General features: G+C 42.7%; 3 protein-coding genes across 11 annotated transcripts; 2 read left to right on the top strand and 1 right to left on the bottom strand.

Annotated features, from left to right (window-relative positions):
* Positions 1-11319: 11319 nt before the first annotated feature.
* Positions 11320-17274, top strand: PSMD6 (proteasome 26S subunit, non-ATPase 6). Its single transcript, XM_048957638.1, has 8 exons — positions 11320-11566; positions 12112-12317; positions 13273-13418; positions 14252-14471; positions 14581-14689; positions 15489-15657; positions 16738-16815; positions 16967-17274. Exons 1-8 carry the CDS (start codon positions 11422-11424, stop codon positions 17061-17063), a joined length of 1170 nt encoding a protein of 389 aa, XP_048813595.1. The 5' UTR covers positions 11320-11421; the 3' UTR covers positions 17064-17274.
* Positions 17275-19962: 2688 nt separating this feature from the next.
* Positions 19963-100711, bottom strand: ATXN7 (ataxin 7). 9 transcript variants are annotated; one of them, XM_048957039.1, is made up of 13 exons: positions 100632-100711; positions 84904-84996; positions 77034-77294; positions 76653-76721; positions 55523-55627; positions 31007-31268; positions 30203-30465; positions 29400-29482; positions 28180-28445; positions 27900-27932; positions 27575-27773; positions 26936-27057; positions 19963-26280 (listed from the first exon to the last, which is right to left on the bottom strand). In XM_048957039.1, the coding sequence occupies exons 3-13, from the start codon at positions 77281-77283 to the stop codon at positions 25302-25304; spliced, it is 2631 nt and encodes an 876-aa protein (XP_048812996.1). In that variant the 5' UTR covers positions 77284-77294; positions 84904-84996; positions 100632-100711; the 3' UTR covers positions 19963-25301. The 9 variants fall into 9 exon arrangements, with proteins under 9 accessions (XP_048812996.1, XP_048813000.1, XP_048812997.1 ...); XM_048957043.1 differs by lacking the exons at positions 84904-84996; positions 100632-100711 and adding an exon at positions 77450-78048 and having other exon boundaries at positions 19963-24044; positions 25326-26280; XM_048957040.1 differs by lacking the exon at positions 100632-100711 and having other exon boundaries at positions 84904-85674.
* Positions 100712-100739: 28 nt separating this feature from the next.
* On the top strand, positions 100740-108791 carry THOC7 (THO complex 7). Its single transcript, XM_048957048.1, has 8 exons — positions 100740-100879; positions 101134-101251; positions 102153-102280; positions 102595-102681; positions 104083-104140; positions 107285-107351; positions 107475-107544; positions 108418-108791. The coding sequence occupies exons 1-8, from the start codon at positions 100861-100863 to the stop codon at positions 108483-108485; spliced, it is 615 nt and encodes a 204-aa protein (XP_048813005.1). The 5' UTR covers positions 100740-100860; the 3' UTR covers positions 108486-108791.
* Positions 108792-115819: the final 7028 nt, after the last annotated feature.

Below are 115819 nucleotides of genomic sequence, written 5' to 3'. Positions count from 1 at the left end.
TGCACATGTTCATCTGGCACCCAGCCCTTAGCAATCCCTGACCCCCCCCTCCCTGCACCCTCACCCTTGGGTGGGATGGGGGTGGAACAGAACTTCTCCATGCCAAGTTTCTGAGGACATCTGGGGTCAGATTGATGGATTTGGTGGAGATGGGGATGCAGATAGGGATGAGGATGGGATGAGGATGGGATGAGAATGGGAAGGGAGGGGAAGAGAGGGGAGGGGAGGGGAGGGGAGGGGAGGGGAGGGGAGGGGAGGGAAGGGAAGGGAAGGGAAGGGAAGGGAAGGGAAGGGAAGGGAAGGGAAGGGAAGGGAAGGGAAGGGAAGGGAAGGGAAGGGAAGGGAAGGGAAGGGAAGGGAAGGGAAGGGAAGGGAAGGGAAGGGAAGGGAAGGGAAGGGAAGGGAAGGGAAGGGAAGGGAAGGGAAGGGAAGGGAAGGGAAGGGAAGGGAAGGGAAGGGAAGGGAAGGGAAGGGAAGGGAAGGGAAGGGAAGGGAAGGGAAGGGAAGGAGCCCATTTGGGGCTGGAGACCTGTGCTCATCAGCGTGCATTATTGAGCAGCCTCCTTTCCTACAAAATCCATTTCCAACAGCTTGTATTCTAGATTTTTTGTGGTGGGAGTCAGCAGTGCCTGCTTCACCACCTGGCCCAGCCATGATGGCTGAGGGCTCTGCTCAGGGGAACAATGCTTTGCATATATGTATGAACACAGTCGCGCATGGTGAAAGATATAGAGAGGAAGTTGATTTGGGATGCACAGAGAACTGGAGAAAACAAGCACTGCTCCCCATGGAGGCTTTATGGCAGCCCCAGAGATCTGAAGATTTAATGATGCTTGCTTGTTAACAGCCATGAGAGAGCCGGAGAGCCCGGCTGGGGAAAGAAAGGTGGAATGCTCCCAGAATCACCTCCGTAATTTGGATTTTCAAACCAATGTTTATGAGGACATCATTACTGCTGAGCATCCACTGGGCTCAGGGTGTAAAATTCCTTTTATTCATCTCAAGAGTCAGCATTTGCAAGTGCAAGAGATTTCCAGGTGCTTGTCTAGTTCCCAGTTTGTATGCAAATGATGCTGTAACATTTCGTAGGCGGAAAAGCTGATTTTAGTTAGCGTCAGTCAAAGTGTATCAGCCTTGTCAGAACAGAGATAGTTTGATTCTTTCAGGTCATAACAACCCAAAACTCTTGACAGAATATTCAGGCACTCTGAAGACATGATGAGCAAAATGAAAATGGTTTAAAGCATTATTCTTTTCAATGAAGTTATTACTTCGGGATGCACAGCCACTGCCCAGAATCTCCCCAGCATCTCTAGCAAGCTCCTCCTGCTTGCATTAAAGCAAACTGAATTTGCTGGGGCAAGTGAGCTTGTGTCAGGGATCAGCCTGGGGATGGTGTGCCCCAGCAGGTGCTGGGACTGGGCTGCCAACAGAGTACCCCAGCACCGGGCTGGTTTGTCCTCTGCTCTGTCCCTTCTGCACAGGAGCAGCCAGAAGCAGCACTGCAGGATGAAAGAACTCTCCAAGGGACCCTGAGTTGTTAAACTGGGCAGGTTTGGGATCCAGGGGAGCTTCCAGGAGAAAGCTGAAAGCTTGTTCATTAACCTCTATTGCCAGAGCAGCTGCTTACCTGTCCTGAACCAGTTACTGCGAGTTTCACATTTCTGCTGCATGCAACTTTTACACCTTCATAGACCACTGCTCACTGCAAAAGACAAAAGAAGCAGACATTGCTCTGCAGTGAGCGCTGAAAGCAGACAGATTTTCACTGACAGAGGCGAGCACAACGTGCTCTCACACACACAGAGTTCTGCATCACAGCCCCTATCATCTCCATGAAGCACCGTGAGGAAATAACAATTTTAATAACAGCATGCATGCACCCCTTGAGCTCTGGCTGATAAGGCAGCAATCAAGTTTCACCGCCACAGAGCGAGATGCCTTGTTATCTCTGTCCCAGAGATAAGCCAGCCCCAGAACAGCAGGGTACCCCTTCCCATCGGCACGTGTGCTCCTCCAGAGCAGGGATTTCTCCAGTACCCACTCCACCACCCTGCCGTCAGAATATCCAAATCCATGCTGGTTCCCAATGTGCTTTCATCCAACGGTCCCGATAACAGCGTTGGCTTCATTCTCATCCTGCATTATTTATTCATTGCAAATTTAGCAAATGCGGCCCATGCCATTCCAGCAGGGCAAGCAGTGAGGATGAATTTACTGCTGCAATAATGCTATAATATCCCGGTATGGCATAACTCTGTCCTTCTAAATTAAGCACACGGAGTGGGTAGGTGGTAGAAAGCACTGTTGGACGTGTGGTGGTGGTGACTGCAAACTCCGGTTTGAAAATGTGGGGAAAAAAGCCCAACTGTTTGCTCCGTTTTCAAGGTCAGCCATTCTGTCCTGTGCACAGAGAAGGAAATGCTAACACTCCTCCAGCTGTTCCCAGACAACTGAAATCTGCTGCTTAATTCCAAAGGCCATTTGGTCCCCATCTCCAACCTTCAGCTAAAAATGTACTGATTTCTGATGGGCTGAGGCAAGAAGAAAGAACATTTCATGTTCCTGCACAAATACAAAGAGACACAAAAATCTGCTGCATCCCATAACTTCAATCCCATAATTAGGTCTCCTCTCATTTCTTTAGATGCTCTGCCCTATTTATCCATGGCTTTCTGACCCTGTTTCTATATCTGGTAATAAAAACAGTATTCTTGACCTCAGGTAACTGAAATCTACAGGAGCTGCACCAACTTTGTATTTAGAAGGGGATGATTGCTGCCATGGAGCAGGACTTGGCAGGGTGGGCAATGGGAGATGGTGATGCTGTGCAATGCCAGCAGCCCATCCGATGGCTGTCCCTAGACCTGGCACTGATATGAGAGGCATTTTCTCATTGCTGGTGGTGCTGCCAGCAGAATTCTGATCTTTTTGGCAAACCCAGAGCTGCAAAACACAGGCAGTGGCTGAGCCCTCAGGAAAGCTTGTGCAGGGCATGCAGAGAGAACGCAATCATCCTGCCTCCAAATGAGAGTCAAGATTAATTAACAGTGATAGCCTTCCTGCCTGTGAAACAGTACCTGCTTCCAGCCAGATAGAATTGGTGAAACTGTGTTCCCAAATGCCAAATCTAAGAATAGATGAGCTGTGTGTCAGCCACGTCACCTTTCTGTCTGGTAGATGTATATTTCGTAAAGGCAGAATATCTGTTGCATGAAAACCAGCCACCTGCCACCAAACGGCAACCTTTGCTGTGCCACAGCATGTTCTCAGCTAACTGATCACAGAATCATACAATCATTAAGGTTGGAAAAGACCTCTAAGATCATCCTGTCTATCCATCCACCTACCACCAATATCGTCCACTAAACCATGTCCCTAAATACTACATCTTCCCTTTCCTTAAATACTTCCAGGTACGGTGACTCCACCACCTAATGCTAACACTTACCACATGCTGAAGATTGTGTTTCCCAGCAGCAAGTGCCCCAAAAGCAGCCTCTGAGAGGAGCACAACAACCCTTGGCCAGGTCAGCGAGGCCAACAAAGAGCATCCAGCACGAACATCTGGCTGTGACAACTGGCACAGAGAATTCCTCCCCTACTCTTTTTGCAGACGTAGGTCTCAGGCCCAATCCCTCCAGCACTCCGATCCCTCTGAGCCTACCCAGACCCTGATACATGTCCTGGTGCCCCCACCACCTCTCTGGGTAGCAGCGTCCTGAGCTTCTGTCTCCTCCCACCCAAGCCATGTGAAGCCTGTGTCCCTGGGAAGGATGTAAGGGGCTCTGCAGTGGGTATAGCCATGGTCGATGTGTCTCACAGCCAGCCCTGGCATCTCCATGGCAACCTCAGGGATGCTCACAGTCTCTGCACGTAACCACAGCTTTCTGAGTGTGCACACAACTAGCAGATGTCATCATGTTCTGCCTTGGTCATCTCTAAAGGGGCAGCGGGGGTAATGCTCTGGGAATTAATGAGAGGCAGCAAACTGCTTTAAATACTGTAATTACTGCCACGATTCTGCTGGATTAAAATCAGCCTCTTCCTTAAGATGCACAAAATCTCTCCCATCCCTCGGGGATTGCTCTGCCAATGCTGCTCACTGCAGCCCTGCATATGTTGCTGCAGCAGGTGATGTCCATGTCACTGCTGGCATCCATCCCCCAGCCCTTCCCTTCAGGGAAAGTTCAGTCTTTTGCTGCTGCTCAGGTCGCCTGTCTGTCTCACAGCTCACCCCATGCATCCCCAGCTTCTCCCTCTCTCCCCACCCAGTGCTGTGCTCCAGGATACAGGGAAGAGCCAATTACATCGGTTTTAGGGTTAACGTGTTTGCATTCATATTCCAAGCCTTGCTTTCACATCTATAACTCATTTTCCAACATCTTCAAGCAAATTTCACACTGTTGGAAAAATGTCAAGGGTTTAATCTGATATGTGTGATATTTACTGATGCCACCAGGGAGGGAGATGATCATATCTTCCACATCCCGCCGTATTTCTTACAGAGGCGAAAAAACATCAGGAGAATTCTCTGTCTTAAGCCCATGCATTGTATATGCAAATGAACATAAATCAAACCGAGGAGCGCAGACAAACAACTTTGAGTACAAGAGACTCAAGGAAGTTTTTTGCAGTTCATGGTTTTAGGGTTCATAGCTCTGCCAGTGCGCTTTGCCACAGCTGTACTGTGCATCACAGAGCGGGACCTGGTGCCTCGGTGCTCTCCTGTAAGCCCAGGGCACAAAGGCTCTGGTGCCATGGCAGGGAGGATGCTCCTTGCTGTCATCGCTCACAGAGGAGCCTCTCTGGGCTCATGCATTACACACAGCTATAATTAATGCATGGCATTCTGCTGATAGCCAGATATCAATCAATAGTATCGACTTCAGTGAATTTCGAGCTGAGCTTATAAATGTAATTTAATTTTGCCCAGATCGAAGAAAAAAAAAAAAAAAGAAGAAAAGAAAAAGCATGCTGCATGAAAGCAATATTCCTGAAGATTCATTTTGGTCAGACATCCGGATCTCAGAAATGGGGCTTGAAGTGTTTGTGGCAAGGAATATGCTTAATTAGATTCATGCCTGAGAAGTCCCCAGCTGTTCTGCAGACAAACAGAAATATCTGAGATTTCTTCCAGCTCTGCAGAGTCACAGAGATTGGCTCCTCTTCCCACTGCCCCAGTCTGAGAGATTTGCAGATGTAATTACTATCTGGTGCTCTGTTTCAGACAATACAAGATGCCACACAACCTCTGAGCACAGAGCAAATATCCCAGCATTTTGTTCCATGATTACTTCCACCCTGTTCACTCCAGCAGCTGAAAAAGCCTTTGCTATTTTTTTCAGGCGAAAGGCTTTCTGGAAGTTGGACATAACACACAGTCATTAGGAAATGAAAATACCTCATGTGCTCAGGACAGAAAAAAGAAGAAAGCTTTGTGAGCTTATTAAAAACAACAGCGCTCACCATGCGGATCTTTGAGCCAAAGGAAAAATTCCCTCTTCTCTTCTCAGGGTTGTCAGTGCCTTTGTGTACCCAGCGCCCAGTGCGTTCTCGTGGTTCATCCAACTTGGAGGTAGATGCCAACTGCCCTGTATTGATGGTGGGGGACTGCAGAGCAGCCACACCTCGACTCCATCATCCCCTGAAGGCTGAACTCACCGATGATAAAATGCTCTGAGCTCCTGGACCCCAGGGCAAACCCATGTGCTGCAGGGGATTCTCATGCCCAGACGGCACAGCTGGGGTGAAGCCAAAACAAGAAGCAAGTGCCAAACCACAGCCAGCCATAAACCCCCGTGCTTGGTGGGGAAACAAGCTGTGACCATCCAACTGCTCACTTCCCCAGGTCACCGAGTCCAACCCCAGGCAGAACGATGCTGTCTGGGAACCCCAGCTGTGGTTCTCTGGCTCATCCCACTTCTCGCCTGCTGCTACCCCAACCCTGGTTTTGAGGTCCCAGCTCCAGCCCTTGGCCTGGGTGCCAACTGTGGGGCTGGTTGTCCACAGTCCCCTCTCCTTCTCCTTTCTTTCTTTCCTCATCATTTCTTCCTTTCCTTCTCATTCTCTCCTTTCCTTTTCATTCCTCCCCTTCCTTCTCATTTCTCCATTTCTCCTGCCACCCCTTGGGCTGCTCACTCCACTGTGCAGGCTGGGAGGTCTAAGGATGCTCTATAAGTCATGCAGCATGATTGCAGTGGGCCGTGTGCTGCTCTCCCTGTCCCTCAGAACGCCATTTCCCTTTACCTCAAGGGAAATTAAGAATGCTTAAAAGATGACCGCTTTGGCCTTTGAAGCTTTTCTTTCTGATTCAGTGTGTTTGTGCCTTAATACAGTGTATCAAATATTGTGGCACTCGGCACGATCTCTGTTTCAGTGACGGGCAGGTAATTGTAATTAGTTTTATCACGGTGCAAATTCAGAATCCACTCTGAATGCTTTCCTTTGAATTGAGTTAAAAGGAGCTATTTGAGCTGACAATCATTTTGACTGCAGTGTGTGAGAAAGACTCCAATTCCAAACTTACGGGAAAGGCTCATTTTACTGCCGGGCTCAGAGTCTGCTGTCTCCGAGCTCGTTGGCATCGCTAGGTGAGAGCCAGAGCCAGAGCAAATATTTCTCTGGGCTCCTACATCCATGCAGTGAGTTTTGGATTACACTGAAGTGGATTCACAAGAGGAAGCCGGGGGATGGCAGGGAGGTGAGCGTGGATGGAGGCAGCACAGGGGATAATGGAAGGAAATGGTCAAATGGAGACAAAGCAAAGGCAGGCAGAGAAACAGCAAAGGGCTTCAGGCTGAGAGCAGCTGAGAGAGAAAGTTAAAGTTATTTGTATCGTTCTAAGAAGGTTAACAGAGCACACAACCTGCCCCCTCCATCCCCTGCTCTCACCACTGTTATAGTGATGGGTACGAAACATGCTACACCTGAAATAGGAAAATAAGGGGTTTAATTATGCATGCATGGCTGCAGCCAGCTCTTCAGACGGGCAAGAGCAAGGACAGCTTTGCAAAACAGCAAGCAAGGACGAGGCTGCCTGCAACTCTGAGAATTGTCATGGAAACTACAAGGAAAGTGGCACACAGTGCCAGGGAAGGTAGGCAGGAAAAAGGCACTGGAAATAGCTGCTGCAGGAAAGCCTCCTTGCAGAGTTTCTAGACATTAAAAGTCAATTGAATCAGTTATTGAGTAATTTTGGACGTTCTTTGAAAAAACAGTTTTTAAAGGGAAAAAATCAAAAGAGTAAAAGAAAAAACCATGTATGGCTCAGCAAAATGTCCAGGAGGAAAATGCTCTGAAAGGAAAAAGAACAAATGCAAACAAGCATCCTGCAATGTCTGTTACATAGGTAGATGCACATAGATTGATACAGTCACACTTGTGTGTGTTTGCTTATACACAGCATACTATATATATGCTATCTATATAGTATTTGTATGGCTATTTGTATAACTGTAAGAAGTGTGTGTATATAAATACATAAAGTAGCATGTACATGTATATAGTACGTATAGTCTGTACAGCTTATACAGTACATATAGAGCAGTATTAGATATATACATAGGTGTCATGGTGTGTGTGTCAGGGCAAAGCAGAGGTTGATTCAGAGGGTGAATATCTGCAAAGTGCATGGGCGTTGCACCCTGCTCACATGAGTTACAGGGAGTTGTAAATCACACCACGTAAAACACAGCATCTGATATACTGCAGTATAAACTCAAACTGAAAGGAGGTGACAGCAGGAGAACTGTCTCATTTACCAGGCAAGGTGAATTGCCATCCCCCAAATGCAAAAAGCACACGGGAAAAGGAAAAGTCTGGAGCAGAGGAGATGAGGAATGGAAAGCCAGTGCTGAAAGGAAATGGAAAGGAAAATATCACAGCAGTGCCATGCTGGTGCAGCTCACATGAATGACCCTCACATCCCCACCTTGGGACTTAGTGCACTCAGGACAAGGAGCATCAGCAGCTTCTCTAGCTAATTTGAAACCCAAATCAATGGGCTTCAGGTAGGTGCTCTCCAGGCACATGAGCAATGCTCAGAGCCAAACTCCCATCAGTTTTTGAGCAGTGTCTTGCCCTGTGAATCCAGCAGTATGCTTAGACTGCATCCACTCCAACGTGGCATTTATTTTAAAAGACAGCATAATGTTATACTGCACTCGTGTTTGCATCAAACACTGCTTGCCTTGATTAATACATGTTTGCCTGATTTGCTATGAGATCTAAATAGAAGTTACACGATGCTTCTCAGCCCGGCGCTTTTCTTTGCGTGATGTGAAAATGACCTGTCATTACAAAGAGTGAAAAATAAAACGAGGCTGCGTGTTTGAAAAGAAGCTGTGCAAAAGACCTGCCAAAGCACATCAATATTTGTAATTACAGTGGCAGGTGCTGCTCTGTGTGCACGCACCAGTGAGGGTTGCTTTCCCACAGATCAGCTATTCTTTCTCCCATTTTGCCCCCATCGCCACCAGCGCAGCGCTCCCATCTCTTACAGTGTGCCTCATCAATACCCAACGCGTTTCCCTTCCCTGCCTTCATCCTGGGATGGCCACACAGCCATCCCCACTGCTGATCTCCTTCCCTAAGAGATGTCTGTGCCAGAGGCATTGGCACTGGTGCTGAGATGCAGGCACGGGTTAACCACGACCGCTGCTCCTTCCCAGCTCGGCTCGGCTGTACGTGGCTTGGACCTAAGTTCAAGCAATTGGCCGTCATTGGGGACTCGTGACAGCTGACAAATTTGGTTCGGGTTGACCCAGGGGTTTAAAATGCATTTCAGAACAGACACACAGACTGACAGGCAGGCGGTGTAATTGTGTGAGACTATTTCCTTTGAAAAAGAAGCTTTAAAAACCCACAAAGGACAAAAGTCGCTAATGCACCTCAAAAAAAGGCTGACAGGAGCTAAGAGGGGGAAATGGAGTAGCTCCCAAGGCAGCAGAATCATGGAAAAATCTTAGAATTCTTGCTCTCCGTTTCAAATTATCTCAGTAAAAATGGCCCAACCATAGGATCATTGAATCACATAATCTTTAGAGTTGGAAAAGACCTTTAAAGGTCATCTAGTCCAACTCCCGTGCAATGAACAGGGACATCCACAGCTGGATCACATTGCCCAGGGCCTCATCCAGCCTCACCTTGAAAGTCTGCAGTGATGGGGCACCCAGGAGGGCTTATACAACACCAACCTGAGGATTTGAGTGAGCTTTTTGCTACCGGCACGTGTAAAGCACAATGAACTCCAAGCAGATGGCTTATTTAAAGATCACATGATATGTACTGAAATCAATATCCAGATTACAGTGGAGCTGTTTCAGGGAAATAGATATAATTGTAGACATGTGAAAACCATCCAGTCTGGACAAAGACTGGGGCAAGAGGAATCAAGAGGAAGTCTTAGAAATGCAAAGAAAGAGTTGAAGTGCACGTAATTACCAGTGAGAGGCATTGTAGCTAAGCAGATAAAGTTAATTATACAGTAAAGGAGCATTTCCAGTTGGCGTGGTAGTAATCATAGTCAACAGAGAAGTGCCCATTGGAAGGAATCACATATAATAAAAGCAATCATTTAGTATAAGTGTACAGCACAAATTACCTAAAAAGGCAGAGGCAGATACAGACACACAGCTGGAGATGACAAAGCTTAATGAAGACTTGTGGGGTTCTACAACCAATAGAACATCTTAAAAAGCAGCAGATCCTGTCCCGTGTGCTGTATCCCACCGAACCCATCTGCAGGAGGTATTGGTCTCTGCATTCTGACATGGGGGGATGGAACATATTACCCCCCAAAAAAAGGCAGCCTTTAAGGTTCAAGCATATGCATGTGTGTGTAGTACGTGCCTGTACGACCATCACCTTGGTGATGTAACAGGATAAACAGGGGAGCAGCGTGGGAGCAGCCCAAAGACACTGCACCCAGGGCTGTGGCAGGTGATGGAGCAGAAGATCCCCACAGCCACCCTGCCTGCCCCTTGGTGTCTCACTCCTATTAGATACTAACAGCTTCCCAGTCCTCTAACTAATGATAAAGTTTAGTTTTGTCGCCCTTGGATGCTAACTCCTACTAACTCCCCCTAACCTGGCTTGATTTTTGGAATACCCCAACTAATATACCTTAATGCTGCAAAAGACTTAAATGAAACGTTGCTCTTCACAGCATCCCCGATGTGCTAACAGGGAAGGATTTAGTGATTTGAAAGTATCCAGATAAATAAATAAAGGGCACCAATTAAAGTGAAACAGACACCCATCCTATCAGATGAAAAAGTCTGAGGCTCACAGCATGGCTCCAAGCAAAGTTAATTGGTATTACTGGGGTCAGCCTGCAGCTCGTGGTGTGGGTTCTGTGCAAAGAGCTTCTCATGGCAGCACAGTGCCAGGCCTTGGTGCATCTCCCTTTTGGAGATCTTCACAATCATTATGTCAGGGGGAAGTTCTTTACTTTGTGAGTGGTGAGGTGCTGGAACAAGGCTGCCCAGAGGCTGTGGATGCCCCATCCCTGGAGGTGTTCAAGGCCAGCTGGATGGGGCCCTGGGCAGCCTGATCTGGTATCGAATGTGGAGGTTGGTGGTCCTGCATGTGGCAGGGGGTTGGAGATTCATGATCCTTGAGGTCCCTTCCAACCCTGGCCATCCTGTGATTCCACCGAGTTGGGCAGCAGTCAGCTACAGTCCACAGTGGAGAAAAACCTCCTCCACCGATCCATACGGTATAGATTCTCTATGACACAGAGCCTTGTAAGATGAATTACAGTCACCACAGGCCTTGCTGCTTGCTATACGTATTTAAGGGAGCATCACATGCACGCAGCCAGCTCCTGCACTGCTGGTTATCCCTTAAACGTACATAAGTATGCAAAGTGTGGGCAAATATTTACAGACGAGAAGTGCCGTTTTGTTTAATCAACCAGTGTTTCACTTTGTTACCAAGCACAACACGGAGTATTGGCAATACCTGCACTCGGGAAAATCGACTCTCTTACTCTCCTCTCATTCCCAAGGATTGACTTCATGGCGAACTGAAAGGTGGCAAACCCAGAAATGGGGGAAGGAGAAGCTTTTCCTCACAGCCCGCAACAGAACCGCAGCTCTTCCCGCCGCAGGCGCTGAGCGCCACAGGACGAACACAGCACTGCTGCACGTGCACCCCCTATAGACCACGCACGCCCACTCTGCCCCGTTCTGCGCATGCGCACTGCCACAACCCCCCTCCACGCGCTACTTCCACTCTACGCATGCGCACTCCCTCTCTTTGAGCTCTCGCACACCTCCGGCCCGAAAGGGGACGCTGCAGAGCCGGCGGCGGCGCCGGAAGTGAGGCCGCCGTTTCCGCCCGTCGCGGCTGAGTCACTGGGCCGCGCCGCCGCCCCGGTGCCCGCCGCCGTCCCGAGCCGCTCCGAGCCCCGCCGCCATGCCGCTGGAGAACCTGGAGGAAGAGGGGCTGCCCAAGAACCCCGACCTCCGTATCGCCCAGCTCCGCTTCCTTCTCAGCCTCCGGCCCCGCGCGCCCGACCCCGCCGCTCGGGATGAGTTGATGGCGGCCGTGAGGCTTCACAGTGAGTGCGGGCGGAGCGGGGTTTGTCTGTCCGGGTGTCGGTCTGTCAGCAGGCCGGGTCCGTTTGGGGGCAGCCGACTCTGGCTGCCTCAGGTTAGTCCTGGGGCGGTCGGGCGGTATCGTGTTGGTGTGTGCATACCAGTGTCCGTGTGCACGTTTCTGTGCCTGGCTGTAGGTGCGGGCCGTCAGTCCGCCTTGGGGGCAGCGAGGGCTGGGCGGTGGAACAGGGAGGGCTTCGGGCACAGTGCTGTGCTGCCCCGTTCCTGGCTCCCTGCACGCTTAGCCTGGCTTTTGGAGGTTTTAAAAGGTGCGAGCTGTGGCTGGGCTCACTGTGCGAGAGGCTGGATAAATAAATAGTAAGGAAAGTGCTGAGTTAGAGCAGAGTCAGAAAATTAGCAGGGAAATGTGCCAGGTAGGGCCCACTGAAGCAGTGCCCTGGTAACGTGCTGCTGACTGCATGGATGTCACAGGTACCTGGCTTCAGAAGGACCTGATGGTCAGTTGTGTTGTCTTTCTATAACCAAAGCATTCTGGCTTTTCTTTCAGACATGGCTCCATATTATGAAGCACTGTGCAAGTCTCTGGAGTGGCAGATAGACACGGAGCTGTTGAACAAAATGAAGAAAGCTAATGAGGAGGAATTGAAACGGCTTGACAATGAACTGGAAGATGCTGAAAAGATCTTGGGGGAGAGTGAAATCCGAGATGCGATGATGGCCAAAGCTGAGTACCTGTGTAGGATTGGGGACAAGGTGGGGTCATTGCTGTTGTGCTTAACCTGGCAAGTGGCTGAGCACCACACAGTCATTCACTCGGTCCCTCTTCTTCCCAGTGGGAATGAGAACTGGAGGGGAAAACGGGGGGGAGCAGAACTGGTGGGTTGAGTTAAAACTATTTACTAAGATAGAGAAGAGAAAAGAATGATTGTTACGGTTATAAATATATGTGGATGTATTTGTGCATGAACGTATATGGATATGTGCATACATATGGATATATAATGTACATATCAATTTATATAATGTGATGGACAAGCAGTTGCCTATCGCCCCCCAAACATCAGAAGAGGGTGAGATGAACTCCCACCCCCTTCAAAACTCTCCTTCTGCATGATGTTGTATGTTATGGGGTTGCCCCTTGGCCTCTTTCCCAATTCTGTCCCCTCCCAGCTCTTTGGAACCCCTTTTCCCCAGCCCTTCCCCAATAGGAGCTGAGAAACTGGAATGGCTTTGGCTCTGTACTACACTGCTTAGCAGCAACTGGAAACATCCTTGTGTATCAACATTGTTTTCCTCCTAAAACCAGAGCATGAACCTGAAGGAAAGCAGTTCTGTCCCAGCTGAAACTGGGGCGATAGCACAGTTTTTTCATGAAAGAAAAACAGTGTTGTAACCTCTGTAACTGGGAGTGCTGGGTGGAAACTGGCTGCCTTGCAGTGGGCTTTTTCTATGGCACAGCACATACATGGGTGGGAAACAGGGGGAGGGTGTTGCTGGAATTAAAATTAAGCAGTGAAAAAGAAGTAGACTGTAAAAAGAAAACACTTGCCCTGAAAAGGGAAAAAGCTGTTTTCCATTTGTAGATGTTGTTTTTCTCTTACCCTGTGTCTTTAGTCAATGCAGTGCAATTGATGCGCTGACGGCAGATGCTTTGCAGATATTCTGATTGCTCTGAAGGTTCTTATAATGCAAATGGTGATTTTGTTAGGAGGGAGCTCTGACTGCGTTTCGCAAGACTTATGACAAAACTGTGGCCCTGGGACACCGTCTGGATATTGTGTTCTATCTCCTACGGATCGGCTTGTTTTACATGGACAACGACCTCATCACACGGAACATTGAAAAGGCAAAAAGGTGCTGTTTGGGTTGGCTGAGTGCAGTAAAGCACTTTTCAGACAAACTGTAGCAAAATAAATGGGAAAAACCCCACCTTGCCATCGAGAAATGACAGTGACAGCCTGTGAGACAGAATCACAGAATGATGGGCAAGTGTTAACTTGGACTAGAGAGCTTCCTATTTCTTAGTCTTTTATGAAGGCAGAAACAATAGCAAAGCTAACGTGTTGTTTCAGCTATTTTTCAAGCAACTTGATTGGACTTTGTAGCCCACCCCCCTTTCTCTCTTCTGTAGCTGTTGGAAGACAAGTTTGGATACAATACAGTACAATGAAGTGCAGTGCAGGAGTGCCACCTGAACCCAGCACATCCAGCTGGCTTGATAAAGTGCCAGTTTCTCCTCTAGAAGCAGGAGCCCAGTGCCAGCATGTTATGCCCTCATTTCCACAGCTAGCTTATCTCTGGGATGCCAGCATTTAATATTTCACTGTTATAAACTTTTCTTATGACATAAAGTTGGTGTGACTAATGTGATTATTGAAAGTTTGGCTGTTCCACTGGTAACTTCTTTCTGTGCTGCTAGTTGGACAGCTTTGATTTTAGCAGCAAAAGAAGTGGAGGTCTGTTGTTGCAGCTGAAGCTGATGGTAATATTTATGTGCACGTCTCAAGGAAGTGTCATTGCTACCCCTGGGAGGTACATGAAACCTAGATTGTTTCTACAAGTTGTAGCATATAAGAGATTTTGCTTTCTCTGATTGCACGTTATCACTTGATTTACTGTACTTGTTTGGTGTGACTTATCCCATAATAATTTTACATAAGTAATTTTCTTTTTTGTTCTATTTTAAGTCTAATAGAAGAAGGAGGAGACTGGGATAGGAGAAATCGTCTAAAAGTGTACCAGGGTCTGTACTGTGTAGCTATTCGAGATTTCAAACAGGCAGCAGAGCTCTTCCTTGATACAGTTTCAACGTTTACATCCTATGAACTTATGGACTACAAAACATTTGTAACCTACACTGTCTATGTCAGCATGATTGCATTAGACAGACCTGACCTTAGGGAAAAGGTAAGGAAAGCAAGTGACACCTGGTTCCAACAGACCCAGCCTTGCTTTAACCTGCTTATCTCCGGGCTAAAAGGAATCGTATTTAAGCATGCTTTTCCTTTGTTTCCAGGTAATTAAAGGAGCAGAGATCCTGGAGGTGTTGCACAGTTTGCCAGCCGTACGGCAGTATCTCTTTTCTCTTTACGAATGCCGATACGCAGCCTTTTTCCAGTCTCTAGGTAAAGTTGTCTTGTAAGAGCATTCCAGGTGCTATGGTGGTTTGTTTCACATCATTCACAGTTTCTGTGCTATAGCTGCAGTCTACAACCAGAGCAGAAAATGCCCCACAATTTAGACAGCGGTGTAAAGTTTGATGCTGTATGATTAAAACCAAATGTGCAGTGAGCCTTATGAAACATTGCATCTAATTAGCTGGAAAAGACTTGGAAAATAGCTATGGAGCAGCATTTTACCTGAATAACCAGGCCAAATGGGTAAGCTTTGGAAATCTGATCTTTGAAATAAACTAAAGGCCTTGTGCCTAGGGACACTGAGATCCCAGCTTGTAATTGAAGCTTTCATCGTTATCATTTCCACTTTGATTTCTGTATTGAAAGCTGACCAAAGAAAAGCTTTTCTTCAAACTTTTGTCATTCTTGGCAGTTCTTTTTAGGAAAGCAGAAAATTAGATATTTAGAATAAGCAAAAAGAGCATTTCATTCTAGACTTCATTTGTAGTGCAAATGTTTCCCTGCAGCATGTAGGGAAGAGTGATTCACATCCTAAAAGTATTCCACGATGACAAGTAGGATCACTAGCTTTGCCATAGTATTGCTTGCATTTAATCACTACTTCTGATTCTAGAACTACTATAGCTTTTACAGACTTATTTTTGTCTGGCACAGAATGCCTTTCACATCCTGAGCTATGCAGGAGAGCAGTGTAGTTTTGTTCACGCTGATTGCGTATGAACTGTTTGATTTACCTGGATGATAACTGCACGTTTCTTACTGATTAGATTTCTGTTTCTTGTTTCAGCAATTGTAGAGCAGGAGATGAAGAAGGATTGGTTGTTTGCACCTCATTATCGATATTACGTGAGGGAAATGAGGATCCATGCCTACAGCCAGCTGCTGGAATCTTACCGCTCTCTGACTCTGGGGTACATGGCAGAAGCGTTTGGAGTCAGTGTAGAATTCATAGATCAGTAAGTTGTTAAGCTTTTTGAGTAGAATGTTTGTTTTAAACCTACCAAGGTTATGTGAGTAATTCTGTTCTTTATCCTGCTATTCTTATGGACCTTAATAAGCCATAACCTTTAACATTTTAGAGGACAGCATGGTCCACAAATACACCAAGGTAAATACTCACATTCCCACACATTATCTACCCTGCACGTCTCATCGTGTAGCTTTACTTGCTTTCTGCTAAGTAAATAGAATCTGCTGTTTTTAACTTAAATCAGACATACACTGCAGTCTCAATTCACAGTTCGTTTTCTGGTGTAAGAAACAAAATCAGATTTAGATCATGATGATAACTGATAAGAGGTGAGGAAGTGCCTTTTACCTCGGCCGTGTGTGTGAAACGCTTTGTTTCAAATGCTTTCACAGGAGCCATTCTCTCATAAAGAAATTTCAGATTTTCTAACACAGGACAGTGTTACAGGAATATGAATACTGCTTAAGTGTTCAGAAATGAATCAATAGGTGTTTCAAGAGGCACCAAATACCATTCAATTCAGAGGTAAATGTTGCTAAGTCATACTAGCTTTTGTGCTCCTCGGTAATTTATTAGCAATGTGGCTTTGTCTTACCTCATATCCCAGGGTTTATTATTACTATTTATTTATTATAATATCAGCAGTGTCACGTGGAACACTGGCTGATAAAGCAAAGCAAACGAGACGTTTAGGACTGCTAGGAGACCCTTTAAGTGAATTGGCAGTATTTACATCAGGATGAATTCTGGATGGGTTTGATACCCGAGTGCCACCTCTGGATTTGAACAGCTGAGCTAAATGATGAGACTCACTTAACTGGAGAGTGAGATTTTGGCTTGAGAAGAAAATACTGAGACAGCTTGTATTGGGGTTGCAGGAATGATGGTGCTTGTTTTGTGTCCAAGCTTTAACAAGATGAGAATGTATAAGACGTCTTACGGAAACATATTGCATGTACTTCAGCAATAGATGCCCATGATGTTTTGTAACAGCACATCCTATGCTTGTAGGCCTGTACTTCCTTGGAGAAGTGTTGTTTAACAGTCTTTTTTTTCTCTCTCTTAGGGAGCTTTCGAGATTCATTGCAGCTGGGCGATTGCACTGCAAAATAGACAAAGTAAATGAGATTGTAGAAACTAACAGGTAGGAGGACGTCAATTGCTAGAGGTTACATTTTGCAGCCCGGCTGAGTTCTGAATTTTGATCATGTTTATGTTTATGCAGTAAGTTTCATGAGGTAAAAGATCTCAATTCTAAATGGTTTTTTTTTTTGTTTCCCCTTCACAATTTCTAGGCCGGATAGCAAGAATTGGCAGTACCAAGAAACCATCAAGAAAGGAGATTTGCTGCTAAACAGAGTTCAGAAACTTTCCAGAGTAATTAATATGTAATTTTTCTAATGCAAGGGAATGCAAAATGTAGATGTTTAAACCATTTTGGAAGTAACCTATAAATATATTGTATAACTTGGTATACTGTAGGTAAAAGAAAAATAGTAGCGAGAGAGCTCATGTTTTTACTTTCCACTTCATGATGTACACAATGTTTATGTACACTGGGGGATGGATCCCAGTTCATTTATTAAATGTCTGGTACAATTGATCTCTTGTAATATATTTTATTCCTTCACTTGAATGTGTGTGATGCTCAATGCTTTGTAACAAAGCGAGTGGAAATCTGTACAGAAAGAACACAGTGATCCTTTTTCTAAGACCTTTACATTTGAATCAAAGGTGAAAAGAAATAATTGCCAAGAAACAATAATAGCCAAAAATTTGTCATTTTTTGAGCACGGTCAAGGCAGGATCAATTCTGACATGAGAGAATTGCAGTGTAAGGCAGAAAGAAGAGGCATTTTCTTTTTCTATAACTGATGCAGAGCAGGGCGTGAAGACTTGAGCTCTGGCTGCTTTTTGGTAGCATCTTTTCCACTGTCCATAGATACAAATGCTAAGGATGTTAGATGGCAGTACTACAAAACAGTATGAGCCACAGGGCCCACTGAACTGAGGGATTTCCTTTGTGGTGCAGAGGTGAATTTTCCTTTCAGGATATTTGTATTTCTCGAGATGACAGCAGTGTGTAGAACAACAGGAGTTGCACTGGATGATTCTTAAAGACCCTCTGACTTGCCTCAGTGTGATTTCTGTTCTGAGCATAGCAATTCAATTTCCATTCAATTTCAAGCAGAACTGATAGGATTTCTGCTTCCTTTAAACACAAGGTAACTTTCATTTATCTTTCAGTTTCTGATGATAACAGTATGTTTTCCTTTGGCTTGTTTTAGCTCACGGTTTCAATTTAATTCTGATTGTGTCAGTCTGACCCAATTTGTGGGTTGGTCCTGACACCTATCCATAGATTTATAGCCTGCATGCCAAAGTTGTACATTCTCTCTCGTAATTTAATCCTGTGCAGTTCTTTGAACTACTGCCATTCTCCAATTTCCCCCTGGGAGGCCAACTTAGCTCTGGCACTGAGGTATGCAGACTCAGATGCTGCTTCCAAGCTGCAGCCTTACAACCCTGACACTTCCCCCCTTGCTCTGCACTCTATTAGCCATCACTAAGCTGTGAGAACACTAGTCTGTGGGTAAAGCTTTTCTACAAAGCAGTTGAAATCTAGTTTGTGTGTGACTGTCCTTTGGTTCACCTGTGTCTAAGGCTCCATTTAATCTCTCACTGAAGATTGGGCTCCAGAGCTCGAGCTCTAGCCTTGCAGACAACACTCTCATTTGCTTTAAAAAAAAAATAAAGTGACCTGTTGGGGACAGGAACGGCTGCAGGTAAGTGAATGGAGCTCAGCTGTAAAGAAGAGGATGAGGAAACTTCCAGCACTGCTAGAGAGCAACAAAACCAAGCAGCAGTGCTCTGTCCTTGCTGAGTTGTATGGATTGGGTGGCAGCTGTCAGTGACAACCGTATCTCATGGGCTTGGACGCAGCCTGCTGCCCGCATGTCTCAGGCTGGTTTTCCTTCCTTGCAATGAAGTTTAAATCTGAGTTAATTTGAACAACTTCAGAGAAGGTTTATGAGTCTTCTGAAGTTTGGTGTGCCAGAAGAACAAAAGCAAATCAAGCACATGCTGCTTTTCTGCAACAAAGGTCCCATGCTGCTTGTTAGGAACCGATCCAATAGCTAATGCAGTATTGAGCCAAAGCACTGAGAAAAGCATTCAGACAAATTAAGAGCCTCACAGCAGATCATACAAGCCCACGTGTGTTTGATTATTTGTTGCAGCAGAACGTGATGATAATAAAGGCACCCGAATTTGCATTTAAATAAAGCCAATGGCAAGCTCTTCTATCAGCTGCTGCAGTAGCTGGGCTAAGTGAGGGCAGGCTGTGGTGTGCCGTGGCTCACAGGGCTCTGCTGAGCTCGCTGCACGTGTGGCAAAGGCACGGAGCCAACGCCTCATCCTGGCTACAGGCATCTTCCTGTGAGAGTGGCAGCAGAGGCCCTACTTTCTGTCCACAAACTCCAGGACTGAAGTAATGGCTGGGCTGCGCTCCAGCTGCGATCAAAAGGCGTTTTCCATGGCAAACCACTGCTACTGAGCCAACGGACTTGCTTTGCTGGGAGAAGCAGCAGCAGAGGGCAGAGGGTCTGCTGGCTCCCATGCGGAGTTGCAGTGTGGTGTGCCCAGTGCAGCACAGGGAGACACAGCACATGCAGAGCTCCAGGACACCTCACAGAGTCAGTTACAGGGATACACTCAGCTGGTTTTCTCTACCTTGTCGGTCTTAGGGGATCCAGCATCCTATTTTAAACGCACCTGAAAGCAATTCTGCATCGGGTGCAGATGGCTCTGATGGCAAGCAGAGCTCTGCTGCACGACTGCACGTCTCTGGCACAGCTCAGCACAACCCCAGTGCCAGCAGCTGATAGCAGGGAGCAGGAGTTAGGAAAGAAAGGGGAAGAAACCAGAAGATATTTGCAGGGAGGCAAGATGAAGAACAATCAGCCAACACCACAGTAACACTGCCATTGAAACACCAGTACTGGAAGCAAAGAGCCTGCTTACTGCCTGCCCCATTTCTTCCAGCATTCATTCCAAATACTGTAAAATACTTTGTGCTTAGAGCTAAAATAAGAAAAAAAAGAAAGAAATTAAAACAAAAAGAAGAGCACTGCTGTGGCTGTGGAGTCCAGCCCAGAGCAGGAGTTGGACGGGCTGTGCAGAACTGCACACAGCCTGCCCAGCCCATCCAGAGCTGAGTCGCAGCTCTTTGGTTCCTCTGAACGGTGAGGGATGGTAAAATGAAGCAGAAACATCGGATGCGTTCCATGCAACCAACCTCATTTATTGAAAAGTCCTAATTTTATTGCCTTGTTTAGTAACATGTTTGTTCAACAAACTAATCTTTGTCATGAAGCAAAGCACAACTTTTTCTTATAAATAGTATAAATTATTTTATTTACAGAAACTTGTTACAAAACAAATAGACTATATATTTATTTTTCTTTTAAATATCCAAAGTAATTTTTCTATCCCATGACATTTGTTCATGTACTATACAGCAGCCAACACGGAGTTCAGCTGATCAGATGCTCTTGATTATGTATACAAATTATCAAACTATTCACACATTGTACACAGGAGATTGCTTTTAGAACCAGGCTCAACACCGAGCAAGACGCTTTCAAGGCCTACATTCACACTGACATTACGTAGTGCTCATTTTTCAAATTATCATCTTTAAAACGTAAAATATCTCGCACAAAATGTAAAAATGATTATTTTCTGCTCAACAGCGAAACGTGAAGAATCTTTCCAAGCCCAATTCCCTCCTCCGGGACAGAATGAGTGAGAGATAAGAGAGATTCCTTGGCAAGAGAACTCTTACAGGAAGACAAACTGCCTTAGAAATGTCATTTGGAAATCACATCTTTATTTCTGAGTGGTGTCGAGAGGTACTTACTGGGTTTTTGTTTTCCTTTCCCGGAATATGGACTTTTGGGAACATTTCCTAAGTTGTTTCACTTATGGATGAATAATCCCCCATCCCCTTCCTGCCCCAAACGACACAGCTCAATCCACTGCTGGTTAAAGGAAGCCCACGCTCCGAACTCTTGGCGCTACTCCCGCTCTGCACTACTAATGGGATTGTTCCAGCACAAGGTACTCCAATGGAAACATCGCACAAAAGTCACCAGCACTGTTTGCTTTTCTGCCATCAATCCATCTCAACAACTTCAGAAAATATATATATATATAAACGTGTATGTATATATATGTACACACACATATACACACACACATCTATTATATATAGGTGGAAAAAGCAAGCTCCGAGATTTCAACTGAACATTCAAGTCATTTAAGGAGAAGCTGTCTCAGCAGTCCGAGCTCAGATCGAGTTATATCAGGCACTTTCAGTTTTTCCTTTAGTTTGAAACCACGTGAGACCCACACGGACGCACACACCAACGCGAAGCAAGGAAAGCAGTGTGTCACTAAACGGAGTCCTCTGGAGTCAGGCAACCGAGAAGCAACGCCGGAGCGAGGGACGTGGCAGGGATGTGGCTCCAGGCACGTGGAGGCACCCCTTGAGTTGCAAAGTAGGCATGTTGCTATTGGCTTGGCAGTGAACCACTTCAAATTATATATATATATACACACACACATATATATATATATATATAACAGAAAAGGTATTTGCTTTTTCTTCTTTTTTTTTTTTTTGCCTTTTTTTTTTTAATTAATTAATAAATAAATACTAGATGATCTCAATTGTACCAAAACTGGATATCAGAAAAAAAGACCTGTGCAAAAATACATATTTAAATATGTACAATCAATTAACAAAATACGTCTTCTGAAATAGGGATACTTCAATATTTATAATAGAACAAGAAATTCCAAAATAAAGATACAAAAGTATGTTTTTTCTTTTTCTTGTATAATTCTTTGTTCATCATTGCAGCAATGTTTTTAGGTTAAGAAAACTGCAGGAGTCATAACGAGAAGTCGGAAAGACTATAAAAAGTGTATCTCTTAAATTAATACCAAAATCTGTCTAGAAACAACCCAGCCACTGCAAATTCATTTTTGCTAGGAAAATTGATTTTCAGCTTCCTTTGTTATTTACAGTCAGAACCAGGGGACAGTAGAAGCTCCAGGAACAACGCTCTGCTTGTAGCTGACATCTCACACACGACATGGAGGCAGCTCCATCCATGCCCACAGGCACGCAGACCCGCAGTGCTGCAGCCCGCTCTTCCAGCAGCTTCCAGCCCGTCTCTGCTCTCCCTTCCTGTGCTGCCGGAGGAGCACGAGTTTGCATTTTGCTTTCGGATCAACAGAACCTTATGAACAGGGTGAGCTTGGTCGCAAACTCACAAGATTCCGTTCTTGCCAAATTGTCTCCTTTGTATTTAGAAGAGTCGAATCGCACTTGTGACTGAGACCGTCCCAAAGTGACATTTCTGCCCCAGAGATTTCCTCGCAGCATGGATTTGATTCCACGCGTGCGGGACTGAAGGATGCATTTTGATTTCTCTTTGTGGCGTAATACTTTGGTTCCTTTCACGTTAAACCCATCACAGTTCCAACAATCCTTTCAGTAGGGCGCCTTATTAATCACGAATCCTTCTGTTCCTGAAAAGTTGCGCGGGATTTTGTTTGTTTCTAAATTAAAGTTTGCATAATAAGAGTCCATAACGCGTCGCTTTCTAAGAGTGATCTCTTGTATCCATTCAGAAGCTCAAGTGTCTGCATAGAGGCTGCTTGCTTTGCCGTACGACACCGGTTCTGGAGCAAGTTCAGGTGAAACTGAAAGCATCGTCAGGTAAACAACTCAGCGACTGCTACTGGTAGTGGCTTTGGATTCCCTGATGTACAACTTGCCACCGAAATGGGGAAGGCTGGGCAACGGGAACAACGTGACAGGCTCAGATTGTCTGCTCTCAGCGACAGCTGGTGCCCCTTTAAGGCAGAAAAATGTCTTCTTGGTCAATACTTTGCTTGCCTTGGCTTTACCCCTTCAGAAAAGTTCAGTCCGTTTTGAGACTTTACCTAAAAACTTAACAAAAGAACCCCGACGAACCAAACCCCAATACAACGAGCCCTTGAATTCACTTCTGAGGTGTTCCGAAGCAACACAAAACGTTTCCTGCAGACTGAGAGGGTGCACAGAACCGTGCAGAGCCCCCGACTCACAGTGCCAGGCAGGAGCACAACGGCTGCAATGCGCACAGCTGCACCTGACGTGGAACTCAGCTGTCATCCGCTCCCCACTTTTGGGGAAATAAAATAAAATCTGAGTGGTTGAAAGCATCAACGCTTCAGTTCTACAAAGAAGGCATAAAATAAGTGACTTTTATTATTATTATTATTACTATTTTTTAGAAAATATTTAAATAGTTTAAATACTTCACTTTAAAAGGGCTATTTTTTTTTTTTTTTTACAGGCTGGAAGGCCAAGCCAGCCTAACATAACCAACACGGTTGTTATTTTACAAATAACAAAGGTTGATGGCATACAGTAAAGGTCAAGAAATACGTTCTTTGGGCACATAGTTCTAGAGGTTATTTGCCTTTGCTTCATATTTTTGGACTGCTTAAAAAACAATTAACTTCTTCTGCAATCAGATCTTATCCAAAAGAATAAAAAATAATTTCTGTATCACCCAAGCACAACATTTTTATACTTGCTTTCTGAGCCATGGCCTCAAACAAGTTTTTGCTGTTTACTGTTCCTATTGGTGTTTTAACGTTTGTTTTTAAACTCCTGATACCTTCTTACCCCAAATCACTTGCAAAAGGCTGGGCAAAACGCAGACTGCTTGTTTGAATTGTGCTATTTTTATATTCCATTAAAGGAACATTGCTATAAAAACACTAAAGCCATATTCCCTTCTCGAGGGCTTCTTTCCATTGTGCCTCACGCATTTGTGCCCCTTGTTGTGGGGTCCCCTCTGCTGACAGTGTCCACCTGGCAGCTATCACCTACAAAAGACACCATCAGTATAAAAATAAGTCCACAGTCATGTTTATTTCCCCCCCAGAAAACATTCCTTTGCCCAGCCAATCTATGTCAAATAGTGGCAAGATGATGTACTCCTGTAAGTAAATCTCACAGGTTTGTAGCAAACTAGTCCAGACCACCGTTAACACTGATAAGAGCAATTATGTGGCTGAACTTCATCCAGTGTCCATTTCTAGTATTTTCACTGCTACAGACATGGCTTCAGGGAAATTCCTTGTTTGAATGACAGTCCAGTAGATTTCCACACCTGAGGACCATGGGAAGCTGGGAAAACTCAAGGCATCTTGGAGTCCAGAATTCCAGATGGAGGTTTTGCTTGTAGTGAAAACTGTCCAGTTCTTTTCTCACCATGGTATATTCAGCTATCAGGGACGTGCCTTTGGCTTTTGAGCAAATAAATGGGAGAGAAGTATGAGTGAGCCAGGCTGTTATAGCAGGAGCTCCTAAAATACATTTTCTGGATATTGAGAGCATATTCTGGGGAGAATCAGCAGGCATAATCTGACACACCACTCATATGCAGTTGGCTCATCTGAAACTTCACAATGCTCAAGCTAGTGCTTTCTCAAGTTAGAGTGGTTTTGGACATGACTTCCTTCCTCCAAATTGCATTTTTCCTTTATTTCTTATTGCAGTTGAAGTAACAACTGTTAGCTAAGCCCAAAAATAAGGTTCAGTCAAATAAATGATTGTTTGTTATCTTAAACACAAGTGGTGAAAGTCTTCTTCACAGCTGAAACTCTAAATTCAGCAGCTGATCTGAAAAAGATCTCGCTGACCTCCTACCTCTTGGCACGCTCAGATCTCAGGCTTTTAGTACCACAGGAAACAAAAAGAGCCTTTAGTTTTCATCTGGAAAAATCTAGTTCCAAATGTGCCCTCTAAAATTCCATCTTCTCTACACTTTTAATTGCGTATGAAATTATTTTACCCCTCCAAATGATCCTTCAAGCCAATCTGAAGCATTAAGAAGTTTAAGCTCATTTTAACTTATGAAGAAACTTCTTTCCCAATTCTAGTCCAGTGCAACCTGTTCAAAAGAGTAAAACTCCAAACTAACTTTTTCTTTTTTAAAATTACATACCCATGAGATCTGCTTCTTTTATAGTCAATGTTTGTTAACAGACTACAGAGGTTTTTATCTATCTTGTTTATAAAATTTAATCTCGTTAATACTAAGAAGTTAGTCAGTGACACCTTGGGATAATAAGCTTATTTTATCACAGTTCTGTTATCAGCACCATTATGTTCCACTTCGTAGAGTGTTTATTACTGACACGAGAACAAGAAGTTAGGCTGAGACATTCAGTTCAGTCCCATGGCTGGCTGCAAGATTTTATAATTACTATCATTTGTTTTTAAATGCAAGAATTGAATTTCATCTGAGAGCGATTGACAGGAAGAGCATCTGTGGGAGCCTGGGATGCTGTGTTCAAGGTGGCTTCAAAAACACATAAACAAACTCACACTTCATACTACAGCGTTTGTAAAAATCCTGCACAAATGTCCTACAAAAAAAGACTCAAAGAGAACGAGCAAGTAAGAGGACTGTCTTTTCCTTGAAGCGTCTGAAATTGGTTATCAGTAATTAACAGAGCACATCTAAATATCAGCACACGGAGAGACGCGTTCGCACTGGCTTATTTCAAGACAAAAGTTCCTACCTGATGAAGAAGAGAATTGTTCATCAGTCCTTGTGTCCCTGGGATTGCACCAGTGTGTTTTGCGTGAACGTTATTCACCGATGGCAATTTGGCAACTTTGTTTGACTTGCTGCTGCTGCTGCTGTTTATGCTGCTAGAACCAGGTGGGCACTTTCTTTTCTTCCCTATTAGTTTGTCTAGGGAAGGATGCGAATGTGAAAAACCGCTGTGCGAGTTCACAGTCAGCTCACTGGACTGATGAACAAATGGCCCTAAGGAGAGAGTGGAATCGCTGCTGTTCATCATCACACTCATTCTTTTTATTGATTCTGCAGGGCTTCCAGTAGGAGGACCCCTCCCTGATTGGTCATGTTTGAGGCTAACGGAGTTAGCTTTGCTAGTCATACAATTGAGGCCAACGCTGTGGGACGAAGATGTCACCGACGGATGATAGGAGGTCCCAGAGTTTCCAGAGTTAACCACGCAGTTTTTTCTAAAGGACTCTGTGGAATGAGAAGGTGCTAGCAGTGCGGAACTGTTTTTACGCTTCTTTCCTGAGCCGCCGCCGCTGCTGACGCTGCCGGTGCTGTTACAGGTGCCACTGCCAGCAGAAGATTCCTTAGGTTTAAAAGATTTGCTGGATTTCAACTTCTGAGGTTTGCTGGGCATAGGTGAAGGTACAGAGGAAAGCACTGTAGGTGTTGAAGGAGACGAAGACACTTGTCTTGATTGCATACTGCAGACAGGATCCACTGCACCCAAGGTAGCGGGATTTGCATTTAGTGTAGTTCCATGTGATGGTACCGATTTATTGTTCAGAGACGTACAGGAAGGAGACACCAGAGCTGGAGAGGACATAACAGTGGTGGGGAGGAGGAAACCCGTCGTGCTGACCCCATACTGTGAAGCAGGTATCGCATTTGTCCGGTGCGGTGCACGAACTGCTGCTGTGCTACTAGATGCTGGTGGAATTTTCCTGTGGGTAAACAGGAAAAGAAAGAAACAGGTAGCTCCCATTCTTTGGGATGATATTTAGCATCATCAAGAGATGCAGTCACTCCAGCACTAAAATATCTTGCTGGCACTTAATAGTTGCAAGAGAACGATGATGAAAAGTTAAGAGAACTGGGCGTGTTTAGCGTAGAGAAGGCTCCAGGGAGACCTCACTGCAGCCTTCCAATAGTTGAAGGGAGCTTATAAACAGGAGGAACGGCTGTTTACGAGCGTGGATGGGGATAGGACAAGGGGGAATGGTTTTAAACTGAGACAGGGGAGGTTTAGGTTAGATTTAGGAGGAAGTTCTTCACTCAGAGGGTGGTGAAATACTGGAACAGGTTGCCCAAGGAAGTTGTGGATGCCCCATCCCTGAGGCATTCAAGGCCAGGCTGGATGTGGCTCTGGGCAGCCTGGTGTGGTGGTTGGTGACCCTGCACATAGCAGGGGGGTTGAAACTGGATGATCATTGTGGTCCTTTTCAACCCAGGCCATTCTGTGATTCTACAAAAACAGAAAGCATCCATCTTTGACTTCACTAATCTAAAGGAGGGGTTATTTTTCTCTAACTAGAGTTACAGGTTTTGTGTATTTCTACAAATACCAACAAGAACAAGAACTCTTCCACTTGTACTCACTTCCACATCTGCGAATTAAGATGCTTCTCCACCATGAAGTTAAGTGCACATCGAATATGGTTCCACCGCTTATCAAACACGTAATAACCTCTTCCAATCTGCCGACTACCAAATGTGCAAAACTGAAAAGACAGATTTTTTTACTGGCGTTTTCTACTTTCAGTAACAAAACATTTGTTTATACATACATGCAAAATTATTATCATTTCTAGATGTCTAAAGCAAGGATAGAACAGATGTTACACTGCAGAGATGAAAATGTAACAACTATCTTAAATTTTGTACACGCAACCATCTCTTTTGAGTAGCTGTCAGCTTACCTGCTTTTAGCCTAGCCAGGCAATGAAGTTTGTGATTTAATGTAAACTAAGTGGTTTTAACAGGCAGAAATCAGGAGAGGTGCATCTACTGCTAAGGTTATACCTTAAGGTTTAACTTGCTTCTTCAGTGAAGCAGTCAACATTTTGCCAAAAACAGTAACAATAAATCAGCCTCCACTATCAATCAGTAAGAAAATAAGTACTTTAAAACCTGAAAAAATATATACATAATAGAAATCCACCCTTAAAACCCCCAAGTTGCTTGTTTACAAATTCAGAGCCAGTGAGAGACCAAGGTTAACTTTGACTTAAAACATACAGCGGCTGGTTGAGGATGATGACCTGAATAATGACAATCCAGTTTTTCAACAGGCTCTTCTTTTTCATCACATTCTCCCTCATCACTGGATAACCGAGATGCTGGCTCAGCTGCAGGCAAGGGAGGGTGAGGGGACTCGTGGACTGAAGGAGAATCGCTGGGGGCATTTCCACTGTGCTGGGCTGGACAGCCTGGAGGCCTGGGCAAGGGAAGCAGTAAAGGTTGAGGCAAGGCTTGGCAATAAGCACTTATGGACATTTTAGTACTGACAGAAGGAAATTCACATTAACAGTCATTTGATATGATCCAGAGTCTCATAACATACCTACTTAGGGGAAGGACAGGAGGTGTTGTGCCCCTGAAAAAGCAGCAATTGTTGGAAAAATGTTTAAATTGATGCAAGTCAGCTTCTACTACTTAGAACTCCCAACCCTTCTTGCTATGAGTTACAAGTCAGCGTGCAATCGTTAATTGCAGACAGACCGCCACCAGGGCTAGAGCAAAAATGCTACCCTGTCCCAAAGAACTCCCTCTCTCTTTCAAAATCCACATGACAAAGCAATCGGTATTAATTTCATACTACTGGATATACTGATTTTTCTTACCTTGGAAGACTGGGGGGGTGAGGTTTGGGTTTATTAGGTAATAAAGGCTTTGATTCTGTAAGAGTAACTCCATGAGAATTTTGGTGCAGCTCCTGGGAAGTTTTAGTAGGTGAGGGATGTGGTTCCCTGAGAGGGGGCATCTGCTGATGATGATCCGAATGTCGAAGAAGTTCCTTTTCCCTGGTTTTGCTTTTGTGCTCAGCTAACAACACATCAAATCGTTTTCTTCGACCCTGTACAGCCCTCCGCTGCGTTAAGGAATGTGTCTGCAAATCCATGAATAAATCATTAATCCCAAGCCATTAGATCTGTGGAAATCAAACACTCAAGACACATGTCCAGAGCTCTAGAATACAGACCATCACCACGCTTGTGGCTTAGTTAAAAAAAAAGAAGAAGAATGACTTATGGAACAGACTTATGGACAGTTTGGGTGGTGTGATCATATGCCTGCTTGATACGAAATAAGGAAGAATAGCAACTGAGTTAAAATTTGTTTCAAATTGCTTTTCAAAAGAAGAAATTACCAAAGTTCAGTTCCTGCAGTGTGTTAGTGACAGCTTCGTTTACCTTTGTGCTGAACAGGGCTTTTTTACCTGAGACTTTCCCTACTAACAGTTTAGCTGCTTTTCATAAGAGTGCCTAATCATTACACAATTGTAGGGGATTGGGATTTTCAGTTCTTTGGAACTGACTGATACCCACTTCTCCCTCAAAAACTTTTCAGCCAAAGAACACATTTTATCTGATGGAAAGTTCTTAAGGATTGCTTTATTTCAGTTTGACCCCAAGCTGTACCTCACAGCATCCTCACACACTCCCTTCTGAGTAAGTTGCAGGGGTCCATCCAGTGGCACTAACGTTTGCACAAACACCTGCTAAGTATTTGCTGCAGGTTTTGCTTGGAGAAAGAGAAGGAGACAGCTTGGCTGTGCTGCATACATGTGGAGTTAGAAGCATTCCAGTGCCAGCATCCGTGTTTAAAGGGTTTACCCAATAATGAAGAACTGAAGGTTACTTTAAGAAATATGTTTTTGGATAAATAATTAACTGGATTTTGAAAACAGCTCTTTCTTGGTTGCTGGCAATGTGCTTTGAGAGGAAGCATTTACAGAGGCAATTACTGACTGCCAAAGCTTGTACCTTCCTGTGTTCTGTTACATTCCCCCAGAAATCAAACGTAAACCTTACAAAATCTTACTCTGATTAAGACATCCTACCTTGCAGGTCAAAGACCTAGTACAGGGTTTCTTGGTTTCCACATCAATGACACCACAGTATATATCAGGATCAAATTCTCTCTCTGTCAAAGATGCACAAACATCCCATCATTGTAAAGTCACAATAAAGACATTTTGAAATACTAACATTTTCTTCACAGAATTTAACTATTCTGCCAATGTTTTCAGGTAGGACACATGCAAAGGTACACAAAGATATGAACAATAAAACTGTACAAATGCATTTATTTACTCTCAGCAGATTTACCACGTGCTGACACAGTTCTCAAATCTGCAAACAGAATTGAGAAATTCACAGCTGAAAGAGACCACAAAGCAGGACTATCTCAGCTGCATTAGGATTTACTTGTTTTTTACGTACACAAATGATCTTGCAAAACAAAAAACATATTTAAATGTCATGATAAATATGAACACAGGGTGATTTTTTGCTTTTCTATAATTCTACCAACAACCAAAATTACTGCACTGTAATACCATGTTTTCATATAGGAAAGAAGGAAAATTAAACCTCTTTAAAGACAGTGGAAGAGAGAAACGTTAAAACACAAACTGATAACTGTAACATCAGGTGGTTTCTGAAAGCAACAGCCACGTTTCAAGTTGTTTGCATCCCTTATGAACCTGTCTAATCGTAAATTCAAGTTCTAATACGTAAGTGTACTTCATTACAAGTTAGGTGTTCTAAGAATAAATATTAATATGCTTCTAAAGGTTATTTCCATATGTGTATTTCTACACGTACACAAATAATATAGCAAGTAATATTTAAAAGCAATTACCTGACAATCTTTTATGTAAAAATTTCCTATTATTTGTATTTTCTTCAGGTTTCTTTTCCAAAAATGGAGGCACAGAGAGAAGACCTTTACCATTCAGTATCTGTCCAGGGGAAGGCAAGGGTGGCTTTGGTATTGAGGGACAATTAAGGCCAGTCTTTATTGAGGAACTCACAGTAGTAGAACAAGTTGGACCAACAGCAGCTTTCAGTTGGGCACCATCTATCTTTGGATGAATCTTTTCCACTTTGACAGATGGAGTCATACTATTGTTTATGAAAAATAAACAGAAAAAATTGCAGATGATAGTATAAGCATCACAGATTACAAAAAGTACTTGACATATTGTATTACTCAATACTCAGATCTATCAATAATACAAATTTAGACCTTCATCCTTAATTTTCAGTTTTAGTATTTTTATTCTTCTTCTTACGTATTTTCACATCTTTGATGGTGTCCACCCATTCCTTCTGTGCTTTCTGCTACCTTTTCTTAAGTATTTCAGAGTCATCAGTGACTTCAGAAACTTCTCTATGATGGAGGTATAGAGACTAGATCAAAGAATGAAGACCCCTAGTAGCACAGCCTTTATTTACAGTGACTCAAGATGCACCTTGGCGAGTGCTGTGTTCAACAATTGCATTAGTTTACCTATCAGCTTAGACTAGGCTGCTCAAAGAGATCTGGTGGAGTTTAAAGTGATCTCTCAAAGCGAAAACCCTCTGAAACAACAAGAAATTCTACTGATACAGCAGTTTTTATGCAAGTATTAACGCTCAATTCTTTCTCAACACACATACTCACATTTTATCATGGGGAACTTTGCTATGCTGTACCGGATGCATTAACCTGTTGTTTCCGCTGATCTGCAGCTTGTCTTTGGGTGATTTCAACAACTTGGAACTTGATGATGATGATGATGATGCACTAGTACCTCCACTGGATGAACGATTGCTCCCACTTCCGCCGCTACCTTTGTTTTTTGAAGGGAAAGATGAAATGAGGGAAAATACTGAAGAGGAGGGAGGAGTCAAAGGCGGCTTGCTGGAGGAGCTGTGTCTTCTTTCTGAAGAGGAGAAAAAAGAAACAGAAGGGGGGGGGGTTTAAATTGGCAAGGCCCATACAGAAACAATTCTTAAATACTTCATACTGTCAATTACTACATTAACGTTTTTCCTTTGCTGGCTTGGGAGATCCTCTGCCACACGGAGCAGTGAGGAGTCCCTGTAATCCATGAGGCTCCATTCACTGCTGGTCCCCAGTCAGTTAAAGGAGTCTCTTTTAACTTTGTGAGCTCCATTGCTCAGTCGCTACAGCTCAGCTTTTACGATACACTCCCCATTCTCCATCTTACAGAGCAGAACTCAGAAACACAAAGCAGAGAGACCTCAATCCCCAGGCCAAACAAGGTTCAATACCACATTTCCTCAAGCAGTAACTATTCACTGTTAGTACGTCTCCTATTGATCAAACTGATATTGGAGCAAAAACAAAATTTCACTTTCTGATGATCTTCTCGTGTGTTCTACCAGACCTTCAGTGTCAATGCCCCTGAGAACAAGGGCTGAAGCAGTGAGTTACATGCCTTCAGGTTTTCTTATTGATTCTATCAATCCTTTCAATATATGACCAACGTAAAGAAGAATTCTATTTAGCAGGAAAAGGAGCAATGTATATTCTTCTTTGAGAAAGGATATCCAAGCATTTGAACAGTCAGGTTTTATCAATAGACATGTTGGAAAAGAAATGATTTAATTAACATTAAAGTGTCAGCATTAAATATTAACCATTAACACATTTCTAGAACCACTGCAGTTAAAATAGCGTATAATTCAAAAGTACTTTTTTGGGATAATGAATTCTCAGACACAGAATACTCAACAGCTGCACGGAGTTCCCAGCTCTGCCTACATGGACAGCTAACAGAGCATTTGCTCAGCTGATCTTTGGACACCTGTGATTCCTAAACGATCCCTGCACGTAATCAACACCTGCTTAGAGATGTCCCTCTGGCAATCAAGTATATGCAAACCATGGATCTAAGAGAGAACAGAGTATTAACAGGTCCATCTGTGGCTAACACTTCCAGCTGGCATTGTTAATGGTGCCCACGTCCACCACTGGATCCTTTACACATTCTGACTTAAATTTACTTAAGCTGCCAAGGAAGCAGGCTACTTGTGACGTTACAACAAAGTGAAAGCCAAGTGCAGCACAACCTGTGCACAGGTCTGTGACACTATGGAAAATACAAAGTAATATATCCACGTTCTGCTTATGGGATCTGTTTTTCCCTCCCCTCCTAAGTACAGCAATCACACGATACGGGGACGATGGCTGGTAAGAACTTCACTCACAGCTGGAAGCTGGAACCTGTGATGTTCATTCAGGATGATCTGCTTAGTTTTCTAGAACCGTGTGCCATTGAAGAGTTCTCATGTATGTTAGCATGCTTATATTCTAGTCAATGGCTGTGCTTCTAATATGACATACTGCTTATTGCCAAAAGTCTTTTTATAGCAATGGCAAGAATCCCTGAGCAGCTTTGATAAGTTACTATTTGAGGGCCATTAGTTCAGCAATGCTACACCCTATGAGATTACTCCATGAGATAATGAGAAAAATTGCTCAATACTCTGCCAGCTTCTGTGTATTTAGAAAATCCAAAGTCTGAGTACTTAATAGAGTTACAAACAATCTCTAATAATTTAGTAGCCCGCTAATGTAATATTTGGAGTTTGTTTTGGGTTTTTCCCCCCTTTTGCAAAGGAGAATGTTGCTTCATGTTGCTTCCTTGGAAACAGCTTGGCAGGAGAGAAGAGAATGAACCTAGGATAAGACTGAGCAGCTCCTTGCCTCCCAGCATTAGGAACAAACTGGGCAAAATATTAATCTGTGTTATTGATTCAAATGGTATGCACCCTTCTCTCCTGGCAGCTTCAGTTGGTACCATTCAATTAGCTCCAGACAGAGATGTTACTGACTGCTATCTGCATGAATGTTTAGTAGCACCAATCTCAATACACGTGAGTTAATGAAAGAGGCAAATCTGTCACTGCTGATAATCAAAAACATTGACCTAGGAAAGCGAAGGCTAATGGCTCATCAAAACGCAGGACTGTTGTCTGTCAGAGACAATTTCCATTCTACAAACAGTTGTATGATTTGGAGTGCAAAGAAAAGCCAAATGAGCATTTTCTGGAATTCTGAGACTTCTGAAAATTACATTCCCAGTACTGAACATCTCATTCACAACATACACAGCAGCATTACAAAGACGTTTTCTCTGCCAGAACTGCTGAAGTGTCTTAATTTAGCTAAACACAGGTGGTCACAGCACAAGTAAGCACAGATATCCTTGGGATGTTAGCAGACTTCTCAGTGACAGGGCAGACAGTCTGATTCAATCCATTACCTACTGCTCATTATTAGGGGAACTGTTCTCACTGCAGTGTGAGGCACAGCGTTCCCTGCTACACGAGTCTTCTGGTTGTGTCCCCAGTTATCTGTTACAGACAAATCTGCCACAGCAGAATCAGTGTATTTGAGGGAAACCTGTACCAAAACAAAGCCTTAGATCTTCATGTGGGTGCTTAAATAAGAGGTCTGAGCTTCAAGATCAGGTTATCACTGCTTTTACACATCACAATACATCATAATGTAGGGCATGGAAAAGCCTCTGGATCTACGATTTTTCCATCCCAAGAATGATATAAAATAGCATGCAAGAGAGGTGAGCTGCCAGTCCTGTTAGTGTTCCCTACGAAAACCTCCAGTGCATGTTATGATGCACTAAAGGGAAGAGATAAAATTAAAACTGTGAGGACTTCACTCATTTCCAGTGTATTTGCTGATGGACTGACATATTCTCTTCACAGACAAATTACTACACAGGCTGTCACTGAATAACCAAGACCACTGTGCACATTATGCCAGCATATCAATGATAAATTCTGCTAATCATTTGCCAATCTAATGTAGTTCCCATATGCCATTAATTCTAACTCGACTTGAAAGTACTTCAAAATAAGATCATCTCCAGGTGCTCAGTTTTTGGATTTTAAAAGTTAACACACATGCACCTTCCCTTCATACAACTCTTGAAAGAAAAGCAGCACTTTTTAATGTTATGATTGCTCCTGCAAAACTTCACAGTGATATTTCAAGTACTGCACCTGTCCAAGGCGGCTCCCATCTCTAAAATCTCACGGGAAGGTTTTTGTTTGTTTTTTAAAGCAAAAGGAGCTTTTGCTCTGGATAAACAGTTGGGAAGTTCCCCTTGATCCCATTCAGACTTGCAGGAGACACGCAGAAGATTCGCAAACATTAAAGCAAGTTGAACGACAGCATTTTGTCCCCAATGTAATCAGTGATGAGGTGCAAATCCAACTCACAGCACTGTGTAGAATGTGACTTAATGTTTAGTATTAAGCACAGCTTATATTTATCAGGTTTAGTTAACTAACCTGGAAAAGAAAGGAAAGGAGGAGGAAAGAGAACAGTTTCTCATCACATTTGGTTACTGCTTCTAGGCTGTAAACACTCAGATTTATTTTGGTCTATAACCTTATTTCCACAGTAACATAAGAGAAAATATACTTTTCATAGAGAAAATCATTTTCCTAAGATACTAATTTGCTGTACGCCTAACAAAAATAAGTATATTATCAGAGTAAAAGTTCTCCAATTTTTCTTCCCAGATCTATGCTTAGTCCCCAAACTTCAGGAAGTGTTCTGTGGTGTTCATTCTCCAAGTGCATCAATTAATAGCTTTGGGCAGCAAACACGATGTACAGATCGAGTTTCATAAACCCACTTTTTTAATACTGACTGCTTACGTAAGTACTGGGCAAGGAGTCAAACTGACCTGTGTCAGTGCTGGCAGAGCCATCACTAAAACTCAACAACACCCATTCAAACCCACAGGGCCAGTTTAATCCAATGAAAAATGTTGTGACTCCAGTCACAGTTCAGTTTTAGTGTAGGTTAACATAGGTGTAAGGGTATTATTCAGAGTACAGAACTAAATAAGTTTACTGAAACAAAGCATAAGCTTACACTTCTGTAACTATTATCTACATGTCTAATCTAAACTAAAAGCACGATAAGTGCTACTTGAAACAAGCTTATCTTTTTTTCATCATGCTGATCTACTGTATGACTTATCATTTCAGAGATGAATTAGCACAGTCATATTAAAACAAGCATCATTCACCTGAGGATAAATTTTCTCCAGTGCACATTTCTACTGTCGTTTTGGAGAACTAATTTTCTAATTGCTCCAAAAAATGGGATGCAGTGCATGCCATGAGGACACAGACTGGGACTGGAGGAAGCCCAGCATGAGTCTGATGAAGTGGCTGAGGCCTGTGGCTGCTGCACAGCCACTTGGAGAAGCTTGGAGAAGAGAAGGCTCCAGAGAGACCTCACTGCAGCCTTTCAGTACTTGAAAGGAGGGGGAACGGCTGTTTACAAGGGTGGATGGTGATAGGACAAGGGGGAATGGTTTTAAACTGAGACAGGGGAGGTTTAGGTTAGATATTAGGAGGAAGTTTTTCTCTCAGAGCGTGGTGATACACTGGAACAGGTTGCCCAAGGAGGCTGTGGATGCCCCATCCCTGGAGGCATTCAAGGCCAGGCTGGATGTGGCTCTGGGCAGCCTGGTGTGGTGGTTGGTGACCCTGCACATAGCAGGGGGTTGAAACTGGATGATCATTGTGGTCCTTTTCAACCCAGGCCATTCGATAACTCTATGAATTTAACAGAAGACAATCACAAGTGATGTACACAAAGGCAGAGGAGTCAATCTTACTCCACTTCTTCAACAAATGAAGTCCACAACTTCAGAAGAGCATTTTGAGCAGTAAATCCTGATTTGACCAGGAGTACCCAAAGTCCTGTGCTCTGAAAAAGGTTTTTTTTTAAGACACAACCCTCTTCTGCCAGCTTGAATCCTCAGCCACACTGACCTCACCGTGACAATTACAAACAAACCCAAAAAACAGATCCACAAAGATGCTGCAAGAGGAACCCAGGAGCTCAAATCAAGGCCCATCAATCAAAATGCTCCTCCTTCGATGCCATCCTGGCAGCGTGCAGCTGGTTGGGAGCAATCGCCTGCACAGGGCCTTCATCTGCTGCTCGCTCACTTACTGCTGCTTCATTATCCTGCACTAATCACAGGACCCAGATACCCAAGATTCTGCCTTAATCTTCCACTGACATCCCTTTAATCATCTGATCAGTTCTGTTTGCACTGCAGTCAGGATGAGGTCGCTCTGTGTCCAGCTGGGTGGTGTTATACCGACACGGAGCCGAGCAGGCAGCATCTACACTAAGTCTTATTTTACACTCCAACAAGAAAGTTGCAGAAGAGAATTCTCACAGAGACCAAGCATCAGCAGGACAGACCGCCAAGGGCTGACTGGCAGCAGCACAATCTGTCATGTCTCTAGAGGGACTTCCTGTTTCATAAAAAATGTTCTGCTTGCAACTAGCAGCTGATGTTATTGTTTAATGCTCGATGTTAGTAAAACCAAAAAGAAAGCTTGCCTGATTGTCATGTATGCTGATGTCACTCCATTCATGGAAAAGTAACAACTGAGCAGGAGAGGCAAAAGTATTAAGGAGGCCTAGCAATGATGTTGCAGCATAGGAAATACAAGGCAGGGCAGTGCACACACAGAGTAACACAACGTGCACGTGCTCCCATGCTCATCACAACTGTCTTCCTTGTAAATAAGCAGCAATAGGTATAAACTTCTTATCTAAGAAATAGGTTTATGTAACATCTTTTACATAGACTATGCCAGAATTAGCTATACTGATACAAGCTCATATCTCAACAGTTCCTTGCTCAAAAAATACTCAGGACATCAGACATACAGACTGCGTCTCCCCTGCCTGTGTGCAACCCCATGCCATAACAAGGCAATTAGGCCACAACGATGAAACCCCACTTTAAAAATGGATCTGACTGGTGCTATCAAAAACCCAACGAAGTGCAATATCTAACCAATTTTGAAGAGCATATTTTAAAACCAAGGGGTCACTTCTGCAACTTGATGCATTGAAAGGTTTGCTTTGCCTAGCAGAGATTTAAACTGCTGGTTTGCATGTTTTCACATGACACCTTCACCACGTACACTGCAGCACTCAGTTTTACGTTTTCATTAAGATTGCAGCACCAAAGAAGATAAACTCATTCTCCCAAAGCAAAAAAAACCACAGAATTTCAGGTCAGGTCATGCATTACAGTGCAAAATCTAACCACAGAAATTAACCATTTTTACAATTCCACTTAAAATGTCTGCTCACACTGAAACGCTCCTTGGCAGCTCCAACTCGAATATTTGAGGAAACTTTTACACTCTCTGACGAAGAGGACTCAGAAAAATCACTTTCCTCTTTGAAACCTGAAGCCAACAGACAAATAAATACACCAAGAAGTGACTGTGGATGCCCCAGGGCCATTTCTAAGTTGGTAGGGCACAAAATCATCACTAAGTTCTACCTCTCATATGTTTTCTGTATCTTGTTTACAAGAAGCATTGCTGTGTATTTCCTGCTCTGGTGGTCCAGCAGTCCTAAGCAGAGCCAAGGCCTCATTGCTCCAGATGGGAATTCCTAAAGCATTCCCTCTGTCAATCATCTTGGAAATGCACATCTTGGAATCTCCCTAAAGAGCACACAAAATCTGCCTATGCTTTAATTAGCATCCACCGATTCATTATGGAAATTCAAAATTACAAAGACCAAAGGGGTTTTTAAAGATGTGCTTCGGTTACAAATGCACCGTTCAGAATCCAAAACTCTCATATATATTAATACAGGACTTCAGTGTATCATTCCAGTTCTGAAACCCCTCCATTTAATTCACACTGATTTAAGACACATCAATAATGCACATCTGCAGGTTGATGATGGCCCAGCACACTTAACAGCACCTCCTCATGAAATCCAAACCTCAGTTCAGCCAAAAGCCACTGACTGTTAGGAATGATGTATTTAAGCTTCTAGCCCAGCTCTCATTTTGGCTTGTTTTTAAGAACAAGTTTACCAGAGCATTTTGCACTAGAAATCAGAGCAAAGTCCAGAACCTGAGAACCAGCATGGAGAAGGGCTCTGGCTTTTTCCTTCCCCACTCTCACCGTGAGCACTGGGGTGCTACTCCATCTCTCCCAAGTTTCCCAACATTTAACACTGAACATCTGGAAATTATTTTCTCAAGTCCTGAGAAGTGTGGTGGTTAGTTAGTTGACCACATCCTTCTGAACAAAAAGAATAATACTAATAGCTACCATTAGGATCTTCTTTCATTACGGTAGTTACTGAGCAGCACTGGCTGCTTACAACACTATAAAACCAATTGCTCTCTGATTTCTAAATACATACATTAGAAGTTTTTCTTGAGATTTACTTACAAGATGTGAAATCCACTCAAGTGATCACTCTGCAAATATTTTAGATTAATGGCTATGAAATTATGTGTAAACAGGGTCACATTTCTGTTACTGCTGAAGAAAACGGAGTAGGAGAAAAAGCTCATTTTCCTTACAACACCAATTTCAAACCTTTAAAACCAGCTGTCAAAAAGGAGACAATCCTGCAACCGTAACTTGGATTATTTAAATGATGCATTTTAAACATCACAGCTACAGCACAGCCAGGATGATGCTGTGGTTTTCTAACCAGGCGATCCTAAGTCAGCAGGAATGGCTTCGGCTTTCCCCATAGGAAAACTGCAGCAGAACTGCTCCCCAGAGACCAACGCCGCAGAAAGGAGGGGAGGGAACAGACTGCAAGTAGCATTATTAAGAATGCAGCAAAAAAACCAGCAACACTAAAACATATTTAAATAAACAACCTTCAGGTGCACTGCTTCCTTTCCACAAGGCACTGCACATTACCAACATTAATTTTTCAGTTTTTCCGTATTTGTTACTAATCCCTCCCAAAGCCTTGCACGCAGAGCACACGAGTAGTTCTGCAATCAGATGCCTCAGGGTGTAGGATTACTCTTTCTAACACATGTGCTGCCCCTGAGCGATGGGAAATGGCCCTGCAGCCCCCACCCGTGCAGCACTGCCAGCCCCAAGCCCAGGCACTGTTTTGCCCCATGCTGCAGGGGCAAACTGTAATTAGTGATGCTCCCTTGGGTTCACTTCAGCTGCTGAGACCCTGGTGAGGAGCTCCCAGGAGTAATGTGGGAAAACAGAGACAGGGTCTTCAGGGCATATCAGAGCTGAATGCAGAGCTTGGAACAAGAGGCTGCAGGACAACATCTAACTTGTGGTGTGCTGTCCTGAGTGACTCAAGCAGAGGCAAGGGAAGGATGCATTTCTCACCATGCAACCTTTTGGGTTGGGAGCAGGCCTGTAAATCTGTCAGGCACAGGAACAGAAATATTGCAAAAGTTATTACAGAAGGACAGTCAAGTGTCTTGGATGGTAGCCGGGCCATGCAGAGATTATAACACACACGTTATGAGCACTAATCTCTGGGCAGCCTGACGACACGACACTACCTGCATCAAATGATTAAAGACAGGCACTGAATTAGCCATATTTTTGCTATTAACAAATGTGTTGTTTGAAATTAACTTCAGAGAAGCTACAGTGACAAATGAAAGCACCACTGAATGGAGGTACTGCGCCATGCCCACATCGCTCTGTGCCACATCTCCGTGGTTCTCTGACAGCTCCTGGGATGGTGACTCCTCCACTCCCTGGGCAGTGGGTGCCAACCCAGAGGTCAGGATGGGCCTTTCCCACCACGCTCTTCCCATCCAGCATCACCAAGGCTGCTCACCAGCCCTTATCACGTAATGTAGTAGTCAACACCTGTCCACCTTTCATCCTGCTGATGCTTCTCTTTGCACCACATTTGAGAATTTTAACATTTTCCCTGCAGCTATTTACCTGTAGCAAACTTCAATCCCTGCTGCTACAAAACATGCTGAGTGAGAACTACTTAAAAACCATTTGTCAAACAAAATAGAGAACACCCAGGCACTGCCATCCATAGCACAGATAAAGAAAACCCTGCTGAGGCCTTTTGCTGCAGGATGTGATGAGCAAGGAGATTTTGGACCCCAGAGGAGACAGGCTTGTCACCAAAGTGCAGTAACAGACACCTGACAACACCATGCAGAGGAGCCTGGGTGGCACTGTGGATCTGGGGGACCTGCCTGCCCTGCAGGAGCTTCTCAGCACAGGTTTTGACTGAAGAAGACAACTTTGAGAGGTGGAAAAGGGAAACAAACTGGTGGTAAAGCAAATAGGAAAGCTTTTCAGAAAGATGTTTCTAAATCAAACGCCTTTCTGAAATGTGAAATCTCTTGGAAGTTAATACCAAAACTGCAACCTTGGTGGAAAAGAGAATAAATTGAGTTGTGGGGCTTTTTATTGCTGTTTTTGAAGTCAGATCCTTATGTTATTTTACACCCTTACACCGGCCATTTTTGTAATTATAAAAAAGGATCACTGCAGCTTAACTCATGGTCAATCATTACCGGCACGAACCAACTGTTCCCGTGTTTAAAAGCACTGAACACATTGGCCACACACCAACTAAAATTGTACAACAGCATTAGCACAGCAAAGTCTTCCAGCAGTCACCAATACAGCCGAACGAGGGCACGAACTGAGCACGCTTGCACAACAATGCCTTTCAAACGAAACAGAGCAGCCTTTTCCCATCGCTCTGCGAAGGCTCCCGGCAGTGCAGCACGCTGCCCGTGCAGCCCCAGCGCCCTTTCCATCAGCGTTTGCAGCAAGCCTGCAGCTGCGCTCGCTCCAACGCGCTTCCCGTTTCCTCCCGCAGCACGGAGGGACGGATTTGCCCCCCGGTTTGGGAATTACGTGGATGAACGAGCTCAGGAAAACAAGCTCAAGTGAACAAGTCCTTAATAGTTTCTTTCTTTAATTAACGCTCTGATTAAAAGCCGCCCATTTATCTAGAGGCCTGACAAGATTGCAATCAACCCGCAGTTTTATCGCTGCAATCTGCCCCTCTCTTTTCACCCCGACCGCTCTGGATTTGAAGGGGGTGGGATGCCGAATTTCCGCAGGAAAGCCCCCGCGGTGACCGCAGCGCTGGCACAGCCCCGCTCCCCCATCCGCTTATTGAACTTTGGCCAAATCGCCCCGATGTCATTTCAGGAGGGCTCCCGCGGGCCGCTCGCGTTTAATCCTCATTTTCGGCTTATCCGCTCCGATCCGCCGAGTCCACCGGCGGCACGGCCCCGCTCCACCTCCTCCGGCCCCGCTCCGGCGCCGCGGGCCGTCCCCGCCCGTCCCCCCCCCTCCCCGCCCGGGGCCGCCCCGGGCCGCGGCTTTACCTCCGGCAGCGCTGGAGTCGCGGCGGCGCTGGCGGCGGCCCAGCGGGGCGGGGAGGTGGAGCCGGCGGCGATCGAAGATGGCCATCGCGGCGGGGCCGGAGGTTAAGCCGCTCTCCCATTCGCACAGCGAGCGGGCAGGCCGGCAGCGGCCCCAGCAGGCGCCCGGAGCTCCGGGCTGCGGCCCCCTGCAGGAGGGGCTGCTTTTTTTTTTCTTGCTATTATTGTTTGCTGGGGCGGCTCTTGAGTAATTATGAGAGAGTAAAAAAAAAAAAGGGGGAGGAAGAAAGAGAAAAAAACGCAGGAAAAAAAAAGGAAGGGGGCAGAAAGATAAAAAAGGGAGGGAGTAAAGGAGAAAGGGGGCAAAAGGGGGGAAACTAAAGAGGGAAAATGAAGAGAAAGCGGAAGGGGAAATGAAGAGAAAGCAGAAGGGAATGAGAGGAAGAGAAAAGAAAGCATAGTGGTACTTGATGACAAAAATAGAATAGGAAGAAACATATTGCTAGTGGCTTCTGCTCTTCTTTTAAATGCTCATCGCCCTAAGGTAAAGTTTCTGGCCTTTCCTCTCCTATCAAATGCCATTCAGATTCATTTTTAAAGCAAAAAAGTCACTTTTCCACTTAAAGTTTGCTAAGAGAAAGACATATATGCATGCACTTATGCAAATACCTTTGTGCATCTGCTCACTGCATTACAACAGTCAAACAGATGCAGGAAGCATCATTTCAGGAGGGCTGGTTTTGCCTTTTTGGTTTGTTTGTTTCTACAAAGATGTACAAAAGCCCAGAGACGACTCCTCCAACCAACGAGCTCAGAAAGAAATAAGACATCCTCAAACCCATTTCTGGAACACCAACTTTCCCACATCTCTGCAGGCAGGCACACAGCAATCAGCTCCTCCAGCAGCTGACAGCTCCAGCACCCATCCCGTTCATTAAAGGCAGCACAGCCATACACACATTTTCCTGCACTGAGCTGTTTTAAAAAGCCATCTTTCTCCTGTGCCAAAATCAGTAGCAGCCATGTGTGCTTCTGGAGGCTTTGTTGCTGTTGTATGCTGTTCTACTTGACACCTATCATTAAAGCTGGGTAAGACTCCAACAGATTTTAGTGGTTCCCAAAACTCTTGACTTTAAACTACCATGTGGGGAGCCAGCACTGATGTGTTTGTTTTCTTACCAACTCAAATTTTCCTTCCTTAGTCTTTGATTTGGTCTATTCTCATTTTAGGACCAAGAGAGTGAGTAACTTATTTTGCTTCTTGTTCCACAAATAAACTGACTGAGATCGGGCCATTCAATTCCAGCCTGGAACAATATAGTAAGTTGTCTTCCTTGTGAGTGAGAGCGAGGACAAAGAGTCCAATCAGTAGGAACCCAGCAGCTGGGTGTCAGAGCTGGGGCTGGAATGGAAGCGAGAGGCATGACGGCACATTCACACGGCGAGAAAGCGAGCGGCCGGCTGACAGCACGCAGCTGCTGAAATGCACTGGGTTTTATGCCTTGCAATAACAAAATCTATGATTTTGACATCTATGCTGGAACACAGCTTTTTTTTTTTTTTTTTTTTTTAATTTACTATTTTCTAATGAACAAGGACTTCTGAGCAACTTCAGTCAGCATTGAGGGGATTTCACCTTGAAACTGATGGATGGATGTGCCGCAGTTAAATGAGGAGTCTGAATGGGCATTCTGATAAGTTGAAAAGTAATCTGACTTCATAAAAGCAACCTGTTATACGTAGCACCGGGATGATTAAATCATTCAGTGCAGGAGGTGGGGGGAGTTAGCTCTGCTGTGCTGCAGAGCCTGATATCCTGGGCCTGGCTGATGAGAAAGCAGCCAATAGAAGGACAACAGGAATAGTGTCAACCATTGCAAAGAAATAAACTTTGCTTCCTGTGTCTGAGGATAACAGAGCAGCATTGGTGCCCTCCTTTCTACATTTACTCACTGAACACACAAAAATGAGAAGGTATTTATACCATGAGTGCTGCTGTCACTAAGCACACACATCCAGTATGGAAGCAGCATGCATATGTCCTATTAAAGTGGGAGGCAAAAAAAACCCCTAACCAAACCAAAACACAACACGCAACCTGAAGGTGTGTGCACTGGGCAGGAGGTGTTGCAATGGGAGGGTGAGCGATGGCAAAACACGCAGCACAAAGCCACAGACAAGGTTTCATTACCTACACTGTGCATGAAACAGCTCATTTATCCTCTCTAGAAATTCAGCAATCTCAGGCACCAATTTCACAACACTTGAAGCTGGCTGGTGCAAACCAGCAGTGCTGCAGCAAGAAGCGTTCCTGCCCTCTCCCCCAGTCCTGACTGTTCTGCTCAAGCCTTCACACCATCTGCTCCCTCCCTAACAAAGACAAAACGATCAGCTCAGAGACCTGACAGCCTCCCAAACTGCACGCCTCATTGTGCCAAAGCCTGCAATTAGCAGAGCGACCAGCAGCAAGTATTAAGAAGTGCCTTGATCACAGGGAAAGGGCTGGGGGCTGAAGCAACTCCTAAACGACTGGCCATGACAAAGAGCTGTGTTGTGAGCTGTGATAAGGGTCATTTTGCCCAGATGCTGAAAGTTTTAAGGGATATCCAAGATTTAAACTTGCAAGGAATTTCATCTGATTGATATCAACACTACATAAAGCAGGCTTGCTTACTCTGCAGCCTGCTTAGGTTTACATTTAGTACCCTCTAAAATGATTTTGTTGTAAATATTTTGCTTCAAAGAGATTGTTTGGTTACGGGTTACTATTATTCTTCTTCCTGGAAGGAAGGGAACTCGAGTCAACACCGAACTTCTCACAGCTGATCCATTGAGAACTCATGGTTACTTGGAAAAACCACTTTGCTGCTATGCAGTGAAAGAACCCCCCCATATGCTGCAACATCATGAAACCAACCTTACCATATACAGCAGCAGAATTATATAAAAAGTAAAGGAGTGCTTCTGATATGTCTCCCAAAGTCTCACTTTTTCTCCAAATCTGGAAAGAAGTGCTCTGAAGCACCACTACGAATGAAATCCCTGCCCTCCAGAGCCATGGGACAATGGATTTTGAAATCACTGGATTTTTATCTGGAGCAGCTTTTAAAGCAGGGAGGACAGAGGAAATTTTGGTAGTGGACAGTTCCTAAGTGACACAATCTGTCATTCTCATTCTGTGACAACCTACGCAGAAGCATCAACCCTTGCAGCATTACATGCAATACAGACTTACAGCATTTCTGTAGCTATTGAGGCCATCACAGGTATTTTCAGAAGCTGAACGGTGCATAGCTTTGTGACCCACACAATGACCTTTGGTCAAGGAGTACCTGGCACTATGGGAGGGGACTGACACTGTTGGTTTAAAACTTTATAGTCCAGGAGAGGGCCAACATGATATGTTTCCAGGAATGTATATAGTTACCATAAAATCACGGAACCACCAAGGTTGGTTATAGGTGGCTCTTCACAGATTGAAAGCCAAAGCAAAATGAAGAGAATGAGGACTAGTGAGTCCAGTGTCAACAATGAGAAGGGCCAGAGTGGGACTGTAAGGTTTCCCTCTATGATCTAGAAATGTGAAAGGAATGGAAAACAATTACTTCACTCAGCTCGTCTTACTACAGTTGACAGTTGTAAGAATATCAACATGCTTCGCCTACTAACTCAAACAAAGACTTCAGCCATGTAGTAACAAAGCAGATAGAGCCAATTTTCCTCTCAGCAAGGAGACAAGCCATGAGTTCCACGTGAGTATCTACAAATGCTAACGAACAGCTTTTAAACCCATCAACATTATACCAAACAAAATTACTGATCAGCTCAATCGCAGCTCTGTTAATAAATCCACTAACATCTGAAAGCTTCAGACTCTGAGATGCAAGAGCACAAGGAAAGTGTTGCACCTCCTACCTAACAGAATGAGCAGCAACATACTGTAGAAGCCAGGGCTTCTGACTGACAAAGAGACAAACAGGTTCTTGGCATCCTGCAGGGTCACACGGAGGAGACAGCACAACACAACTTCTACCTGGAGGAGGAACAAAATCCTTTGGATAAAAACATCAAAAGATCGTCTGGCTACAAGGGAACACTACTTTTGGAAAGTTACTATGTATAGAGTTTTGAGTTAAAGATTTTCTGACTATCTTGCCAAACAGACAGGAAAAACTCAGTTATGCAGAATCTGCTTTAACTCTCCAGGAACCCTGTCTGATTGCATCTTTTAGAAACCACTGCATAGAGTGAGAGTTTCATACCAACATGGGCAACTCATTATCTGTGGAACAGAGAACAAAAAACAGGAAAGAGTCTCTTGATGATGGCTCTTCTTTCTCTAATACAACCTAGAGAAACTAGTCTGAATGTTATGGCCAGCAGCTCCCTCAGACATTACAAGTTTATTAGGACATGCATACTAAAAGATATAGGGTAAAAACCTTGATTTTCTACACAAGCACTACTGTGTATTTTTGCTGCATCAGAAACAGTTAATAGGGTTTTTAAGTATTTGGGTTGTTACTGATGGAATATCTAATAAATGCAACACAGCCAACAACAATAACACAGGCTAATGTCAAATTTCATAACATATTTATCTGTTTCTATTTCCTGCCTAAAAAAAAATAATAATATTGCCATTGTTTTCAAGTTTCACATTGTTACAGAGCTCTTCCAGAGATGGGCACTACAAGAGCTAGTCCAGGACTGCAACTGAAAAGTAGCTTGAATCACTGGTGCAGCTGGACATGACAAAACATTTAGTAATCTGAATAGACTTCAAGACCATTTACATTACTTGGATACAACTATTTAGTGTTAAACTGTTAAACTTAACTAGGTGAGAAGCCTACAGTTGGCATTAACTGTACTTTTTTTAAAGTGAATGTCAGCCTGCATTTTATATTACTACTTTTTTAAAATTCATCTGTGATTACAGATTTATCAATAAATGTAAGAGCTCTCACTCTATGTGAAGTGATACACACTCCCTCTTCTGGTAACCTCTTAAAAGACCTAGTTTCTAGACTTCGTGTATCAAATGTGAGATTTAAAACGTATCACATTGCCCAGGAAAAAAATCAAAGGGATGATATGAATGGCTGCAAGCCAAACACAGCCAAGTGTTGATGGAAAATAAGCAAATAAATAACAACTGGAAGTTACCTGATGCAGTGCCTAAGCGAAAGCCAAGTACAAGCAGCCTGCGTACACTGCGGCTGTGCCCAAAACCAAATTGCTATTGATTTCTTTTAAATTAGTAGGAATTACATTGTCTTAAGTTTTCCCACAAGTGTGACATGCATGCTCACATCTGATGACAATTTCTGTGCCCTGCAGGTATGCGAGAGGCTATAGCTTTCAGAATATCCCCCACACCTCCTGAGGCAGCAGATGAAGTTCTTCCAAAACACTGCCTTCACGTGGGCCCTGCACCTTTCCTCCATCTAGCACACTGCCTCATCTCCTCTCCGCTTACAGAACTGGCACACTTTCCTCTCCCTGCCCTGCTGCAAAAGCTGTGTGAAAGCTACACACATCCTATGGACTTCTGATTCTCTACAAATAATTACTTGGGGGATTATTAAGTACAATTAAGAAAATCAGCCAAAAAGAAACGCAACGTAACTGTAGAAGAAAATGACAATGACAGACAGGTAGGTGCACACAAATGCATTTATCCATCCCCCTTCTCATTGGTCAGTGCCTCATAAAGCTGGGAGGAATGTCCCAATTAAAAACTATATTTTTTCTGCCTAAAACATGCTGAGTCTGAGAACACCATGACATTACACAAATCACACACACACTGCTGCCAAAATATTAAGAATGGAAATGCTTCTGAAAAAGCTTCTGGTTTTGCTTTTGTTTTTGGTCTAATGAAATCTCTCCCTTTCTTCTTCCACTCCCCCTCCAATACAAAGTAACAAAGGCAATAATCTACCTTCTTCATTCTCCCTTCTGTGAGGTCATTTTCTCCTGCTTTCTTTACTTAGCTTCCTCCTTATTGTCTTCATCTATTTCTTTTCCACACGTTTTACTTCAGTTCTTTGTTTTACATTTCCCTTTTTAGCTGTTCCCCTGCGTTCTCTCTTTCCCCTCCTCTCCTTGGACACGCACCCAGACTGCAAACCACTTCTGGCTGCACTGCAAACTCTGCCAAAGCCTCCAGCCTGTGCTAGTTGGGCTCTGCCATCCCATCCCATCCCATCCCATCCCATCCCATCCCATCCCATCCCTTCCACCCCTCCAGGTGCTGCACAGCTCCCAGCCCTCATGCAGCATTAAGGCTCAGAGTGGTAGTACCTTGGCCAAAAGTTAACCTGACTGAATGGTACTGCTGAGATTTCCTATCTGCCATTCATAGATGCACATGCAGAGGAAAAGGGGCTATGGGTAAATCCTTCCCCTTCCAAACGTGGCATTTGTTCGATAGACGGCTGGTGGGATGAGAGGGTGCAACCTGTGCCACTTGAAACTACACGTTGCCAAGAAAAAAAGAGAGCTTTCTTCATGACAGTTCAATACCCAACACTGTTTTACAAGCTTCCTAGAATACTTCTCCCTGGAATTATAGTGGTGCTCATCTGAGATCTGTAGTTCTTGGAATAGTCTATTCACTGCATGAGAACACATACTTCTCTCTCAAAATAAATGAGGAAGTCCCTATAAATATTTGATTGACTTATATATGGTGAGCTCCCCAACAGCATGTTTACATCTCGATGGCTATGACCCAGTCTCAGGTCCACCTCCATGACAGCAGAAATCCTGCTGCTCTTCTAACAACAGATCCAGCCCCCTTCCAGCTCCCTAGCTCTTAAACAGGTTGCAGCTTCATTCTGCTGTGCTCCATTTAGGGCCCTCTGCCAAAGGCTGCGTGCCCATGGCCTGCCCTGGCAATGCGTGCCACCTCCTCTGGCAGAGCTCCAGCTCAAAGGAGTGGCTTAGGCATTAGAAAGAGCCCTTTTAGTTAGAAGGAAGCCTTCCAAGGATGTGGAGCATGGAAACCAATGCAGAACTGCCTTTGCTGCATCTGCTGAAAACCTGAAGTAATTCTGAGAGCTGCACTGTGCTCCAAGCACCAAATGAATTTTCAGTGGCGAAACCTTACATTGACTTTCAGATGAGTTAACTCTCTCCTTTTGGATCTCTTTGAATAGCAGACCTGACAACTGGCTTCCAAAGTGAAACTGTAGACAATTACACTCAACAGCTCCTTGTATCACAACGCCCTGCCTTCTTCAGATCGTACTGAAATCTGTTATCAACCCACTAACTTTCTGCCTCTTGCTGAACAAGTATTTCTGTAAGCCACAGTGGACATGGCACTACTTCCTCTTTTCCCACAAACATAAATAGTCTTGTTTTCTTTCTTTGTTCTTGTTCTCCCCGTGTTGATGTCTACCTTGAAAAGGGAGTGGTCTGCCCCAGTCTTTGAGTACTTATCTATATTAGCCTTGTTTTAAAAACACTTTAACATCAATAGAACGGAATAAAAAGATACTCCCTATCCAGCAAGCAATAAAACACAAGGATTTCCGCATGTAGGCCTGCTGCTAGTGCTGAATGGCATGAAATTTGATTCCTGTTAACCAAAAGCCAAAAGCACACCAGAGCGTTTCTGAGTTCGTATTCTTTCAGCACACGTGGTGCTGTGAGTGGGCAGAACAGCACGAGTTACATCCTAAGCAGCACGCCAGTTTTCTTTACATCTGAAGCTGAACATCACGGTTTTTGTTTGTTGATCTTAGTGCCTTATGTCCTCAACCAGAGGTTGACAAATCCATGTACCCACAAAAAAAGGGAAGTTCTACTATACTACAAAACCGCCATCGACTTCTTAAACAGACTCCCTGCGTTTCCATGTCATAAACAAAGACCACAGCCATTACGCTTACAAAAATAGCCTTCTGCACACCAACTGCCTGTGTAACCACAGCACACACTTTCATTACTCCTCAAATCCTGCATGGCAGAACTGTTTCAGACTCTAAATCCCAACGCACACAAGCTTTGGGGTGCACATTTCAAACCCCCAGAAATAATAACAGAGTTTCTTTCCAGGTGGTAGCAGTTTCTTATTTAAGGATGCATTATTCTTAAACAAGTAAATAATCAGTTGAAATGGTTTTCTGAAATGAATCCTGCGCTGACCTCTGAGCCCATTCCTTTCTGGGAATATGCCAAGACGACTCTTGAAAAAGTTGCAGAATTTCACGTATCTCTGCCAAGAAGAAATTCAACCAGTTGCTGCTGGATCCAGAGACTGGAACGGAGATCTAACTGCTGGAACACAGACTGCGTGAACTACTGCAAGAGGACTCCGTGTTTAAACACAAGTTGCTGAAGCTGCCAACGATAATTTGTTAAATCATATACATTAACTCAGGCTATAATATGCCAAATGCCACCTGTGCATGTTTGGCAATACGCTTGGCAGATTACTCCAGCACATCTGTGACACACCAGATAATATTCAAGTTTTATCTTGGTTATTAGACTACTACAGAAAATTACTGATACCCAAGAAAATCCCTGTGATTTATATAAAATACTTTCATACTGTTTTAGAAGTCATTAGAGAACAGTGGACACTTCATTACCAAAACAAATTACTTGTTGCCAAAAGCATGCAAGCCATAAAGAAAACTTATCCTTCCAAAACACAGATGAGCTCATGCAATCTCCTACAAGAAAAAAATAAATAAAACAAAACCCACCAAACAAAACTCCCACTACAGGTCCAATGGCTTTGGAACAAGATTCAGTACATTCCTTTCTTTTCATATCTGCCTCAAATGCTGCCTTGCACAGACACTTTATCTTTGGCTTTGTAATACTTGCTAAGCACTCTAAACAAAAACATCTGCAGAATTCAAAAAACTTTCAAAATATTAAATACTGATGTTAGATTTCCAGAATTAGCTGCTGCCAAGCATGAGACAACACAAAAATGGTAGGACAAACTGATGCTCAATTCACAAAGTGTCAAAAGAAACTGAGAACATTACACTGCTTCCAACCCTCTATGGTTCTGTGATAATACCTGAATCACTCATGATATAATGTCCAAAATACAGGAGCATGTTATCAGAGATAGCTAACGGATCACTCATCCCAATTAAAATCACACTGACTATTATGTGTACTCTCTGAATGCAGGCACTTAACACCAAAAGCTAACAAATAAATTAAAAACAGAACACCACTATGATCAGCCAAAGCAGTAAACCTGCTAGCTAAAGGTGGGTGTGAGAACTGGGTGAAGGAGAAAGGAATACGCTCATACAGTTAGATGTATGAAGGAGATTCAGGTGAGATTTCACAGCCACTTGCTGGATGGATCCATGTGAACACCCTTCTCTGCAAACGAGATCTGCCCTCCTTGGCCTCTGCAGGTTGAGTATAAGATTGTGTGATAATCTTCATTTCAAGTTCACAGCCTCCTGGAAAGCTCAAGTGTACAAATCTGTAATACTGTTCCTTTCCTGAAACCTGCACCTTAAACGTGTCCTGGGCAGAAATACAGATGCTGGGGTATTTCCCCTTGGTTCACAGAGAAGCAGAAAGCAAAGCTCAGAGCAGTTGCTCGCCTTAGTCACTTGCATGCCAAACCTATGGACTCTAATCAAAACATGGCACATACCTCTATAATGACTCAACAATCTGACACACTGTAATGGTCTCTTTCCAATGCTTACTGTATTAATGGTTTCCACAATCACTGTGTGACTCAGATGCTATCAGTTTAACAGGTAGCATTCCTCATGCCATACCTACTGCTAGCAGTTATAACCCCACTTGGTATTGATGGAAACAAGAAAATCTGCTGAAAAAGAAAAAAGAATAGGAAAAAAAAACAGAGGGAAGAAAATCCATGTCTCTAAACTGATGCTACTTCCACACCAGTGAGCTGTCTATCTCCTCCCTGTGAGCCACCACAGAGCAGCTCAGATGGGGAAGGGCAGCAGTTCTTTCCAGACAGGAGGCCGATCACCACAAGGGCGATGCAGTAACCATGTGGAATGGCTGAAATACCAGCAAAAGGTCACATGGCTCCAAAAACACTGCACTTCAGGGCTGCCATGAAGTACCTGAAATAAGTGCAGCTACGTCTTCTGCAAAGAGCAGCTTTCTGCTGTAGTATAGCAAGTATCTATATATTTAGCACGATTTTTAATGGAAAAAAGGAGGAGGAAATAAAGGCAATGTTTTCAGTCCTAACGCAGGCTAGCTGCCAAGGAAGTATTCCTGATAAGGGTGATGGCTGACAGACAAAATCAGTTTTACTGTAAGAATTAATAGAGTAAGAGAGGAAACTGCTCAGGACTCAAGAAACGCACCCAGCAGTAATAGAGAAGGCATGTATATGCCACATGGAAGCTGGAGAGGCTGGCACATGATCAACCAGACTGTCAGCTGGAGCTGGAGAAAAATACTGTGCTTTCTCAGAAGAGGTCAACAGGATAAGAGATCTCAGGTGCTTCTCTCATAGAACTGAGTGCCCGGGTGTCACAGCTTTTTCACTCCTTCGCCACTGATTGATCTCGGCTCCAAAGAAGATGCTGATGCCACAAAAATGCAGCCAGTCCAAAAGAAGCAGCAAGAATGCTGGCAATAAAGTGCTTAAATCATCTGTTCAATCCTGAAAGCGAAGCAGCTGAGGTGTGACAGAAGGAAGATTTGTTCTGAATAGCAGGCCAGCCCCTGGGCTGCCCCACACCAAGAAGAGAAGGCACTGGAATGGACTGAAAGCAGCTGATGGACACAGGCCAGGGGAAATCTAGATCAATGTGCTTTAGAAAAAAAATGATCAGATTACTTTCCAAAAATGCCAACAGATTTTGACCCCTGTCATATATATGGTGTCATATATATACAGCAAATGTCACAGAATTTTAAAAGCCAATGATAGCATTTGTGTATGTATTTACATCTATCTATCTATCTATAAAACAACAGCACTAACAGTACTACCAATTGTTCCAATTTACCAAAGTTGTCAGAAGGGCACTTCATACTCCAAATACATGCTTAGATTGCCTCCAAATATATTTAATTTTGAATTAGTATCTCTTCTAGTCACATAAAAAGCCATGAAATATAAAAGCATGTTTTATATTAAAAAAGTGAAATATTTTACTAAAAAAAGTAAAAGATTCTGATGAATAAGATTATGTTCAAATTGTCACTAACACAGGACAAAAATTACCTATGATATGTCCTGCAATGCACTTTCAGCCTACCTAAGTAGTTTATCACAAATATGCTTTAGAAGTAATTAATTATCTCATTAGGCCTAGTTGATAGTTTGTTTATCCTTCCTTTGACAAAAGTGACATTTTAAAAGGGTACATTCTACTTTAGAAACCAAAATCCCATGTGACACGTTAAAGAACTCCAAGTACAAGCAACACATGCCACCATAAGTTGAGCAATATTTTCTCCTGTAACGATTAAAAATAAAAAGACTGAGATCATCACAAAAAAGGTACAGCTTCAGGAATATGCTGTAATCTTGGAGTGTATGAAAGTAATCGCCCCTTCTAAAGTCCCTGAAATAAAGGCACGAAGAAAAGACCCAATCCATGGAAAACTGACTGAGACGAATTCAAACTTTATTTTCTTAGCCTACTTTTTGTTTTAGAAGAACCAAATGAGGACTTCAGCTATTTCCTTCTCCAAGTACACGGAGTGAGGAGTACACTGCTGAAGTAATCAATCATCTCTCATATTTATCAGGTTTTAGTTTGCTAAAACAAGGGCCAACGACATAAGGATCTTGAGACTGTTGAAAAGAGAAGACAAGGTTGCTGGCTTGACGTGGAATCACAAAGTCAGCCCTCTTACCTTTCTGCGACTATTAGTTTGGCAAACTAAGGTCTTTTAATAATTTTCACCCCACCCAAGCCTGTTTTTCTCATCAGATTGTCTCCTCCCATTTCCTCTGCAAGCTGCAGCACTTGTTTAGCGTCTTCATTGTTCAGAATAGGTTTAAGAAATACTAAGAAAAGCCTTGTCATTTCCATCCCTTTCTCTCTCAGACAACTGATCTAACATTAGTAGGCTTACACTCCTATAACATATACAGAACAGGAACGTTGCATGAGTTTTTCTTCTTTAATCTTGAAAATATATTTTCCATACCTACATTTTGTAATTGCCTCTTTGTGCTGTTCCTTTCAAATTACAAATACTGCTTACAGGAGAGTTTAAATTAACGACCTTACAATAAACTACACTTCTCAGAATGAATTGAACACTGATACAAGCGGCATTACAAAACCCAATACTTCCACGTCCATGGTCAAGAAGCAATACAGCTCCTGAAACCTATTTTCAATCTGCCCAAAGGTTGTCACGCCAACAACTACAACACTGGCCCCTACAGTATGGATCTCCAGTTACGAGAAAGCAGCTGGGGGTCACCAACTCATTGCAGAACACCAGTCCAAATCATGTGCAGAGGCCAACAGCTCTCCTCCATCACTGCCAACCCGAACCAGCTTTATATTCCTGGCCTTGAGGCAGAAGAATCATGATGCCAACACTCAGAACTAGTTACCTTCCAGTCCTCCCCCATAAATTTATTTTTAACTGGCAGAATCCATTTAATATGATATTTTAGAAGGACTTATTGGACATCCCAAACTGATACTCAGTGACAGGTGAGGAATCACACTGGCAAGGGGTGGAATTGCTCTCAACATATACAAAGGCTTACATCAACTGGAGTAAGAGAAGCGTATTCCTTTCTGCTCTTCTCACTCCTTATAGCCCTGGAGACATAAGCTGAGTTTGCTTTTTATTTTACTACTACTGCCATCCACAGATGAGCAAACAAACTAGCAAGAATTATAACATCCATCAGATTCTTCACTGAGTGACTGCAGAAATCCAGCAGCAAGGGTTGGGATGTATCCTGTATGGCATTCTAACACAAAAACCAAGTGAGAAAGAACAAGAAGTGCACCCTCTGCACAGCACAGGAAGACCATTTCCCAGTCTCAAGGAAGCAGCAGAAGCAAACGTGTCTTTTCTTGCTGAAGAATTTAAGATGCAAGGAAAGTTCTGCTTGCTCTCAGATCTGGAAAAGACTCCCCACCCATATCCAAGATTTTCTATCCTTTAAGCAGCAAAGCAAGCAGTCAAATACTGGGCTAGGAAAAAAGTGAACACATACAAACAGACAGACACAGGGAGGAAGGAGTAGTTCAGATGTTTATTTTTGTTTCTAATCAAGCGCTAACATCTCCTCAATTTCTCAAGAAACAAACAGCTGAACACAAAAAACCTTCTATTTACGTATTGACATGAAAATGCTTGATATCAATTTCTAACCTCGATATGTACGGAAAAGAAAGTCTGCTGCCTCTCTCTGCTACTTTTTGTAGGTAGCTAAGGAACACTTGAACTTGCAGAGCACTTTGTATTTTCTCAGTCCTCTATAGATGTTGGCTAGCACCAGCCAATGTAACAAGAGCTTCCTAGCACAGTTTATATACAAAACCATCGAACCATTAAAATAAATACAGACTGACACTACTGAAAATAAATAAGCTTTCTGCTCCTTTGGAAGCATATTATGTTTTACAGCAGAATTTGTAAGTTTAGCTTTTGGTTAAGTTACAGTTCAAACTGCAATGGAACCTCATGTAAAAATAATCAGTGTAAATACACATGGAGAAATGACACATACAAACACGCTGCACATCCTGTCTATGAAATACAGTACACATGTCATTTCAACACCGAACTGCACGTGTGCAGTGCTTCAGGAAGACATTAAAAATTGAAAGGAACAAGATCTTTATGTAACTGCACTGTTACGTATATAAAATGATTAAACACAGGTTATGTTCTTTGACATTATTTATAATTTAATGTTCTATGTACCATCAATTAAAAAAAAAAATTGCCAGGCTTAATCCTGATTTAACCTCACCCTTAATTATTAAAAATAGTTAAGCACTTACCATAATGTGATTGAAATGCCTGTGGTTTTACGACCTGATTACAGTGGTTACACATCACCAAATAGAAATCATCATGAGCCGGGCAAAGACCAAATATTGGCATATCTAAAAACAAAAAGACAAAATGGCATATCTCTCAGCTGCTTACAATGATTGAAAAACAGTTTAATTACAGAGCCACGACACTAGAGCTGAATCATAATTTCAATACACATGTATCAAATCTGAAAACGAGGAAAAAAAGAGCATATAATGCAACAGATCCTTCAGTGCTAGAGTACTGCAAGAGTAAAAATCTCCCTACAAAGACAAACGTAAAATAAGTGATTACTTGTAGAAAACATGTATTAGAAATCTGATTGAGGACTGACCGTCTTATAGCAGATGCAAGAATGTAATAAGAGACAGACACAACATAAAGGGATCTTTCATGTATTCTGAAACAAGCTTGGATTTTATTCCAATTTCATTAAATGAGTTCTAAGACAAAGTTTACTGCATTTTTTTAAACCATTTTAGACGCACAGTCGTTGGGCAGGTAGTATTACATGCCTAATGGTTTTACTCGTTTAGCAGCGCATTATAGTTCAGCCATCTGCTGCCAGAGATCTGTGTAACTGCTACATAAGAGAGAAATAGAGAGATAACAGTATGTCAGAGCATGTGTGGATTTGGGAGATAACATACATACTTGCAGACTTTTACTAATAAAATTAGTTGCCCCAGCAGTGTTTTTAAGAATACAGTTTCTTAAGAGCACAGTTTAACGTTTAACACCCAACTGAAAGGTTTATTACAGTGATATAACTAAAAATGTTACTCATTAGAAGACAAAAAAAGAGGAAACTGCACACGTAATAGCAAATTCATTCATCACTGCCAAAGAGCATGGCTAAGGGATTTACAGCACTATTTAAAGGATTAAGACTGATATAAGAAAACTTATTTTCTTCTAAGAACACTCAAGTGATAGATTTATACGTTAGCAGTAAATTAGAAATTAAGGACGTTCTTCACCTCTGTGCTAGAGCCAGTCCTGGCGCTTTGTGCTAAAGCTGTTCACGTGCCTAGATGTGTTTGTAACCACACACTGCACTGCACTAGAAAGATATTCTCGCTGATGAACAGAACTCTGGCTGTGGAGTAAATGGAGTCGCTGCGTTTTCAGAACGCCGCTGACACAACCCAAGGCAAACAAGGGCCGCAGCGCTGCCTGCACGCTGCCTCTCGCAGACAAAAGAACACATCCACACCAAGCAGCTTCCAGAGCGAAGGGCTCCTGCGGAATAAGGGTTTTCCTCCAGAAACGTCATGATTTCTTCTTTACAAAAGAAGGTGCACGTCCCAGGCTTTCAAAAACACGAATGGAGCTATACCGAAACCGAATACAACACCTAGAAGGGCAGCTGCAACCAGATTGTGCCTTTGGACCCAAACACGACGACTCAAGTGGCTGTGACAGGTCACAGCTCTGCTTATCTGCATCGCAGGCACTTCTGAGCAACAACAGTTATGTTACAAAATTATTACACACCGATCTGTGCTTCATTAAGTACTGAGTGGCACTGTTTAAAAAATTTTACCTGTATGGTACTTTGGAAAAGAAAAATGTTTTGAGACCTCCAGGTATATCTAATGCACCATCAATTAGGCAAAATCCTGTAAACATACCCTAGATGAAAGCAAGATAGGAATAATACTTCTCTATTTCTCAGTGTTTCCTTTATGTGATTTGGCTTTAAGCTGGTTAAGGAGAAGAAATACAAATAAATATTAATATTCCATATAAACATACAAACTCAATGGTCATTGGTTAACGCTCCATGCAGGAGTTCTTTGGGCAGGTCTGCATGAAATAGTTTCCACAAATAGTCCATGGTCACTTCCATCTGACTACTAATACACTGTGATGAATGGGACAATAACAGTGTACACTGCCTGCTATTTACATTGTTAATAGCACACTGACTGGCTACTACTGCATAATGCCTAACGAACTGTAAACCCACACCCTGTAACCTTTTCTCAGATCCAAACCTTTTCTGACAACACTGAATTCACAGACTTTACACCAGCCTGTACAAAACGCAGGGGGAAACCAGCCCTCAAAGATGACAAAAGGATCGCCTGCTTCTCTTTGCGTGCTTCTCTCTGTCTTGCAAGATAAAGCACTCCTTGGCATTAGTCACAGTCACTCAATTCAAGTAGCACCCTATGAATATTTGCTGGAAATAGGGAGCTGTAATTTTACACTACAAGTGAAACAAATCAGCAGAAGTTGACATAAACACAAATGCTTTCCTGTTTCCCGTTTCAGTTTCGGGATCCCCAGAAACTGGAATAATTTAGGAGCAGCCCTATATACTGGGAAGCACTTCTTTCTTTACAATTTGAAAACCGAAGTTCTGAGTGACAGAAAGCAATGCCAAAGCACTATTAAACACACAAACTCACCAAACCCATCCCAGGAGTAAACACAGTTGATGCAGAAAAAAGGATTTGCTGCAAATCAGAACTGTGATTTCAGAGGAAGTCATGCACCAGACTGCAGCAGGATGACACAAAGAACTTCTGCCTCCAGTACACGACAGCCACTGATACAGAGCATCACCTACATGCAGATGGTGAGAGAGTACCAAGATGTTGGAGTCCTAAATGCAAAGCCTTTGTTTTCTCCTATGTGATAACATTAACTTTTAGCTTTTAATTATCAAAGCATTTATTTAATTGATGCAATAAAATCCTTTTCTTGCTGTAAATGTAGGGCTCCAAATACAACCAGCACAGGACCAGCTGAGAGCTGCACGGACACGAGGACAACCCACAGAGTAACACAGCAGGTGTCAGCAGGCAACAAGCAGCACCAACACTCTCCAGAGACTCAAGATGAGCTTCACAATGCATCTGACTTCAGACTGTGATTCCATCTAGAACAATGAAGATCACTGGGAAAGGGCTGGCTCAAACCTGAAACCACGTTGCCCAACACAGGAGCCTGAAAGGCACGTAAACGCCAACGCTCTTCATATGCTTCATGTCATTCGAGTCAGCAGAGCAAGAAGAGGATTCAGGAACTCTTATTTCTGTTCCTGTGTCCCAAAAGGACAAACACCAATGCAAAACTGTTATGCGAATGACATAAAATATACTGCAAGTATTAGAGAATATGCAGAATAGTTCAACAAAATGTACATAGCAAAGTGAAGGAGATGGATGTTCGAATTCTCCCCCCACAGCCCCGTATCACAGTTTAGAAGTCCTGCCACTGATATTCCACTGTCTAATACTTTATACCTATTTCATTTAATGACATGCAAATTCTCCATTTGAAAGTCTAATGAAGTTTACAGTATTCCACCAGTATCATTTCAAACGCTCCGTTCCTCTGAGTTTAAAGATGACTTCTGAAATACTTAGCCGTGGATGTAAAGCCCATGCTTCTCACGGAAGAGCCTAGCAACCGTGATTCATATGTTCCTCTTTCAGAGCTGAGCTGATTTAACTCTCTCCATCTGGGAATGTTTTTCAAGGTCAAACTAGAAATTTAAATCAAGACCTCAAACTTTCAATTTACTTTTCATAAATGTAGTATTTATGTGGTGGCAACACACAAATATTGTCATACGAGCTGCTAGTTACATTAATTCTATTAACACCATGAAGAAAAATGACTTAATTTACCTCCACATTACACCTCTGAACATTGTAACCTCCAGAATTCATTTCTTTCAAATGTAACTCAGCTCCACTTTTAAAAGAAGTAAATTCTAATGATATATTCCTGTACACCTCCCCAAGAACAGTACAAGCACGTGCCACAGATACTTCTGAGATATCTGAACTGCATTACTTGCTTACTATGTAATAAGGAAAATGCTTTTCACGTGGAAAAGGCCAAATCAGCATATTTCTAATAAAAAAAAGGAAAGACAACAATAGCATAGGACCCGACATACCCAACCACCACGTAACAAGGGACATGTCTGCCCTGAGCTGCCATTTCCTCTTCCAGCAAGGCACGCAGAAGCAGGCGTCAGCAGGTAACTTCTTGGTGCTTTCAGCATTTCCCTTTGGGACAGTCTCACTCACAGTCACTAAAAGCACCTCTATGCTTTCAGTTCTGCTACTGAACGTCACAGACAACAGAACAAATAGAACAGGCTACAAACAGGCAGTGAGATAACAGGTCGTCAGTTTGCTTTTATGGAGTCATTAGAACTGGTGAATTCAGTGACTAGCACGGCTCTACTGCACATTCTTTTACTGTTCTTTCTTTTTTTCTTTTTTTACCTCCCAAATTTACCCAATTTCCTATAAATTTTGTTCCTTTGTAGTCTGGGACTGTTGTGCCATGTAACAATCCCAGCATCTAAAAAGGCAGCATCCTTTCTAAAATTTTTGCAAAACATCACAAAAAGATGAGGTTAGAAAATCTTTAGAGGAGCGCAATGCAGAGAGTCCAAATCCTGGCCGTTCTTAGAGACCAGATGCAAGTTTCCTATTTTCACAGAATCACAGAATTGTAGGGGTTGGAAGGGATCTCCAGAGATCATCGAGTCCAACCCCCTGCTTTCTATTTTGCAGAAGTCTGCTCACCACAGTCGAGAAAACAAGGAGTGAAAAATGAAACAGAGGAAGAGAAAGCAAAAGCAGTGAGGACAGAAATGAAAGGGCAAAAAATAAACTCTATTAGAGATATGGTTGAAGAACAGGAAGCTCAATGGAAAAACAAAAGTGACAAGAAACCATGAAAGTAGTCCATAAGTATCTTCCAGATAGAAGACTACTAACACTCAGTTCTCTCCTTCCCATTCCCAGCATGAACATCTGCTTAGCAATATTATTTTTCAGAAGCCTGTGTCTGATTTAACACAAGCACATATGTACTGCTTCCAGTGCAGTACATCTTGACAGTGGACATTTCCCATGTTGATGTCTAATGGGAACAGCAGAACCTTTTGGCTGCAAAGACAGCACAGCATAACGTGCTCCAGCGCAGTTATATTTCCAAAACGTTTTTAATCAGCTACAGTTAATATTAGTTGCATCCCCATTAAAATGCACGGTGTTTGATAACTGTGCTCATAGCAGGTGTAACTTCCTATTATCTTCACAACTCCCCAACCACAGAATTTGCTTTCTCTGTACTGGGGCCCGAGCCAAACCCACCCTGAGTAAATGTACCAACTCTCCCCAAACCACCAGGGCTTCCAGTAAGATGTCAGGAAATTGTTTCAGAGCTATAATGTACAGAAATTGCAAATATATTCCAGTATTTTGAAATGTTGCCAAATCTGAGTTATTTGAACTACTGACTTCATGGACAAAAACTTTTAAGTTCAAATAAAGTACACAAAAGCTATCTCGAGTGTAATTACTCTACTCTAGTTGTGCTTTCCCTTCTTGTTAGAACAGAATCAGTCTTGAGCACGCTGTGGTAAAAATAATGCTAGCACAGCTTGTTTTACCTCATGGTAAGAGTAGATCTCCTTCTCTAAGGGCTTTTATTAGAACTTTTCTGTAGGATAATGCAATCCTTCATTAAAGTCTGAAAGAATGTCAAAAAGGCAAGAAAAATAATAGTAAAATAACTACGTGGTATGGTGATTCAGACTCAGGTGCAGTACCTTGACACTGGCTGTCATCTTGCAGGAAGACAGTTATGGTGTCACCTTTGTAAATTTTCTTACAACTCTTGCTCCATTGCTATACTCTCATCTTCAAGCAATAACATATTCCTATTGCTTTATTCTTTAGTCATGAAGAACATGTATGTCATATTAATACTTGAACGCAAACAAAACTTCCCAAACCACTGCTCTGAAAAGCTTGCGACTTGAGGAATGAGGCATGAGGAGGGAGAAGGCAGGCGACTTGCTCAGCACTTAGCATCACATCAACCAGGAGCACTGAACAAGGCTGAGCTCAGCTGAAATCAGACCAACGGCCTGTAGTCTATCCCAAAAGCCAAAATTGTGCCAAAAATCCTCACAACAGGAGCCCAACAGGTTCTGTTGCTGACATCAGCTGTCGATAACGAGTAATATTCAGGTACAAGGAGGATGTTGGATGCAAAGCTGCTGGGCAGCAAGCTTCCTGCTCCAATAGCACTACAACAGATCGCCCTCCAGACCAGAAGCTGTGCCCACAGATCTACTGCAGTAGTGCAGTGAGTTGTGAATGGTTGGGGACTTCAGTTAAGACAAGTCATATAGCCCCCTTATTTTAACTGATATGAAAGTCAGATGACGTTTTTTGTTTTCACTTAAGTTAGCATCTCAAAATACACCTTTCATGAGCACATCCTATTTTCCACAACTCCAATATTATTTGCTAAATGATATTTTTCCAAATTGTTTCTAGAAATGAATCGAACTGCCTACCAATCCTGAACACCCATCCTTTTCTATACTTATCAATGTTAAAATGAAATTTATCTTCTGGCAATTTTTTACATACCAGATAATAATTAAAAAAAAGAATACTCCTAAGGAGACATCATGAACAAAATAAATAAAATGGCATAATATTCAGAGTGCTTAGTGACCACAGAGCTTAAAACACAATAAGAGATTTCAGTAGGATTCTTGAGTTTTTTTGCAGAATTCCAACACACGCTAGAAGAACAGAAATATCTCATGAACTACATGAGCAGACACAACAAATCTGTGCTTGCAAAGAATATATGCATAACCAAACAACACAGAACTTTCACATTTACAGAAATACCTTTGAAAACAAAACCATACCCTGCACAACTCATACACATGTTGCCTCAGATACAAAAGAAAGTCTTAGTATAAAGCGAGGCTCAGTAAATGGACATTCCCACTCTGCACTGCCAAAGTTAAAAGCCAAAAGATACTCAAGCTGTTTCACTTAAGCTCAAAGGGAAGCGTTGCTACCACAGTACTTTCTGCAAGGTAATAACCTGTCTTTGAAATTCACTGCCAACTGTGCTCTGTACGTTCTTAAGTAGCTTACATTTTTTGCACACGCAGCTTTTAAAGCACAGCTATTTGAGGAGACATTTGACAGACATCGCTCTTCTTGGGCTCTGAGCACAAGTGTATGAACTTTGTTTCACCACGCAGTTACTGATTGATAGGATGAAGAAAGGAACAGCTGAAGCCTTGATCAAATGTTTTTACTGCATTTACCTCTTTGGCAAATGGAACAATCACATATAATTTCATTGAAGTCCTAAGAATACCCAAACCTCAAAGTTTTGGCTCAGAGAAGTGATTTCACTTCAGGACCAAAACAGCCCACAATCTGGTTTAACCATGCACAGCAACTGCACTACTAGATTTGATCAGCTGCAGATCTTTAACAGGATGACAACATCTTATCTCTAAAAGCACAGCTCTCTCTCTCCAGTCTCCTTTTAGAATGCAAGATAGTCTGTTTATCCAAAGGAATACATGCTACAGTCCTGCAAGGATAAATTAACATATGGGTTTTTATATTGCTTCCTCAAATTCAAGACAGAATTTTGGACCATGAAACACGAATGGTCACAGACAACCTACCTTTGCCTGCTCTTGCTTTCCATGCACTCAGCCACACCACACTGCCAAAGGCCCATGCCCTGGGTTCTCCACCTCCAGCAAAAAGCCTCTGCTGCATCTTATGGGCAGCACGACTCCTCTGCACAGAACCAATCAGCAAGTCCAAACACCAGCCAGCCCTTCTGCAAGGCTATCAACACCTGATCGCTGTGATTCTCCCTGCAGTCTTTCCTCTCGCTGAGGATGCAGAACACAGCACCAACAGTTGTTGTCTCCTCTGAGATCAAATGGTCTTGGGGAATTTCTACAGCGTGCCCACTGATAAAAAACAGCAGCAATCACCAACAGCCTGTCATGCACACATGCACCTGCAGCCTAGCGTGCAGCTGGGGGTTCTAATTTTAGGCTGCCAAGATTTGAATGTTCCTGAAATTACATATAAAACACATATTAAAGCAGACGTCCAAGTATTTAGTTAAATTCTTTGTATATGAATTCAGCTACCCACAATCTTCTAAAAGTCTAACACAAAACATATGTCAGATGCTTCCCTCAGAACTTCAAAATACCACACAGTTTTTCTAAGTTTACAGAAGGTTATCTTCAAAACAATCAATTAATAAAACTTGCAGTGAAATACAAGTCCCATATTTAAAGCTTTTCAGTGGATTATTCTCCACATACACTGCATTGTTGCACTAGGTTTCCATCAGCAACTTGGATGAAGTCAGTCATTTGCAAAAACTATTCCATTTACTCATTCATTACTTTTCAGAGTGGAGGATATTTTAAATTTCTCCAGTCAATTTATATATTACATGAATGCTTAATATACAATTTGTCATCACTCTCCATAGAGCAAACGTTCACTGAAAGTCACACATTATTTTTAGGTGACATGATCTCACTGTGTCATTGCCATATTTTAGGGAAGCCAACAAATTATTATTTATGTTTCTGCGGCAAAAAATAATAAATAAATTGTTACAAATCTAATCCCAAAATAACTGCAGGGACTCTCAGCACTGAGTTCAATTCTGCAATTGCGACACAAAACTTGAACAGAATTCAGGAAATAAAGAAAGTTTACACAGTAATACTAATAGCAGGTGTGATTTCATATGAAAGGGTACACAGAAGCACTTCACTTACTATGCAGAAAAGCAGTGTCTTTTATGTGGAAAAAAGAGCTCTGGCCAAGAAATTAGCCACAAGACTAGGCTCAATTAAAATTAACTCTATCATAGAGAGAATAGCCTACATTACATCTTAAGTCACATACCTCAAAGCACGCTACTGTTATTAACTGTTTTTACATCAACATTTCTTTCCTCCTCTTTTATATATAGCACTCTGTGTACTTTGCAGCAGCTGTACTCTTGTAGTAAGTAAAAGGAAGTTTGTTTGATTTAAATCTAAACTTACAGTTTACATAAAACTGCTCATTGCAGCGGAAGTATTTTGATGCATTATGACTGCAAACTGTGAACGCGACCCAAGTTCCTCACCCTCTCCCATCTCTTATCTAGGCATGCTTTTGAAGAAAAAAGTGGCACATGTGGCTCAATTGAAGTTTTTGTCATGTTTCCCCATGCTACTGCCCCATGGCACCACAGCAGTGCAGATCTTGGCTCTCAGTAACCGAGGAAGCCGAGCAGTAACAACCATTCACATGAAGATTTATGCATGCTTTTACTAATTAAAAGCTGTCTGAGTGAAACATATCTCAAAAGATATAGTCGTGGGTAAGAAAATAACAATGAAGCACACAGTAATATTTAAAAACCAAAAAAAAAAGGTGTCAACACAAAGTGGCAACAAATAGCAGAGAGGATATAACCTTTAAACATCTGAAGATTCACAAACCAATAGAGAGGGTTACGCATCTTGTGCGTGACAGTACTACCGCAGCCTTCACCTTGAAAACAAAACAGTTAAGACATTATTTTCCTTGCCACATGGCACACGTGCTGTGCTCATTGGTGAACCTGTTCTACCCCCATTCCCTGCTGACCACAGCCAGCCCGACCTGCTGCGTGACAGCAGCACAGCTCTGATCGTGAGCTGTGCAAAGACAATGCTGCTCTTCACAGGGAATTCCGTTTTGCATCGTGTGCTCGATATGTGAACCAGCAAATCAGCGTGTACAAAAAAAATTAAGAAAAATAATACAGATGACCTGTCAGCTAAATTCTATTTCAGTATTTTCTTTTATTAGGCAACCTAATTACCTAAATCTACCCCACCCTGCCACTCCCATTCTTCATACACTTGTACGTCCACTTCAAAAATAAGACTGTTTCAATCATATAGCTATAAGGAAACCAATGCCTGTCATTTTTGGAATGCCAATCTACATTTCTGCATCCCTCCCAGCAAGCACTATTGGTTCTTCATTAAAATGAACTTCCTTTGCTCCACACATTCCCTAACAGTTAATTTGATACGATGTTAAAAAATATATGTGCAAGTTGCATATTTATGCATATTTATATGCGATAGGTATATAAATGTTCCATAGCAAAAAAACTCACAGTACTTTGATATTTAATAGGATTAAAAGATAAAGTGGAAAATAAAACAATGCTTTTGTTGTTATGGTAAAGAGAACCAACCTACTTTTCTCATAGATTTGGGCACACAGGTAGTGACGCTCATTTTAAACTTGGACATCATGCTTCTAAATAAAGATGACTGAATATTTCAGTAACTTAGTTGAGCAGCCAGTAAACTTCAAGCCCTTACTTCAGTCAGCTGGTATATCAGAAAAAGAATTTACTCAACTACATAACATACAGATCTGGTAGCTTTGGTTCAACTCACACTTTTGACAGACACTTCTACAGCTACTTTTGTCCTGCGGTCCCACTGCAGCCTGCAGTCAGTCCTCCAGGAAGAAGGGGGATGGGTACATATGAAGGGGCTTAAGTACACAGGGGGAAGAAGAAAGGAACTGTTCTCCCTTTTGTAGGTCAAAAAGCAAAAGTGTTCTACACTAGAGGAGAAAAAAACAAAGGACTGAACGGGGCACCAAGTTTAATATTCGGACATCTCTTGTTAAGAAGGCTGTAAGAAGAATAAGCCTGATTACACAAGCAGTAAGCCAGAGAAAAATCATCGCTGTGCAGATGTAGCAGATCAGACACACCAAGCGGAGGCAGGCAAGCAGTGCCCCGCAGACCCCATCACCCACTGAGCATGAGCATCTGGGCACCTCGTGGTACAATCTGCAAAGGCACAGCAGAGCAGGCATGGGAGACACGTGGAGTCAGCACTGAGAGACACAGCAAAGAACATACAGAATCTGTACTGAAAAAAGACGCAGGAAAGAACGCTGCAAAGCCCTGGTTAACTGTCAAACAGATGACAGAATGACAACAGCTAATAACAGGAAAACGATAACAGAACATTGAGAGGTGAACAGAATTCTTTGATACCATAACAAATTTGCAGTTTACCAGCCTTCACCACACTGAACACAGATGCAGCCACCTTCCTAAAGAACTGCTGCAAATGTTTGGGACAAGGAAACCTTGCTTTGTGACAGCAGCAGGTTCTCTGCCTGGCACAGCGCTCACACGCGTGCAGTACAGGGCTGGGGCTGAGGTCCCAGCTGCAGCGCCCAGCTGCCCCGGGTTAGCCAGGGCAGGCAGGGAGCCAAAGCCGCAGCCGCCGAACTTGTTCAGCCAGTCTGCCCAGAGCCAGCCCACAACGCCGCTTGGAAATCGCTCAACAGCTTCTGCTTCCAGCAGCCATGTGCAGCACTTGGGGGAGATGCCGCAGGAGCCCCAGGCAGGGCACTGCAGGGCCACCACGGGAACCCACAGGGCTGCTCTGCAGCCTCGAGACGGTGCACAGCACGACTCAGCCCAGTCCCTCCCCTCACCGCGCTGGGAGCAGGAGCACAGCACAGCACTTTGCCACTCAACAAGAAGCAAAGCTTAGGGTCGTGCATCTTCCCATCAGGCCTTCCCACTTCACACACAGGATCACCACCCGGCCCTGAAGCAGCCTGGGCCCACCGGGCAGCACTCAGCTTCGCATGGCTGCGGCCATTGAGGGCAGCGTGGCTCTCACTGCTCCTTCTCAGCCCCAGTGGAGCACAGGCACAGCACGCTGTCTAGATTTTACTCCTGTCTCCTCTACCTACTCCGTGGATAAAAATAGCTCTCTTATCTCCAAGGCTATCAAGCCAACGCTTCAGATGATTACGCTCGGGCCTCAAGAACTACTGAAGAGACTCACAAGCTGTATTCCAGCAAAAAACACAGAGGACCGTGCCCCTGCTTTTTGGGGCATAAACGGACAGCCCTGCAGAACCGGAGGGATATTTCCCAGTGCCTGAGTATCAGGGAAAACAGGATGACTGCTGTCTCTCTTAGCAGAGCTGAACACACACAACAAACACTGACCATATATTACAGAAAACGAATCAGCTAAGAAAGCATCCTAAAAACCAGAATTCTTTACAAACCAAAGACCAACAAAAATCTTCTAAACCACCACACACTGTGTCTGACTACTGGAAACAATTTTCACTCCACTGACATATCCATCAAAAATAAAGACAGTTAAAATCTTTGCAGAACTTGAGGCTTTTGGATAGTCCCCACCACAGCAGATTTGTTTAGAAGTACAGTTTGGTAAGGCTCACATTAATGTATATTGTATAGACAAAGTCTCTTTTTCCTCCTGGCATCATCTGCAACACTCTTCCACTAAGAGAAATGTAGGTGACAACTCCTGCTCAGCAGGGTAACAGAGATGCATATGGTATTTCCTGCAGCTCAGAGCATTACAGGGAACCACCTCAGGAATTCCAGGCAAAGCTTTTCAATTCCCGCATCTAGCTTTCTGTCATAGCTAATTACTGGAAATAAACTATAAAAGAGGTAATACTGACCATGACATTAAGTAAAACAAACTATTACTGGCTGTTTACATTTAACAATACACTTACATACTATAACAGATCCTGCTTTTTACTGCAGTTATTTGCTGATATTATATCTCCAACCCTCTTAAAGATAAACAAGATACAAGATCTACCATGCGATAAAACCATGTAGGTAGTCAAGGAAAAATGCAGATCAGATTCACTCTGACAAGATACATAATCAAGTATGTCCCAATGGATTTTAGAACTACCATACAGAATACGTGCTGGAAAAGTTTTGTTTAATTTTAGCAGGCATCATTTTGTTTTGGTAAACAACTAAGTTGGAATGTGACAAATGGTTGATTCAGCAAAGATGGAGGGGCTGCTTAATGCAGCATTGCTGAGAGGAAATAAAAGATTACAAACCACACCCCGGGTGTAAACTGGTATAGATTTTGTTCTGTCTTTTAGCCTGAAACAATAGCCAGAGGGTAGCATTTAGGCTATATGCACCTTGACAAAGCAATGGCTACAATATCTAGGGATTGACAATTAAAATGTTTGCATAGCACAGTACTTCTCTGCTGGTTGTTTGATCACAAAGTTCTAGTGAATGTGGCTATCTTACAAATGCAAACCCTCTCGCCCACGGAGCCCAATAACCCGATCCTGTGTGCATGCTCCAGTCACGAGCAAAAGCCTTGTTGACTGTAGTGGCTCACAGCAAGACCTCACACCCCCAGATACCACTTCATCAACAGGTACAGCTCCAGCTTTCCCACTGACAACACACACTGTGTAGCTCATGCAGTCAGTGAAAAAAACCTGTACACATACAACTGCATGTATGAGGGGTAAAGTATAATACAATTTGAAAACAGCCAATTTACTGTGTATTCAGTGTGCTATTTACTGTTCAAATTTAATGCATTAAAGCTTGTAAATTTCACTATAATGAAAGCTGCTGTAAGACTTTCAGGCAGTCATATCAACGTCAAACAGTCCAACAGAATTTCTGGAAATAAAGCTGTACAAGATCTAGAGGTAAGAAAAAGTTCACATGACAGACTTACAACCTCACAGTTGCTCCCTATGGGATTTGAGCACTTCAGCTGTTTTGTGTACAGTTTTTCCTACGCTGCCACTTAGGAACACTGCATTTCCTATTACACTACAAACGTAGCTGATGAGAGGTACACGTAAAGTCCTGCTTATCCAGAGTAAAGCAGATCAAGAGTACTGCGTAAGTTTTCTGACTGTTATAATCCCAGCAGGAGGGAAGAGAGGCATTATGAATTATCCCTTTCACCTCCTATTATCAGTGAAGTTTGTCTATTCCCTAGTCTGAAGCTACCAACAGCTGAAATCAGGGCGGGAGCGAGCTTGTAAATAAATGTTCTTTCTCATGGGAAAACAGGTTACCACTAAACAGCTTATTCCACAGAGGCTGACAAGCAGTTTACACACAAACAACCAAGTCTTTGAGTACCATCTACTCAAGCAAACAACGGAGAATATTTACCATCAAAGCAACTGCTTCCAAAGCTAGCAATCATAACTCTCAATAAGAAACAGTTTGAGAGCCACTGTGTCACCTGTCCTAGTTCACAACACCACAAGCAAGGGCAGCTTTTGATTGCAAAGGCTTTCTAGCAACAGGAACACTGACTACAATAAATACCTCTCCATCCACGACAACCGCTTTCACATTCCTGTTACTCTTCTCCATTAGACTTCAAATTCTCTTTACTAGGCTTCAATGCTGCTAAAACCAAAGTATAAATACAAAGTTGTATTCATCTCAGTAATGCACTCCAACCGTATCTAGGAAATAACATTGAGTACCATGCATATTTCCACAGCGGTGATTTTCTTCATTAAAAGAGATAAGCAATTTTTAAGCATCTTACAGGCAATTTAGAATACTTGATCACAAACTAAATATTATTTTCCTGCGTAATAAGTGGTAAGACCACATGTAACACCAGCTGGCACTTGGCCACTACTGCCATCAGCTAGGCATAGTGCAAAGAGGTGCAAGAACTGTGGGTATTTCCTTTTCTAGATCCACTGCAATGAAAGAAACAGCTTTTAAAACAGTTACTTCAGAGAGAGCAACCTCCATCCTCTTAACCCCATTTATTTAGAAACAGCCTTCACCAAGCCTTTGTGTCTTTCTTGCTCTGCTTGGACCACAGCGCTGCATTACCAACTCATGGGAAAATCATATTTCTGTATGATACTGACTACATCTATCTTCTCTTACTGAATGCCTGTTAAGTATAGAAGAGAAATTATAGAAAAAGCAATGTTTAATCAATTATTAAGACATCATCTCTTCTGTATTCTGCATAGGAATAACCCAGCTATTCATATATACCTCCCTAAAGAAGATAACAGTGAATTCCTGACTGTTATGTACGTGCATAAATAGCTATTTCAAAGGTTCTTTTAAAAAATTCTTACATCTTTACATATTAACAGATAAATTCAGGCAGTTTTGGAGCTGTAATCCCAGTGAAAGTCTCCCAGGCCCTGCAATAACAGACTAATACTATGGTAATAACTAAAACCTGCAAAGTATCTTTACAGCATTCTATTTATAACATGTGACTCATCTCACCAGAAATAATCAAATATTGTAAACAGAACTTGGATTTAAGTGAAAAAATAACAAGGAGAAAGAAAACCTGGGCCAGATACTGCAGGACAGGACAGAAGTAGCAACTTCTCAAACACCCTATTTCTCCACCTCTCTCACAAAATCTCTACAATTTTCTTAAACAGTTCAGTGTACTTCCAAAGATTCCTCGTAATTGTTTTACAATAACTGCTCCACAAATCCTTAAAATGCTTTCTGTAAATAGCCAATTAAAAGGCAATGAAACGAAGAGGAGATTTATCTCATTACAGTCTGAGCACAGCTACACAGAACGTCAAAAAAGCAGCATCACACGTTGTGCTGCCACCTTAAAATATTTATTTCAGTCTATTAAAAATTCTCAGTGTATATTCAGGCAGTAAGCGACTATAGAACACTGTGAGCATCTTCGATGTGATCTAACACAATGAAAATCAACTCAATAAAGCACCTCCTGAGGCTGAAGAAAAACAAATTTAAATTCGAAATGAGATGCCGTCTCTCACTTGTATTTACAACTTCATTTTGGAACAAAAGTTTCTCCATGCTTTAATTATTTATTAAACCTGCCAATGGGAAAATTCCAGACCTTGGGTCTATGAGATAAAGATGCTTCTAGTGATTCCTTGTAGCTCAGCCCTGGATTGCCCAGCACAGGCTCAAGAAGAATACCAGCTCATGGCAGAGCTCTCAGGAACATCTCAGTACTCTCACTGCTCTGGTAACTCCCATTAATAACAATTAACGTGATCAAACCCCAAAGCTTCTGCTGAATAGTCAAGAGGTTTGTGGAGTGTGACACAACACTGAACAGAATTTGTTCCCACCTGCTCTCCTGATAGATCCCTATGGTAACAAATTCTTCCAAATTGTCTTCTGAAGGCATCTACCAAAACTGATGATTTACATCCTCACACAAAATTCAGCACTTGTTTTATTAAGACCAGTAGAGTCTAAAAACCTATAAGAGTGATACCATACAACAAGACTCATGCTACACAGCCAACATAAATTCTTACCTGCGATACCTCCCAGCACATCTAGCACATCAGGGACCATTGCTGAATTAACCTCAGCCTGTGATGAATTGTCTTCTTAGCACCTCCCTCCATCACCACTGACTGGACCACATCACCTGAAACAGCTCAGCCGTACACACAGAGCAATCAAGACTCCCCCAGGAGCCTTACAACCTCCGAGTTCAAACAGTTAAAGCGCTCACAGACATTACAGATGCTATCAGGGTGACAAAGACCCCCTTTTAGCCAAGATTGAACAGTTCTTGCAATGACAACTGATCAAATCCAGCTTGTGACCTGAGTTACAAATGCTGTCCTCCTTCTCCTATAGTTTGTTGCCAGTTGTCTATAAACTGGTGGGAGAGCTAGTGAAGCACTTGATCTAGGCAGCACTGAGGGATTCACAGCTCAAAGAATGTTAAAAATACATTAAGAAATAAGGCTGTATGTGTAACAAAAAGAATAAGATGTTTAAGCTCTAGCAAGACACTCCAAATCTTCAGCATGCACTAGAAACACCATTAAAAACAAAAACAGTTTTTACTAAGTATCACAGGTTCTTTCAAGTTGAAAGAGATCTTTAAAGGTCACCTGGTCCAACTCCTCTGCAATGAACAGGGACATCTGCACGTCAGTCAGGTGCTCAGAGACCCATCCAGCCTGACCTTGGGTGTCTCCAAGCACAGAGCTTCTATCACCTCTCTGGTCACCTCATGTCAGTGCTTCACCACCGCTAATGTAAAAAACTTCTTCCTTATGTCCAATCTAAATTTCTCCTCTTTTAGTTTGAAACTGTTTCCTCAGGTCCTATCAAGTTGTCCAACCAAAGCTCTCTCCTGCTCTTCCAGGCTTTATTTTCCATTTGGAGATGCTATTGTTTCCATAGTATTTTTATTATTAGACATATTTCAAGATTATTATATTGACTCATAAAATAATCTAATACTTCTGCACAACGACTTCAGAAAGAGTTGCACACATTAATAAATACTACAGAAAATGTAATACCTTTCCTAAGAGCAAATATGTTCTCTGTCTCTCTTGCTCAAACCCAACTTTGTAGGTTTTCATTTATTTTTTTACGGGGGCCAGGGGTGAGAATCTGAAATTACAGGCTAGCTGGTAGCAAGTGGGAATTTACAGGGGGAATGGGAGTGTTGGGGAGCGATGGTTGATTTGGAGTGCAGGGGGCTGTGGGATGGACAAGCCCCCAGTCCCAGGGCCTGGCTTTAGGCTGCATTATTTCTACTCAAAGCTCTCTCAATCCACAAATGAAAGGAGCCAACCTGTTGTCAAAGTTTGCAAGGAGTTAAAGGTGGCTCTGATGGAGCCTGTCAGAGTTACCGTGAACAAACCCCATGCATGAAGTCACAATTCACTTTAGAGAACATCTTCACGAAAACAGTGGGTTTGAAAGTTTTCTTAAAGCAAACCAAATTCAACATTGGTCAGCAAGAATCTCCTGGAAAAATGTCTGCATTTGCTGAAACATTTCAAATTCTTATTACAAAGCTGAGCACTAACAGTAGTTTCTTCAACTGGGAAAGTATCAAGACATCTACTGCATCTCTCACATGAACTAAGTACATGTGAGCACATTGTATGCATCTGATGGCACACACTGCAAGTATCACACAAACAAGTCTGAATGATACATCATCAAAGTCTCATTTCAAAGTGTAAGAAGAATAGAAGACAACTAGGCTTTCTGCTTCACTGTTTTAGAATTCTTTTGCAGATTACAACGCAACATGCTCAAGTTTCTTCATCACAGCAAACGTGTGGCCGGGGAGTCACACCTTCAGCTGGCTCACAAATAGTAAGTAATTAAGTGACTGGATGAGCAATGATTCTGCTGTGTGAACTGCTTACAAAAAGAAGCGATTGCACTGCAGTTATAACACGGACTTAAATGGATAGTACCATTTGTCACAAAAAAGATTTTGGTGTACAAAGACAGATTTAAAATGTTCTTCAAAATAAGACTTTTCCCCATGATGAAGGATGTCCATTTCTCATTTTCATCTGTTGGGGATTTTCCCACAGCCAATGCAAGCCAAGTGCTTTGGGCTCGTACCATATTCCTGTGGTTCTAATTTCTACATCAAAGCTCAGCATGGTCTCTTATTGCCTCAGAAAGCAACATGCAGGAAAGCATCCAGCGAGCTTCTCACTTTGGTGAAGGTCTTCGAGGATCCCAGCAGGAACGACTGTATATTATGGATTAGCAGAACAGAAAGCATATAAAAGCAGCAAAACAGAAACTGGGAAATACAAGAGGAACACTGAGAGTTTGGGATGCCACAGTTTCTAGTTGGTGCTTTGATGGGAGCTCGGGTATGTCAAGGAGGGCTAGATGCAGAAAAAATATTTGAGATTATGAACTAATTTTAGTTTCCTGATCCCTGCATAGAACTGGCATCCCTGACAGGTATTAAGGACTCATCAGGCTTCACAACAACCAGCATGCTGAGAGAGGAGCTGCTTGATCAGCAAATAGGAAATTCCAGTAACAAACGTGCTCCTAAAATCCTGCACCTCTTCTAAGTTTGCAGATGCTGTTCTGGAATAACACAGTTACGTCTTTCATTTCTTTAAAAGAGTAACAGGCATCATTCTTTTCCTTTAAGCATAACAAAAGGAGAAGCTGGTAACCTTAACCCTCTTTTTAATACAGCATTACGACAATGAGAACACTCACTCTTCATTCAGGAGATCCAGACATTGCTGCTTAAAAGCCTGACACTCATTTCTCACCATCGGGCACAGCAATGCTGAAGCTAATTCCCAACAGAAGACTAAGAGCAAAAAAAGAGCACGTGGAAAAGGAAGCAACTCTAACTCAGTGGGTCCACGGACTGGCTGGAGCCTGATCTGAAAGTTGACAATTCTTAAATACAAGAAACAGCTCTTGGTTTTGAAACCAGTTAGACTAAGTGGACTGTAAAGCCATGTTCCCTTCTTCTCTCCCTCTCCAGGCCATGAATATTTAATTCCTTTATGCAAACTGGAAGAGTTGCAATACAAGGTTAAATTAACCTAAATAACCTTGAAATCCTTTGTCAAGTTGGGCCTCTGACTCAACTCCCAACCTGAGATGGAAGAACTTTCTCTGCACAGTGAGTTGTGTATTTAACCTTATTCAAATACTGTGCAGTGTGACAAAAATCTTGGGGTTAGAATTGGGTTTGACAGAATTTTTAATTTGTTTAATATTTTCCAGGTTAAAGTCCATTGTTCAGGCAGTCCAATTGCTTAACAAACGTTTGCTTCTCCATTTTCAATACAAAATTCTTCCTGGGTAAAGGAACCATTTACAGCGTTCTCAAAACCTGATTTGATTAACACAACACACACACATGCTGGTGTGTTTTGCTGATCCCCATGTCCTTTCAGTGCAAATCTAATTAGTACAACTTTATCTTTTGCTCTGCTTTGTAGGCAGAGTTCCTTGCAGACCAGCTATACGTGTAAGCCAAGTCAGCGCCTCATTCACACGTCACGATACCATCAAAATAAAAAGACATTTGAAAGCCTGATACAGCAACTGAGTTTCAGATTGAATTCTTGAAGGTTTTTTTTTTTGTTTAATTTTCCTTCCTTCAAACCATAACCCTACAAGTCATTCTCATGGTTGAATTCAGAGAAGAGAAGTTGTGTCTCAGTCAGACTATGCAAAAAACAGTTTCATGATCTCTTTATAGAAGGGAAATAAAAAAAACAAAAACAACCCAAAGATTATTCATCACCCTGCCAGCTAATCATTAAAATCTGGAAACCTTAGATGCTCCTATTTTAAGAGGTAGAAATAAGAAAAAATGTTTGAAAATCCTTCTTAACAAAATCTTTACTAGGATAACACGTACTTACTGTTATAAAGGCTGTTTTAACACTTAAATTATCTGCCTACTCAGAAAAATAAATGAAATATCCAACACAAATATTATTAGACTGGAACTCAGCAATGAAGTAATGAAACACCTGAGAACTTACAGACACAACTGAGAGACAGCAAAACAAGTTTGAATATCTCAGCATGGTGTTCTATCACATCTCTCTTACAGCCCAGTGCTCACTGAATGTGGTCCTACAAATCATTTTTTCCCTAAATGTGAGCAACAGAGGAATTTGACAATAAATAGACATTTTCACTCAGCCTCAGTATAGATCACTCCCTCCCAACTTTATTAAGTCTATGCCAACGCGTTTCAATTCTCCTTTGCTGTTTGCAGCTCCCAAGCAGAAGTGCTGAATCAGATCATCTCCTGAGCTCCCTACACGCTCTGTTTTTTCTGACTGTAAACAAAGTTGATAAAACTTCCATTCCTAACAATGTCAAATAAGTGACTCACGTGCAACTGATCTGGCATTTATTCCACGACATATACTTCTCATTAAGTGAATTTGTGCTAACAATCATACAGCTTGAGAATGTTTCTCTATTACAAAGCAAATTTGGAAGTCGGAAAGAAAAAAAAAATAAATAAAAAAAGAGAGAGAAAGAACTGAACATCAGCATTCAGGCTTTTTACTGTTCTCCCACTGCCTGTCACAAAGTTACCGGCAACCTATAGGTGTCATCTGTCATTTGGTTACAACTCCAAGCAGCGCTGCTGCTTTAGAAACCAACAGGGCCCTTCCTGAGCTTTTGCTAATCACAGGTGAAAGGTCACTCTCACTGAGCACTGAGAAATAAACACAACTCGCTGACATGACAGGGCGAGCAGCGTCCGAGCACCACACAGATTATGATCCGAATGCAAACGTCCTGGCTCAGAAGAGATCTTAGCAGCGCTGTCACGCAGCTTCCTGAAGATTACTTAGGACCAGAGAAAATCCCACTAGAAACACAGTAAAGTCAATACAATAAGTAACCTGTACTTAACCTCGCAGCTGTGATTAGATATTATTTAATGACAACGCTGATGGCATCGCCTGCTGACAGGCCGCAGGTCCCAAAGCAAAGCGGTTGGATGGAAGCAGAGTTTCCCCATCTCCTTCCCGTGCGAGCCCGTCGGTACCCACTTCCAAGCCGGGAAACTTCTCCGGGTACTTTCCCCCACGAACCAATCGCACTCACCTTCTCGGCAGAGTCGCATCGCTTCTCGATTTTTCCCGTATTCCTTGAAACTTTCTTCTAGTGCAGTTCCTGAAACAGAAAGCGCCCGGAGCTCAGCGCCCAGAGCTCAGCGCACGCCCACCCGGCACAGCCCCGGCTCCGGACGCGGACCCTCCCGGGGGGCAGCGCCGCTCGGAGATGCTCAGCAGCACCGCGCCCGGCAGGGGGAGCGGGAAGGAGGGGACTGCCCACCTGCTGCCCCCGGCCCGGGCTGCACTCGGGCTCCCCCAGAGGTCGGGCCCCGGATTAGAGAGCGGGGGGATAATAGAGGGGAGATCGCCTCCTCCCGGGCCCTCCCACCGGTAGAAGGGCGGCTCGCGGGGGGGCCGGTCGTCCGCTCACCGTCGTTCCCGTGAAGTTTAGCGGCGTCGACCCAGTGGCTCCAGGGCTGCCCCAGCATCGCCTCGGGGCTGGGCAGGGACCTGCGCTCCCCGACGGCCGCCATTGCCGCTGCGGTGGCGGCGGGGCCGGCGCCGCTCCCGCCTCCTCCGCCTGCGCCTCCCTCGCCGTGCCGGGGCCGCCGCTGCCGCTGCCTGGCCGCCGCCGCTCTGCGCTGCTCCCTTCTGACGTCACCCGCGGCCCGCGCCGACATTCTTTCCGCTGCTACAATGTAACGAGAAAAGTCAGCGGGCGCTTAAGGTGGCGCCGCGCTTAAGGTGGCGCCGCGCCGCTGTCAGCCCCGCGCCCGCCCCCTCCTTCCCCGCCGGCTCTGCCTTTCCTCTCGGGAGCCTGCGAGCCCGGGGGCGGCTTCGACTCACCTCCGCGGCGGCCCGGGGGGCAGGAGCCGAGTGCCCATTATGTATGGGAGCGCTCCCTCCTCTTCGCCGCCCAGGTGAGGCGCGTTTGGGCGCGTTTGTGTGTTTGCGCTAACAAAGCGGCGGGGGCCGGGCTACGCCGCCCGCCAGGCGCTCCCCGGCTCCATGGGCCGCCTTTCCCTCTCCGCAGCACGACCCGCGACCCTACAAAAACAACGGCCGCATCACAACCCCGCCCGGCCTCCCTCCCGCCGCCGTCCCGGGCCGAGGGGCGGGCACGGGGCTGGGCCGGTCTCCCCGCCCCGCCCCTCCGGGCCTCCTTAAAGCCCGTCGGCGAGCGGCGGGGCAGCGGCGAACGGCAAGCAGGAAACGCGCCCCCGCCCCGGGACCTGCGCCGTGCTGGAGGCGGCCCCTCGCCGGGCAGCGCTTCGGGGCCGGAGGGTCGCGAGTGGCGATCGGCGGTACGGCACGGCACAGGACCGGGCAGCGGCTCCCGCGCGGCCGTTACGGGCGCTGCCGGCGCGGGCCGTTTGAACGCGGCGGTTTCCCCTTCCTCGCCCCGGTTTGGCTTTCCGTGCTGACTTCCGCACAGAAGCGCTGTTCCGGCTCGCAGGGCTGCTGCCCGTGCCCTGAGATAGGCGCTACAAGTGACGAGCGCTCGGCGAGCTCCCTGAAACTGAAAGTATTTGAAAGACGCGTTCGCTCCCCTTAACTGTTAATAACGAAGCTATGGAGTTCTCTAATAAACTAATTCCGACGCCAGGCTTCTCGCTGTGAGATTCTCTTTCCGACCGGCCGCTGTCTCAGCAGCGATCCCCCCGGAGCCGCCCGCTCCGCGCCCTCGCAGTAAAACCTCAACGCCCAACAAAGCCGTTGGGCTGCTCCGGCCCGGCCCTGCCGGGCTTGGTTCACGCTCCATTATCTCCTTCGTGGAAACACAGCCCCAAAAGCACGGAGCTTAAAGGCTATCGGTACTCCTTTCCAAATGTAGGAGTGTAAAATTTGCTGTGTACAATCACATCAGGATGTGATTGTAATTGCAGGATGGGCTGCAATTATAAGCACGGTTTCGGCGTTCCAGCCCACTGATCACTGTCTGTCAAACTCAGGCTGTTCTGTATTACAATGTTACACGGCACTGTAAGGGAGTTTTTTCTCCCTTATTGATCACTCGAACTGCCTAAGAAAAGGCAACTTAAAAGGCAAACACCGTAAGATTTAGATAAAGATAGCCCAGTGATTAGCACCACAGCCAGGTGAAGTGATCCATCAGCTCCTGGAGCTGGGCCCTGATCCCGGGTCGATCAGTTCGATGCCTTTAACTGAACTGCCATTTCCCAGAACAGTGGAATCTCCTTCCACTTCATGGCCACATATGAGGACAAAGCGCTTAAGGGACCAGAGTTGAAAGATAACTGAAGAATGAGGGGCGTTATTCCTTTATTAATGATCAAAGAGTGTGTTTGATAATATAAATAACGACTTACAATTAAAACTAAACACATCAGTGGGAGATGTCAGTCAGGTGTTAAAGCAATCCTGAATTCCTGAACAGAAGTTCAACTAATTTTGTGCTGTAAAAGCCAGCCAGACAGGAGATGAATCAATTACTGATTGATTCTGTGCTCCACAAACACCCACAGATGAACTCAGACTCCAGCCATAGAACAAGGTGTGTTACAGACAGTTATACCCTCATTGTCAGATGTTCTGATTTCACAATCTGTGCTCATACATCTCTGCTTTGTCCTGAAGGAAGCTGTCAGCTAGCTGTCCCTGCTGCAGTTTGAAAGACTGATGGCAGGGCCCATGAAATTCACAAAGAATTTTACTATTGTTATTTGTTTTCCATTCATCCTACAGCAAATAGTGATGGGTGTCCATACAGAGCACACCACCACCTGCCTTTCAGCAGCAACAGATTTTACACTGACACTGAATTACTGTTCATACATTACAACTCTTTCCTTTAAATGTTACTGAAGTAACATTTATGTTATGTATGTTATGCTATATATGAAGAATTACATCAAGGTAGAATGGCTTAATTTGATAAAGTTGCCTTTGATTAGGTAAGTACCTTAATGAGCTAATTTATTGCCAGCTATTCAGGTTCTAGCATGAACACTCATCAAGTTACTCAGAAGTGGCTCTAGCTTTAAAAGTGCCAAACAAGTAAATATAATTACTTTACTTCATCCATCTCCCACTGCCTCCTCCTTGCTGTTTTTTGCTCTTTCAAGCCTGTTGTGATTTTTCCCCTCTCTCTTCCATAGCTTTGTTCCTATACATTCCCACTCCAGATCTAATTTTGTGGTCTGGCCTCCCTTAGTAAGCTTCCTTCCTCTAGTAACAATTTTTCCCACTATGCCATGAATACATCAGTGTTCCAGCAGAGGGAGGAAAGCGGCAGCAGAAAGATGGGTTGATCAGTTCAGTGCACAGGACTGATTAGTCAGAGAGGAGGAATATTCTCTCCCACAAACTCACTATGCTGAAGATGTGACCAGGTTGTTTCTGTTTTTATTTTTAAGCACACGAGTTCAATTCTCTTAAACCATTTCCAAAGCACCATGCATGGTTGTGCTGATGATTTTAGAGGAAAAGAGGCAAAGCCCTGAAAAGCCATCCCGTTAGAAGGTCAGAACTGAAAACATGTATATAAGCTGTATACTTTGAACAGAGATGGCTATTGGGAATCTGACACACCCTGGTTGGAAGTACAGTCATTCACAGCTGGGCAATCAGGAGAGCCAAGGAAGCTTTTGAGATCAGTTTGGTCCCTCCTGGTCCAAAAAAGCTTTTGAAGAAGCCGTTTTCTTCTCACTAACCACAAAGTCAAGGATGACCATGCAACTAAATTAAGTGCTTCTTAGGTGTCCAGAATTAAGAGCGATGAATCAGGTCAAGATCAGGCAGTACACTCCAGTGGGAAAAGCTGCCAAGAAGCCCATGCTCCTTTAAGAGAGCAAAAAGTTGTCCAGAAACACTGTCGATTCAAAGGGCTTAAGGGAGGGAGCAAAACAGTCCAAGAAGTGATGTTGGGAATGGGATTGTGACTGAACAACAACACACATATGAAGAACTGAGAGAAAAAAACAAAACATGGAGGAATAAGTTCAGCTCAAAGACATTAAGTGGAAAAGGAAACGTGAGGCAGGAGAACAGCAGAAAGTAGCAGCTCATGCGGAGAAGACAGCCAAGTAGTGGGGTGAAGATAAACAAACAAAAATACAACGCAGCCTGTAAATGGAAAGAAAGAATGGAGTCAGGAAAACAAAACACACAGAAAAGGGGATAATGCAGATTCAAAGCTCACTGAACAGATTCAGCAATATATTAAGCATGGTTGGTAATGCTTCAACTAAAAGCGTGCTTACCAACAGCAAACAACTGCTGAAAACTGAGGAAGGCTACGCTGTGTCATGACACTGCAGGCATTTCCCCACATGCACTGACAGGTTTCATTCTTCTGCCAGGTGGTCCTGGAAAGCTGTTCAAACAGGGAACACCTCACTCAGGTGTTCAGTTAGAATCTATGAGACAACCTCCACACAAGACCTGAGATGTGATCATTCTCATTTGGAATGGAAAAGGAAGAGTGAATCTGCAGCTAAACTCTTATGAGCAGAAGTACAATGTTACTCATTGGTGATTTTCCACAACAAATGTGAAAGGATGTATGAATTAAAATGTTGAAGGGAGAGAAAGAAGAACCTATGAGGGCATCGTGTCATCAATACTGAGAAGAAAAGAAAATAGCACGTTCACCAAATAGCCTCTTGAGGAAAAGAAGTGAGGGGCATCGGGGCACAGAAGGAAATCAAGTAAGTTAACTGTAACCAAAGGGTTTGAAGCAATCAGGAAAAAGAAAAATATTATTACAAAGAGCTGTTTGTAGATGAGAGTCAGGCTGAAATGACAACTGGAGGAGGTGACACAGAGAAGCGAAATCCCGACCCTCGTGTCAGCTCCTGCTGACAGCAGCAGAACTAGGAGCAGATTTTGTGCATTTTAAAGTATGTCTGCACTATGAGTAGTAGAAGAATATAATTGGGCAAGTAGAAAGGCAAGAGATAAAAAGTTCATATAAATCAGCATGTCCAGGTGATGAGAGAACTATCCAGACTAACAAAACAGATCATTTCATTTAAGCTCCACCGTAGGAAAATGTTAATACAACTAAATGCATTATGGTAATCTGTAGCTCACTCACCTCCAGTGAAATCAAGCGACTTCTCCCTTCATACACAGGACTGTGATCCCTCAGAATAACAACCACGAGCAGCACACAATAAAAAGTGAAACATCAAACCATGACAACCTATTATCCTTTTCTCACACATCCTGGAAATAGTATAATTTTATTTATGAGTAACACTTCAAAGAGAGCTGAAGATGCTCAGAAGCTTTGGAATAGAGCTATTTTAAATAGTGGAAAGTGAAATTACTGTGGATGTTTACTACAAACCACCTGTACCAGGAAAGAAAAAATTATATTGTTCAGATGAGAAAACTAACTTGAAGTATCTTTTTCTGAGAAGAATCACTCAGGGAATGGAGCCTAATAACTGTAAGCAAATCTGAGAATCGGATGAGAACACAGCGGATGCCCTCACATATTGATTTAAACTTCACAGTGACTACACTGTTATATTAAAATAATGTAACATTTTAATATCCAGATGATAAATGTATGCCACTGCCACATCTTATAAAATACACAGCATCTGCCTTATAAAATACTCTCAGTTCTTGCAGAGAATTTAATAGAGAAAATACAGACTAGTAACACAACATTTGCAAATTTTAAATGTCAGTAGGTAAAACTACGCATTATACTTCAGTTAATGACTTGGAAATCAAACTAATCTTTATTTATTTTAGATGTGGTATTGAATTCATCTTTTGAATTTGGAAATGTTAAAACAATCTTGGCAATCTGGCTACACAGATGAATAACTTTAATCAAAGGAATAAGAAATGGGTATGACCTTATACACAGCTGATATGATATTACAACTTAAAGTGATTATAATATGCTGCTACTCAGATTAACTGTAACAAAATATTTGGGCCGAATTTCCATCTGTTGAAATCAAAGCACTTAAGGGGAATACTTTGATATCAACAATCGTCAGACACAACCTACCTACTAGGCAAGGTTTCAAAATCCTGACTGGTTTCTTGCCAGCTTGTCCATGGCTCTGTGGTAATCCGTGGACTCTGGGTCCATGCACAGCCCACACAACTTGAGAGCTCCCTGAGACCACAGTTCAGTTGTGTGTCTCTGATGTGAGTGCCCGAATGCTCGTACGGTTAGAAGTTTGCCATGCTGACCACCATCACGTCAAGGATCCTGAGCACTCACACACAGGAAAATTTGAATTTGCACCATTCTTCAGAAATTTCATTTCTGCTCACTGACGCAACCCACACTGACAACGTGTGCAACGTGTTAGCAACAGAAAAATCACACCAGCTGGACATGGGCAGGTATACAAATCATACCTATGGGTGCTAAGCGTTAGCTCAAAAGGCCGTGGGCCATGGTGGCAAACAGGCTAAACTGCTGTGCTCACCGTCAAAGCGGCAGCCAGTCAGAAATGGAGGTCGTTGGGGATCAACAGTGGGCCCAATCCTGTTCACTAGACCATCTGGATGATGGGACTAAATGCATCCTCACCACATGAGGCGCACACTACATGAATCTTGGATAACAGATGCACTGGAAGAAAGCGTCACTGTACAGAGATTGGAAGCTGAAAGCCTGGGCCAGTTCAAGAAAGGTGTTAAAAAACTGGATGAGGTCCATCAGAAAACCACCAAAGTGATTAGAAAGTTGAAAAACATACTGAAGAAGAAAAAGAAATTCTGCTCTAATGTAAATAAGCACCTGGAATATACATTCCATGTCTCCATGCTACATTTAACCAAATTCTTTAGTTAGCTACATTTTCATATTCTTATAATATTTGATGACATAAATAAAAGGAATTTGAGTTCATTTTCCGTTGGTCCTATCGTTAGGTTTCTGTACAAAAATCCAGATTTCTGGAATATTCCCATATCCTATTACAATTAATTCACACTTTCCAAAAAAAATACCTGCATTAACTTTGAAGATCAATATTACACCAAACCCATTTGGCCTCCACTGTATAACACACAGAAGATTTATTACGTATAACTGGTGTGCATAAGTTTTGTCAACTGGCACAGCAAACTTCAAGTTCTCTGCTGAGGCAGAAGCCATAACTATTGAGCCACAAACCTGCCCAAATCCGTGGGCCTGAAGCTGTACAGTCTTGCAAAAGGAGCCCATAGGTAAGTTTTACACTATTTCTCTTCCTGAAACAGCACTTTCTTTCACATAAACTTTCAAAATATAAACTTTCAAATGCAGAATTGAGGGTTAAAAAGGAATTTTGCTGAGCTGTTCAAGAGAAGACAGCAGTTTAAGAGCAACACTGTGACAAACATTCTGCACTCTTCTTGAGCCCAGATTAATTCTGCCACTTAAATAAATTCTGCAGACCAGCTCTGTGTTCACTGTAATGGCCCCTTCTGCTACAATCTACTTTCAAAGATACTAAAAGATGATTTGCACAGCAAATACTAGTTTGTCTGAAGCAGACTGCATTTTGCAAGTTTGTGTATGAGGAAAATGCAAACTCTGAGCAAAATCTTTTCTTTCATTATATCAAGAAAAAATACACAAGATGGTGAAATGCATGTGATGATAGAGAGCAAATATTAACATGTAGGGGAAACAGAGAAAGAAACAGATACTGTCTCTATGAATTAGAAGTTCCTACAATCTGTAAAATCAGCTCTTCAGCCAAATTTCAATTATTATCATAATTCAATTATTATCATAATTCTCACTTTTTTTCCTAATGTTCTGCCAGCTATGGAGAAGAATCTCAGCTGTGTTCAGTAACTGCGTAATTCTTGCCCCAGTTTACAATTGTACTTTCTGGTAGGCTACGGTACATACCAGAGCATAAGAGCCTTCCAATACATTAAAATATGACAGAAATTCAGAAATAGATAAAATTAATTACTTAGAAAAAAGAAGTTAACATCTTCTAAACTGTAATAAATACATTTAAATTGTCACATGATATCTACGCCAAACCTTCCTTGTCCAAATCACTTGATCTAAGTGACTGAGGTACAGCTTACAATCTTTTTTCCAGCTTGACTGTTTCAAGCTTGAAGACCCTTTAGGTCGATTGTGAAGTCACTTTATTTTCCACTGAAACATATATTAAACACCTGCATTAAAAAAAACAAACAAAAAAAAGAAAAAAAACAACCTCTCCCCACTGCATCTGGTAACACTTCAGGCTTGCTTTGCAACCCTGTTAATATCCTGTTCTCCACGCTCCTCACATCTAAAGTATGTGAATATTATGCTTAAGGAAAATATTTTGGTAAGCATGTCACAGTACCTTGAAATTGTGGCGAATCACTGGGTTGATTTATCAATTGATCTTCATCTGTTCAGATTCTGGAAGCTTTCTCTAACTTGTATCTGATTAATTCTGAAACAAAACAAGGAGTACAGCAGTAAGACATTTGAAACCTTATTTCAGTTTCATAACTCCGACTACATCTATTTAAAATCCAATACGAAGCACTCTATCAGCTTTACAAACACATTTTCTGCAATGAATTTAAAATTGAAAGGTAAGCACGGAACTGTTATGCCCTCTTTGCACAGAACAGCTCTTTAAACGGCAGCCTGACATTACCAGAAAGGTATGCATTGGTTTAAATCTCAATCTTCAGCCCAGTTACTGCGCTCACATCGCCAACCTCTGACCAGATTTCCAAGCAGAAATTGGTGTCTGTATGGCCAGCTGGTAAAACGACAGCGCTGTATTTTCTGCATAGGATTCTTCTAGAATATAACACGACTCCAATAACAGGAGCTCTCGGTACGCAGCCACTGACATTTTTACCACCATGTCACAGAACGTGGATAGCTAAAAATGATCCCCTGTGTAAGAGTCATTAGTGACTATTACTGTATTGCTGATGAGGGATTTAATAAAAATTAGAAAGATACACAGAAGCTTTTCCCACAACAGGAACTTCCCTGATCTCAAGCTCAAGTTTTTAAAGTCCTTTCATTTAATGCTTACAAACTTACTGTTCACATAAATTTTGGCACGGTTGGCTTTGTTTTAGTGCAAATTAATGCCTAATTGGCTAAAACTTTAAAATGATTTTCACCCATCCTAACACATGGGTTATACTGAAGATCAAATAATTGGCCCTAGCGTTTTGAAGTTAAACCAGCATTTTTCCTTCATTTCACTAAGAAGCCACGAAGATGCATACAAACAAGCCATCTAGTGCTGTGGACGGATGACACTTCAGAGAGAATTATTTTTTCCTCTCCAAGGATTAAAGTCCAGACAAGAGGAATGCAGTCCAAGAGGGCATCCGAGCCGTGCCGGGGCGGGAGGGCTGAGCCCGACAGAAGGTGCAGAACGAAGCTCTTCCTGCCTTCTGGGAAGCTGCCTGCAAACTGACTTCATGCCTTCAAATTCTTTTTGTGCACTGAGGACAAGACCCCTTCTTCTCCTTTTAAATTGCAGCTTACCAGCTGACACGGGCTGGACTGATAAGACCTACAGATACATTTACAGTTTCTTACCTTCACTAAGCTTTACTCTGCTCAGTAACATGCTTGAGCCTAAGAAGCACAACAGAGCTTCATGATATTCTAATTGCTTGGTAAAATAAATAAATACATACAGATTCTTGTCTTCAGTGGACAACACTTGAGAACAAGTGCAGTATTATTTTCTCTCCCCTCTGCATTTACTGTTCTGCTTTGCAGTGAATAAGACTCAAGGTAACTGACTGTTAGCAAGTTTCTACACTAATAGAAGTCTCAGAAATCATAAATAAATGTTACACAGAAATATCTAATCAAATCCTACAATATTAAGCTTTCTCTTCAATTCTTGTTGCTGCTCACTGGGAAAGGAAATGTTTGTCAAAAACATTTTCATTTTTCCATTGCCTGTTTAGGACATGAATTCATGCAAACTCTCCCCTTTGCAGAAGATCACTCAGTGCTCAGCCTCACAGTCTCAGCCCCTTCAAGCATATGATCTTCCTGCCATGAAAGAAACTCAACTGCTTAATCTCAACCCCGGTTTCTTCAGGGAATTCGGGAGCTCTGCATGCAGAACACCCTTCCTTTTATCTCAATTTAAATGTTACAAGTTGGATAAAAGGCAGGTTTCACTGCTTGGTGCAAAAATGGAAACCAAAAAGTCACCCATAAAACAGAAGGCTTCTCTGAAAGCTTAAAAATCTGGGAATAGGGCAATCAGTGGGAAGTACAAACAATGGAGCAGATGAGGGTGAATGAAAAAACAGTAAACATTTTATTCCTACGTACAAGAGATCAGAGCACGCTGTGTTACCACCTGTGAATTTTGCTCTAGGGATTACATCTGGATTTGAGTTTGAAGCAAGTCAAGAGAGTAAACTTCAGAAGAATAAAGTGACAGTTTAATGACTCTTTAAAGAGGAGTCTTTCTCTGGATAATAGGTGGCAAAGAACAGGAACAATTCTTACTGAGAATTTACAGCAGGTCAATTACAACCACAACTGTCAGCAAAGAGTAATGTAAGGCAGGGATCAGATGATTGAGAATAAGCCACGAGGAGCTCCCTCTGCAGAAGGAAAGCACTTCAGTGTGCTGGAAAAGGGAGAGCGAGCTGAAGGGTGGAAAGGTGACAAAGATTCTCAAAGCAGCAAACCAAGGAGAGGAGAAAGCCTGCATTTTCAAACCAGACTGAGCATGATGTCAGTCCCGCTGCCTGAACGCCAAAGGACTCGGTTGCAAGTGCTGTTCAATACCATGCAATACAGGAAGCCATAATTGGGCAGAGCAAAAGCTATACAACCTGGTGAAAAGTGTATCTACATAGGTAATAGAGGCACAGCCATGATGAATAATGAATATTATCCACTTAAGATAAACATATTCTCATGAAAAGCCTAACTCATTAAAACAAAGCCCTTTGAATAATTCTAACTGAGCTGATACAAAACAAATAACTACACAGCAAGGCGTACCTGAGGTATCAACTCCAACTAGTGTCATTTTCCTCTGTCTAATTGCAACAAAAAAAGATTTGCATTGATCATTTTGCTCAGGAAATCATCTCATCACTAATTTTACATTTGTTTTGCAACATCTTTTCTCACAACCAAGAAGTCTTCTTTGGCAGTGCAATTTAAAAAGCCGTAAGAAGCTTTCGCATATCACACTTCAACAGTTTAAATACAACCACACAAAGCGAGGAAAGACAGGCTAAAAAATTACTCAGTTTCAGAAATAATGACAGATATTCTCTAAGCAGGATCTTGTCTTCTAGTTGAAAATACCTACATTTTGCTGTATGATTTATGCCACCATTTGAAAGTTCAATCTGAAAAGCACATTAGGTTACTGCAAACTAAGGTAAGTAAGGACTGTTGAAATTATATTTATACATTTCTTTAAAACCTGGATTCGTATGCATCTGTAAAGAAAACGAAACGTTCCGTATTTTGTGTGACAGGAATATTTCATACCCATAACAACTTGTATTACATCAGAAAAACAGGCAACACAAAAGGCTGGTAGCAAGCAAAAGGATGCTGGACATCAGGAATCTCAATTCTTCCACAAAGAAAAGAAATCCCACTTGGCTCATTTCAAAGGGTGCACAAACATGCAATATCAGCCCAGACACTTCTCAAGATAAAAAGGCACAGTTAATCAAGACAATGCAGAGTATACATGATTAACATGATTTGCAAAATTTATTACCGAGCTTCTCTGTTAAATGAAATATTATTCAAGCTACACAGTCACGGTTATTGCAGATTAAAGATTACAAATTAGCTCCTCGTGTATATCATTATTGTGAGTGGCTGCATTTTATCTGTCTAATTTTAAATTACTGCAGGCAGATGAAAGGCATCTTAAAATCTGGCTCATAATTTAGGTCCCATACCACTAACCTGAACAGAGATGTTGGTTCTTACATGGGTACCACACTATTCTCAATGTAAACAAAGGACACTGGCATGCACCCGAGGCTAAGGATGTCAGCATTTTTCAAACACCTTTCTGACTGTTCCATTTTATGGTGATGCAATATGACCTACATTTTCAATGGCCAAAGAGAGACAGAGAAATAGAAAGGGAGGAGACAGAGAAAAGGGAGATAGACAGACCTTTTCTGTCCTTATCCTCCATGAACTGAAGCTGTTTCTGCCCCTCACAGGGACCAGAATAGGCAAGAATAAAGGCAGAATAACATTACAGCAAATTCCACAGGAGGCACTGAAAAATAGAGTATCATAAGAAACAGCAAGATTTTTTCTGTAGTCCTGTGAACAAACACATACTGATACCTTCAACAGGAAAGAAAAGCAGAAGAATCAATAATTTTATTGTCAATTGCCAGTACAAAGCTGTCTGTAATACAAACGCTTATTTTACTACCTTCTATTTCCCACCACGTTTGTACCACTTCATTTTTATATATTCCCCTTAGATCTCAAAATGAAACACAAAATAATACACATCATTATCATCACTTTTACAGAGAAATTGAGGAGAGTGATTTGCCCACAGCTACCTACCAGACCCAGCACAGGGCTGGGAACAGAAAGCATCACTCTTCATTATCTCTGTGCTGTGCCATCTATTAGGCACTGTGATACCTGTCATACTAACACATAATCTTGACATAATTCCAAAATTATCTCTATCTCGTCTTTCTTGCATATGAGTTTCACACAGAAAACTGCACTAGATCACTGCTAACTCTCTTCAGAAAGCTTTCTCTCACAAATGATAGACCACATTTGTCAAGCTGTCTCTGGAAACACACTTGACTGTGAATCGCAAGACTTGACATAATGTGCCAATGGTATTTTTCACTACAAACATGTAAAAATAAACATCTGATTCAAGCTTTAGTTTTTGTGGTTTTTTGGGTTTTTTTTTCCCTTTTTCCTGCAAACATGGTATCTTACTTTTCAGAAATCTGTATTTTCCACTGTCAAACTATCGTGTTTATAAAATGAAGGGATGTCGCTAGGACTATATTAAGCAAGAATCAGCAGCCTTTGCTTAACAGTTACTGCTTTTTAGCACAAGACCTGCCTTGCAGAACACGTGCAAAGCACTTGCAGCATCACAGCCCCTTTACAAACGCTGTTACATGTACATATATACAACATAACAGTAAATCATTTTCTTACTGTCGAGACTGTAGGCCAAGATTTGATCTTAAGTATCCCTCTGCAAACGCAGAGCAACTCAAGGAGCTTCTTGAGATTTGAGCAGAGGTAAACAAGCCTGTAATTTGGCACTGAATTTAAAACCATGTATCAATAAAATTTATAGATTAATTCCTGTTTTTGAACCGTATTTATTACAACAATAGCTTTCTTATCAAACTGTATTCATCTCCTGAAATGTAATCATCCCAGCGCAGCAAGTACTGAGAGACTGCTGCTGCTCTGCAGTTACAACAGGCAGCAGCACACAAGCACCGCTACGTCCAACTGCAAGCAGTGACTGGGCAGGCAGGCAAAGAGACCTGTTCAAGGAAAAGGAGAGAGAAAAATTGAAGCCTACTCTACTTTGTTATGAAGAAAAAGTGGAGAGTCAAGAGGCAAAGACCTGACAGGAATGAAGGAAAGGAATTGCCTGTAAGTGGACAGGAGAGGTTAGAAATAAAGAGCAGAGGACGGACACTGCAAAAGGAGGGTGAGGGACAGGGCAGAGGTGGAAGACATGACATCTAAAGCAGTAAGCATTTCTTAAATGACACACACCTGAGAGGCTGTCAGGAAATCCTAATTTCTAAAAACCAGGGTACAACAATGTACTCCTCCTCCTCTCATCCCCGGTTGCACCTTTTGCAACCTACTGAAACTGAATTTAGCAGGAAACGAGGATGCCTCCCATCATAAACTGAAATCTGCTTCTGCTAATCTACGACAAGAGTCTTGCTGATCTGTAAAGAAGTCTCTTCACTATTTTTAGCATCACCAAAGCTCTCCTTTGTGAACGTCTCACTGCACCATTTTCTCAGTTACCCTTATTTTTTGCCTTTCTTTTTTGCTTATTTCTTTCTTCATAGCATCTGTGTTTCCATTTGAAAGCGGGAGAAGCTGAAGTGACACTGCTACCGAACACCACAAAAATTCCAACTAGAGAGGGCAACCAGAGCAGATAGCAGGGTTCAAGCCAAAGCACCCAGCAGCCTTCCCTTCTGCCTACCACTGACTGCCACCTAGAGTCGGAGCCACCAGCTCGCACACAACGCTGGTGTTAAGGAGCAGAGAAAAATGTCAGAGCAATGAGAGAAATGTTAATCCCAACCATTTAAAAACAACAACAACGAGAACTCATATTCTAAAAGGCTACAACTACCTCAAAAATTATTTGGGTTTCTCTTCTTAATGACTAATGAGAATTTGGTCCGTGCCTCCTGTCTTTTCTTTCTAAGTTTCAATTTCATTTTGTTATGAACACTGGAGTTGTACACCTGGGGAAAATAGACATAAAGCAGCATTATACTGCTTTGCAAGTAAGTCCTGTGTTCCACATTGTGTGCTCATGCTAAGAAGGTGAGTGCAAAATGCCATCCTTAGCTGGCAAGTCAATCTGTATTCATACTGACACCAGCAAACCAATGGCTCAAATGTCTACAAAAGCCCACTTAGCCAACAAGACTTCTCACACAGTATCCATCTGTCACATGGTTATTACTATGTTAACTCAGGACTCTTTATTATACTATATAAAATATCTTATTTTTTCCATCACTACTCACGTGGCTATTAACAGGACACTCAATTTTCACAAATTAAGCAACCACTGGGTGCTCATTACCAAAATAAAAGGAAGGATTTGTTGTCATTGCTATTATTTACCTGGAAATCAAATAACTTGCATTTTGACGTACTCCCTGTAGCAGTGACTTTCTCTGCAAACCACAGATGGGTAAGAAGCCGCTGGTGTGCATCTGCTAACAAAGTCTTTGGCAATTAAAGCCATTTATTAATTATAGCTATTAATGTCTTGTGAAGAAATCAGTTCCCCAGTTTCCTCACTCCTCTTACAGTCAAGAAGACTGGTAATGAAAGTATTAGATTTCTTCTCACCTCTATCATTACAACAGACATATAATGTCCAGGTCATACACTGCACCTCCCTCTTACTGCCAGTCCCACCAAGAAGTATATTTTCCCTAATTAGGTGTATATCCACAGACAAAATTAAATGCCATTACAAAGCTCACAGCACCTATGAACCAAAGTCACACTGTAGTCTATCAAAAGCAACAATTTCTGCCTCTTGCATGCATGCAGTGACATGCAACAATTGCTCCTTCAGATCCACGCTCGGGCCACACTGATCTGCACAAAGCACTGCACAAATTCTCTTGGTTTTTTCAGGTAGAATAACAATCCCATAACTAGCCTGGATGTAACATCAGAGCAAACAATATTCAAAGAGGAAGAGGCCTTAGAGGCCTACGTGCAACTAACACTCTCCGAAAAAACCAAAACCCACTGAAAACCAAAACCTTTACCTAACAACTGTCATAGCCTTTCTTACAAATACGGAAAACTCGAGTTGAAGTAAAGCTGCTGAACAGGCCACAGAGGGGGAAAAGAAATTCCAGTGTATATTGGTCTTATACTTTGATCCTACTAGAATCTGTGCAGTTTTAGTTAGATGTCTGTTAACCAAAGGAGGGGCAGCAGGAACATCCAGAGGTCAGACAGCCTATCACTCAGCCCCGGGGCACGAAGCCAGACTATCTGTTGGGAGCAATATAGGTAATTGAACCTGTTCTTGAAGTCCTCAGGCAATGGAAGCACCATTGTACCTGCAAAAGATTATTCCAACTTTACTTCACCAGAAAATTGTTTGTCCATGTTGAATCTACCTTGCTGCAATCTGACCTGGTTCTTTCCTTACTTGCCATAAGCTCCTCGCTTTGCAATGCTCTCCAACAGAACTGTCTTCTCACTCTCTCAGCCTCCTCTCACTTAAGCTAAGGAATTACATTCTCTCAGCACTTCTTTCCATGATGTGTTTTTCACCTCTTTAGGCAATTTCTTTGGCATCTCCACACTTCCTCCTTCCTGATTTCATTTGGTACCGACCCTGTTGTCCTGCATGTGGGCAGTTAATGAATACTTTCAAACTAAGGATGTCAAATAGGCTGATTTTCAGGATTTTTAATAATCTACGTAATTTTCTGCTTAACAAAGTTTAGGAGACCCAGCTCAAACACAGTCAATGCTCCTTCTGTATATAGCGTTTTGTACCTATAAACAAACCTAGCAAAAGTACATGTGATATTCCCACCAGTTTAAAAACTCAATGTTCCTGAGATAATAAAATGTCATTATTATGGTCTGAGCACAAACATAAAAAGGAGGTTGTCCCCATTGCTCTGCAGCAGAACTGTGCACATTCCTGTTGACATCACAGATGGTGCACAGAGAGTTGGTGAAGCATTAGAAACATAGAAAATTACTTTCCAAATATGAAGGAAAATAACCAGACAAAGATTAATCCAAAAGCTTCAAAGTAAATCTTTACAAAATGTGACTTGATAGAAGTGAAAAGAATGCCTGTACCTACCAGCAGCTATCCTGTGCTAGGCTGCTCTTTTCCCCAAGCAATGACAGTGCTGCAGCTGAATAAAAGATCCCACCTGCATGGAAGGCAGCAGAGAACAACTGCTTACTGCAGGAGGTCTCTGGGAAGGAGCAACGCCTGCAGAAGAGCACCAAGAGCAACCACCAAGAAAAGAGATACGGAAGAGCAGCTGCGCTCATTGATACAAGCAGAAAGAGAAGAAAAGGCAGGTCGCAAAAGGGCTGTCTTAGAACTGTCATCTCTGTGCCAAGTTCTAGAAGGACAGGATGGGGAAGTGGCTCTATGAAGAGGTGATTACAAATAAAGAAGATTCAGTCAGAATACACCAGTCCTTAGGAAACTCGCTACCTGTGTTGCCACCACATCAAAAGCCGACTCCAACATCTGAGATCTGCTGGAACACGCCTGCTTCTCTGCAACACATCCCTGTTGTGCGTACTGTATCTGCTTCCAGGGGACATCAGCCATGTCCCACACACAGGGGCCAAACATATTACATACAGTGCATACATTTTACTGCTGACATTTTTAAAGATAAAGTCTATTTTGAAATGCAAACACAAAGCAGCCCTGTTTTGAGCTGTGATTACCCTGAGTCCATTTTAAATTCTAACACAGGGGATGTGGCGCACGATCTTAATAATTCATCCAACAGAAAAGTGCAATCTTAGAACAAACAAACAAGCAAACCCAACTCATTGCAGAGTTAAGGCTAAAAGTGCTCCTTTCAAAACCAGCCATCTCCCTTTGCACTGCGGAAAATCCCATTGAAAACACTTCAATGCCTTTCAGTAGTACAGCTCAAAATACGTTCAAGAGCTTGAAAGATCAGGACAGATTTCCTTAACATAAACATTTGAAAACAGCAGCTCTTGAGCTATTTCCTTCCATTTCTTTGATGACATTTGATCTACAGTTACAGCCAGTGGCTGCTGTTTGTTCAAGTTTTTTGACGTAACAGGAGGGAAGAAAAGCTTTACTAGAAAACTGCACTGTAAATACTCTCCTGTTCCAACCCGGGCCAAGTGCCTGCAGCTCAAGTGCATTTTAGGTATTTTATTCAATTTCAAACTCATTACATCATGTAAAAGAATCCCCATATGTTCTAACACACACGTGCACGATTTCATTTGGGGCCATTTTCTTGTTCAATCCCATTCTAACTTTATGCTCACACCCCACAAACCACAAGTGGATCTCAGAAATGAAGAAAACGTTCAATAAATGTAACTGCCAAAGCAACACTGGAATGAAACCGAAGTGAAAACATTTACAATGAACCACAAAATCACAGGTGCACAGTTGTAGTTATTATTAGCATGGCTTTGTTTTATCCTCAGCTCTTAGAAGCCCATCTTTATTCATTTAAGTAATAAAATCCAATCTTTCTGCCTTTTCTCCTTTATTAGAGCACTTTTACCCACATATAATCGATAGTTATATTTTCATTAAAATAAAGGCAAAAGACAGAGGGCCAGAAAGAATGCCTTACAGATTTCAGACATTCTGCACTAACACTTTTCAAAACAAACCCAAAACAGAATGTTTGTTTATACCAAGTCTCTACCAAAATATTGTTACAACACAGATTGGACTGGGAGCTTTGTAAATCCTACTCAGAAATAACATTTTGGCCTGAATGCATAGATTTTGATATGAATTGACCTTAACCTGCATCCACAGTCACTTTCATAGCCACACATATAACCACCTTCATATCTCAAGTGCATAGAAAATCTGCATAGATGTACAACACGTATATATCTATGTACACTATCTAAATACATAATGTATCTGTGTCCAACCTCTCCCTTATCAGCAGGTGTGAAATCCATTGTCCCAGCTACCTTCTGCTCCTCCCCCAAAGCAGTTTATCAGACAGATTTTTTCATTATGGTTTCACAAGGTGTTTTTTTCTACCTACACTTTTCAAGTCCAACTTCTATTCCTGCTTGCACATAAAATCTGGAAATTACCACAAAGGCACTCATACACATCTTTGAAGAGAATCTGAAAGGTCTTCAATCTGAAAGTGATTTTTGCAATGCTTGCATGTCTTTCTCTCGCGCTTCTGAAATGACTGGTTTGATTTTATGCATTATTTCCTTAAAAGCTTTAGTTCTGAGCCCTCTAATAGCTATGTGCTGGGCTACAGAGTCGAGTTCATTCTGTCCTTCTGACAGCACTACCACCTTACACTAGCCAACAGCCTGCTGATTACAAAATTCGCTCTGATGGAAGGAATTAAGAGCATTAATCTCCTCCGGATGGAGGATGGCTGGGTTGAAGGCTCCCACACGTGGTGAGCGTTCTAGCGGATAACAGCCCCGCTAATGACAAAAAGGGAACCAGAACCATCACCACCTCCTGGGTTTTGAAAGCAAAGACTGACCTTTACTCCCCCCTTTGAAAGAAAGAGCTTATGATCCTAATTTCAAGAGAGCGTGAATCCAAAATGCTCCCTAGAGAAAGGTGCTTAGCCCTGGATACAGGCAGGATTTAAGCACATTCCTACTTAGCTACTGGGTAGAAAATGTGCATATTCATCATCTCCTTCCAGCTGCTTCAGCTGGTGTAATTCTAAGGAAACACTTGCAAATCCCGAAGCATTTGGCCCTCTCCTTTTTCATGGAAACCCCTCTGGCTTCAGCTAGGTCGAGTCTTCCCTTTGGTACAACCTGTCTGAGCAGAGTGATGAAGGGCCACAACATGCACCTCCCTACCTGGATCACAGCCTCTGCTGGAAAAGATGGACTATCTTCTCCACATACATCTTCTGAAACAGTTGTTTAAACCATTTGCTTTCACAGGACTGAAGCAATATTTTCAAAGAAACGCTTGGCCCATTTGAAAAAGAAAATGAGAGGGAGGAAAGCATGTCTTCTTCTTAAGAAGGCCACTGCTTCTCTATGGGGGTTTTGCCCTGCTTTGAGTCACTGCTGTAGGGTAATACTGGTCAGAAACATGACGTGATGCATTAAAACATAAGAATGTAAAAATGAGCAGGCATCACCAAAGTATGTGACCATGCCTCTGTTTCTCTGCTCAGACTCAGAAACCAGGGTGTGAGCAAATGCCTCAGCGTATTGTGTTGTTCCGGAGCCACGAATCACAGCTCTTCTTAAACACTACAACTGACAGAGTTAATCTATTAAAAGAAAATACAATTTTAAGCCATAAAGCGATCCATGGCAATGTATAAAACTGCTTTTAAACAGAAACCATATGTTAATCAAAACAGACGCAATACTTTCTCCATCTTCTGAGACAGAAGTGCTGCTTCCAACATCTTCCCATGGCACAGGATCTTACTTTGCCAAGCTCAGAAAGCCATGTAAAATTTCTAGGTGTTCCTCCACAGATTTCTGCTGCTTGTAGGAAGAAACGCACTGCAACAACCAAAAAACAACAAACTACCTTCTGTAAGGCCTGAAGGGCTGACTCAGCCCTGTGCAAGAGCTGTGTGTGGCTCTCCTGAGGCCAACACTGGGCCATGGGGTTCTCTCAAGGAAGGCACAAGCAGGAAACACCTGGCTTCCCTCTGAACCTTCTGCAAAAGTTCCTCAGGAACACCACCAGCTATTTATTTAGATGTCACACAGTAAATACAGTAAATAAGGTATTTGCAGCCCTCTGATTGTTCACCCAATGAACATAATGACACACTTAAAACATCCTGCCAACAAAGAGACTACCAGATAAGTGACTAATTTTTTCAAAACAGCTCCACAAGCACAAATGGCTGCTTCCTTATAACATGCATGAAATACAAAATGTCACCCCAAAATTACCTCAAAGCCGTTTTAAATCATGGATCACAGAGATGGCACACAACCTCCTAGGCATCACACATGCAGCTGAAACCTCTGGGGTTAATGACTTTTGCATTAAGAGAAAATCTAACTACCTAACACAGCTTGCTGCAGTTTCATGACACTGAGCTCCACGAGACACGTGTTAAAGCACCTTGATGTTCTCACCAGGCAGGAACCCACAGTCCCAAAGAGCATTCTTGCTCTCCCTTCTCTTGTTATGCTGTAACTCTATGAAAATGTGCTAGCTCTGTGGAAACACATGGATCCATGTTAGGAAAGCTTTTTACAAGGCTAAGAATCACACTGTTAAGACAAAAAAAAAAGAAAAAGCTTTTTTTTTTTTTTTCTTTTTTAACTATTCTTTTGAAAAAATTCAGTCCTATCTGCCAAGAGTGAATATTTGAATATCTGCAGAACTAGACAGCAAGCATCTAAGAATTTTTACTGAATAATATGGCAATTACTTGAAACACTGCTGCTGATTTGCTGCAAATACTGAGGGTAAAGGAGCCAAAGAAGACTGCAGACAAAACGTAACAGTAATTTACAAGAGAAAACAGGGTGACACTGGTAGGTTAGCTCAATATCAGTCATGCACAAAATCACGGAATACAATCAACAAAGAAATAAAGGACAGTAATGCTAAACTTAGGCTTACAGAAAATAGGTCTCACTAAATAAATTTGGCGCGACTTTCTGACAAGAATATAGGTTGGACTGGATAAAAATACCTTGTAGTTTCTGACCTACTATACTTAGATCTCTGCAAGATTTAATGCCACACAACAGTCTGATTTAGAAGTTATTCAACACGAAGAAAACCTGGAATCTAAAACCACCTCATAAATTATTAGGGTGGCTTAGGAAAAATATTTTAAATCCACCTCATCAATAGTTAAAGATGTTTTCTTAGCTCTAAAAATCATAGCTCATTATACCCTTGAATACTATGAAAAGCTTCTTTACCTTTAATTTTTTCTGCAGTTGGAAAGTGTATATATATACACACACTATAGTTAAAGGGGAGGATGTATAAAGTTAGCTTAAACTCTGTGAAATTATTTCAGATATTTTTTTTTTCAAGAAAGAAAACCTCAACACTAACAGATTTCTTCAATTAAAAAAATAATAAGTGTACTTAAAAGCCATTTTTTTAGGAAAAAAAAGAGGATGAGGAAAATCCAAGCCACTTCCATGCAAGTGTAACATCTCACAGCACTGAAGGTACCCAGCTTACACTGTATCCAGGGACACCTGGAAACATTACAGAGGATCATTTCACTGGTTAGACAAGGACAGGTGTGTAACAAATTATTATGTATAAGCTGCTTCAAGGTCTTACCATGTGGCACATGTAAAGGAATTCAAGGAAAGAGGAAAATCTACATCATGTTTAGCTTGGTTGAAAGCTTGCACAGGTACTTAATCCAAATTACCTGGCATGGAGGAATATGCTATGCCCTGTGCAAGACATTTTTTCCTACTGCATGAATCTGCAATACTGATTTCTTAGTGAAGGTCCAATGCTACTCAGTATTTCTGCCTGTTAATTGAAGGGTTATATAAAGGGCTGAAGCTGATGGAGTCTGCACAGAATACAAGAACTGGTGAAGGATAAATAGGTAAGAATGAGTAGAGCCCGTTCCAGAGACCTACATCAAACACTGAATTAATGCAAAAAACATCCTTGGGTACAGCCTAGTGCAACACGCACCACATACACGTGCAACAAAGGTTGTTTTATACTTACAAGATGAGGAACTCTGCTTAGGAGTGGAGCGAACTGAAAGAAGACTCCAAAGACACAGTGAATGAGTACAGAAATCCAGCAAGCTGGAACTGGCTTCTTGGGCAAAACACGTTGTGGCAAAACAGAAGAGGAAAGACAGCAGGACTTAACATCAATATGTAGCTTAGTGAGATTCTTCATGATGCATTTACCAAGTTCTAGCTCCCATTTTGAAATAGGAAAGTTAATGAACACTGATGATATCTGAAAACTGTTTCAGAAAGAAAAAAAAATGGGTTTGTTCCCTAACTTCTTCTTATAAGACCCAGGACAGAGCATTTATAAGAATGCTGTAATCAGTGACATAAGACAAGAATGAAGACAAGAATGGCATAAAAGTCATTAAAAATAATTAACTAATTATACGGATTGCTGTATTCTAAATTAATTACTCAAGGAATTTGTCACTGTGGAGGGTTTAGTAAAGCAATCTGACCAACACTGCAATGATAAACAAAAAGTGAGAAAATATTAAAGAACAAGAAATAACACAGAAGTATTCTTGCATTATTAAACCAATAATTGCAATAATTGAGTTCCCTCCTATAATACCATACAGTTCTGCTCAACTTCTCATCACAGTAGAAAAAGAAAGAGACAAGAGTATGGCAAGAATAGTATTGATAAGACCAGGATGCTCCAAGATGCTGAAGTTCTAAGAGGAAATCAGTGGGTAGAGAGGGGACAGCAGCAACAAACCATGCTGTATAAAATCTCTACAGTTCACTTAGGCTGCCTTCTCACCCTTTGCCAGAACACTCAATACCAATGGGACCAAAGCCTTGGGAAAAGCAAACATTTTCATCAAACTAAATACATTAAATGGAAACATTCAGATTTCATGAAGGTATTGTTGCATGCACACGCACAGTTCAGGGATTCATCGCCCGCTCTTTGGCCTAAACTCTGCATAACTCTGCAGAAAATGCCATTTTCACATCAAATTATTTCACTCACAGATCACACAGCGATGCATAAAAATGAAGAAGAAAGCATATTTACCCAGTTTTTCTACCCTGGAAATTCTTCATTCTGAAAAATTCAGATGGGGCTTTAATGACCGCAGGCTGCAGCCCTCCCCAGCAGCACCTGGCCAAGAACCCACCAGGTGTCACTTCAGGACCCAAACTGCTGGCTTGCAACAATCTAGCAATACTTAAAACTCCTGTTACACACCTCCATCCCTAACAAAAAAAAATCCCATCATCACTCACAGCTCTAAAACCAGGAAGATGGAGATGAGACTGCAGACTGGTGTGGTTCTTTCCTCCTTACACCCATTCTGTGTTAAAGCACAGCACCGAGCGGAGCGAGCCTGCGTGTCTTTAGTGTCCAACCAAGAGGAGGCAATGCCGAGATGTCAGCGCCTGGGCACACATCTGACGCACCATTACCAAACCGACAGCAACATTATCAATGTTAGCACAGCGCAGGTGTCAACATTTTGGTCCAAAAGGCAAAAACCCAACACTTGATCTCATCCAACAGCTTAACGCCTCCTTTCTCCTGGCTCAGCGCAGTGCTGGTTAGCTTTTCCATAGGCACAGCCGGCTTTGGTTAGCACCCAAAGGAAACCCCACAGGGACAACATTTCCACGCCCTTCCCTCTGCCCCTCGTGTCAATGCACACACCACAGCCACGTCCCCAAGCGCGACCCGGGGCGCCCGGCCCGGCTCCCCCGCGCTCGCAGCGCCGTGCCCGCGGCTCGATGCCGGGCGTCGAAGGGCGAGGGCCACGTGCCGAGGGCATGGCGGAGCGGCCGGGCGGGGGGCGGCGGGGCCGGGGGCGCGGTGGTCGGGAGGTGGAGCCTGGCCGCGGGCGCGGGGACCTCCGCTTCCCTCCCCCGTCGGCCGCTCACCTGGCGGGGCCGTCCCTCGCCAGGGGGCCGGTTCCGCGCGGGGCGCGGGCCTCCCCGCCGGCCCTCCCCGCCGCTCCGCCGCCGGGCCGCGCGTTCGTCGCCAGCCGGCTCAGGCCCCAGCCGCCGCCGCCGCCTCCCCCTCCATGGCCGCCGCTCTCGCCGGCTGCATTGTGGGAAGCTGACCTCACTCGCTGCTGCCGCCGCCCCGCCGGCTCCGCCGCTCGCCGCCATGGGGGCCGTGACCGACGGTGAGACCTCCTCCCCGCCGCCCTCCCTCCCCGCGGCCCCCGCTCCGGGCCGCTTTCCCCGGAGGAACCCCGCCGGCTGCTCGGCTCGGCCTCGCCCCGCGCGGAGCCCTCCGTGCCGCTACGCTCTGCGCCGCGGCCTGGGGCTCCGCCGGGCCTCTCGGGCCCCGCTTCTTTCTTTCGCTCGCGTCCTCCTGGCCGAGCCCCTGCCGTGCCGCGCTCCCGGCGCGGAGCGCTAAACCCCGTTTTTTCCACAGATGAAGTTATCCGCAAACGGCTTCTCATTGATGGCGACGGAGCCGGGGACGACAGGAGGATCAATCTGCTGGTGAAGAGTTTCATCAAGTGGTGCAACTCCGGATCTCAGGAGGAAGGGTATTTGTTTGCTGTTTTTAAGTCTTGAAACTCATTGCTTTGCGGTTCAGCACAAAACTGAGCTTCTGTTTAGACAAAGAAAGTGAACTGCGTTCAAATGGATCCAGCCAGGCTGGATGGGCAACCTGGTCTGGCGGTTGGCAATCCTGCACACAGCAGGGGGTTGAAACTAGATGATCACTGTGGTCCTTTTCAACCTAGGCCATTCTATGATCTTTGCTATGTTCAGCCCTGTGTGGTTCTCGGGACAGAGCCCAGGAGCTGCGGCAAGAAATGTCAAAAATTACAGAGCAAACCATCCTGAAATCTAACAGAGCAGTGAGGGCTCTGCACGTTGCTTCACGATTCAGCAGTCCTGTTATTACAACAGGATCACGACTTGAGTGCTCCAGTTGGCGGCTCTGCATTTGTTCTGCTAGGTGGGGGCTGTGCTGCTTCTGCTGTGCTGCCCTGAAAAGAAGGAGGAACAGGCCAAAGAACTAAAGGTTGAGCAACAACATGTTGTTCTGCTGCAGGGTCTGTGCTGATGCTGGATATAAATTCCAGGAGGACATTCTGTGATGATGCTGTGCACAGAGGAGCGCTGGAGTGTTTAAATATTAATCGTGGTGGTCACAGAGCTGGCCCTAGTTGGGAAGGGTGTAATCCCTGGAGCAATCTGCCCGTGCTCTAATGCTGCTTTGCACCTTTAAGGACACGATGATAGAATTAATTGGTGCAGCATTCATTTTTAACTTCACTTTCAATAGTTATACATCGAATCTTAGAAATATTTTATTACTTGAATAATTGCTGTTGTTTTAACAGTTCCTTGCATTACCTGAGGCTTTGTTTTCTGATTATATAAAAACAGGCAGGTATTTTCATGCTGCTGAGGAATAAACATCTTGTTTGCTTTCAGTTACAGTCAGTACCAACGAATGCTGAGTACTTTATCACAGTGTGAATTTTCAATGGGAAAAACTCTTCTGGTATATGACATGAACCTGAGAGAGATGGAAAACTATGAAAAAATCTACAAGGATATAGGTAAAGGATGAGAAAAAAAGTCAATCTTTTCTTATTTGAATTTCTCTTTCATAAAGAAGCTCGAGTCAAGTCTGATAAACAAAATGTAAACGTATAATGGGTGACTTAAAAAAAAATATTTTAATACCAGTCATAGTTGCCCTTGTATCTTATCAGTGTTTAAAGTGTGTATGAATAAAACCTTTTCTTAGTCTGTTGAAGTATAGCTTTGAACCTCGTGGAGCTTGCAGGCCGTCGTGTAAAGAGCTGTTTGTGATGATTTAGCAGAATGGATTGTTGGCTTTTGTTGTTTGATTTGTGTCTTTCTGTTAAAGAAAATAGTATAGCTGCAGCACACGAGAAGATTTCTGAATGCAAGAAACAAATCCTGCAAGCAAAAAGAATTAGAAAAAATCGCCAGGGTAAGGAGCAATATTTACACTGGGCGGTTCTGTTGAAGGGTTATCTTTTAAAATACATTGTACCAGAAAATAGATTACACATTCTTGAAAATGCAGAAGAAAATGCTGTCATTAACGCTACATGTAGCGTTATCTGGTGGGTTCCACACAAGCTGCTGAAAGTTTGGTTGTTGAGGTTAAGCCGGTAAATCTCAGTGACACGTAACACCAGGAAAACTTAGAGAGTAGCTCAGAGGTGTTCTCAAGCCAAAGAAACCTTCCCAAGCATCCTTTAACAATTCAGTTGACTTAAGAGCTAAAGCACATTATTAGCAGGAAGACAAAAGAGTTAAATAGGCTTCCACCCAGCACCAAAAATCATGTAAGTGTATTCCTTCAGCTCTTCAGGAGGAAAGTAAGAGCTAATACAGGAGCAGTTGTGCCAGTTGCATACCCACCAACCAACCAACCTTGCAGAATACCTCTAAACCACCTATTAGACACATCTGTTCCCTACTCTTAAACGTAGGGATTTGATATTTTTAGTTGAAACTTAAAACATTTCCCTGTAACAGTCTTATCAAAATTTAGCAATTGGGAAAGCAAAAGTTTGCTTCCTAAAAATTGAAATGTGAAAATAAATAGTTTAAAAAAAAAAAAAAAAAGAACAGCTGTAACAGGTAAAAGGCTTTAAAACCTTTAAAAACCACATCCAGGTGTGTTTTGTGGATAATTTTAGACGCTATTAGAAACTGTAAAGAGCCTTAAGCAGTAGAAAAGTAGAGTACTTAGATTTTTACAAGCACAGGTCAGAAGTGTTTGCTTTCAAAGATGTTCTGCCCACATTTTCCATCTGAATGAGGTGATCAGTGTATGTAAAATATTACCTTTAGGAAGTGCCCACTTTAATTGTCTACATAACCATCATGTCGTTTTTACCGTGCAAACAAAGGTTAAATCAAGCTGTTGTTTCTCTTGCAGCATTTTATTTTTCTCTGAAAATCTTAAATGTCTGTGTAGTATCCTATCCACAGTTTCCTATATATATTAGATTATATATAAAAGCAACACTTAAGATTCATACACAAATACATCTGAAGCAGTGCAGAGCTATCTAAAGGTCATGTTTTCTTATCCTTTACAAATCCCTAGTACTGGGTAAGTTTGAGTAAGTAATTAAGGGCTTACTATCACCTGATCTTTATTTGAAACTGACTTTCATGTAGTCATCTACTTCGATCAGTTATAGTATATTTTTATACAGTTTTACATGAATGTTCCTTTTTTGTGTGCAAGATATTACGTAAAGATTTGAAAATGTTAGAACACTTTTTTGAGAAGTAGAAAGAACTGATGGGGAATTTTTAATTCTTATATCTATACCTTCAGAATTTAGACTAATAATATTTAAATTTCTTTCAGAATATGATGCATTGGCCAAAGTCATACAGCACCATCCAGACAGACACGAAACACTGAAGTAAGTATGAGACTGCATTAGATTACAATAAACCAGCAAATTAAGTCACCAGATTTGACATTTTCTTGGTTTCACAATTTGACCTTTTTGTCCCTGTTACATAGTTTCTTTTGATGCCAGAAAAGCTGGTGTTTCATTTTAAAATTGTGCCCTTATCAGCTTTCCTTCATTAATCTCTATCTGTATGGGTTCAGAAACATTACTAATAATTTTGTATTTGAAGTTTTTCCATTGTTAAGGTGAATGGATGAACTCAGATGTAAATGCACGGCAGTTTATCAGTGACAAGTTGATCAGGAAAGAGAGATAGCACGGCAGTGCTGTAAAGTGCAGCAGCAAGTAATCATGCAGAATATGTATCACACAGGCAAGTAAGATAGAATAAGAAGTAGAGAAAGCAAGAGAAAGCTTGTAGTGTTGTTCTGTGTTTTCCTTCTAGTAGTTGTTCCTGCATGCCTGCTTACAAATTACTACCTTGTGTACCACAATATAGCCTGCCCTGGCATGTAGGTAAGACCTACCTGTTGTCCAACTCGTCCTGCATATAACCTCCAGTATTACCTGTCACAGCTGGGTTTGGATCAGCTACCTGTGCTTTTGGGCCATTTTGAGCAGTCACGAGGAGATCATCTTTTGAATATTATTAAGCCACAGAAACATTCCAGGACTTACAGCATCTACAAGTTTGTTCTTCTTTACCTGATTAAAGGCATGACATGGATTACTTTCTCATTTAAATGTAGCTCGTGTCTATCCTGCTGTCAGCTTTCAATGAAATTGTAGAGGGAAGCTATTATTTCATGTCCCATGCTGTTTTATAGCAGCAGGAAGAATTTATCATATTATTTACCATAATATTAGCAATTTGTTTCGCTATAAACTTCTGACACTATTTCATATGCTTCTTTCTCATATATTATATTTTTCTTGGCCTCAATCTCTGTTATTACAGTTCATTCTCTTGTGACTTACTTATTTCTTTACTTCATTACTCAGCACGTGCCATTTATCAAGGGTTCATAAAAAAGGATTATTAAAAGTGAAGCTTTTCAGATAAGTCAGTTGACTTAGAATGGAAACAACTAATTGATAGTTTTGTGGGTGGTTGTTTTTTTTTAAGATGCCAGATTGTTAAGATCTGGGAGGGGAGGTGGTTTTAATTTTGCACAACACATCCAAGTGTCAGTTTCTTGAGCAGAGCTGTAACTGTCAATAAGGTCAGCTAATGAATTTAGCATTTTAGCTTTGCTTAAACTTAATTTCTTATCACCTTAGAAGAATATATTGTTAGAATTAACCCTTTGTTCATGCACTGTAAGAGTGTCTGCAACATATCCCCCCTGTAGTCCAAGATGTGGACTTTCAGAGTCTCTATTTTACAGATTTTACAAATCAGACATAGTAAGAGAATGGAAACATCTTTAGAGAGAGCTTACTTCATATGTATTCCAGCTTTAACTGACTTCCCCATGTGAACACTAAACATAGAAACTGTTGTAATAGAAAGTGTTTTAATTACAAGGCTTTCTTTCCCTAGTTTGAGAGAAAAATATAGAAAATCACATAATGTGAATCAGGAAAACCCACCCTAAAGTCAGTGGAGGGAGACTCACCATCAACTCTTAGTTACTAAAAACTCTAGAGAAAACTTCTGTGAGGAGAAACACCGTGGTTTATTGCAAGAGTCACACTTATAGCTTTAGCAAGTCATACAGCACAATAGGACAAAGTTCAGAAAAACACTTTTTTTAATGCTTTTAAGGGGCTATTTCTTGGAACAACTAGTCCTGCAGCACAAAGGAGGAGAAATTGTTATTGACTTAGTCATGAGTAATGCATAGTAGCCAAGTCAGGAAGTGACAGGAGCTGGACCACTAAATGGCAGCGCCAGTGTAATTACCTGCCTTATCAAAAGAGCTGTTACAGCATGAAGCAATGACACCAGTCTTAGAAAAGGAGACAGAAAAATGAGAAGATGAGGCAAAGATTTTTTGGAGCTGAAAGTAAGAGAAGTGAAACACCAGGTGTAGCTCGGACATTGCTGGAAAATTGCTTGTCTTCTCACTGCCTGCTTATAGCTGACAGCAACGCATAAACAATGTTTGGTGAAACAGAAGCCTTTCAGAAACTAGAAGCCAGGTAGCAGTGAAATCATTGCATAAGCCTATAAGCTGTCAGTCTGTTTCCATAATAGGAAGGTTTACAATGCCACACCCAACCATATTTAAGGCATTCCCCTCCAGATACCAGTGTACTACCTCAGAAATAGACAACACCCTGAGGTTGCATTAAACCAGAGCTTTTTCCCAGCCATCGTGACTGGAAGCCCTTCTGTGATTCCCTGCCCAGACTAGTTGCAATAGCTCTCAGTGCTTCAGAAAAAAACAACTTTGTTCCCTTGCTGACCTGTATACAGCTCTGCCTGCTAATTAATCAGCCTCAATCCACCTGACCTGTAAAGAAACAGGTTGATCTCATCATATGGATCATAAATTACAAGAGGCATTACAGGAAAATGAGCAGGGCCAAACTGGAGGTTTGCTTCATCCTCATTTGAAAGCTAGTCTAGAATACTGTACCTATTATTCTGTGCCAGATCTCAGAAAGGATTGTAGTGGACCAGATGAGAATAGAAAACAAATGCTTGCAGAAGGGTCCTAAAGAGGGCTTGACAGGTTACATATCCAAAGAAGACAGGAATAATAACAAAGATTATAGATGTTGCATACTTCCTTTATCTCTTAATTAAAATAATAACTGGGATGGGAGAAGAAAATGAGAGCATATCTATGGATCACAGGAGTACAAATATTGAATGTTGCTTTCTAAGGAATAAGCTAAATCATGTATCATCTGAAATGTGGATTACTCTGTGTAAATCTGCTGTAAAGTTGATGATATCCACTACTGTGTCTGGTCAGGCTGTTGTCAGAGATGGAGTACTTTATCTGACAATTGCTGTGTTTATTGCCTCTTTAGGGGAAGTAGCCTTACATGTATGTCATTCCTTTTATTATGCTTTGTTTACCTTTGCAGTACTATTAGCCATGCTGTTCATTTATTACTTAGTTTAAACCCGTTTTTCAGTAAATTCAGAGAACTTTAAAAAAAAATAAATAAATTACTGTGACAATTCCTTTCCAGGCAGCTAGAAGCTTTGGGAAAAGAACTTCAACACCTTTCTCACATTAAAGAAAATGTTGAAGATAAGGTAGGTTTTTCATAGAGATTATTGCATAATTATTTAATAGGAACATAATTAAACAAGAATCTGCTATGAGTTGTTTGGCTGTATATGCTCTGAGTTTTCTGAATATACTCTTGATCATTCCAGCTGGAGCTGAGAAGAAAGCAGTTTCATGTTCTCCTGAGCACCATCCACGAGCTTCAGCAAACTCTAGAAAGTAAGTGATATTCTTAGGTAACACATGCATGGGTTGGGTTTTGGCAGATCAGAAGATGAGATAGCTTGCAGCAGTGGACAAGCTGCATGCAAATTTGAATACAAAAAAGCTAAATGACTTAACCCTGTGAGGCAGGGAGCCCGTGATAGAATGGGGAATAAAGCTGTCAAACACAAGAGCTAAATTCAAAAACACAGTCAAAACATACTTCAATCATACCAAACGTATTCAAAAAATCAGCGTTTACTTTTCATGCTGTAATAATACAGATAATACAGATAATTTTGTTTTAAATATTATTTACTGGACGCTTGCTATGTCTTTTGAAGACAGAATAATTGGTATAGTCTGTGAGCATGACCTGATTAACATACACATGTTGCTATAAGAGCAGACTTTCATTCTCTAAGGCCCTCTAGATCTTCTTAAGCAGAATGAACTGTTAATCCTAGATGCAGTTTAGCAGAAGGTTATTGTTATTAAGCATTAATGACACTTGCTGAAGTATTAGTCTCTGAAATACATTTTTGTATGACCATAAGGTTTAGCTTTCAGTTTCTGGAATTTTGTAAAGGAAGTAAGAGTTTAGTGGAAGAACAACCTTAGCTGAAATAAAATATCAATAAACAAAGATAGGACATATAATTTGAAGCAGTCTGGCACTATTTGTTTGAACTGATCCTGCAGGATTTACCCTATATTTCCTGTAATAACTGTGGAAGAATCAGCCTTAAACGTAGCATTTTGTATAAAACAATACTCAACTACAGATTTAAGGCAATCAACACAAAATACTTTAGCTGGCACAGCTTTGCACTTTTGTTTGTAAATATAATCTAAGCACATTTAAATAACAATAATATGTTATTTTAGATGATGAAAAACTTTCAGAAGCTGAAGAATCTCAAGAAACTCAGATGGAAGCAGAGACCAAGCAGTAAACATTGTTAGGACTACTGATGATACTCTTGAAGAATACACATACGTCCTCGCTTTGTTTTCATGCCAATAGAAAAAGAATGGCAGCTGAAAACTTTCTATTGCTTCTGTGAGTTTTAATACACAAGTACTTGTTTTGCTTTTGTTCCTGGTACAAACAATTCCAGATCTGTACAGATGGACCCTTTGTGTTAATCCATAAACTTTGACAAGAAATATGTTTTGCCTTACAAAAGGTGAATCTTCTGTACATTAATTGTGAACTGAGGTGTTTGCAAATCACTGTCAATAAAAAGTGTTTACAAACAGTTTTCTATTATTTGGTAGGCACTGAGCTGAATAGTAAGGCCTCTTCTTCTTACTTGATATTACATGTCAGTGCACCTTTGCACAAGTCCCAGTTTCAATGCCATAGTCCAAGTGGGCTCTAAAACAGAACCAAGGTCTTAAACTTTCAAAGTAGACCAGAACACACTAGTCTAATTCTGTATGTGATGTGTTTTCTATCAGTGTTTCTGAAGGAGTGTAAACCAACATACTATACTATCTTTGTTTGTTTTTTTTTCCCCATAAGCTGATCCAAAGCACTGCAGTGATCTGAGCCTCACAATGCTGTGCATCCATTTCAAAAGTGCATTTTGAAGTGACACATTTAAAACTGCAGTTTAAGTACTTTGTTCTTGTAGAACTAGGATTCTAGTCCTGATACAATTCCTTTTTTCCTGCTTCTGGATTTTATTTGTTAACCATGTATTATGAAATAGGTTGTGGAGCCCTTCCTTCCTCGTGATAACAAACGCAAGCTGTAGGCAGCAATTGTAATGTTAACGTTAAAGAATCCAAGATACTTTGGTTATTAATAGGGAGCGTAGGGTGCACCCACCTGGACTGTCCTGCAGTTTGCTGGGAGGTAAGAAATACAGCTTTCAACCTTGCTGACAGAAGAGAATTGAGTGTGCTGTAAGCTTTTGTAAGGCAGCAAGCAAAGATCCTGGGGCAGTAGGAGGTCATATCAGTACCTGTTACCCATATTCGAATATCACCTGTTAAAACAGCCCTTCTGGTGGTTTGGGTAAAGGAAAACATTTTGGATCTCAATCAGACCACAACATAAGTAGGTTGTGCAGAGAAGTTGTAGGCGCCCCATGTCTGGAGGTGTTTAAGGCTGAGTTGGATGGGCAGCCTGTTCTGGTGCTTGATTCAGTGGTTAGCATCCCTGCCTGTGCTGAAGGGACTGGAACCTGATGATCTTTGAGGTCCCTTCCAATCCGAGCCATTCTGTGGTTCTATGATTTGCTGTTTTCCTAAAATAACAGCACTGTACAGAATGGAGCCACCTCCTCAAGCAAGGTGGCAGCCAAGTGGTATTTCTGGGGTTGCAGCTTTGGGCTTCTGTAGGCCAAATGCCACGTAACTCCCATTCTCAGTGACAGTGAATTTGGTGCATTGAGCTGAACAGGCATCTGAGATTGTTTTGTTTGTATTCCAAGTTTGCTAAAGGCAAGCCAGCTGAATGAGAAGTCGTACAACTTCAGTAGCACAGTGCAGCTGTAGACTAATAAGCTGTCAAAAGTCTTCTGGTTCACAGCTGGTCAACTCAGAACACAGGGGAAGCTCAGGTTTGCCTGTTAAAGCCTGTATAGACATGCTCTTCTTGTGCACACTTGCAGAATGGGGGTGAGGGGAGCAAACAAAGGATTTTACATGAAAAATAACACTGTCAAGAAGTATTTACTGCTCTGTGTTTTTTTCCCCCTCCTAACAACAGTGAACAGTAAAATATTTTGCAAAGCAACAATAGTAAATTATTGCTACATCAGGGAGGAGTCACCATCACAAATCTATGAATGATGAAGACCATAAATGACAAAGTAAGAAGGTGGTGTCACCATGCTGCCTTGGAGAGTAGCATGAACATGTATGACACCAATTCATTGCAAGTACAGCCTTGGTGGGACTTCAGAAATCTTAGCTTCTGGTTTTTTTCAGTGTTTAAACCTCTTGCTTCTTGAACAATGGATTTGCACCAAGAGAAAATCAAATGGAACTCTACTGACAGGTGACATTCAAAGTCTTTTATTAAGACAAGATTCAGATTCTAATCTGCTCTGTATGTGTTGAAAATACATATCTGTATCCCTTTCATTCTTCTGTTGACTTTTTGTTCCATTACCAGGACAGATGATTGCCCCTATTTGATCCCTTCCTAGAAAGTTCTCCCGTTACAACCTTTCTTACCTGCATTGACTCCCAAAGTACACGTGGAGACAACCGTGGCATTTAAATAAGAAATCCTTCCTGCTTTCATGATTTACCTTCTTCCCATAGCAGCTGAGAAATGACCGCATCTCTAAATGCAACAGCTAAATTTCATTGCCACATGGATACAAAAAGAAAAAAAAATACAGGCAGACTGGGAGATGCTGAAGTGACAAGCTGACACGAAGCTCCTTTTTGAGGGAGAAAAGAGATAGGAAAAGGGGAACATTGGACAAGTAGTGTCAGTTTCGCCCTGAGAACCCCCGTACCTTTTATTCTATAGAATACATACATGAGAACAACGCTGCGCTGCATGTGAACCGTTGAACACATCCATCGAACGCCCGGCCGGGGCTGCGGGGCCCTGCGGCAGCGGCAGAGGGCAGCAGACGGCAGCGCTGGATGCGAACGGGAGCAGCGCGGGTGGTTCGACCCGAACAGCGGACGAGGAGTGGTGATTCTTAAGAATATATATTATATATATATATTTCTTTAGGTTGCAAAGTCGCGCTGGGTTTTCTATGCATACCCAGCATGGAGGATTTTCAGACTCTCTCACCTAAACTACCCTAATTTCCAAAGCCTCACCTGAAACACTCAGGTGTATAAAACGCTGTGAAGCAGCAAAAAAGGTCCCGCAGTGAAGTCAGCACCCCTTGGCACAACGTGAGCAGCCTGCAACCAAGGTTAGAAGGCATTACTTTTGAAGCAGCCCTATATTTACATCTGTGAGAACTACAACAGATACAAAAAGCACAACACTGATAGAGCAAACTCTGTTACAAAACCACTGTCTTTCAACATAGTCATCACTATTAGTTAAGCATTTTCACCTGTAATGAACAGGAGCCTGTGTGCCATTCTCATAATTATCTGCACCCACAGAGGTGCTCCACTGTCACCATAATCAGATCGCATCACCTACTGCCTCTCTGTGCTCATATCCACTGTTTGGTCTTCATCAGTATCTATGAACAGGTGCAATTTTGTTTTTCAAAAGGAGGAATTCAATGACACACCTTTGCTCCTTATCAGATGCCATTCTATCAGACTGCCCTTCTGCTGCCATTCATTGCACCACAACAAAATGTTGTGGTAGAGATCGGTGGAAAGGTTCAGCATCTGTTACCATACCTCCAACACCTGCCTCTATTGTTGTGGGCCAGTATAATAAAAATAGGAGGCATTACTTTTGGAGCAGCCAAAAAGCCGACACAACCTCCAGCAGCCTCTCCCACATTGGGGCAGGGGGAACAGAGCCCAGCAGCGCAGCCCAGCCCTGTGGCCATGCTGCTGCGTTCCTGCCTGAGCACACTCTGCCCCAGCAGCCTGAGGCCATGGCACGAGCCATTTGGGGATCATTTCACACTGCAATGCTCACAAATTTGCTGCACCATGCTGAAAAACCCAACAGAAGTTGCTGAGAGCGTTATCTATCCTGTGTGAGAACTCCTAAAGTAGGCAACAGCTGACATAGGCGTTAGTAAACACTCAGGTTTGTTTGTTTTATGAGGTAGTAGGGATGTGCTCTGCAGCCACCTTTCAAATAATGCATCATTTCACTTTTCCTATGAACCTCAGTGCAATTCCTCTTCACGCTGAACTTTCTGCACCAAGTTCCACAGACTTCAGCCAAATGCAGTGTTTTCCCTCAAGCACTGTTCTGTAACTAACAGAGCTCCCAAACAACACTGAAGCTGGAGGATTTTGTAAGAGAGCCCTCTTTGAATGGGCAGAGATTTTACTTGTATTTACACCTTGCTCTGCCTTCCTCCTCCTCCTCCCTGCCCAACCCAGCGAGCTGCCTGTGGCACTGAGCGCCTCGAGCAACAACAAAGGATCACAAGGCACAGGAGGAAACCCATGTAATCTCCTCGCTCCAGCACTGTGAACAACCAGCACGTTAGCTGAACAGAAGTGGATGCTGAAAGGGGATTTGTGTTCCAGAGCACTGTCTCTCAGTGCCAGGATGCAAAGACATCCCCTAAGCCTCACAGTGCTAAACACAGACTGCAAATCTACAAGTACATGGGTTAACGTCTGTGCCATCCTACACCAAATAACATGGCGAGTGTTAAAACGAAACAGCTCACTTCTTCTTCAGGCTTGCCACACGACGCTGACTTGCTAAATGCTGCAGAACATCTGGCACACTGCAAACGCTTAGGGACAGTGTGGGGCAAATCTTAAGGATGCAGCAATACAGATCCCATGACGTCACTGAGAGGCTGTGCTGGAAATCACACAGAGGTTGCAAAGCCACTCAGGAACAAATAAAATCAAAAGAGAAAGAATGAAAACATCACCAATCATAGCACAGTTTGAGGGCAAAATCCTAAGGAAGGGAAAAGGTCCTCCTGACAGCAGCACTCTTCTGCAGGAGCAGAGGAATTGAGGCTCTGCCGGTGCTCATTTGGCCCCTGGGTGCTCTTTAATCGGATGCCACGAGTTTTTGAAGCGTGCTGCTTCCTCCCGCAGCCTGCTGCCAACACACTGATGGTTTATGCTGCTTACAGCTCCCAAGGAGGAGCACTGCTGAAAAGCAGTGGGAATATTTACTTTCTGCTGCTAATGCAAGTCACGAGTGAAGGACTTCAAAAACCTTCTAACCTGCATGCAGGGAGCTGCAAACCGAGTCTGACTGAGCACAAAACGAAGCTGCGGGATGTTGTTCCGTGGGGAGAAACAACCAAACTACAACACATCCTCAGAGCAGAGTTCTGAAAGGCGGCTGAGCTGCAGCACTGCCTGCAGGGAGGGACAGAGCCTGAGAAGCCACAGCCAGCAGGTTTGTTTGCTTGGAAGAGCTGAAAGAATAGAATAAAGAAGAAAGAAAAAGAAAAAGAAAGAAAAAAAACCAAAACAGAAAGGCAAAGGAAACTAACTGTGAGCTGGTTGTCTCTGCCTTATTCCTATTCTGCAGCACCAGTCCTTTAACCTCTCCATGTGCACTTACATGCACAAGCGCGTGCACACATGCACATGCCTCTGGATCACATACGGGCACAGGCACACAGCACAAAAGCACCTCTGGAAACTCCAATGGATTAAATGTACATATTTTTGGCTCTCTTTTTTTCTGGCTCAAAGTCCCACACACACCGCTGCTCCTCTACTGAAGCAGCCCAGGCACCACCAAGCTGCAGCCCTTTTGCACTGCACCATGCTTTCCACCATGATGCAGAAATGGAGCCACATGGAGGAGTAAGTGCTTGTTATCGTTTGCCTTGACACTTGGGGAAGCATTGCAGAGTTGGCCTACCTTGCTATTTTGCATTGTCCCATCATTACCCGCTGTCAAACTTTGCTTTGCAATTACTCATCTCCCAGGGGAGCTGCAAGTAGCAATTTCCCCCAAGAAGTAATAGCAACTGACCAAAATGAGCTGATTGCACGGATACGTCAGTGCAAATGAGACAAGAGAGGTTCCTGGTTGCATTATCCTTAAATCATTGCCTGACAGTGGCTGTGCCTGCAATTACTCATCAGCTGCAGGGGGCAGTGAGCACCCAGTCCTCCTCCTGTTCACCCATTTCAACACCAATTCTGCATGGGTGCAAAGGGAGCAGGTTGTGCAGTGATGTACAACCCCCCGCTCAGAGCATCACACCAGCACTGCATGCTTCTGCTGTTGGCAGGGAGGTGACACAGTGACAGCATCCCACCCAATAACACTGTGCTTGAGGATCCCGAAGAGTCGTTGGAAAGGGAAACAGTTACAGTGGTGAACAATGCTGTGGCAGTGTCTGTGATTAAGGGATATAATTATAATCTAGTAACTTCAGCAGCTGACAGTTCAGCTGTACAGCAGTTATGTTCAAATGAGATTGGCAGTTCCATGCTCATAGACCAGCAATGAAAGTTTCAGGGAGAATTAGCAAGAAATACAAAAAAAATAAGATATGCTTCTTGCCTACCTACTGCTCCGGGGAAATTTCAGCAAGATCCCTATGTCAGCGAGCTGTGGGCCTCCAGTTAGCTTCCAATGATTCTATGATTCAGTAAGCAGGATGATGAAGGCTCAACAACTGTACTGAATGATTGGGTATTAGGAAAAATTTCTAAGGAAAGGTAGTGATGCATTGACACAGGCTGCCCAGGGAGCAGTGGTGTCGCTGTACCTGAAAGTGTTCAGGGACCATGGAGATGTGGCACTGAGGGATGTGATCAATGGGCACAGTGGGATGGGGTTGGACTTGGTGACCTTAGTGGTCTTCTCCAACCTTAATGATCTGATGATTCTATGAAACAGTGGGATGTTATTACTTATAAGCATCCTGTGCTTGGCCTTAGCTTCTTCTCAACATCAGACACTAAGAAACATTGAGGTTACATCTATAGGATTTACAGCATTTTTCCATCTATGCCCTAAGACTGCGCAGAGATTTATCCAGGAGTAAAGCATTTGCTTTTCTACTGGATCCACTTCTACAATACCCTCCTTCAGTCTGGAATGTATCTATTTTATCCTTAGCTCAAAGTGTTTTGGCTACCTCTCTTTATATTAAACCAGTTTCATCAAGTTTTCACTCTTTCTACCTGAGCAGGCTGCATTTTGCTTCTAAAACTATAAAAGCAACTACTGAAAACAACTCATTCCATTTTTTTTCCGATTAAAAGAAATCCCCCCCACCAAACCTTATAGCTGTACACTTCAGAAGGCTGATAGCAAACTCTGAACCCATTCACTTGTTCTGCACATCCAGCTCTCCAGGTGACACACGATTCCCATTTGCTTACTTCCAGCTTATTGTTCAAGCTTTCCATGTTTTATTCTAAGAATAGAAATAGCGACTTAATTTCCTAATCAAGACCAAACCCCAAGAAAGGATTTATCTTCCTGGCACACGGTACTCTCCCTGCTGACATCCCTGCATGGCACCTGGAGCAGAGTTCATGTCCCCATGTCCCTGGGCTCCTGAGTAGGAAAGCAGAAGCAGGGGAACAACCGCTGTTCTCTGCTTGTACTGTCTACTTATATTTAGTGTTTTACACACAGGCACAACACATTAATGTCAGGGAAGCACATTTCTGCCCCGTGTTTTCCCTTATTCTGCACTCTTCTCAGGGCATGAGA

The sequence above is a fragment of the Lagopus muta genome, chromosome 11 (assembly GCF_023343835.1).
Source record: "Lagopus muta isolate bLagMut1 chromosome 11, bLagMut1 primary, whole genome shotgun sequence".
NCBI classification, from domain to species: domain Eukaryota; kingdom Metazoa; phylum Chordata; class Aves; order Galliformes; family Phasianidae; genus Lagopus; species Lagopus muta.
This window is presented reverse-complemented; position numbering and strand designations above follow the sequence as displayed.

What these genes read in the sequence shown, in the direction of transcription:
- PSMD6 (XM_048957638.1), top strand. Translation starts at nt 11,422, where the DNA reads ATGCCGCTGGAGAACCTGGAGGAAGAGGGGCTGCCCAAGAACCCCGAC. An exon ending in AACATTGAAAAGGCAAAAAG is followed by an intron (nt 13,419 to 14,251) that starts GTGCTGTTTGGG and finishes TTCTATTTTAAG; the next exon opens with TCTAATAGAAGAAGGAGGAG. An exon ending in AGTGTAGAATTCATAGATCA is followed by an intron (nt 15,658 to 16,737) that starts GTAAGTTGTTAA and finishes TCTCTCTCTTAG; the next exon opens with GGAGCTTTCGAGATTCATTG.
- ATXN7 (XM_048957039.1), bottom strand. Translation starts at nt 77,283, where the DNA reads ATGTCGGCGCGGGCCGCGGGTGACGTCAGAAGGGAGCAGCGCAGAGCG. An exon ending in CACCCCCCCAGTCTTCCAAG is followed by an intron (nt 27,933 to 28,179) that starts GTAAGAAAAATC and finishes CTGCTTTTTCAG; the next exon opens with GGGCACAACACCTCCTGTCC. An exon ending in ATCATCCTCAACCAGCCGCT is followed by an intron (nt 27,058 to 27,574) that starts GTATGTTTTAAG and finishes CTGTCTTTTCAG; the next exon opens with TTTTGCACATTTGGTAGTCG.
- THOC7 (XM_048957048.1), top strand. An exon ending in AAAAATCTACAAGGATATAG is followed by an intron (nt 102,281 to 102,594) that starts GTAAAGGATGAG and finishes TTTCTGTTAAAG; the next exon opens with AAAATAGTATAGCTGCAGCA. An exon ending in GACAGACACGAAACACTGAA is followed by an intron (nt 104,141 to 107,284) that starts GTAAGTATGAGA and finishes ATTCCTTTCCAG; the next exon opens with GCAGCTAGAAGCTTTGGGAA.